The sequence below is a fragment of the Tenrec ecaudatus genome, chromosome 10 (assembly GCF_050624435.1).
Source record: "Tenrec ecaudatus isolate mTenEca1 chromosome 10, mTenEca1.hap1, whole genome shotgun sequence".
Lineage (NCBI taxonomy): Eukaryota > Metazoa > Chordata > Mammalia > Afrosoricida > Tenrecidae > Tenrec > Tenrec ecaudatus.
The window spans coordinates 147,302,997-147,427,381 of NC_134539.1; the positions used below are offsets into that span (position 1 = coordinate 147,302,997).

The window sequence follows — 124,385 nt, forward strand, 5'->3', positions numbered from 1 at the left end:
GCTACAAAGATGACATTTGAGAAAGGGCCGTAGGTTTGGCTGTGTAGAGGTCACGGGTGATTCTGACACGATGGGTGATTTCAGTGACGAGGGGCATATGAAATGAAAGTCCAAAAAATATGAATAGAGTAGAGGACGAAGCAAGAAAGAAGCAAGAAACGGTGGAGCTCTTCTCAGAAAGGGTTGCAGAGAGATAAAAGATGGAAGAAGAGACTGAGGTTTTTGTTTGTTTTAAGAAAGGAGCTACCATGCTGATATATGAGAAATTTGTAGCAGAAAAGAGAGATAGTAGCTACCTAACAAGCCAATTTCCTGAGTAGCTGAAATAGTATGTCCTTTAGCCTATCAGTGGGGGCGCTGACTTCCCCATCAGCACAGGCAGTCCTTTGTTTCACAAGAGCATGACCACAGAGCAATACAGAACCCGGGGGGGGGGGGGCTGCGGGGGGGTTAGTGGCTCTGCTGATAGGGTTCTCCTATGAACGATTCTAATTCCTTAGGACAATCAGAGATTGAGTCAGAGGTGAGGATCAAGAGGGAAATAATAACGGAGAGTGATGTGGATGCAGAGGGTTGTGGTTTGTAGACTGGGGGAAAGTTAGAGCTTTCAAGTGACATCCACGGAGCTGGACCAACATAGCTCTCACTCTAGTCTGCTTCTTAGATGCCGTTCTGAGCAGGTGGAAAGTTGGGTTGAACCAGAGTTGGAGTTCTGCCAAGCCAATGTAATAAATAAGAGGTGGAGGGAGTGGAGGTTTGGTGTAAGGAAGAAGGGCCCATGGAGTCAGAACGAGAGAATGAAAGAGTAAAGGACGCGAGGAGATGTGTGGACAGTGACAAAGCGGTGAGGCTGCTAGACTAAAGATGCACCAACGCCATATTATGGAATGGGGACACTGGGGGGAGTGAGTGGAAAATAAAATGTGAGGGCAGACAGGGCCATTTGAAATTGATTTTGGACATGGTACAGTGAATGGAAGTGGCTGTCTAAGGCACATAAGAGAGCAAGACCAATTTAGAAGATGTCAAGGTCCTGGAAAATGAACCAATGTGTAAAAAGCATTAGGGGTGGGTGGTTATGATGATGCCATTGTTATAGATGCCATCAAATAGGTCCCCATTTATAGTGATCCCATGAACACCCCAACTCTACACCACCTTTATAATTGTTGCTATGGTTGGAAATTACATAGACATGGTGGCAAGGCTACTGAATGGACACCGATTTAACTTGAGGGGTGGAACTGAACCACAGATGAAGGTTCACCGAAACACCTTTTCTCCATATTTTACAGATTTCTCCTGACTCTATGGATTATTTAGGACCCTCGGAATCTCAAATTGGTACTTTTGGCATTGCTGATTGTAAGAAATCATTTAAATTTAATGCTTTCAATGAGTGGGGCACAATATTTGTGGGCTTTGAGTTTCTGAGACTTGCATGAGATTTAAAAGTTTGGGGCCTTTTGATCAACTGAAATAATGTGTTGCATGTGTACACACCCGCACATGCACACACACATACACAAAGGGTTTTAAAATCTAGACCATTGCTATAATGATTATTTTCGTGACAAATGTGAAGCCCCAAGCACAATGGACTGAGTAGTATCAGTATCAATGCACTAGTATTATATTTCTATTGTGATTTCCCTAAATAGCCATGAGAACTCTGAGAACTGCATTAAATATTAAATATTCAATAGTTGCTTTGAAACTTGTGAAAAATTTAGCAAATCGATATGAATAAGCTCCCCCAATCAATGCCAAAGCTGATGTAATTGTTTGTATGCTGGTGCTAATGTTAATTGCCTTCCTTCCCCTCTAGCCTTATCTCCATTTTCCAATTTTCCTTTATGTTCTGTGGAGTCTGGAGATGACTTTTAGGAAGAAATCAATAAGGAAGAATCCCGTGTTCAGGTTGAGAAAATCCAAATATAATTTTATGTGTTATTTCAATATGCATTGTTGAAAGATATTTTGGTCTGCCTAAATGAATTAAGTAAAAGGTGCTGCATCTGGATGGGTTTAGGGACTTGTGGAAATCAAATCATTATAATTCATGGCATTTTCTTGTCATGAGCATAGTGAGAGAAAGAAAATAGCACACAAGATAGGCTGAAAAATTAAGCCTGACCATGTTTTCACTGGCACGGTAGGAGGAAATTAGATGCAAGCTATCAAATTTTGGAAATATTTGGGTAGTAAAGGAAGGAAGAGTAGTCTGAGCAATCATTGACAAAGGTTGAAATGTACCTGTCCATCTCAGAATGCCACTGGAAAGAACTGGAAGGCTTGTATTGGTTAATGAAAAAATGGAAGCTACATTTCATGGTCTTGAAATAGGGAGGCTTAAGGAAGGTTTGGCACATTTGATACTGCGGAACTTAGAATCAAGGCATCTTGAGAACCTTTCCCACTTCATAAAATATGAATCAAGCCCAATCTATTATAGATGGTAGAGCATGATAGTGGCAATTGACAACTTGGTTTTAGGAAATCAATGGACAACACTACTTTTATGGAAGGAAGGAAGGAAGGAAGGAAGGAAGGAAGGAAGGAAGGAAGGAAGGAAGGAAGGAAGGAGAGAGACAAGAACCAGCCGTAATAAGTGGTGGGAATGATGAAAGTAAACTAAATGACTACCAGGGAGACCAGTAAAGAAATAGTAATTCTGATGGGGAGGACCCAGGTTCCATTCCAATCTAACGCAACTCAGGTGCAGCCATCACTTGTCTTGCATGTTGCTGGGATGCAGAACAAGTTGAGTGACACTTTCAGACTAAGACAGACCTGGCAGTCTATTTCCAAACATCAGCCAACGACAGTCCTGCGAATGGTCATGATCTGCTCTTTCTGTTCACGGGGTCACTATGTGTCAGGAAGGGACTCATAGCAGCTAAAAACGGCAAGATGGCGATTATATGTCCTGGGATTTCTGGCACACACTTCTGAATTCAAGTTTTAAGCCATTGTCTTCGCAAAGTCTTCAGAATGGCAAAACTCCATGTCAAACTCACATTTCCTAGATGTCTTTGCTCATGCATCTCCGTCTCCAAATTCCTTTGTCAGATGGTACTCAATATTCCCTTAGTGGAATAAGGAAGTCACTTGGTGGCGGTGCCATCAACTAAATTCCAATTCATATTGACTCTTTAGACAACACAGTGAAACCGTCCTTGCTCCGCTGCCATCCCCACACTTGCTGTGTTCGAGCCTGTTGTTGCAACCACTGGGTCAATCCATTTGATTAGGGGGGTTCCTCCTTTCGAGTCATGCCTCATCAGCAAAGGAAGGTCCCCCAAACTTTTCACCAACCACACCAGGAAGGCTGACCCTGCTGTGAGGCAGACACTCTTTCCCATTTGCATTTTGAGCGCCTTTCAGTCTGAGGGGCTCACCTTCTGGTGCTTATAATCTGACCACATTCTGCTGAGGTGCACACAGTCTGCAGTGGCTGCAGTCTCAGAAGTGAAGAGACAATTTGTTGTTCCTTCCTGGTCTAGTCTTAGCGTGCTTGAAACCTATTCACCATGGGTGTCACTGCTGGTATTGGAAATCCAGGAGCCTCGATGCCAGCACCAGTAGCATGCAAGCCACCACAACACTACAAACTGACGGGCAAGCTGGGCCACATTGAACGAGGAGCATTCCATTTAGGCAAGAAGCAAAGGTGACATAAGAATTGTATTCATTGGTGGGGGGGGGGCATAAAACAAGAACTAAGTTGTTTGAAAGACGGAGTGCACTGGAAGACAGGATTGACAGTACCCAGAAATGCATTATGGGTGCTACTAGGCTTTCCAAGCTGAAACCTTTTATTTTCTTTAAAAAAAAATTTTTTTTTAAACAATTTATTAGGGGCTCATATAACTCTTATCACAGTCCATACATATACATACATCAATTGTATAAAGCACATCTGTACATTCTTTGCCCTAATCATTTTTTTCTCCTCTTTTCTTTTTTTACATTTTATTAGGGACTCATACAACTCTTATCACAATCCATACATATACATACATCAATTGTATAAAGCACATCCATACATTCCCTGCCCCAATCATTCTCAAAGCACTTGCTCTCCACTTAAGCCCTTTGCATTAGGTCCTCCTTTTTTTTTCCCTCCCTCCCCACTCCCCCCTCCCTCATGTGCCCTTGGTAATTTATACATCGTTATTTTGTCATATCTTGCCCTATCCGGAGTCTCCCTTTCCCCCCTTCTCAGCTGTCCTCCCCCAGGGAGGAGGTCACATGTGGATCCTTGTAATCGGTTCCCCCTTTCCAACCCACTCACCCTTCACTCTCCCAGCATCGCCCCTCACACCCTTGGTCCTGAAGGTATCATCCACCCTGGATTCCCTGTGCCTCCAGCCCCCATATGCACCAGTGTGCAACCTCTGCCCTATTCAGTCCTGCAAGGTAGAATTTGGATCATGGTAGTTGGGAGGAAGCATCCAGGATCTGGGGGAAAGCTGTGTTCTTCATCGGTACTACCTCGCACCCTAATTAACCCATCTCCTCTCCTAAACCCCTCTATGAGGGGATCTCCATTGGCCGACACTTGGGCCTTGGGTCTCCACTCTGCACTTCCCCCTTCATTCAATATGGTATATGTATACATATATATACACACACATATATCTTTTTTTTTTTGCATGATGCCTTATACTTGGTCCCTTTGGCACCTCGTGATCACACAGGCTGGTGTGCTTCTTCCATGTGGGCTTTTTTGCTTCTGAGCTAGATGGCTGCTTGTTCACCTTCAAGCCTTTAAGACCCCAGACACTATCTCTACTATTTTGTCTTTAGAATTTCTCTAAGAAGAAGTGAATATTTCCCAAAGCCCGAGGAACCACAAGGAGAGGATGAAGCTGTTCAGCTGGAAAGAGTGAAGACAGCAAGAGCCGTGTCTGCCCCAGACCTTGAAGAGGTTGAATTTATATACTCTTCATCAAAGAATGCTCTCAATCAAAACAGACATTACAATATGAACTTTTATACAACTCTGTAATGTGAACTTTTGCAAAGCATTGAAGGTTCGCTTTACTTGACTTTAGTAGATATAAAACACTCAAAGTGTTAAGTAAGCAAAGGACACATGCACAATTAATTCAATTTTGAGCCCTGGATTTGGTAAGTACCATTAAATAGTACAAAACCTACCTCAACGTATGTGAGATTTTGAATATGAGAAAGTTTACTTGAAGAAATTCCGAGTACAAGGCTAGTTTAAGGTGCATGCATGCACGATCATGTGTGTGCAGAGGCATTTGTTTGGATGACTGCAGGTATTTTTATAATGCCTTCCATATTTGTTGTTGAGAATATACACTGCAGGACTTGTACCAAGTCAACAACTATACAAATATAATTCATTATCAATAATTACATTCGAGTTATGCAACCATTTTCATCCTCTGTTTCTGAATTGTTCCTCCCCCACTGACATAGACTCACTGCCCCTAAATTTTCCATCTAATCTTTCCAGCTGTTGTTGCCAATTTGATCCATGTCTGGGATAGTTCTCGAAGGAGCACAATGCTCAGGGTAGACATTCTTTGCTAGTTACGTTAAATGATCATTTGATTTTATCTGCGTGCCCTCAGAGACCTATTATTTAGTTAAGCTTTCCACCTCTCCTCTCTGAAAAACAGTGCTGGTTTATTTACATCATATGATTCAGCGCAGATGCTCTCTTCCTGCAGGCACGGCTATCGAGTAGGGCAGCGTGCTTAAAAATGGAAGCCCTTGGGTTGCATCAATAGTTAATACAGATGGCTGCTGACCAAAAGGTTGGCAGTTCCACTCCACCCTGGAGTTGCCTGGGAAGGAAAACTTAGCAATCTACTTTCCCCCAAATCAACCACGAAGTATGGAGGAGCATCGCTCTACTCTGGCACACAGAAGGTCACCATCAGTCGGAGTCAAGTCAACGCCAACAGATGTGGGGGAGGGCTGGCTTGGCTCACAGTTTTGCGTATGGAGAGGATCAGTCAAGGGTGGAGCACTCTGAAGGCAAGATGGGAACAAAGCCCATCCCTGTTTTCTTGTCTTCCCAGAAGCCGGTCGTCCTTGCCAGCAGTCTGCGGAAGGAATATGCCGGCACAATGGAAAGCCTCCTGACAGAGAGGAGGAAGAAAATCGTGATGATGATGACGTCGATTTGTGGAGCTGTCTGAGACCCTGCTCCGCCCTCTTTCCACATCCTAGAGCCTCTGCTACTTCTGCGTCTTTGCATTTCACAATCCATCTCCATTTGACAGGGCTTTGCCAAGACAAACCTGTCCATTCTCTAGAAGGCGCTGCCACATTCAATATTATTTTGCAACCTCGTAATTCAGTGCATTAATTCTTCTCCAGTCTTATGCATCGTCTAGCTCTCACATGCATATGGGGTGACTGAAAGTACCGTGACTTGCATAAGCATGCCTGAGTCTTCAAAGTAACATCTTTGCTTTTTAGAAATTTAAAGAGATCGTTTGCAGATTTGCCCAATGCAACATGTCATCGTATCGCTTGCTTGCTGCGTCTGTGGGTGTCGATTGTGGATTCAAGTAAAGTTAAATCCATGGCAACTTCAATATTTTCTCTGTATGGTGACGTGATGTATTGGTCCGATTGTGAGGATCCCTGTTTTCTTTATTGAGAAGTAATCTGCCCGAAGGCTAAAGCTTTAATGGTCATCGATATGTGCTTCAAGGCCTCTTCACTTTCAGCCAGCAAGGTTGTGCCATCCGCATATCCTAGGTTGCTGCCCTGATTCCCTCAAAATAAGACAGTGCCTTATATTAATTTTTGCTCCCAAAGATGAGCTAGGTTTTATTTTCAGGGGATACCTTATTTTTCCATGAAGAAGAATACAGTACACATTTATTGTTTATAGTTTTATTGTTTTATTAAAAGAGACCTCATATTTCCTGTCTGCTCTGGCTGCGCTGCAGCCAACAGTGAACTGCATGGCAGCGCCCGCCACTACGGTCCAGAGTCCAAGAGTTACGGTAGCTTCATGGGGCCTTATTTTCGGGGAGGCCTTATTTTCGGAGATGCCTAATATTTCAGTGAGAGGCAAAACTGTAAGTAGGTCTTAATTTCGGGGGGTGTCTTACTTTCGGGGAAACAGGGTAGTGAGTCATTTTCCAGTCCTGTGTTCTTTCTTCATACATCCCAGTTCTCCAGATGATTGGCTCAGTAGTGAATCGGTATGGTGAAAGGGTGCAGTCCTGGGGCACGTTTTTCCTGATGTTAAATTGTTCAATGCTCCCTGTTCTGTTTGAATGCCTGCCTCTTGGTCTAGGTACAGATTCTGCAGGAGCACAATTACGTGTTCTGGAATTCCCCCTCTTCACAGTTATTCATGATTTGTTATGGTCCACACAGTCAAATCCCTTTGCAGAGTCAGCAAATCATAGATAAATCTTTCTGGTGTATCATCAGTGAAAGCCCTCATTCCTAATCCTCTTCTGCATCTGACTTGACTCTCTGGCATTTGAATATCAATATGTTTCTTGATATATGCATGTCTTCATTTTCAAGCAAGAATGGTTTTAAAAAATAGATTTACTGTTCATAAATTGAGGACAATAGAAATAAAATGGACCATAGTGACCTCATGTAAAGAACAAAAATGATAAAACTTATACCTTATTTATAGAGTGGCTGTAAGTACAAATCTATTTAAAACATAAAATGTCTGGTTTGGGCACACAGCAAGCCCTGAGTATGTATCACTCTGGTCTATAGCATACTTCATGCTTTCCAAAAATAATCCTTGTGTATTGACTGATCACCATGTGACAGACACAACGCTGAGAGCTGTCCACTTAATACCTTAATTCAGGTTTTCTCAAGCATAGCAGGAGTGACATGGATGGAAAGACTACTGCTTCCTTGGTGGGGGGAACTGTGCTATGATTGAACACTGGTCAGTAGCATGTTTGGCTCCTACCCACTAGATACCAGCAATACTGTGGTCCATGCAAAATGTCTCCATTTTGTCTCCTTTGGGGGTGAGGTTTGGAGGGAGTAAGTCAGAAGTCAGGGGTCTTTACTCCTTGAGAATCGTTGCCTTATTGAATCCTCACAACAAACTGTGATGAAAGACCTATAATTACATTTTACAAGTATGGAAAGGAAATCCCCATTTGAATGACTAGATCAATGTATACATCCATTGGCGGAATCAATAACCAACCTTGAATTAGACAATGATGATGACATTGATACTAAATGCTAAATTCTAATGGAGGGACAAAGCACTGTGGAATATCTGACTCTGACATTATTAAGGTTTGAGAGTGAAACGATTAGTTATCTATTTTTCACTGTTATTATCCATGTGTGTAAAGAGGAGGACATTAGTGAAACAGCCACCTGCATGCACAGCGTTCTGGACAGAATCTTGTGTAGGTGATTTTGAAGAACAGCCTAGGACAGGGCACCATTGGGCTACTGGGGTACTGTCTTCCGGAGAACACACTGTGACCCAATCTGACAGTGAGGGAGCACCTGGTCATGTACACCTGGTCATGTACGGTGAAGGGACTGAGGAATGGGGATGAATTGGCAGCCATTACCTGGTACATGAGGAAGCTACACTCCTTATACAATGGGGGTGGAGGTGGGGAGTAGACAGTGTAATATTAGCAGTCTTCATCCGAAATTAAAGACAGATTCCAACTCATGAGCATGTTTATGGAGCAAGAGCGGGTCATCTGGAAGCCCATCCCGTGCTGTTGGTGTCACGCACAGTAAGCATGAAGAGGAACAATTCATTGACTATTCTGAATATGAAAGGAAGTCTCCACAAGAAGAGCTGGACCAACAGGGAAAAAGGATAGAGTATCTTAGGTGGGCTCAATCATTATGCTCTCAGTCTGACAACACTTTTAAACTGTCGCTTTTGTTCTAACTGGCACGCTCCTGGCATATATTTCCCATGGTCCAGGAGGATGGTAGGCTTCAATGACTCCCACTTTGGTTTTTACTCAGGTTAGTGGACGCGTTCAAGCTGCAGGACCAGCTGAAGGTGCCCGCGAAGGCCTTATCCGAGGGGGTCAAGAGGAAGGTAGGAGTGGGGCTCAGGATCCCTCCCCAGCGCTCACAGACAGGGCCTGACCAAGCCCCTCTCGTTCCAGCTGTGCTTCATGCTGAGTGTGCTGGGGGGCCCAGCAGTGATGCTGCTGGTGAGCCGTCCACAGGGATGGTCCCCGAAGGGCAGCAGCAGATGTGATGAGAAAGCGTCCTGAGGGCTGGGAGTGTTGGGTTTTACCTTGTATTGAGTTCAATAGTGGCTTCTGTGAGATCTGTCCATGTCTTAAGACTAATACCTGGGCCTACAAATGTTACTTTATCTGGAAGAAGAGTCATCAAATATTTCTTGAATGACGCCTGATACTCAATTCCTATTGAGGAAGGAAGGAAGGAAGGAAGGGAGGAAGGGAGGAAGGAAGGAAGGAAGGAAGGGAGGAAGGGAGGAAGGAAGGAAGGAAGGTGAATGAGAGTAGAGAGATACAGAGGCAGGAAGGGGAAGAGTCAGTGAGTCTGTGTCCTCAATATGCTCTAATTATCTCGAGCAATTTCTGAAATCTATCATTTTACATTATTCGGGTATTTTGTGTTATGTATTCATTCTTTTTAAATTGTCACTTTCCATCTGTGTTCTGCACATACATATTTTTGAAACCCAGCATCTGTCTTTTTAAACTATCATGTGCCTAACATTATTTCTCACATTCAGCCCAAATCGTGTTCTTAAGTATAAATTCTGAGTAGGTAAATTAGGTTATTCTCAAAACTTGCTAACCCCTCCAGAATCCTTCCTTTGTTTAATCTGAATTCATTTTCTTTTAAAGGATCTATTGAAACGGCTTTTTAAAAACAAAATCGCTTCCAAGCTCTCTTGGGCATTCCCTTTCATTTGCACCTCCCCTAAACCTAAATTTTATAGGCAGGCGATCCGGGCCACCATCCGCAACACGGAGTGGGGCGCCCTTCTGAATACCCACTACATGGCTGAGGCTGAGGCCGTCTGCGACCGTGTGGCCATCATGGTGTCGGGGAGGCTCAGGTGGGTGCTGGTCTGCCCCCCGGGAACAGGACGGGGGTGTTTCTCTGTGGAGGGGAGGGGACCCCGTGGGCAGGAGGAGCTCCGGCCCGCAGAGCTGGCCTGGAGGTGATGTGGGCGGCCATCAGCGCCCTCCAGCCTGGCACCTGCGCCCAGCTCTCCCCCTGCTCCCAGATATAGCAGCTCCATCCAACACCTGAGAAGCAAGTTTGGCAAAGATCACCTGCTGGAGGTGAAGGTGAAGACCCCTGAGCAGCTGGAGCCCCTCCACGCAGAGATTCTGAAGTTCTTCCGCAGGCTGCTCTGCAGGAGAGGTGTTCTTTGCTATTATGTTGGTCATTGTTCTTTTAATTACAAGAAGTATAAACTTTATTCCCTCAGTACTTAAAAAAAAAGCCTCTCATGATTGTGATATTGCGCATGTTTTAATTCCTAAACGGCGCCCTGGTGGCACAGGGGGTTAAGTGTTGCACTGCTAATGGCCAGGTCACTGGATAAAACCCACCAGTCCCTCATTGGAAGAGATGGGACCATTGATTGCAGTAGAGATGCACAGGCACCTTGGAAACCTTGTGGGACAATTCTGCTGTGTCCTGCAGGGTCTCTGTGAGTCAGAACAGATTCTGTGGCTGTAGGTTGGTGGCTGTTTTTGTAATACTTAAGAAAGAAAAGAAAACACTACTGCCAAGTGAAATTGTTCATTAAGAATGATTACATGAGCACAAGTAAGTCTTGCTTACCTTGCTTGTTGGGGATCCCAGGTGGCATCGTAGCTTATGTGTCGGGCTGCCACTCTGTCCTGTAGCGTCGCTGTGCATCAGAATCGACTGGTTGGCAATGGCATTGGATTAGAAACCATGGCCTGATGAATCACTCTGCCTCTTCCCTTCTTGAGACCATGCAGCTGTCAGCTTCTCTGCCTTCCTATGATTAAAGAGCCTGGGTATTATGATTGCCTTCAACATCTCACAGATGCATGTGTGTAAGCTAACAGGATGACCATTACTCTTGTTCAGATATGCATCCCCCCGGGGTTGTGACCTTGAAACCCAGAGGTCAGCCTCACTCATTTTCTCCCTCCAGGTTCTCCTCCGTGATGGGCTACAAGCTGCCCTTGGAGGATGTGTGGCTGTTCTCCCAGGCTCTCTCCAACCTGGAGACTGGTGAGAGGGCTGCTCTCAAACCAGACTCTGGTAAAACCAGATGGATTAAAACCTTGCATAAAACCAGCAGGATAAAGGCAAGGTGAAATGGTGAAGTCGCATTATACATGGATCATGAGGACCTCTGATGCAGCGGCCTTCAACCACAGACAACTGAGCAAGATCTGGGGTCTCTGTGGTTGTTATAACTGCAGGCAGTGGGCTTAGGGGGCTGATTCTGGCATTTGGTGGGCAGAGATGCTGTCAAACACCCTACCGCCTGCAGGCCAGCCCTCCCCAACCCAGGGGGCCCCAGTGGCGACTGTCAATCATGCCAAGATTGAGAAACCCTGCGGTCATGGCAGGAGACCCTGGACAGCTGAAACTGCTGACATTTGGAGCATTGGAGAGTTACAGATTTATAGAAACACAAAAAACCCTGCAGGTATTCCCCAAGGTTTGAGCAAGGCCCACCTAAGTGTGTCTTTAAGTCAACTTTGCAGGTGAGTTAAAACGGATGCATGTGGCTTTTATTTAGTTTTATTTGAGGGCAAGAACATGCTCAAAGTATGGAGCAGCCTGGCTTCAAAGCTGCGTATGCGGCAGGGGAAAGTGATTGAGTTGAAGATTTCATTGTGAGTGGGGTGTGGACCCATCAGCTCAAAGTGAAGGCACATTTGCATAGCACCCAGGGGACACTGGGCTGCTGACTGAAAGGCCGGTGCTTCTAATCTCCCCATCATTCCTTGGGAGAAAGAAAAAGCTTCTCCTTTAAGGAGTTCTGGTAGCAGGAGCCTTGCATAGGGTCACTTGGTGGCGGTGGGTTTGGTGTTTGGCAAAGGGAAAGCAGGAGTCATCCATAAGCCAGACTCTTAGCCCAGGGCTGTACTATGGAACTGGTTTTAATCTGTCTGCAATTTGTACAACATTGGACTACTGACAAGGAGGTTCCTCCTTGTTCAGATGGGCTACGCCCTCCCTCTTCAGGCCAGTGGTTCTCCATCTTCCTCATGCCTCAACCCTTTCACACAGTTCCTCATGTCGTGGGCCCCCCCCCAAACATAACAGTGTTTTTATTGCTACTTCATCACGGTCATTTTGCTACTGTGATGAATCGGAGTGACCCCTGTGAAAGATCATTTGACCTGCCCCCAAGGGGTCGCGACCCACATATTGAGAACCGCTGTTTTAGGCGCTTGACGGGGGGTCCTAGCGTTGGTTGATCATGGGCTTGTTCTCCCCCAGCCATGTTGGAGGAAGAACAATGATAAGCAGAGCATCCATCCCACGTCCCTGTTGGTCTGTACTTATTCACCGCTTGCCCTAGTCAGGGATCCTAATGCTTAAAGGGCGTCTTCTCTGGGGCTTTGTGATGGGGTTAAGGTCCCCACCCCCATAGTTCTTTTCACTGTCTCATCAGGGTGGTCACCCTTGCTTGACCACAGCGACCAGGCCAGCTTAGTGGGCAGCTTTCACGGGCACACCATAGCGGGAAGGAGTCCCAGTGTTCCGGGATCAATTAGGGACAGGGAAGGAGATGTTCTCAGAGAGCTGTCCTCCCAAAGCACAATGAAGTCTTTTCTGAAAAAAGGCCTTTCAAAAATGTCCCCGCCCCCTTCAAATTCCTCCCGCTGTCCTTAATTTGCTACAACTGTGGTGGTCACTTGGGGGAGGGAGGAGGAACCCTTTTGTAACTGGTTTCTGCTGCATTCGGTGAAGATTACGCAAAGTACAAAATGTGGGGATGTAAACAAGCAATGTTCGCCTCAAACCGTTATTTAGATTCGGTTGTATGCCTAACTGGAACGCATTTGCCAAATGAGATGGGCTCTGCAGCAAACAAGCACAACTACGTACCCAGTGCCTCTCCCCTTGTCCTGCTACAAAGCTCTCTTCTTCTGGAGTAAGAGCTGACCAGTCCCCACGTCCTAGGTGATCCCCAGCAGGACTCTAAGCTCGCAAGCCCTCCTGTCCTCACTGCTCCTCAGTGCCCTCAGCCAGGTCAGAGCTGCCTTACGCCCGACTTGCAGATGCGCAGTGAGGAAGGGAAACGTGGGCAATTTTCTCCCACTTCTCCCTTGATCCCCCACCTCCCTACACTTAAGCTGATGTTTCAGGGTGAGGGAGAGGTCTTTCTAGGACCCCCTAGTAGCCTAGTGGGTTACTCGTTAGGCTGCTAACCATAAAGTCAGCAGTTCTAAACCAGCAGCCACTCCATGCAAGAAAGAAAGATGAGGCTCTCTACTCCCCTAAACAGTTACAGTCTCAGAAACCCACAGCGACGGTTCTCCGCTGTCCTGTAGTGTCTATACTCGATGATAGTGCGTTCGAAAGGGTCCATATAAGGAACTTTGGTGGGGTCGTGGGCTATGCGGTGGGCTGCTACCCCTCAAAGTCAGCCATTGGAAACCACCAGTTATTCTGCAGGAGCAAGACGAGGCTTTCCACTCCCATAAATATGTATAGTCTCAGAAACCCACAGGGGCAATTCTACTCCATCCTGTAGCTGCTAGGAATCAGAACGGGCTTGATGGCAGTGACTTTGGTGTGTGTGTGTGTGTGTGTGTGTGTGTGTGTGTGTGTGCGCTATTCATGAATGGGAAGACATACTATGGTGTAACATGCCTTCATGGCCTTCATGGCCTCCTGTGTCAAGGGGTGTCTCTCTCTAGGGTGTGTTTGTGGCTTCCATGCTCGGTCTGTAGCTCCTTGGGCTACAGTGGGAAATGATTGCTCTTCTCAGACTCATCACTTTGCATCCCCCGAGTCTCTAACTTGGAATCACTCTTCCCAGCCAGGTGGCCTTCTCGTGGTATGTTTGCTTAGAGGACATAAGAAACACCCATGAATCTTTGCTTCTCCAAACTCTGATCATGCAGGGCAACCCACCATCTCCAGTATTTTTTCGTGGCAGTGTTTACAGGCATGAGCCACAGACCAGTCTCCATGTCCAAAACTGGCAAGTCAACCCTGCCCTACTCCTGGTACTCAGAGAGGAGAGATTTGCCTCATCCTTCTGTCCAAATAAATCTGCTCTCCAGTCCCACCTTTCAATGAAAGAGAGTGGTCTCGGGCATAGGTTGAATAGGTAATATATAGTAAGCTCAAAGTAGGACAAGCCAAGGAGGTTTTATTTATAAAGGGGTGAGTATAAAGTACAAGAAAGTGTGCAGATTTATTACCAGTCCTAGATTCAAAGGGCCTAGTGACTGGGAGTAAAGTCAAGTAGAATTGACCACCAAAAGAAACACCAGTCTTCAATCCAAAGACACAGTTGATCTCAAAAGAATAAATGCCTGGCACACCCCACCCCCTACAGTTCTGCCTACTGGGGTTTCATATGTGGAACCTACCAGGAGGAACCTGTCAGTGGTGTGGACAGAAAGATAGACAAGAGTGAGGACCTATGGTAGTGTGTCAGCACAGAGGGCAATGCACTCTTAACTCACCTCGCAAAGCTGGCCTGGAACCCCTTATAGTGGTTTGCACTCTTAATTGTGATTCCGCTGTAACTCTAAGATGGGAAAGGGTTTGTGCCTTGTTGTAAGCCTCTAGGGTGAATGTATAACCTCGTATGTGGTCAATGAATAGTTATGACCTTATCTTTGATAATGAATATCTACTTGTATTCTCTTTGGGGAAAAACTGTATTATGTATGTATATATAGATATCATAAATTTATCCTTGCGCAGTTAAGTAGAGCTTTGACCTGGAGGAGTACAGCCTGTCTCAGTCCACTCTGGAGCAGGTGGGTTCTATAGTTTACAACAGCCACATCAACAACAACAACAGCAAATCATGTACCAATCCATTCCCTATTCCTTTGTCCTTTCCAGCTTTTCCTGGAGCTGTCCAAGGAGCAGGAGCTACATGGCTTTGATGAAGAACTTGACCCCTCCGTGAATTGGAAGCTCCTCCCCCAGGAAGAATCTTTTTTTTTTAAGCAATCATTTCTGTTTTTATTTAGAATAAACAATTTTGATGTCAAAATTTAAAATTCATAATAAGCTTACAGATACAATCTCATAATGATCTTTAGAAAATGGTAGAATTACATCTTATGGTTTCATGACCTGCAAATAATTGTAAGAGTAGAAAGCTTAATACTTCTTCTTTTCTTCTTTTTTTTAACAATTTATTGGGGCTCATACAATTCTTTTCACAGTTCATACATATACATACATCAATTGTATAAAGCACATCTGTACATTCTTTGCCCTAATCATTTTTTTCTCCTCTTTTCTTTTTTTACATTTTATTAGGGACTCATACAACTCTTATCACCATCCATACATATATATACATCAATTGTATAAAGCACATCCATACATTCCCTGCCCCAATCATTCTCAAGGCATTTGCTCTCCACTTAAGCCCCTTGCATCAGGTCCTCTTTTTTTCCCCCTCCTCCCTCCCCATTCCCCCCTCCCTCATATGCCCTTGGTAATTTATACCTCGTTATTTTGTCATATCTTGCCCTATCCGGAGTCTCCCTTCCCCCCTTCTCTGCTGTCCCTCTCCCAGGGAAGAGGTCACATGTGGATCCTTGTAATCAGTTCCCCCTTTCCAACCCACTCACCCTCCACTCTCCCAGCATCGTCCCTCACACCCTTGGTCCTGAAGGTATCATCCACCCTGGATTCCCTGTACCTCCAGCCCTCATATGTACCAGTGTACAGCCTCTGTCCTATCCAGACCTGCAAGGTAGAATTCGGATCATGGTAGTTGGGGGGAGGAAGCATCCAGGATCTGGGGGAAAGCTGTGTTCTTCATCGGTACTACCTCGTACCCTGATTAACCCATCTCCTCTCCTAAACGCCTCTATGAGGGGATCTCCATTGGCCGACACTTGGGCCTTGGGTCTCCACTCTGCACTTCCCCCTTCATTTAATATGGTATATATATATACACATATATATATACATATACACATATATACACATACATACACACACTTATATCGTTGGTTTTCTTTTTTTTTTTTTTTTTGCATGATGCCTTATACCTGGTCCCTTGGCACCTCGTGATCGCACTGGCCTGTGTGCTTCTTCCATGTGGGCTTTTTTGCTTCTGAGCTAGATGGCCGCTTGTTCACCTTCAAGCCTTTAAGACCCCAGACACTATCTCTTTTGATAGCCAGGCACCATCAGCTTTCTTCACCACATTTGCTTATGCAGCCTGTGTGATCGAGTGGTCCCAAAGGGATCAGTTACCAGGCATCAAAGAACAAAAAATCATATCATTGACTGCACACCTCCATGATAGGATCGCTGAAAACTCTTTCTTATACATGAGTTTCTGTGGATTTGTTTCTCTAAAGCAACCAGAAATCACCCAGACTAACACAGACACCATACTTTGTAAAGTAATAGGGCAAAGTAAAAGAGGAAGATTAAAAGAATGTGTTTTTAAGAGGAAGACCTTTGATAAGGTACATTGACAGGGTGGCTTGGCAAGCTGTCTCAAACTTAATAACAGTTATGAGGACGGTGCAGGACCAGTGCTTCACTCTTTTGCGGAGGGTCGCTGTGAGGAGCAACTGACTTGATGGCACTTGACCATAACTTCAATTGTCAAAGTGTTACTGTTTTTAACAGTGCTCTGCAAAACTAGGTGAGTGCTACCATTTTAATGGATAATTTGAAAAGGCTGGTTCGTGAACTATGCAGATTAACGATTGACACATTTCTGTAGTTTTTTTAATCAAGTATTTGTTTGCTTTTTCATTTATATTTGGTTTTGCTGTTGAAAATATACATAGCAGAACATACCCCAACTCAACAACTTCTGCATGTAAAATACAGTGACATTTTCAAGTTGGGCAATCATTCTCAGCCGGCTCTATACTTTTTTTGGTAGTTTATCCATTATTTCAATTGGTTACAGTTTCACACTTAAATTTATACTTATGATTTTTTAATCACTGTCCTATTGGAGATCTTGATGTGAAAATTAAACAAGCTTTGGATTCCATAGTAACTAATTGGTTCCTGCTCTTAATCCATCTATCAATGAATGGGAAGCAATGTCCCCTGCTGAGTTATTATTACTTTATTTTCTGAATGAAATGAAGTGTAGCAAAATCAGGCCTTGAGTATTAAACTCTTTTAAGAAGAATTCTGGTGGAATTGGAATTAGAACAACAACTGGAAAGATTAGCGAGGAACATTAGGTGGTGGGAAACTTTTGCTAATGAAGTAGAAACAACTCAGGAAAGGAAGTTGAAATGGTTGTAAAATTTGAAGAAGTGACCAATGCCACTGATTTCTACACGTAGAAACAGTTGAATTAGTTTGTTTTGGGGTGCATATTCTTCACAATAACATTAAAAAATCACAGTGAGATTCAAAGTTGTAAAATATACAATTTAAGCCAACATGCCAGTAAAATAAGTCTGTGATGAGCACCTGTTTGATAGAAGTGCCCACAGAGTATCCTATTTTAAAAACTGAAAAACCTATTAGCATAAATCAATTGCACTCCTACAAAAACAAGTGTTGTTCCTCATAGTCCAGTCACCATGCATGACCTACAATATAATCAGTCACATATTCCTGATTATCTTACTATTCATCATTTCATTCAGACACATTTCATTCAGCATCGTTTTCTGAAATTATGTTTCTTAATATCATTCCCAATCTCCTCATGAAAATCTTGAAGTTTTAGGTAATCGTGAACTTCATGCGATAGGGTTACAACTCCAGGACTTTCAAAATATTCTTAAGTGCTTTTATTTTTACTTGAAAGCTCTAAGTTTGATCATAACAGCAGATACGATCAGTTGTTTGCCTTGAAGGGAAAGCTCCCTTTATTTTTGAGAAAAGTGAGGCCCCAAGCCAAAACTAGAGAGAGCCAGTCAGGTAGCCAATGGTTCTTTGACTTGAAAATGGAGTCATGTTGACAGAACATATCTATTGGCTCCCAACTCAAGCAATTGCACAAGTGCCTTCCCTTCAGACAAACAGCATTTAATCTTTGATGTGTATTCTCTGTTTGGTAACAAATCAAAACAATATCAAAAAGCTGTGTCTTGAAGGGCCGAGCTTTAATAAAACTATCCCCTTTTGCTGCTTCATCGAGGTTAGTTTTAAACAAAGCGAGCATTTTCTTTTGTCTTTTGACATTGCACAGTGGCAAAGAAGTCACCAGTTCCTGGTAGATAGACTTTGTCACCACTCTTTGGATGGGTACAAAGTTGCCGGCAGTTTTACGCCGGCTTTGTTTGAAATGAGCTATGCAAATGTTAGCACAATTGATCCAGCCGAAAACATGAGATCCAAACTATTATGTGGTGGTTTGAATATTACAGCAACACGTGGGTAAGTTTCCCAGCCATTTTATTTTTTTAAAATCTGGTTAAATAATTCACAGTGCTTAATGAATGCCAGCCAAGGTGCCAAGCCTGCTGTACCGATAGACTAGTCTATTTGAAAGGCAGACATGTCATTCTGTTGACAAAGCCAAAATTCTGGGTTGCAGGCAAAACTTTCCCCCCACTTTTTCATTGTGATAAATAGATATTGCGATCATTAGGTTTTGTGTCCACTTGCCTGGGCCAGGATTCTCAGGAGTTTGACAGTTGAGATCCCCACTATGACGGGATCTAATATCATATAATCAACTGCACAATGGGCTCTGCTGTGAGAAGCCAAGAAGTTGTGAAAAGATTAGGGTGGGATGCTACCCCTCAATCAGTTCGCAGCCCCGCTGCAATTAGAAGGAAGTTAATAGAGTGTCCAGTACTCCTCTATAAATTGACGCTGTGTGGAAACAAGCCTCAATCTTGCTGAGTCTAAATCCTACAGCTCTCTCATCAACCTCAAGTTCTTTGGACTTGAGCCAATGGCCTACTATATTATGTACTAACCCTGGGAGTTAGCAACGGTCTGCCATATTGCCTGCCCACCTTGGAGTTATTTAATTCCACAGCAACAAGCCCAGACTAACACACCTGCTGACCTGGGGATTCATCTATCTCTGCCTCCACCAGCCTGTGGCTGACTCATCAACCTGCTTCCTGGTTTAACAGCCCTAGCAGCTATATGAGTCAGGAAAAACATCCAGCTTAACATCCAACCCACAGCTGTGAATAAGACTGGTTGTACCTGCTTCTACAACTGTGTGAGCCACTTCCTTCATATGAATGACTTTCTATATGTATCAGCAAAGCACTGGCTTCCTTCCCAGCCGAACAGCCATCTTTTCATGTACACAGTTCAGTGACATGACCTATATTCATTGTGGTTTTCAACCATCACCATTATCTGTTCCCAAATGAGACCATTGCCTTTAAGAGAAGTTCAATGCCCCCCAAATACAGAGCTATTTGACAGTGGCACCACTGTGCTTCCTTTCATTGTTTTTTCACCCAACAGATCATTGACGATGTGGACGCTGCAAAAGTTTCCCCTTTCTCAGGTACTGGGTGAGTTTCTTAGCCACGGCCAGGGAGCACCCTGCCTAACACAATGCTTCAGTGGCCTTTTCATTAAATTCTTTCCTTTCTTATCCAAGAAACTGTCAGCCTGCCTGGCTCTTACACAGCACGTAGCATCTGTGTTTTACATACTGGACTACGCTCCCTTGACACAGAAGGACTGTCCTCAAAATGTCACCACCGCTTACTTGAAATCAAAAGGCATTCAGAATGTCCGGACGTATAAGCTATAATACGGAAGATGATTCACACCCGAAAAAGGGAAAGGAGATGATCGTTTGGGGTCTCTTTCTGTTCTCATTTAAGTTGCATTGATTTTTTTTTTTTAAAGTAAACTCATCCCTTTCATGAACTGTGAGCATAGCGCATAGAACTGTGAGAGGAGGAGGCAAGTCAAGTCAATAACAGATCTGTGATCATTTAGGAATAATTGTATCATATAAAAGTCTATTGTTGGGGGATAAAATATTAGACTAAAAATAAAGGAAAATGTAAAATCTGGGTGAGCTTTCAAAGGAATCCTAAACTTTTAAGTTTCAAAATAGCAAGTCGTTGCAGAAGAAAGAGGTGACGTACATTCAAGCAGGGATCGCCCAGGCTTGCCAGTAAGACCCCATTGGGAATGCAAAGATGAAAGTGAGTTAATGTCCAGACAGGCAAACTAGATCTCTCCTCTAAAATTCACTCCCCGGGCTGATTTCCATGCCGCTTTTAGAAGCCAGTCATTATCGCCAGCTGTCTACACCAGGGTCCACAGAAACTTGTATTTCCAAAAAGAAAGAAGACAAGAAACGTCTTCCTGTGTTAGAACAGGCTGGACTCCAAGACGCTTTCACTTTGAGCCCAGAGTCTTAAGCAGAGCTGCAGAGACATGAGCAGGAAAAATTCTACGCTCTCAAGAGCTTATGCTGCCTTTTCTTAGGCATTCCCAGTCACTTTGTTTCCTTTCATATAAAAATAATTTTCCCCGTGGAATAGGAGCATAGTCATATGCACAATGGTAAGGCAAAATGTTTTGCTATAAAAATGGAAGAAACCTTTATTCACCAAAATAACAAAACGTGCAACTATTGTGTCCCCACATGACCTCTACCTAGGTCCATACGCTTCTGAAGGTCATGTTTCTGGACACTACAGACTTTGATTTAGGTCAAGTCAAAATAGTAGTTTGGGCATCCTTGTGAGACCCAAATCCTGCACCTTCAAATGCTCTTCTAACTTGGGGAATAAAAAGACGTCTTATAGAGAACGATCAGGGCTGTGTGGGGTTGGGGTGTGGTTCCCCCACAAAATTCTCCTAGGCCAACCCTTGCTACCCTCAAAGAAGGAGCAGGTGCATTGTCATGGGAGGGGAATTCTCATCGCAATTCTCTTGGCCTTCTCCTCAAGGCCATTTTCAATTTCTGCACAGCTTCTTCATAAGAAGGCCCCACGATTGACCTGCATCTTTAAAGAAGAGGTATCCAGGTTGGCCCCTAAACACAGTCACCATGAACTTCGGAGCGGTCTTCTCTGCTTTGAAATTAACTGGTTCAACAGATCCCCTGGGAAGCCGCTGTTTTGATTGGCCCTTCCATTTGTAAGCACACAGAGGAGAGGATGACCCGTGGGTTATGAAGTGGCCTCGTGTCTGTCCATCCGCTAATCAAAGAGACCTGTTAGACATGTTTTGTTAGGAAGGTCTTCATGGGCGCCTGAACTGGAGCCTTCTGACTCATCTTAGGACATTGAAACCATGCTCCTTGACCATTGAAAACACAGTTTCTGCATTGCATTAACACGAGGGATTTTCCCATGCTCACAAAAGAATGGATGGGGGGTGTTCTAGAACATTCTGAAATCGTGGCCCCCGGGTGTAGGATGAGTCTATCTACTCTATTCATCCAACAAAGCTGCCTTCCAAGTGAGACAGCGACACCTCCCATCTGCGTAGCCTTAGGCAAATGGAAATAAGGAGAACCTCTCAGGAGTATTATGACAGATGGATACTATATGTGAGGCACATAGCATCACTCCTGTGGGATTTCCCATAGTAGTCACCCTCCCCCCAATAGCATCAATGTATCTATTTTTTAAGATTATTAGGACCTAAGGAAGCTGGTAATAGCACAATTCTTAGGAAGACAACTGGAGACAGCCCCTCCCATCACCCAGACCTACGCACAAGTGAAGCTAAGCTTGGCCATATGCTAGAGCCATGACATCACACAGGTGGGCTTCAACTCAGTCAATAAGGTCAGCCAATATCCTCAACCATGCCTCCCCAGCCAGTGGGGGTAAAAGCAGTCAGCAGGCCCCTCTCTTTCAGGTGAGCTTGGCAGGCAGAGGGTGGGAATCTCCCCTGGGATCCCTGGGGCCAAGTTCCCTTTCAGACCTCCCTCTTGGCCCCTAGGATTTCCTGGCTCTGAAAGCATGACTTTGTGATCCTTCTCCCAGATTCCGTCCATGTGTAAAACTCCTGCCCAGCTCCCAGGTGGCCTGGTTCACCTTCCTTGAAACAGCGTGTACTTTCTGAGACTGTATTACCTGAAACCTCCCTTTTCCTCACAAAAGTCACTTGGATTACAGACGTGCTTCTGCCTGGGGTATTCCTTCAGTGCCATGAAGCAAGGACCAAGGTATACCAGTCCCAGACCCCGACAAATGGATTTCCTGTTCGGTCTCCTCCATAATGACAAAAGGCAGAAGATTCGAGGTATTTATTTGATTTTTCCATGTAGATGCTGCAGATTCTTGATTCACTGCATTCAATCTCAGCCTCTCTTTTGCACTAGGTTTCTGAAACACTCACTCAAAAGAGAAAGCCATCGCAAAACCACAACAACAACAAATATGCATGATGGGGAATCTGAGAGTACCACCAGGTACCTGGGGTGCTGTCCTCAGGAGAGTGTGCAGTGGCCCAATCTGACAGTGGGGAAGCCCTTGGATGTGACCATGGATGCACATGGATGGTCTGTGAAGAAGAGACCCATGACTACATGGGTCATATTTGGGTGGGGAGTGATGTTGATCATAAGGAGACCCCGGGTGGGGCAAATGTTAAAACATGCTCCAGCGAATTCAAAACTGTGAAAGTTGGAATTCGCCCACATGCATTTACGAAGAAAGCCTCTCGAACTCTCAGCCACTGAAACCCCCATGGAGCACAGCTCTGTTGTGAAACACATAGGGTCACCAGGAGTCTGGGTTGATGTGACAAGCACTGGTTAAACTATTGGGTGGTGGTTGCATGGCTATAGCTGAAGGCCCCATGCTTATGGGGTGGGAATGCAGCCCATTGTGGTCCTTCTTTTATGGTAAGTCTAAAAGATAAACATGTCTTCATATGGAAAGAAGACACTGAAATGTGAGTTTGACCACCAGGAAAGGGTTATAAACTACTCTCCCCCAAACCCAAATCCATAACCAGCGAGTCAATTCAGACTCATAGTGACTCTATGAAGGGTAGCACTTCCCCAGTGGGTTTCTGAGACTATAACTCTTTTCAGGAAGAGAAAGCCTCATTGTTCTCCCTTAGAGTGGCTGGTGGCTTTGAACTCCTGACATTGTGGTTAGCAGCCCAACTCAGAACCCACTACACCACCAGGGATCCTCGGTGGCCTCAATTTTATGACCACTCTGGCTAATCTTTTAGAAATGTCTCCACTATAGTTTTATTCTGGTTTACATGTACGTACACGGTCCCTGGGTTTTGAATTTCCAACTTAGAGACCGCTTCTGTTGGTTGTTCAATGCAGGGCTTCAAACTGGGTCTGTCTTGGGCAGCAAAGCAAAAGAGGTGCAGACTGGAATTTGGGGTAATTAGCTATGGCAACAGGAATGGGCAAAATTACGGGTCAAAGACCGAGAATGGGAGATTCAGAGGAGACATGGTAAACCCTTTCAGGATGCTGATTGTGAGTCTGAATTATTGTCAGGTTGGTACTGAGAGACACTCAGAGAGGTGCAGTTGCTGCCATATTTGGGCTGGGTGTACCCATCTCTAAAGCTTTTCTTTTCCTCTCTCTCTCTCTCTCTCTCTCTCTCTCTCTCTCTCTCTCTCTCTCTCTCTCTCAGAAGCCCTGCTTTAATGTTAAGAAAATTTACCCTCTGAGGGAGGGGGGAATGGGGAGGGAGGGAGGGGGGGGAAAGAGGACCTGATGCAAGGGGCTTAAGTGGAGAGCAAATGCCTTGAGAATGATTGGGGCAGGGAATGTATGGATGTGCTTTATACAATTGATGTATGTATATGTATGGATTGTGGTAAGAGTTGTTTGAGTCCCTAATAAAATGTAAAAGAAGAAAAGAGAAAAAAATGATTAGGGCAAAGACTGTACAGATGTGCTTTATACAATTGATGTATGTATATGTATGAACTGTGAAAAGAATTGTATCAGCCCCAATAAATTGTTAAAATAAAAAAATTTTAAAAAAAAGAAAATTTACCCTCACTTTGAAACAATTGGATGCAGCTCGACAAGTCCTCCATCACAATCAGCTTCACGTGTGATTGTGCATGTCTACCTTTTAAACCATCATTAAAATATTGAGACTTTTCTGGCACTAAAGGAAGGCAAAAAAAGAACCTATGCACCTGTTCCAACTCACCTGTGAAGTTTTAAAGGCATAGTTCAGAAAATACCTGGCTAGCCTGTGCTTCTCCTTGTTGGGAGGGGAGGGATGTAGGCAGGATCAACTTAATCCTTTATTCATTCCAGTCCTTTCCCTCAGGTTAGCAGCGATAGGCAAGGTGTAGGACCGACTGAAGGTGCCGGTGAAGACCTTCTCTGAGGGGACCAAGGGAAAGGGAGGTGCAGGGCTCAGCACCCCTCACAGACAGGGCCCGGTGCTGGTACTGTCAGGTCACAGACGGCCCGATGCTGGTACTGTCACGGTGCTTCCCTCGATGGAGGACCAGTGGGGATGATCCTGTCTCGGCCATGCGTAGGGACGGAGCCCCAACAGCATCAAAAGATGTGGTATGAAGCTCGAGCATGACTAGAATGGGCTCAAAACACACCTGGTGGGAAATTTTTGGACTTCATTAGAATTGTTCAAAAACTTTCCCTAAAACTCTTTTGTTATATATTGGACACCATTCATACGATTCAAACCAAAAATCAAACTCACGGCCATGGAGTCCATGCTGACTCATCACAGCCCCTAGACAGAGCAGAACTGCCCCTGTGGGTTTCCATGGCTGCACATCTTTATAGAAGCAGAAAGCCTCATCTTGCTCCTGCAGCTTGGCTAGTGGGTTCGAACAACTGACTTTGCGATTAGCAGTCCAATGGGTAACCCATATGCCACCAAGTTTCCTTCCACAGCATTACAGCCTAATAGTTTACACACACAAAGAAGGAAAAAAAAGAGGTTTCTAAAAATCCAAGGGAAAATGGGATGAAAAGCTCATGGAATTTTTTTACCATGAATTTTTTAAATTTTATATCCTATTTGCATTGAGGGAAGGTGTGTTTTTCAGGACTGAACAACACCCCCTCTGTGTTTCATTCGCTTCTCTGACCCTGTAGGTGCATGAATGGTTCCTCTTAGTAGCATAACCAGATGCTAGTACGTGGCCTCTGGAAAGAGTTTTCATTTGCCTGCAAAATTTGAAGTTCTTGGATGTTGTCATGTTCCATTTCCCAGGCATTGCTTTCCCCCTTGCTAGTTCCAACCCGTTGATGGTTCCTAGAGGCTTCTCTGCTTTTCTCTTCCCTCTGCCTTTTTAGGAACAACGCTCCCTGGCTCAACAGTCTTCTTTCATGCAGCCTCATATTGTTTCTTTTCACTTCGCTTCTTCCATGTGCGTTCCCCGCTCCCTTCCCTTCCCTTCCCTTCTCAGATGTGCCCATCCTCATCCTGCTAGGTTCCTGCTCTTCCTTTGACTGGATTAGCTCATTGTCTTGCATGTCTGCCATTTGGCATTTCCTTTTCCACCATTCCTAGATTGATTTAAAGACTCTGGTTCATTGCAAAGAATCCCTTGACAAGTTAAGGAGGTGATTCGAGCCTCCTTTAGAAACACGAAGATGGTCACTTTCGTAGGTGACCATTACTTGGCTCCCAAATAGGCAAGAGGATTAAGAGAAATATTTTTTTAATTACTCTATTTCTGGGTTCACTGAAAAATCATATTCCTAGTATTGACTCTCATAGACATATCGTGTTGGGCCAACAGGCGGCACAAAAATGGATGCATTTGAGTCATGGTATTGGCGCAGAATATTGAGAGTCCCATGGATTTCTAGAAGACCAAGCCCATCTGTCTTAGAAGGGTGCCTAGAATGCGCCTTAGCAGGGAAGATGGTGAGGCTTAGTCTCATGTGTTTTGGACATGTTATCAGGAGAGACCAGTCCCTGGAGATGGACATCATACTTGACAAGGCAAAACATCAGAGAAAAAGTGAAAACTCACCAAGATGGAGCGACACAGTCGTAGCAGTGGGCTCAACGACAGCAACAATGGTGGGAAGGGCACAGGACAGGCAGCACTTTTTCATTAAAAAACTAGAATCTAGTAGCTCTTTTGTGTTAGTCTGGGTTGACTAGAGAAACAAATGCATAGAAACTCATATGTGTGTAAGAGAGAACTTTATATCAAAGAACAATTGTACATTAAGAGAACATCCCAGCCTAGTCCAGATCAAGTCTGTAAGTCTGATATTACCCCATCTGTCAAAACTAGTCCATAAATTCCTCTTTAGACTCATACAGCCATACAATGATGCCGAATGCAGGAAGATCACAGGCAGGTGGGTGGAAAGTCTTATGGATCCAGAGGTGGTAGGAGCATTTCAGCGCTGGCATGGGTCTCCACGTGGCTCCTCCAGCTCCATGGCTCTGGTTCTATCAGTGTAAATATATGTGGCTTGTCAATAGGAATGTCTCTAAGGGATTGAGTGTATCTGGCCTCCAGGGAGCTATTTATCTTCCTTGTGCCTCCAAATGAGGTCATCAAGCTGCAACCTGATTGACAGGCTGGAATCCCCTTGGCAAGTTGACAGGCGATTATGTAACTACCCATGCCTTTCTTGTTAAATTCTAAAATGCTTCAGTGTTCACAGTTTGATAGAAGAGTTCACGGGTGGCACCAACTTTAGGAAAGTAATGCCGGCATTTCACCTGTAGAATTTTCTTCAGAAGATTGAGGGTTTAAGAGCTGGAGAAAGTCCACTGTGAGAGGAGAGAACACTTCCAAACAGCAAGAAGTGGTTCCTGCAACCCCTGCCTCCTGGTAGCTCAGAATACCAGGACACTTCAAAACGTTCAACAACAAATGGAATTTAACGATGATGCAATTTCCCATGAACTTTGTGCAGTCTTCTCTTATCATTGAACTTGTGTTGTTTGTTACTAAGTTTGAATACATCACAGGACCTAATGATAAACAAGCATCATGGATTTAAGCGATTGCCCCAGAAATATGACAAGCAATTCCATCTTATGAAAGGAAATCTAATTCATTCTAATTATTTAGGAGGGATAGAAAGACAGATTTGTTTGAGGAACAAATTAGGAATGTTGAGCACCGGTGACTAGCATTTGCAACTGAATTCTTTAAAAAAATTTTATTTTCCTAATAGACTCATTTATTGTATTCTATACTAGGTCAGTCATAGTGGCCCCATATGGGTTTCCAAGGCTATCAATCATAACCAAAGCCATTAGCCTCATCTTCTCCTGTGGGGCAGCTGGTAGGTTAGAATAGCCAACCTTGGGATTAGCAACCCCACACTTACCAGACAGTACCCCAGGGAAGTCTACCAGCCTCTCTGATGGAGAAAGATCAGGTTGTCTGCCACTGTAGATTGACAGCCTCGGAAACCCCGTGAAGGGTCACTATGAGTCTGAATTGACTTGATGGCCATGGGGTTTCTACTAGGCAACTGGAAGAAAGGACTGGCAACTTGCTTCAGAAAATCCACTGAAAGCCTGAGGGAACACAGTTCTACTGTGGAATGCACGTGGTCTCCATGACTTGAAGTTTGTGGTTTGTTTGGTTTGTTTATGGTTTGTGAGGCAATGGTGGTTCCATGCTAAATCTTCACCTTCCATGGAGGAGCCCTGGGTCTGCTTCCTGGCCAAGACAGCACCCGCCCACCACCGTCAGTGGAGGCTTGAGTGAGACTATGGCGCTGCAAACCTGCGTCCGTGGAGCCTTCTAGACTAAGATGTTCTAGGAAGTAGTCTAACAACAGCAACCGCTTGGGAACGCAATGGATGCAGAGACGTAGAGACTGGACCTCAGGGTCCATTGTATTTCAAATCTTTAGGAAACTGGATGGTGGTATGAGGAGTGTGCTCCAGAACAACTCTGTGGCCAGGAGAGGCCTGGCACCATTGGTGGCATCTTTCCAGAGCTGGATTCCTTTCCGGGCTCTCCCTGCCCTTCCCAGGCCTTTCTGGCCAACGAGGAGGGTTTTCCACCCCTTGCAGGGGTGCGGTGATGGCTTCTGAAGGAGGCTTGAGAGGACGGATGTCTGCTCCCTAGACAACTGTCTGTAATTTTCTGATGCTTCCCTTTTCAAGCTGTGCGTTCCTCGCCCTCTATCTGCTACTGCGCCCGGGATGCTAGGAGGCTGGCTTGTGTTCAGGAAGAGAAGCTGTCTCAGCATTGCTCCTCCTGGAACTCCAGGACTCCTATCCCACCCCACACAGAAGCCCTTTCCTCACCAAACCTGATCATGTGCGCTTACAGATGGCTACGTGAATACTGTCCTTAGACCACCGCTGATTGCTATTCTTCTTTGTTTCCTTAAGAGTGCCAATATGATTTGTATTACACGCTGACCTCCCAGGCCAATTGAATCTCAAAAGACACGACTCTCTGAAGGTAAATGCCTCCTTGCCCAGTTAAGCAAAACTTTGACCTGGCAGAAGCCAACCGACCAGTCTCAGTCCACCCTGGGGATACCTTGCATCCACTATGTGGCTGCGACGGATCCATGAAGTCTTTTTCCAGCTCATGCAGAGCCCCCAGGCAACAGTGCTCTTTTTGTTCCCTCCCCCTTGCAGGTTTTCCCACAGCTCCCCAAGAGCTGCAATTAGATACAGAAGTGGAAGCTCCACCCTCACCCCAAGTCTGTAGTCCCAACTAGTCTCTGCTTCTGTGTAATAGCTACAATGCTACAAATTCACAAGAAGGTTCTCTAATTACGTGCTATCACTTTATAAGGCGGTCACAAGACAGTGACCCACACATGATATCATAATTATCAATTTACTCTGAAATACTGAGAGAATTCTTGTCGGTGACTTGGGAAAGGAGGAGTCAATGTCAGGGAAATGCTGGAACACGTCCTGGACCTTTCTGTGAGTCACATGGCCTCCATCTTGCTGCAGTTCACAGTTTTTTGTTTGTGTATAGCTTTCTCTCTCTCTCTCTCTCTCTTTCTCTCTCTCTCTCCCGTATCAACACTATATCTGACACTTATCAGCATGATATTTTATTTGCTGCTGTGTAATATCCTGCAGTGCATTTATTCATTCTGGCCATTATACTTAACCCTGCCATCAAATCCTTTCATACACCTTTTAGAAAGCAATTTGCTGTGTGATAGGATTTACCAGTAAGAGACACCTTCGCTGATTTATGCAAAGTGGTTTCAAAATGGGTAGTCCTAACAATGGCATGTGGGTACCAAGGGACTGCATTTGCATTTTCCCTGATGTCTAACATCACTGGATATCATTTGACTCTCTGATAGTTCCTTTAAAATGAACAGAATTTTAAAAATGATAGTGACTATTGTTGTGCGCTCTTCAAAAATACCTTTTCCCCAACCGTTAGAAATATCTTCTTAGAGTGGTAGTTTGCATTCAATTATATTGTTTATTTCTCCTGGCTGCCCTTTGACCCTGCTAGACTTCCAGTATTGAGTTGGATGCCTGTGCTGATTATAGATTAAATATCATCTTTTAAGAAATCCTAAGTTGTTTGCATTCTCAACAGTCTCCGAAGGGCCATTCCAATTGTTCTAGATGGATGGGATTGTACAATTCTTTTCTCAGAATAGTTTATATAACTCCTTGTGGAACCCACATGTGGAAACAGACATGGGTGCCCATGTCTGACGTTGCCACCTTTGCATAAGAAGGAGAATCCAATTCCAGTGGGTTTTTTCATCTGTAGTCCTTCTGCAAGAGTCTCCATGTATGTTCCTCTTTTCAAAGAACCAAGTTCTGAGGGGTTGGTTTTCTGCAGGGATGGGGGTACCTTGATTTGTGGTTTCAGATAATTGTCTTTTCCTACTTTCTATTTGCTGTGTATCTTTGTGGATTGTCAGCAAGAACATGGCCATTTTGGTTTGACACAGGCCTGTGTAAGTGTAATTAATCTTGATGTTTATTTGCGATCAGTCCACTTTGACTGTTCCCATGAGCTCAGCCAGAGCTTGGAATGTTAATTGCTGCCTGAATCCTGGTAAGGGTCAAGTTGACCCCTCTAGCCCTCTCAGCCATTATCTATGGTTGAAAGAAAAAAGAAATCAAGTATGTGATGGCGAAGTAGTGAGTTATAGAATTCGGCAACATTGTAACTGTGCCTGGCAGCTAGGGTCTGGGTGATCTGTCTGGTATTGTCAGAATTATAGCCTGTCTGCGTGTGGTCAGTAATTAACATTTGTATAAACTATCCTGTGGAGACATGTAATCAGTAGACCTGAGTTGGTGGAAGGGTGCACCAAGACTAACCTCTAGTAAAATTCCAATTGAATACCCAAAGATGAACACTGAGCACTAATCTCTAACAAAATTCAATTTCTCTATAGCTCGCTTCCCCTTGGAGTGGAGACTCTAGGCCAAGGATCCAATATTTGTAGGTAACATCTTTAACCCACTTTTTATTCAGGATTTTATATCATATAGTTTCTAAATGTTTGCAACTTCCCTATTTTTTCCATCATTAAGTGCTAGCTTATTTCTGCTCAGATCAGAAATCAAACACTGCAGAAGTGGACTTCAATAGTGAGTGGAAAAGGGGGCTACAAGATCCTGGGGTCTTTCAAGCCACCTTTGCCTTTTAATGAATTTCCTACCCTGAATTGGTAGGAAACATTCCTCTTTATCTCCAGCAATAATTATTTCCTGATATGTAGTTTGTGTGATAGTGTATTAGGCAAGAATCTCTAGAGCCGCGGTCCTCGACCTTCACGATGCCACGACCCTCATGTGGAGGTGACCGCAACCATAAAATTATTTTTGTTGCTACTTCATAACTGTAATTTTGCTACTGTTATGAATTGGGCGACCCCTGTGAAAGGGTCATCCGACACCCCCTCCCCAAGGGGTCGTGACCCACAGGTTGAGAACCGCTGCTGTAGAGCAATATAACCAGGGCACTTATGGATATATATACAGAGAAAAGGAATATTATAACTAATTAGTCCACACAGCAATACAGCAGGCTCAGATCAACTCACTTCGGTGGAACAGTTAATATATTGGAAGGCCTTCAACTCACATGGGCCATCAGGTCCAAGGTCAAGGATGCAGACATCAGAGTGCTTCCTTGGGCCAGACAAGCAGGCTTCCTACAGTCAGCAAACAGCAGGGTGGGTCAGCAACAGTCAGTCACTTGGGAGCGTAGTGAAGCAGGCCGAGATGGCATATGAAACTCAAGCAATGCAAGGCGACAGGATCCACCAGTCTGAAGCTCAAGTGATGGATGCACCAACAGGTCTCGGAGCCTCCAGCTCTAGCGACATGATCCATGGGTTGGCTTGTCCCACAGATAGTGTAGCTCTCAGGTTGAGGCAGAGAACTAGCTAAAGCAGCAGCAAGAGAGAAGGTGAGGGGGGTGGGGAGAAGACAAGCCTTGCAGGGTCATTTATCTCTTTGTCCTCCAATCAAACTGTGACTTGATTAATCCCACATGTTCCTCTTGGCCAGGTTGGCACAATAAACCTCCCTATCACAGATAGCAATACACCCACTCTAGTTTTCTTGTGATTTGGGATTCTGTGATGTATAATTTCCTGTTCTTTCATTTTCCTCTTTAGAAATTCAAACTAAAAGGTTTTGTAGTTACTGTATGTAGCCAGAAACTATTTGAGATGTTCTGAATATTTGCAGTTAGTTTAATTATCTAAATGATTGGGTTGAATATCCCTTATAGATTTTCTCTATTTCTTTCTTCTTTTGAAGTAATGTTATGTTTTTAGTGTTTCCTGCTAGCTAGACTACGTTAACTGTACCTCTGGTATTTTATAGTGGCCTCTCAAAGGTTGCTAAACATTTTTTTCAGTGTGTGAAAAATTATCTCAGGTTTTTCTTTTTTGGCAATTTTTAAATTATATGACTCAGAATCCACTGGCTGGTAATTAGGATGTGTTCCAGGATGCTTGTTGCTTAGCTGGTTTGCTACAGAATAGCGCTTCTTTTCCTTTTGCATTTGGAAAAGAGGAACAAAAGTACTCAAACCAAACTTGTGATTCTCTGTTCATATGTCATAAGCCAGTTTTATACATAGCACAGAGCAGCAGTTTTTAAGTTCCTTTTAGAGAAATCTGAGTCCTGCACACGTATGATTGCTTCCTGTTTAATGCATGAACTGAAATCACTGGGCTTACCTTCCTTCTTGAAGAACGGGAGGAGAGAGGCCATTAGAGCCTTGGGAGAGAACACAAATCTTTCTAAAACTGGCACCTGACTGTTGTGTAGCAGAGGGAACTGGAAAACAGCCCTTTGAGTCTCCTCCTTGTGTCTCAGCAAGATGTTCACTAATCAAGGAGAAAACCAAACAGAAAAACTAGCATCTCAAAAGTCTTTTCAGAAGATCCACATAAATATAATTTTCCCTTTGTAAAAGCCCCAAGAGAAGGAAAAAGAGAACCAAGGAGAATGCATAGAAACAAATGATCAATTGTAGAACTCATCTTGATATGATTGAGCTACTGAATTATGTGATCTGTGGATGAAGAACCAATAAAACTGTTATAAATTAAATTAAAGCAAAAAGAGAGAGAGAAAAAAAACAAATTAGCTGAGCATGCAAACTTCGCTATGATTCACTCAGAATTTAAACAAACCACAAATTTCAGTTTAATATTGTGGGGGCACAAACAAGTAATACATCAAACTCAGTAATAAATGTTCTAAGACCTTTTCAACTAAAAGGTAGAGACTAAATAGAACTATAAATTTATAGTGCTTCTTCTGAGCTACAGTCAAGCTATAAATCAATAGTGTTCCTTGTGAGCTGCAGTCCTGGCTATGTTGCTGGTGGCTGATTATTACTATATCTCAACACAGAGTAAAGTTTAGTCATGGCTTCTCCCTGACATATCTCAACTAGTCTTATTCCCAGAAAGAGATTGATTTGTCTTTCATTTTTGGCATATTTTTACTTGGTTAAAGCCCACGTTGATCTTGGTTTTCTCCTTAGATTATAAAGCAGTGACTCCACTGGCTGCTGGCTTTGTACGGCTCCTGATGAGACGTCTTTTCTGGCTACATAAGTCAGGAGAAGCCTCCAATTCGACATCTGATCCACAGACCTGAACTTGAAAATACTTAACCACGTCTACAATGATGTGAGCCATTGCTACGGACATAAGTCTGCTCAAGAAGCACAAGCAGTGACACTTATATGCATCTGTGTAAAACGAGAAAGTATTCACACAAAAATTGGCTCACTGTTGGTTCAAGTCGGTGGGTCAGATGTTGAGCTGTGGGGGTTCTCCTAACTTACATAACTCTAAGAACTGGGAAAGCCAGGGAGCCAAAGACAACCAGGAAGATCACAGGCTAGTAAATACATAGGCAATGAAATCAAGATCCGTAGGTCAGGCTTGTGACAGGAGAGTTGAGTGACTCTAAGGTCGCCAGGCCAGATGGCAGGTCAGATGGTGGACCACAGATGGCTCTCAGGGGTGGCAGGCAATATGGCAGACCATTGACTCAAGTCCAAGAGCAAGAAGTATACAAACCAGATGCAGGATCCTGCCCCAACAGAAAAGCAAACAAGCTTTCCACAAGATCTACTTATATAGGAGTAGGGCACACCCACTAGCTAGGAAATTTCCTTTCAACCGCATCTGGCCTCTACCCTGATTAAGGAGGTTTCACATCACCCTAATCTTCTTCAACTGCTTGGCTTCCCACAGCAGATATCATCATGAAATGATTACTCTGCGTTCGGTCACATCATTGGAGACAACTAGACCTTCACTGGCCCGGCCAAGTCAATGCAAACTCAACGATCACATTTATAGACTTTGAATTGGTCATGAAGACCATACCACCACTTCCATGACTTACAAGTAAAGAAATACACCTTTACTTGTATATAGGAGATCAGAAAGAGTTTTTATCCCCGTGTGTTTGTTTCACACTGTACGCAATAATTGATTGGGAGTGACTGAGGCTCAGTCCATGAGAGAATTATACCCCATTTTATCAGTTACCTGGGCTATTTACTAGTGGTCCACATCACAGATTAAGTTGTAACAATCTATATTATTGTGGCCAAGAGATTGATTGTGTTTATAGTTAGTTCAGTAGAGGTCCCCTGTCTTCTCCTTATGGCTCAAGTTTCTCCTGACCCTCATCCTGGGTTCTGGGATGTCTAGTCATTCTTTCAGGACCCTTACATCTCCAATAAATGTGGAGAGGTACACAATGGGTGAGGGATAGGAGGCAATGAAGTGAAGAGTTGGACGTGGTTAGGAAAGACTGTGCCTTGAAGAAAGGGCAGAGAATTGGTAAGAAAGAAACACCACTTGGCAGTTTTCACACCATCCTATTTATAATTTCTGTTGTTGGCTTTGGTGCGTTCTACTCTTCTTTGCTTCATTCGCTCCCTGTGTTGACACTGCTGTGTCATCTTTTTTGAGTAGCTCAGGTCCCTCAATGATTGTTCCTTTTCCCACAGTGTTTCCATATTTTCTCTTAAGAACATACCCGAGGCCCAAGTGTCGACCACTGGAGATCCCCTGACAGAGGGGTTTAGGAGAGGAGACGGGTCAGTCAGGGTGCGATGTAGTACCGATGAAGAACACAGCTTTCCCCCAGATCCTGGATGCTTCCTCCCCCCAACTACCATGATCCGAATTCTACCTTGCAGGATTGGATAGGGCAGAGATTGTACACTGGTGCATATGGGAGCTGGAGGCACAGGGAATCCAGGGTGGATGATACCTTCAGGACCAGGGGTGTGAGGGGCGAGTCTGGGAGAGTGGAGGGTGAGTGGGTTGGAAATGGGGAACTGATTACAAGGATCCACATGTGACCTCCTCCCTGGGAGATGGACAGCAGAGAAGAGGGGGAAGGGAGACTCCGGATAGGGCAAGATATGACAAAATAACAATCTGTGGATTATCAAGGGCTCATGATGGAGGGGGGAGCAGGGAGGGAGGGGAAAAAATAAAAAAAGAGGACCTGATGCAGAGGGCTTAAGTGGAGAGCAAATGCTTTGAGAGTGATTAGGGCAAAGAATGTACGGATGTGCTTTATACAATTGATGCATGTATATGTGTGGATTGTGATAAGAGTTGTATGAGCCCCTAATAAAATATAAAAAAAGAAAATGATTAGGGCAAAGAATGTACAGATGTGCTTTATACAATTGATGTATGTATATGCATGGATTGTGATAAGAGTTGTATGAGCCCCTAATAAAATGTTTAAAAAGGGAAGAAAAAAAAGATAGCAAAACAGCCAGGGACAATATCTGTCACAATGAAAACTTCATATACTTTGAAAAAAAAGAACATGTCTATAAATGATCCAAAGAGAATTATATCGGTACGTTCTCTCAAGTCTCAAGAACATATCTATAAATGATCCAAAGAGAATTGTTTCAGTTCTTACCTGGCCATGGGAAACTCAATTGCATAATTTATGGTAGTGAGGGACTGCATTCACCCTTAATAAAATAAAAAATGAGAGTTGTATTGTTACCCGAGTATGTGTTTCTCATACTATTCATGAGTTTAGATCTCTCTTCCACCATCTCCATGACCCACACAAACCCTACAACACCCAAATCTGGATCAATCCCACATCCTAACTCTTTGATTGGATGGTGGACACACTTTGGAATGACTTCATTTAGTCCTCATCAAAATCTTAAGAGGTGAATATCATTAATGGTTTTGTGTCGGACTGAGATCCTCAAGGTCTTCTGTTCGAAACCACTAGTCGTCCCTCAGAGGAAGTTGGAGCTCTACACTCCTGGGAAGAGTTAGGGTCTTGGGAACCCACACAAGGGCTGCTCTACCCTTTCCTCTAGGGTTGCCATGAGTCAAAATTTACCCATTGGCAGTGAGCTTGGATTTTTGGTTTGCAGATGAATAAATGGGGGGAAAAGATCAATAACTTGTAGGAACCCACAAGTTCAGACATTAGAGCAAATGTTTTAAATCCTGTGATTATTGACTTAAGTCCTATGGCATGATTCCTAAAAACAGTGATGAAACACCTCAACCCTTGGAGGGACCTGGAACCTATTATGCTGAGTGAAGTTAGTCAAGCACAAAAGGACAAATACTGAGTCTACTGTGGTAGCAACAAGCAACAGACTGGGAACAAGCTCAAGCTTGCAGGCCCTCAAGGCTTCTGTCCAGATATCAGACAGGCTCATAAAGAGCCCGAGTAGTGCCAAAGAGCCACACAGCGTGGTCGAGGGGTCAGTGTGTGCGGAGAATATGCTGTCTGCTGAGTGGTAACCATGTGGATCTGGGGTGAGGTCCCCTGGAGAGGGATGAAGCTTACTAATGGGAGGGACAGTGCAGGAGAGGGGAGAGGGAATGGTCACTTTGGGGGAGAAATAAATGCATGTCGGTTGAGGGGAGGGCAAGGAGGGCTGACTGCCTGGTTGGGAAAGGAAAAACTGAGGATGCTCTTGGGAACATTAGGTGGGGAGGGTCTTCAGTGGCCTGCAGCCGGTGAGCAGAATTGACCTGGGGTGTCTGGGGTATCCCAGGAACATGGAACTCTGGGACACTGAATTCTGGATCATTGGGACACACATCATGCTCCAGAGACTGCATCAGTGAGACTCCATATGGGAATTCCACTGGGTGAACTGGACTTCACCCCAGAGACTCCTGTAACCTGAGGACTTAAGCCGGAAAACACGTGGTGTCTGAGGAAACAGAAGACAGCTGGACCAAGAGCAGTGTACTGTTGGTTGGTGGACAAACAAGGTCTTGCTACATCAACGCCCCATGTGCTGTATTAAGGCACATATTATTCCAGCAATCCTGTTATATTCCGCGTATGCTTGTTTTTGTTAGGATGTGTCTCAGAGATGCACCTCCATTGGGGCTCACCCTCTTGAAGCTATGTTATTTGTTTTGTTGTTTTTTGGTAAATGAAACCCATGGATGTTGAGCCTATAGGGAAAGAAACTATAACCAGGGGTGGGGAGTGGGGGGCGGGTTGTTAGTCTGGGTAGACTAGAGAAATAAAATTCATAAAGACTCATATTTTATGAAGGCTTTATATAAAGGGCAATTCAACCCAGTCCAGTCCAAGCCATTAAATCCGCCAGCCCATATGCCCGACATCGATCTACCAAGTCCTCCTCAAACTCACAAAACACACGCAATGATGCTGACTGTAGGAGGAAAGCATCTCAGCGCTGGCAGGGTTCTCCACGTATCCTCTCCACCACCCAGGACTGCATCAGGGTAGGTCCATGTGGCTTCTCCTTAAGGATGTCTCACAGGAAGCTGCAGTATCTTGCCAGCTGAGGCAGAGAACGAGCTAAGGCAGCCATACTCTGGTCCAATCATCAGAGAACAAGAGACCAGAAAGTTGAGCCTTGCTGAACCATTTATCTCTCTGCCCTTCAATTAGTCCCAGATGTGTTCATCAGCCAGGTAGGCACAATAAACTTTAACTATCACAAGGGGAAAGGGAGACATTGAGGGATGAGGGAGATAAAAAGGAGATGATGTCAAGAAGTCCAAGAAGGAAAAAGTATGTTTGGAGACTGGTTACGAAAGCAATTGTATAGTTGTGTTTAACATGACTGAATTATGGAATGATATGACATATGTATTTACTCCCAAGTTATGGACTTTAAAAAAAATGGGTTGTGGGCTAACACTAAATCCTAGCTCCAACTTAAAAATAATGAGTTCTTACATCATGGCCCTGTTCAAAAATCACCTTCAATAAATGATCACTAAAGCTAGGGGTGCTACAGCAAAGTGTGTGAAGAAAGCAGATGACTCCCAGCTATCAATCAGAATAGTGTCTGGGGTCTTAAAGGCTTGTATACAAACAGCCATCTAAGTGAGGAGTCAACTAAGTCCACATGGAAGAAGCACTCTAGCTGTGTGATCCAATGATGACATTTACAAAATTTGAATATGGTGAGACAAAAAGCATCAGAGCAAAAATTATGAACACCCGATTTGTGGCAGTCTATGGTGGGAACCCCAAACCCATCTGCAGAGTATCTGGTCAGGCTGAGCCACTGGCAGATCCTCTCTGGCCCCAGGCCAGAGTCTGGAACAGCCTTACTATCAGGCAGAGAGAGACCATTGTCCTCTTGATTATGCTAGATCGAACTTGATACTTGGTCAGTTGACCTTCCTGTAGATGTGACCTGAATTTGTTCTGGGTGCAAGTATCTCTTACTTGTTCCAGGGCAGAAATTTCTTCCCTGGCGTTTTGAATGTTGATGATGGGGGTCTTTTCCCTCTTACACATTATTTGTATTTTTGTCTTTATACGATTATGATTTTATCCTTTCCAATTTAGTGTGATTTTGTTTTTCATTGTTTTCTGTTGGGTCTCCCAGCTGTGAAGCACAGGAGAAGTGGATGCATGATGATAATAACTGACCCAAGGGGGTAGAGGGAATGCAGGGGTAGAGGGTGGGTGGTAGAGAGGAAAGGGGGTGTCAGGAGTAAATAATGAAGGCAGGAGGGGTGCGGGAGCACCATTGTGATTCCACAACTCATTTTAAAGGCAATTCAATCATGAGGGTTGTGGTCATGATTGTACAATTGTTCTTGATATGATTGAATGATTGAACTATTGAATCATCTGATATGTAATTTATAGGCCAATATAACTGTTAAAAACTGAAGGTCAGGAAGGTTAAGGAACTGAATGGATAGAAATGGAGCGCTCATGGTGCAAACGGTGAGAATGTAGCCAGGGCCACGGAACAATTACGTATGGATTTTGAAGGGTAATCTAATTTGCTGTGTAAACTTTCACCTATAACACAATAGAGAAAATTGTTTTAAAACCCCTATGACTAAAGAATGCCAAATTTTAAATGCACTGTAAAAGTATCTTGGTTTATGTTATCAACACTGACTCAATGGCAGTGGGTTTTTGAGTTTTGTTACGCACGCAATTTTGGTGGTTGGCTGATTCCCAAACAATGCCCGTAAATCCCTCCTTAGAATACTATTTTTAAAAGGCACCAGTAACTTTTGTTGGTCAAAATCTGGTCACCTGGAACCATTCTTACAAAGGAAGTCCATTCCTGCAGAAGTGGCCGACCAAGATCCCGCCACCTTTGAAAATGTTAGCCAATCAGATATGCCCCGATGGTACCCCCAAGCCCTCACCAGGCCCTTTGCCTTGATACACTTTTGTCCTTCTACAATTCCTTGAAACCCATTGTCAAAAGCTCCTGTAATCTTTGTTTCCCATTTTGCAAAACACTGCCACCACAATAAACTCTGATTTTCATTGCGAGCAGACCTGTCATTGTTTCCTTGCCGCAAACCCTGATAACCTGTTTCTGTTTCCATCGGTGGTGTGTTGGGTGCACATTTTTGTTTTGGATGACTTCAATATTCGTCAGTATCCTCTCAGAAATATACTGACAACTGTCGTAGAAATCCCTGTTGCAATTTTACTCAGAAATGCTCAATTATTCACCATGGAGGAAGGTAAATGTACAGTTAGCGTATTTTAAGAGCATCATTACTTCCTTCAGGGTCAAAGCTGGGTGTTTAGAGGTTATGGGTTGGCTGCCGGTTGCAAATCAGTAGTTAAAAAGCACCCGCCTCTCTGTGGGGGGGGGGGGGGGAAGAGGAACCTTTCTACTCCCATAGTTACAGAATGCCGCAGAAATGGTTCTACCCTGTCCTGCAGGATTTCTAATAGTTAGAATCAACTCAGTGGCAGTGAGGTTTGATATTTTTTTAAATATGAAAATTAATGAAATCCCAGTTATTTTTTATTACCCGTTTCTGGATTATAATTACAATGAAAATAAAATAACAACACACATGCACACAAATAGGTAAACTGCTTAGGGTCTAACCCACAACTATGGACTTGCTGTAGCAGGACGCTGAACATCTAGTCCCTATTTTGTGTTCTCTTGGAAGAAGTATTGCCAGAGGGCTCCTCAATGGTAGGGATGGCCAGACTTGGTCTTCCATACTTTGGACATGTTGTCAGGAGAGTGTCAGGAGAGATGGGTCCCTGAAGAAGGACAACGCGCTTGGTGAAGTCGAGGGGCAATGAAAAAGAGGAAGGCCCATGACAAGATGGATCGATTGGCAGAGGCTACAGCAATGAGGTCAAGCAGGGGAATATGGCGGCGGTGGCGTGCAACTGAGTCATGTCTCGCTTTGCTGTGCATGGGGTCACTGTGGACCAGACCAACTCCACGGCACCTAACCACAAAAACTACAAATCCCGTAACTCGAGGTGTGCTAGTCATCTTTACCCAGCGGTGTACAGGACTCAAACAAGAAATCATAGGTGGAAGCTTTTGGAAACTGAAAAGCTCTTTGCATGGAGCGTCTAGAGAAGTAGAGTGCCGTGAGTAGCGCGGAGCAATGTGTGCCACAAACCCTACCGGTCTCTATTGATGACTTCCTAGTACCTGCCTGGTGAGTCTCTGGTGTAGATAGCTCAAAGGCAGAGATCCCAGACTCTCACTGTCCTCACGTTAGCAGAATATTCCTACCACTGACACCTCCAATACCATGGTGGTTGCAGGCCACGTGGCTCAAAGGCCAGGGCAGCTTGTGTGTGTTGACCTGCTGGGAAGGGTTGTCCTACTTGGGTCCTATCCAGTGATGGAAGCTTGCCTGACAGTCAGCCTCTGAGTTGGAGCAGCATTACAAGGTGTGGGGTGTGTTGCTTCCAGAACCAACGAGAGGTAACCAGCACGGACAATCCTTCTCTGTGCTAGGGGAATGCTAGATGCCCCAATGTGTCTTGTGTTTTTAAGAAGACCTGCAGAACACCTGTCATCAGTAAACCTTCACTTAAGTGCCGGGTCCCGGAGTCTCCATGGGATGTACCCCTGCTCTCTGGAGCACTTATGTCTTGTTGGACTCTAGGGTTCTAGCATTTCTTGCTTGACTTCTCTGAGCAGCATGATGCCATCAGGATTATATTTTATGTGATGTCTTGGTGGTCCCAATCTCCTAACTCTGTCTTATGACAAAGGGCAGGAGGTTGAACAATATTATCATCTCCCCTACCCGAAGGTGAGCTGTTACTGATGCTCTTGGTTAATCACGAAAATGAATGCATTTGCCTCATCACTGGGTGAATGCCGTGCATCTGCTCAGGGAGAGTGACCATATCTGGCACAGGAGTTGTGTGTGGACCACTACTTATTTCAGCTGTGGTAGCCCACAGTCATTCTCCCAAATCCACCTGGCTTCTGCAGGGACCAGATTGGCAAATAACCTGGAGAGAAGCAAGGCATCAGCACCTTTGCGTCCTTTGGGTCACTATGGAAGCATTCGTCTCTGCCACCCCTCCCCACATGCAAAATGGACACCTCTGCCACTTCCCTTGTGTTGAATGAGGGAAGTGTCAGAGGTGTCCACTCGTCACTTCCCACTATGATAGCTACCTCTCCCCCCACCTCCTGCCAGGTGTAGGACCCAGTGGGAGGATTATTCCAACACTCCAGTATAGTAACTTTAATAATGCATTTGAGGGTAGGAAAGTGATCACTGGGTGTGTCCATAGGTGCAGTGGACTCGTGTAGAGTTTGACTTTGACCAAGACTCCCTTTACTACCTTGCTCCTAAAGCCCCACTCTCAGGGGTGGGGGAGAAGAGAAGATTGTCACATTGGAAGCTTCTAGGTGTCAGGGCCCCTCAGAGCTTCTGCCCAAATGTCACCCTTCAAATGTCACCCAGGTAAATGACTGCAACTCCCTTTGGAACAAGAAGGAAGGATGGGGACACGCGTCGTATAAACTGATCAACGTACTGCGGGTTTCTAAGAAGCTGACTGCTTCCGTCAATAGATCCTGAATCTGCAAGCTCACTCATTGGTTGGTCAGGAACTAAACAAGAGATCATGGCTTTATTGGGGTGACTCTTGCTCCTCCATCACTGCCTCCTGGCCGTTGTAGCTATTTAGCATCAGCCTTGTAGCCTACCTGCCTCTTTTGCCCAGGAATAATAATAGTGTCTAAATCCCACTTGTAGTGGTAAAATGTTGACTTTGCTCCGCGATCCAGTCAGTACGTCCCCTGTCATTCCTAAAGCAATCACTGAACTATAGCCACGCAAACTACTCTCAGCAACCCAATCGGCAAATTAGAATAGGACACTGAAGAAATGTCCCAGCCACCCCAAAGGAAGGCAGGAAATGTGAAACAGAGGCACAAAAGTCTGGGAGGACCAACAGAGAACAAACAACAGCCCCGTAGACCTGAGTGCAACAATAACAAGCCGTCCATCAGACCCTGTGGAGCTCGGGGTACAGAGAAGAGCCTTTCTCTGCTGGAGCAGTTTCCTTTCTGACGATTTAAAGACAGCACTGAAAAAAATCTTGGCCTTGACCGCATTCTTCTCGGATCTGAAATCTTGAGAAGGTCAGATTTCATGTCTCCCGACTGTTGGCTATCACGGGATCTATCAGTCACCCAAGTACAACTGTCATTGCTTAACAGGAAGTGCCTGGACGTCGGTGAGAAGGAATCCTGTGAATGTGCGCTCAGGCGGCCCCGCAGAACTGAGAGCCTGGCCTCGCTCTGGAGGCAGTCTCAACGGGTCACATCCCAGAAGGCAAACAGTTAAAAGCAAATTCTAGAGAGTTATGTGAGCCATTTGCCTCTCACTGCGGAGATCCTGGCTTAAAGGCTGCTGCTAGAGTTTCTACTTCAAACTACCCAAAAGTAAGTTCATGGCATTTTTGTTTTGTTTTGTTTGTGGTTTTTATTTTTGCATTCTTCTTCTTCTTCATTTTTTTCCCTCTCTCGGCCATGCATTTGTAAACCCTGGTTTGTGAACTCAGTACCAGCCTTCCGCGGAGAAATTTTTAGGAAAAGCAGTGTCTTATTTCATGCTTATGAATAGCTGGTATTGTACGCTAGCTAGATAAACAAGCTGAGTTACAGGAGAAGGTTTGCAAATGTATACGAACTAGGAGAACATGGGGAGGCAGAAAGGCGGATGGGGACTGGGTTGCAATTTGCTGGCACGTTGTAAAGAACAAAGCGGCTGGAGAAGGGATGTGTGAATCCGAGCTGTGTCTGACTTTCCTGTCTTTTATTGCACAAGATCTCCCTGCACTTTGGGGACCTGAGCCTGGTTTTCTGGATTTACGTCAATATCATCAAGGATGTTTACAGGAAAGCACCCCCAATCTCTCAATCTCTGGCTTTAAGAACTGTAAAACTGTAAGCTACGTTCCGGAATTGTGTATGCTTTAGATGCCTCCAGAGAATCCGCATATGAAATGTGCACCGTTTCCTAATTGCCACCCTATTTTGCATCCAAGATGTTTGCCAGGAACAGATCTTTTGTGCTTCTGTGGGGAGTAGTCAGGATTTTATTCTAAATGTAAAAACAATGGAAGAGGAAAACAATTAGTCTTTGTGATTTGGAACAACCTATCTTGTTAGTCCTCTTAAAACTCCAGAAAAAAAAAGTGGGGGGTGGGGGTGGGGGGCCAGGCAACTGGGAGAAAATCAAGCAGACAATACTAACTCACCATGAAAAAATTCTAAGGCATTTGAGTCAGGCCCAGGACTCCATACTCTGGACAGGGAGGGCATCCTCTTCGTTAGCTAGCACGTGTGGCAATGCAGCACCTCACCTTAGAAGTGTCCGCCGCCTTCTCTGTGCTCTCAACAATACAGAAACCCACAGACCCTCTTACTCCTTGTCCGGAACCTAATGCTGTCTTTCCTGGAGTGGTCTCCTCCTCCTCCTCCTCCCATCTCATCATCCCCTGGGCCTCCTGCCCTCTTTTCTTGGTTCTGTTTTCTATCTTGACTTCCTTTCCAACCAGGTATCTGTTTTTCCTCTGGAAGTGCTGTCTGAGGCTGTCCAATCCAATCTGCCACTCACTACTCTGAAACTAAGAGGCGCCCTGGTGGTGTTGAGGGTTGCACATCGTGCTTCTAAATGCAGGGTCGGCAGTTCGAAACCACCAGTCACGTCATGAGAGGAATATAAGGCTTTCTACTCCTGTAAAGAGTTATATTTGCCCTATAGAGTCACTCTATGAGACAGAGGAGACTCAATGGCAGTGAGTTTGTTTGGGTTTGGTTGTTTAAATATGAAACTGACCCTTGAGCAATTCATCCCAGTGTTATCTCAGGAAATAGCGCTCCCCCAGCACGAATGGGCTGAGTGCAAGCAGAGCCACTTTGTAGCATAAAAGAGGAGTTCGTGAGGAACTATGTCCAGCATAGACATGGGGGAGTCTCCTTGTCTCCAAAGTCAGGACTTCTCAAAGGATCCAACAATTCCCATCCTAAAAATAGACCCCAAAGGACTGAGAGCAGGCATGTAGGCATGCCAACACTCATGTCCATTTCAGCACCAATCAGTCACCAAAAGGTGGAAACAACCGAAGGTCCACCAACAGATGAATCCCATGCCATCAAATCAGAGGCCGGTTTCATCTTCCCAAAACTGAACTCCCTGCCATCAAGTCGGTCTGACTCACGGTGACCCTACAGGACAGGATAGAACTGCCCCATGGCTTTCCAACACTGTAATGCTTTACAACCTCTGTCTCCCACAAAGTGGCTGGTGGTTTTGAACTGCTGACCTTGCAGTTAGCAGTCCAAATTGTAATCCCTTTGGTCACAGGGGCTCTAAATGGATGAACAGATAAACAAGAGATGGTACATAGCTGTGGACTTTTACCCCGCCCTGAAGAGAAATGACGTGTTGACACCTCCTAACAGAGATGAACTTTGAAAATATTGTCCAAGCAGTCACAAGAAGACAAGTATTGTAGGACACTGCTTACACGGAATAACAAGAAGTAAAAGATGTCTAGAAAGCCACATTTGTTCATGGTTACTAGGAAGGGGACAGGAAGGGAAGTCAGTGCGTAGGGGACATTGAATTTCTGTGAAGGATGATGGAAAATTTTGAAAATCGAGAGTGGTGATGGTTTCACTACAGGAGGAGAGCAATTAATATCACTGAATTGTACATATGAAAACATGGGCATGGCAAATGTCTGTGTGTGTGCGTCTACATACATCAACCTATTGGCTGTCAAGCCGATTCTGAGTCAGAGCAACTCTAGCCTAACTCACTAGCTACAGATATTACAATAAGGAAAGGATGTGTTTTTAAAAATAGGCAGGACTTCTGAACCAACTAAGAAATGTCAGGAAGGTGTGCTGACTCTGGGCTCAAATTCTGACCCATTCTCTTAGTGTGCTTCCCCAAGAACTGAGGGTCCTTCCAGGATCCTTTCGCTTTTTGTAATTCAGCATGGATGCTGAATGACTCTTTCACAATTAAGGGCTTTAGAGAGCACTCAGTTCCCCCCATTTCTTGGCATGCACATTCCATTCACATAGCACTGATTGGTCTGGGCTGTGGACAGAGGTGAGATTGATCCTTTGCCCTGTAGCATCGCCTTCTAGAGGTGTTTGTATTGATAAATAAAATGCATGTATACATTGCTTTACCAAATATCCCATGTCCCAAATAAACACTGAGTTGCACACCCTTTGCCCAAGGTGGAATATACTGACACTGATCTGCTGCCTCTACCCAGAGTGAGCAAAGCTGATCTGATGCTAGAATCCTCTCAGATTGCTGTGCAGTGTCATGCTGCTCTCTGCAGGCCACTCTAGGTAAAGTCCATGGGCTATTTACACAATGGGTCAGGGCAGCTGATTCTTCCCCTCATTAAAGACCATCCAAGCTCAGCTCAGGTGGAGCTTCTCTGGAGGGCCCTAAGCCACAGCTCAAACTTATCACAGCCTCCCCATGGTCACGTGTGTAATCCATTGATTTAACCCGTGGATATAAGTTGTGATCTATTGATCAGGGTATTTCCTGTGTCAATTCTTTCTGAAGGCTCTGAAAAACTGAAATTCTTTCCTGGGTTCTGGTGATTTGTTGGCGTGGAGATGCCAAGGATGCTTCTTCTCTGTCTCTCTCTTTGTATTTTCTCCTTGTTTTTAAAGGGTTGGCATATGGTTTTTCTTTCTTTTTTAAAAAAATCATTTTATTGGGGGCTCAGACAAGTCTTATCACAATCCATACTTACATCCATTGTGTAAAGCATATTTGCACATTTGTTGCCATCATCATTCTCAAAACATTTGCTTTCTACTTGAGCCTTTGGTATCAGCTCCTCATTTCCTCCCTTCCTCCTCGCTCCCTCATGAACCCTTGATAATTTATGTTATTATTATTTTTTCGTATCTTATACTGCCTGGCGTCTCCCTTCACCCACTTTTCTGCTGTCCATCCCCCAGGGAGGAGGTTATATGTAGATCCTTATAATCAATCCCCCCCTTCCTACCCCACCTTCCCACCACCCTCCTGGTATCACTATTCTCCTCACTGGTCCTGAAGGAGTTATCTGTCCTGAATTCCATGTTTCCAGTTCCTGTCTGTACCAGTGTACATCCACTGGTCTAGCCAGATTTGTAACGTAGAAGACATTGGCACCATAGGACTAGAGCCCACCTACCAAACTATGAACCTCTTTGGCCTAACTGATAACTTCTTCACAGCACTATTTCCACAGAAGACCACATTTGCAGGTACTGGGATGGGAGTGTCAACCTATATCTTGGGGTGACATAATCCAACCCATTTATCCACTGTCATACTCTCTAGCCAAATCACCACCCCAAATCTGTCAGGTGCCCCATTACTGGCATATTTTCATGTCTAAGACATAGCTCACCCTCCTGTTTTACCAAATGCTCTAGAACATGGAAAGCTGACATAACCGTGATACTAAAAGGCAAGAGCTGTGGGTACAAAATTAAATTACAGTTCAGTGTCACTAATGTTAGAAAATTCAACCTAGTATGTTAAACATAGTTACCTAATAACCCATGTGAGAGAGATATGTGTGTATAGAGATGTCTTAGTTTCCTATGTGCACTGTGTACCTGATATGGGGAGATACATCATGTATGTGTGCATGTTATATGCAAACACACAGTTAAAGAGATCGACAGTTAAATGTGTGTGAGAGAAATGTTTGTAAATAGAGAGTCAGAGCTAGAGAAGCTACTTTAAATATTATTGTGGTCGCTTGTTCCTCTACCGTTTGCAATCTTGTGATAAGAGAAAGAATGCACCCTGAGTTTTCGGGAGGCTGTACCGAAGGGCAAGTCCCACGGAATACACAAAGTCCTAGAGATAAAGGCCGTCGGAAAAAGAAACACTGAGGGTCATCCCCTACCATCTGTTACTTCTAAGTGAGCCAAGGTCCTTGGGAAAATGATAAGGTCATTCTTGAGGGATTGATGAGGGTGGTTTGCAGAAGAACTGTTAATGACTCCTTCACAAGAAGTCTGGGGCTTCATCCAGACTTTTGGGGAGTTTGCTTTTAGTAGGTAAATATGTAAATTTTTAAATATTTAGTATACAGTAAATGTTTACATATTTAGTAGTAGTATGTAAATAAAACAAAATCACGTAGGAAAACTTACAGTGCTGCCTGGACAACACAAGAGAAACTACCGATTGTGTTGCCATATTACCAGTTCATACTAGAAAACGGCGTTATTCTCACAAAAATGGCATGGGCGAGGGTATACTAAAATTCACAATGCTGCGATGACTAAAGCCACAGGGAAGTAGAAAAACTAGAGCCTTCTTTAAATGAATAGAGATCATATCACAAAAACGTAGAGCCAAGAGGATTCCTCCTGGTGAAATGTTATACCGCCCACCTCAACTCAGAAGACAGACGGCAGTCTTTGGCCTAACTCTTCAACCCTGCACAGTGGTCCTAACCAATGCGCTGCAACACGATAGAAAAGCTGTATCGGATTACATTTCAAATGACAAGAGAATCTACATTCAAAGAGTCAAATGCATTCTTTAAATGTAGTACTAATTAGATCACGCATTGGTACTCTTAGCTACAAGATTAGCGTACAGAATAACGTAGTCTTTCTAGACATCACCAATTACCAATGCACCTGGGTAATTGATCCAAACAGTGGCCACAACTATCAACTTGGGGAGGCCACAAACTTTCATGAAGACTCCAAAGATATACTATATTCTTGAGTATAAGCTGACCCGAATATCATCTGAGGCACCTAATTTTACCACAAAAATGTGCTGGAAAACTCGGCTTATACACGAGTATATATGGTAACAGGATCACTGAACGCAACAATGCCCATGGGAAAGAAACTCAATGCCATAAAGGTGTCAATTTTCTGGACTTTTAAAATTGAACGCAACTTCAATTGGCAATTCATCCTGACACCTGTCGACGTGTCTCTAAGATTCCTTTAGAGGAGTTTATCAGGAGTTCTGGTGGTGCTGTGGTTATGTGTTAAGTGGGTGGTATGGTGGGGTGCAATGGGCTGCTCATCAAATGGTCAGTGGTTCAAAACTGGCAGTTCATAGGGAGAGAGGGGAGGCTGTCTGGCGACATGTCCAGAGTTGGTAAGATGAAGTCTTGCCATCCTTGCTTCAAGCTATGTATCTTTAATGTGTTAGGTACCATCAGATTGGTTCTAAGTCATAGCAGTAGAATGAAACATTGTTCCAGTCTGTACGATAGAATGAAATACTGTCTGATCCTGCACCGTCATCACAATCATTCCTGTGTTTGCACCTATCATTGTATCTACTGTGTCAATTCATCTCATTGAAGAGTTTCTTCCTTTTCTTGTGGGCCCCCTCTGTGCAGACTCTGGGGTTCCCCTGTCCCACACCAGAAAAACATGGAGGAAGGAGAGGAGTGAGATTGAAGAAGAGGAGAAAGAAGAGACAGCACATGCAGAATAAACCCGAACCCCCAGGAGGGCGATGAGAGGGGCAGCCAGGAGTCAGGGGACTTTGGGGAAGGCGGAGCAGGAACCTGGAAGAGTCCATTTTACAGAGTAGACAAGTTCCCCCAGAGCTGAGTGGGGCTGCGGGGCAGGGATGGCTGCCAAGAACAGGAGTCCATTGGAGCCAGTGCGTGTCTATATAAAAATGAAAATAAATACAATTTTAAAAGATAAAACAATTTTATATTGATAGAGTTGATGAACTAGTAACCATGTAAGAGGAGCAAATCTGGGCATGCATCATGGACAGAAACGTATCTAGGGTACATCAGGAAGGGTGACAAGTTGGGCTGTGATCGGAAAGGTCAGCAGTTTGAAGCAGTTTGAGTGACAGTCTGGGAAAGTCACAGGGGCAGCTCCCCGCTGTCCTATAGAATGCTTATGAGTTGACGCTGGCTTGATGGCAGTGAGAAACCTGGTGGGGTCGGCATTGGGTTGTGCTGCTGATCCCACAGAGATTTATAGTCTCCGGAGCCCTCTGTAGATAAGGTCCTGTGAGTTACGATCAATTTGATGGCAGTGAGTTTGTTGTTACATACCATCAAGTTGGTTCAGACCCACAGCGACCCTAGGAACAGCAGAACAAAGTACTGCCTGGTCATTCGGCATCCTCACAAATCTTCCTATGCCCATTGCTGGGTTTGTTATGAGAATAAATAAATCCAATTTTATATGAAAAGGCTATTCATAAAAACTCTAAATAGCCATTCAATGTGTTTTAGACGGAAAACAAGACTAAGAGTAACAAGACACCCTACACTGCCAATGAATTGACAAATCAAGATCGTATGCTTTGACCTATCTATAAGTCATTCATTGATTCCCTCCCCTCCCCCCAGCATAGGTGAGGCAATCTCCTCCTGTAAAGATTTACAGACTCCGTAACCTTGTATAAGGTCACTGAGCATTCCAATCGACCTGATGGCAGTCGATTGGGTTTGGATGTCCACCTGTGGGTACATATGTCAAAGGAATTCCTCGTTTATGATCTCACTGATGTCGGGTATGGGTCCTCAGCAGTCCACTGGAGGAGGGACTCAGGAGTGAGTCGGCAATTATGGAAAATCAGAGAGACAGAGAGCAGGGCACAGAAACTCCATGTCCCCATGCCAGGACCAAGAGAGAAAATGTAGTTTCCACTGAGATACAGATCTTTCAAAAGGCATGCATGTCATACAGCAAACACATTACACAGTCAATGGGTAATACCATAAGTGGGAGACATCATAAATAGGCGATGAAGTGAGTCATCGTCTTGACCTAGTGCTAGTTGACTTCAGACACCCCTCAGCCCTACCCAGGGGGAGTGATCTATGCTCCATGTCAACAAGAGACATCAGAAGAGGGTTTGCTCCATGTCACGGTGGGGTGGGCTATAGAACTTGATTGCTCTTATCTCTAGATAACCTTCAGGCATAGTGAATAGCCAGACACAGGAATGATTCATCTTTTATGGTTGCTCCCTTAGGACTGCTCCTTAATGGAGGGCTATTGTGTGTGTGTCATATTTTCAGCCTGGAAAAGGTATATTTAAAGGCATTTCTATCTCAGAACAATGGAGATCTTTCTTCAAATGGGGCCAATTTTCCAGATGCACAGTGGTGAGTGTAGAAATAAGGCCAAATATACTCTCCAAAGTCCTCAGTTTACCACACATAAGATTTTTGGGGGGAGGGGAGGAGCGGGGAGGTAAGCATTTCCACTTAATCCTTTTATCACTTTCATCTCGCTGCCAGTCTTCAATTGGCTCACAGATTGTTTACCCCTTTAGCCAATCTTTCAGCACAATGATCACGGTTATTTTAACATTCTCGGCTGACAGTTCCGAAATATGGCTCATCTCTGAATCTGTATTCATTGACTATCTACTGTCAGTAGATTCTTTTCTTGCTCTTTGATGTTCATATATATTTTATTTAATACTGACCACTATGAAGGAAAACAGTAGAAGGTAAGGTCATGCCTGCTAATTCTTGAATTGGATACCTGTCAGACCATGTGCTGAGGGACGTGTTGAGTTGATCTCATTAGCAGGTGAGTTGAATTTTCATGAAGCCCGTTCCACTTTGCCTTTCAACTGGCCATGAGCACATGAGCCACAAATGGGAGTCCTGATCCACGGTCTCACTTGCACCCCTCCACAAACCCGTGCACTTTGATGCTTGGTTCAGTGGGAGGGTAAGGGGTGTTCTAGATTTCCTGACCAGCCTTACTGGTAGATGCTGTGGATCTGGCCTGGGGATGGAGCATTTTTCCTTCACTACGTGGAGACCAAATCCTACTTGTTGAGCGGTCTTGATAAGAGCGTCCCGTCCCTCATTCCCCAACTGATTTGTATGAGTGCTGGGTGTAGAAAGTATTGCTCAGTAGCAGCTGATCTTTTCTTAGGGATGGAGGTGGGATAGTTCCTGCCCCCACCCAGTGGCAGCCAGCTGTCGATTTGTACTTGGGAGGACACTGGTGGTTGGGGGAAGGTGATTTTATGTCCCCTTTCCCCCAGGAAAAGTGACTTCTCCTTCTATCTGTCCCTTATCATTATTAGTTCTCACTTATAGCACTCGACCTACATACAACAGCAAAACACTGCCTGGTCCTGCACCATCGGCACCATTGTTCCGTTTCGAGCTCGTTGTTAACAGCCACCGTGACAATCCATTTCCTTGAGGATCTTCTTCTTTCCTCTTTCTTTTTTGTTTCGTTTCACTGACCCTCTACTTTACCAAAAAGCATGGTGTCTTTTTTCCAGGAACCTCTTGATAACATGCCCAAAGGATATGAGACAAAGTCACACCCTCAGAAGTTCTAAGGAGACTTCTGGCTGCCCTTCCTCCAAGACAGGTCTGCTTGTTCTTCATAGTGACCAGCTTTGTGGCCACTGGCCTCAGAAGTCACTTATTTTCCCCACTGGGTGCATCAGGTGACTGCTTATTTGCAAGAAACGTCTTTCTGAGACCATGACGTTGATTTTAAATGTTTTCCTTTCTCCAACAGAGCAAAATGAGTAAAAGAAAGATAAGTGTGTGTCAGCAAGCTTGGGCCTTATTACACAAGAATTGCCTTAAGAAATGGAGGATGAAGAGGGATTCCTTAATGGTACGATTCAATATTTTTGTCACACATTAATTATAGCCCAATGCAATTTCTTGAATGGCATATGTGCTATATATGTTTCCCCCTCTCTCCACCAATAAAGTACCATTGTGGTGCCGAAGTCCCGTGAAACTGGGGGTTTAGCAGCGGACTGCTAACCTCTTGGTTGCAAACCCACCAGATGTTCCAGGCAAGAAGTATCTATCAACAGATACGATATACCACCCAACAGATGCATCCGTGTGTTCCCGTAAAGATTCACAGTCTCAGAACCCCTTTATAGAGCCCCTGTGCATTGCAATCAACTCAAAGGCAGAGCGGGCTTTGGGGATGGGACCAATGTTTCTCAGACCACAAATCAATCTGAAGACATGCCAGTTGACACGGGACCAAAATTGAATTCTAAAACACAAGAAGCTTATCAACAATTGAGCATCCAACACATGCTTTAAATGCAAACGGCTGCAATTTTCACTAATACTGCTCGCCCCAAATATTAGGCTAAGGTACCGGTAGTTTGATGGTCTGATAAACAATTTCACCATGAAATACCATTTAAAGCAACAGAAAACTGGCATTCTGTGTCGTGGCTTTCTTTGCATTAAAAAAAAAAATAATTCAAGTACCCTACAAAAAAAGTAGGAAATTTATTCATTACCCTAAGAAAATTAACATTGACCTTTATAACCTTACTATCTACTAAAATAGAGTTTGGTGCCTTTTGATAATCAGATAGACATAGTTAGGTGGCATTTTCAACTGAACTAGTATTCTACTGTATTGTAGATGATTTTCCCATGATTGTGCAGTTTGGAACTAATAAATGATCTATGACTGGAAGTTGGCAAGGGACGAGTGTTGATAGCATTTATGGGAGCCAGTGTTTCTCAAGTTGTCCACATTTTGTTGAGCTACCAAATCCAGAATGTTGGCACATGGTCGGTGTATTGTTGAGAAGTGAGCAATGCCTTGGGACTGTCTTGTGCAACACTTAGACTTTCTGAAGGATCAAATCCAGGATGGATGGGTCCCTGGGGTCATACCAAATGTGTGTCTGTCATTACAGCTTGCCACTGCCAGTCTGGTCTTTTTTTAGACTCCAGTGCATGCTTCAGCCCTGGTGCTGAGGAGCAACACATGTACACCCCAGTTGACCATTAATTCCTTGGACTGGCTGGGGCCCCTGGCTTTTATTGTACAACTTCTTAAAGGTTCATAGTGTGATGCCCATGAAAGTTAGAAAAGTCACAAAGCGAGACAATCTATGTGGTAATACTTTATTGTGGATAATAATTTGGAACCATGATTTTCTGTATTTGTTTTTCTCTTGGATTGTGCAGGAATTTTTGAATGCATTGATTCTGCTGCTTTCTTTGTACCTGCTTCCTAATATCCATCACGTTAATGATTTCTCTTCACTGCCCACCGTGGACCTGGGACGGGTAGATTCATTTGAAGTGTCTGACTTTATTGTTGCGTACACACCCATCACCAGCAGAACTCAACAGATCATGAGTAAAGTGGCCATAGCCCCCTTCATGAAAGGTAAGTGTTCTTGCAATCCAAGAAGGATCATTTCCAATGTCACTTCTTGGTTCATTTAAACACAAGTCGCATTTTATTTGCATTCCAATGAATAAACCATGACCGCGGTCAAAGGTCTCTTTTGCTTGAAACAAACATTCTCTTTTGGAGGAAGAAGCCATTATCCAATATCTAAATCAAAATGAAATCGCTGCTTGGCAAGCATTGGGTTACCACTTGGAACAGAAGCCTGTCAACAAGGAAGACAACGGGAAGCATGGTATACACAGATCGGAAGACTTTGGAAAGGAGAGTTTGGGGGTTTGTTCCCACAAAGCTGTGGGAGCATTGCTACTAGAAGTGATTACCGCACTAGGGTTTGCTTGTTACAATGAGCCAGGCACAGTCAGTCTGGTTTATTTTTAAATTGGATAATAAGAATCCTATCTTCTCCTTGTTATCACCATGCCCAAACATTTTTATTGCTATATTTGAAGAATATTTCCAAGTTTTGCTTCAAATTTGCTGGACTTTTCAATGGTCCTCTAAGAATAAATGGTGTTGGCTCATCATAAAAAAGAACATTTTAAGATATAGCTTCAGCTAAAATAATGTCTATAGACCTTCCAGGAAGGACAGTGAATACATTATTTAAATTGACAAACCAACCATCAAGTCAGTTAGGTTTTATGTCAACTTGGTTGGGCCAAGGTTCTCCCGTGATATGATCATGGTCAGCTCCAGGATGGGAGCTTCTGTGATCAGCCAAGCAGTTGTGGGGAGAATAGACCTCCCTTATCTGCTCACAGCCTTCCTGCGATTGAGGGGAATCTCACTCAGGGTGTGAATCGACCACATGGAGAAGCTAGCTGACTTCTGCTGGATTTGGATCCGGCATCTGGTTCCTTGACCTGGAGATCCCAGGAACCATCAGGGGATTGTCGACCTTGGACTCACCCAGCTGACCTCTGACTCATTCAGCTTGGCATGCATCTGTTTCTTCTTCCTGCTTCCCCTCTGTCAGCCCCAGGAACAACAGGATTTGGGGGAAGCCTTTGATTTACATGGGACTTGAACCTGGCTGGACTTGAACCTGGCTTGACTTGCCCTCTTCTATAACTGTTTCTACAGATGTGCAAATGCGTGTGTCACTGGTTTGGCCCCTCTAGAGGACCCAGCCTAAAAGCCAGTGATGAGGAAAGGGAAACATTCCACCAAGTTCTTCGGTCTGAAACTGATCAAGTAGGCAGTCAAGACACATTCATCATTCCCATTGATTGGAATGCAACAGTTGGAAACAAAGAGTATGAATCAGTAGCTAGAAAGCATATCCGTGGGAATAAAGATGAAGCTGGAGATCATGAGATAGAATTTTGCGAGACCAATGGCTTCTTCATTGCAAACAGCCCCCCCTCCCCCAATAACAAAAATGGCAACCACGTGTGTGGACCTTGCCGGATGGAATATACAGAAATGAAATTGAGTACATCTGTGGGAAGGAACCTTGGCAAACTCAGTACCATCAGCCAAAATAAGACTGCATTAAATGCTCACAGGTAAGTTCAGCTTGAAGATGGAGAAAATGAAAACTCATCCGAGAGAGTCAAAATACTCCCGTGAGTATATCCCACCTGATTTTCAAGAACATCTCCATAATAGATTTTACTAATTGAACACTAATTACAGAGACTTGATGAGCTATGAGGTGACATAAGAACGTCTTGCATAAAAGCATTTAAAAAGGCAGCAAAGGAAAGACCACAGTGGATGTCAGAAAACTCAAAAACAGACAAGCAAACAAACCAGCCCATGCCATCATGTCCAATTCCAGTTCAGAGAAACTCCGCAGGAAAGTCGAACTGCTTCTGTGGATTTCCAAGACTAGAAATCTGTACAGGAATTGAAAGCCTACTTTTACTCTTGGCAAGTGACTATGATGTTAAACAGCTGACTGTGCATGGCCCAAAGCCTCAAGTACAGCCCAAAGAGTCATTCTTCCCTTCTTTCTTGTTGAATCCATTGAATAAATAAATGGCATTAAGATGTCGTCTCATGGAGAAACCATGTACGTAGATTAGAATTGTGCCATAATGTTATCAAGGCAATGATGGACCTTTCCTGGATCCAAGTTCCCTCTGTTGGGTTTGAACTGTCCACCTTCAGCCTTCGGATTCATGAACTTTATCATGTACTGAAGCATGTGCACCACCCAAGGGGTCACCATTTCCACCTCCAGTTTGAATAAGACATCTCTATGACGTTAATCAAAATATCTCCAAAAGTTAGCATTTAAGGACGTCGGTCTTGCCACTCTCTATTATTTTTAAATGCTCAGGGTTTGTTCGAATCATTCATTAACCATACTGTCACACAACAGCCATACACTCAGAGTTGTTAAAAAATCTGTTTTTCCCAAGACCTGTATAGGTATTTCCACCTGATATACACCAGTGGCTAGTTATCCGGCCACCCTGTTCATTGTCCTACTACCCTCTGAGATTGAAGGCACTGCTAATTCTTCTATAGTTTCTTCAGTAAGTGGTGACATATTCTGTCGTTGAGATTGGCTCAATTGCCCACATATAAAGACAACAAGTCATGTGTTCCTTCTGATTGTATCCAGACTGAATTTAAGAAATGCCTTTCTCCCTAGTCTGTTGGACTTACTCAAACCCAATGCTTGACTTTGTTTTTCTTGCCTTCAAGCGCCTACTAAAAACAATGAAAAGGGGCCGCCTGAAGGCATACCTTTTGGTAATACACTAGTAACCATGTCGCCTTTTTGTAACGGCAGATGGAAAAATCCTGGGGGTGCCAGATGAAGAACACATGGAAGAGTTATCTGAGAATTATTCTGATGAAATCATAAAAGTCATCTTTACTAATACCTCCTCCTATCATTTGAAGTTCTTGTTTGGACGCAGAATCCCTACTAGGAAGGAACACAGGGACCACACAGGTAACTTTCAGCTCTACAGGACACTACTCTGTTTTCATTGTAGGTTGTATTTGGGGACAGATGCCACTGTGGTAATATTGACCTCTGCCATCGTGAGGTCAATATTGTTACTCCACAACTTTGAAAATACATACTTATTTGGGCTATATTAACAGATTGTAATGATTATTTAAAATAAAATTGTTTATAGAAGAAACAAAATCTAAACATACTGGGGTTAAGTTGATTCCAACTCATGGTGACCAGATGTGTTATAGACTAGAACTGTTCCATAAGGCTACTTATGGTTATAAGATCGTTGGTTCAAACCCTCCAACTGCCCCATGGGAGAAAGATGAGACTTTCTGCTCCTATAACGATTTAGAGCCTCAGAACCCCAAAGGGGAAGTTCTGCCCCATCCTATACGGTCATTATGAGTCAGAATCAGTTTGGATTTGGGGTTTAATCTTTTTGGAATCAGCCAGCCAGGACTTTCTCAATCTACGAGGCCCCTGGGTGGGTTCAAACTGCTGACCTTTAGATTAGTAGATGAGCACAAACCATTTGTGCCACTGAATCTCCTTTCAAATGCATGAGTACGCTCAAATGCAGTAAGGGAAATCTCCACAGATGCTCCATGGAGAGGCACTGAACACAGAGTGATGAGTTATTGCTAGTGAAATAGGGCCAATCTCAGGGCTCAAGAGGTTTGGGTTAAAAACAGCTACCCGAGGACACAGGAGTAGTTCTGAGACTTGCGTGAATAGAGATTTTTGCATTAATTTGGAAGCCTGGAAAGACAGTGAATGTGTAGGCAAAGGAAGTGTGTTTGTCTGAGATCAGGTATGGAGTGGGGAGTGGAAAGCTTCACGTTTTAAAAATATGCATGTTGTTTAGGGATAAATGGTAGAAGAGTTATCAGTACACACATATTCCAAAAGCTCATGGAAAAATGGAATTGAAAGATAATAGAATTTTTCCATGAACCTTAAGAAGCTCCTTTGCATAAATATCAGCCATGTATACATGCTTATACACATACTATATACACGTACCATACATGCATATACCATAAATACACATTTAGGCATTCTGTGATATTTCAGTTCCATTTTTTTGGTCATGTACTCTTTTCAGCCCCCTTCTGTGTGCGTGGGTGAGTATAAATCAAACCAAAAAGGACCCGCAAAATACTTAAATACCATCTTTAGGTACAAAAAAAGTTTCAAAGACTTACTGCCATTTTATTTAATTCTCACATGTCATTTTAATGTGTCTTATTAAAAACATCTCTGCTTTAATTTCACACTCACTGAGATAGTATTTCACGCGTGTGATTTCATCGGTAAACATTTTTGCTCAGAAGACACTCTGATCCACATGATGTGTGCATAACAAGTTGCTTCACTTGAAACTCCCTTTGCCCATCCTGCCTGTGTCACAGTGGAAGCTGTCTCCCAGAAACATACGTCAATTTAGTTCAGCATTTCTCACACTGCGTTAGACTCTGCTAACTTGGAAAACGTTCAAAATACAGTGAGTTCGCAATACAAAATCATCCAAGAGAGGAGTTCAAGGAAGCCTCTCCCTGGCAGAGAAGCAATGAGTGTGTATTGTAAGTTAGTGCAGACTATTAACATAGCATGTTTCCTCTGCCATTCCCCATTGGAAAACCATTCTTGCTCCCATGGGCTTTGATTCATTTGAGAACATTTGGAGTGTCGGCCATTGCATAAAATGTACTATATCCTAAAGCAAGAATGAGAGAATCCTAATGGTATTGTGGTTGCCTTCTCTTCCCAAAGCTCATTGCTATGAAATGAATGAAGATATTGAGTGTGGACTTGCAGAATTCTGGAGCAAAGGATTTGTGGCTTTTCAGGCTGCTATTAATGCTGCTATTATAGAAGTAAGTGCAAAACATTCAAAGCAAAGTACTATTCATTGCAAATCAAAGGTTTGCAAATAGAGGCCTCTATTTAAATTGATAGCCCTGTTGTTTCATTTGCTCATTGATTTTTATATAACAAAGTTTATTGAAACTGCTATCTAAAAGGAAGATATACACATAACTATACTAAAAAGCATCTCCTACAAGCACTTGACCTTGTCAGGAGCAAAGCATCTAGTAGGAAAATTTATTTGAACATGAGAAATAAAATACCATAGCGGAGTAATAAGGTCTTCGCAAGAAAACAAGAAAATGATTCTCAGCCTAGACTACTATGGAAGAATTTCTAATTGAAGTGACTAATAGAGACCCCATAAGACGAAGTAGACCTGCCCTTTTGGATTTCCGGATTTGTAAATCTTCACAGGGCTGGCTGGTCTCGTCTTTCTCCCGTGGTGCTATTGGTGGGTTCGAACTGCTAATCTTACGTTCAACACTTCATTGTGTAGCCCAGAAAGACACAATAAATTCAAAGAGCTGTGAGTTCAAATTTCCTAGAACCCAAATTGCAAGTTGACCAGTGACCGGCAGAAAGTTAGGTCCGAGTCAGCACCAGATAATCTTGTTATATATTCATAGGAAAAGGCATGCCTCAAATAATAAAAATGTCATCCAACCCCACATTTTATTTATTTATGTCTTTCTTCAGATCACAACAAATCATTCAGTGATGGACGAATTGATGTCAGCTACTGGAAAAATTATGAAGATACATTCATTTATCAGTCAAGGGGGAATCCTGACAGATTTTATCATTTTCTTTTGCATTATTTCTTTTTCTCCATTCACTTACTATGCCTCTCTCAATGTTACGAGAGAGAGGAAAAAGATGAAGGGCTTGATGAAATTGATGGGCCTTCGAGATTCCGCTTTCTGGTGAGTGAAATATGGCCCAAAGGGATAAGTAGACACACACAGGATGGTTTTCTCTAGATACAGAGCTTCATAATTAAACTCTAATAATTTTCTAACATTTTCTTTTTTTCTTAAGAATGGAATTGACTACCTTTCATGTAATGCTGGCTAGGCCAAGATCGGTATTGCTATCTTTCTCTGAGATGAAGAAATTACTTCAGCACTTGCCAGCTGGAGTTATTAACTGATCCATCCATGTTTAATGCACTCAACAAGCACGGTCGTATGCATGCCATATGCCAAGGTCTATACTCACTGCCATTGGCTGGATCCTGATGACCCTATAGGCTAGGGTAGAACTGCTGTCTGTCCCTAGGTAGAAGGTTACCTTGGTGCATGATGGTGACATAGATTTGGACATTTTGAGAATAGTAACTACTAAATATCTAAATTAGAGGTACAAATAAAGTGGTAAACAATATCGACTTTGTAGTCATAGACATCAGTTTGCAAAGCGCCCTAGCGTGAAAACATGATCTAACCTTACTAGCACTCATTGTCCATGTATGTTATCAATATCTAGACAAGAGGAGTTTAAGATGCTTGTGTGAAACACTGATCACAGTGTTTGTTATATTGTAATGGTTCACAGCCAAGTAAAGGGTTCTAGAACATGAGAGGGAGCGTTGAGCCTATGACAGCGATTTGGAGTCATCAGCTGAGACACATGAGGCAGGCTACTACCCTGGGGATTGTGGACAAAAGGTAGGTTGCCTATATCAGACTCCTGGCATCCTTCTCAGGTTCCCTGTCTATCAAATAGGGAAAAGAATGACATTCCCTTGGAAGGCTGTGAGGAGAAGGGCATGATATAACATGTGATAAATTCAGAAAACACTGCCCGACACATAGTAATTCCTAGAGGGGTTGGTTGATGTGTTTTTTGCCGCTTTGTTTTCATTGTTTTTTATGACTTCATTATAACGTTCAAAGAACGGAGTGGTGAGGAGTCTGTTATAGTTCTTCCATTGCAGAGCATGAGTGAGTGAATAGAGTTCAAGGAAAGTGCGTGGACTATTAAGGAGCCTAGGTGGTGCAATGGTTAACGTGTTCAGCTGCTAATGGAAATGGGTGACTTTATCCTGTCCTATGAGGATTCGTTCAGCTTGGAATCAAATTGACGGCACCCAAGGACAAAGGTGTATACTATTTGGTGTCTATGGAAAGAAAAAGGGGGAAAAATATTTGGAAGGGAAAGAGGGAGTGGGTACAGAATTACCCCTGCGGAAAACTTTCTTATTCCTAGGAAGATTCATGAAGTTCCCTGTGGCAGAGAGCCTCCATTGGAGAGACTTCCGGTTCACTGAAGGGCTCCCAGCATACTAGGATAAGGTCCTCCGCCAGCATCCCCTCAGGGTGCCCTCATTGTAGTCTGATTGCCATTGTGCAGAGACACAAAGGAACTTAGATATTTTTCAAGTTCTTCCAAGCCCCAGGGTGAGAATACTGCAGGGAAAATGCTGTACCCACAATCTATGCAAATGGAGCCTATTTTTTTTCTTTTGTTCACAATGGTGTGTGTGTGTGTGTGTGTGTGTGTGTGTGTGTGTTTCTGGAATTGATTTGAGGAAAGGAAGATACCCGGCCCAAGTTATTTGTATCTTATGCTTCCATTCCTAGAGCACTCAGTAAATATTTGCATAAGGGAAGAAAGGATGGACAGTGTCAACCTCCATCCCATGGCCTCTTTCCCAGGTGAACACAAAGTACTAAACTAACACTGTGTTTGCTCGTTAGGTTGTCCTGGGGGTCGCTCTATGCTGTGCTTATCTTCATTACGGCCCTTTTGTTGGCATTGATGATTAAATCTTCCCAATTTGTCATCCGGACGGGCTTTGTGGTGGTCTTCAACATCTTTCTACTCTATGGATTGTCTTTGGTGAGTTGCTCAATTCGACCTCTCCCAATAAGGTGCAAATGGTGATATGGCATCTGATTCTTCCTCCATGGCTCCTCTTGCTTCAGTTAATTTGAGTGAGAAAGTGCACATGCCCAGTTCACCGCTGTCAAACCCATTCTGATTCGTAGTGGACCTTAGAGGACAGAGTATGCAGACACGTTTGACGTTAGTGTTTCATGATACCACGGGGTAGTGCAATTTGCTGAATACACGATGATTTTGTATGCGAAACTCCTTATTTTGCATGCTAATGGTATTTCTCCAAGAAGCCAACTGGATCTTGTGTCATTTTAGATCGCCTTGGTTTTCTTAATGAGCGTCTTGGTAAAGAAGCCTTTCCTCACCGGCCTGGTGGTGTTCCTGCTGACTGTCCTTTGGGGGACTCTGGGGTTCACAGCACTCTACAGACACCTTCCTGCATCCCTGGAGTGGGCGCTCAGTGTTTTCAGCCCCTTTGCCTTCACGCTTGGAATGGCCCAGGTGAGAATCCATAGAATGGCCCAGGTGAGAATCCATAGGATGATCCCTTTCTGAAATTTCCAAAACACGTTTCCTCTTTGGAAACCATTAGTCTGCTGTCCTCGCCATGAACTTGTGCTCTAAATGTAAAGCCTTGGAGATGGCACTTGTGAGGTTGCAAAGATGAACTTTCAAAAGCTTTAGAAGGCAGTAGCCCAGCAGAGAGAAGGTATCCAGTAAGTAAAAAACCAGGGTTCACATATTTAGAGGCAATATAGAGTGCTTGGGGGGTGGGTTAGGCTATTAAACAGGCTTGATGTACCAACTCCAACCTTAACTACCTGTTCCAGTCCAGCTTTGGACCTGCTGACTAAACAGCACATGTGGTTGTAAAGGCCACACAGTGAAAACAAATTAGAAAGATACAACTCTTATCACAATCCACACATACATCATTTGTGTAAAGCACATTTGTACATTCATTGCCCTCATCATTCTCAAAACATTTGCTTTCTACCTAAGCCCCTGGCATCAGCTCCTCATTTTACCCTCCCTCCCTTCTCCCCTCCCCCTCATGAACCCTTGATGATTTATTATTATATTGTCATATGTTGCACTGTCGGACATCTCCCTTCACCCACTTTTCTGTTGTCCGACTCCCAGGGAAGAGGTTATATGTAGAGCCTTGTAATCTGTTCCCCCTTTCCAACCTCCCCTTCCTCTACCCTCCCAGTATCGCCATTTGCACCACTGGTCCTGAAGGGATTATCCGCCCTGGATTCCATTTGATTCTTACGTTGAATTTGCCTTTCCTTCCCTAGCAGAAGAAACCTCGGTGGTATAGGGGTTATGAGTTGGGATGCTAAGCACAAGATCAGCAATTTGAAACTGCCAGCCAGCTCTGTGGGAGAAAGATGACGCTTCTACTCCTACAAAGAGTCATGGCCTTGGAAACCCATAGGGGCAGGTCTATCCCATCCCAGGGTTGCTATAAGTCAGAATTAACTTATCAGTAGTGAGTTTGGTTTTCTGGTTTCCCTAAAATTAGGTGGTAATGTCAATCAGTAAGTATCCTCTATCAGGTACCTAACAATAGATTTGTCAATTATAAAATGCTCATTGATTTCAAGTTTTTTGTTCCTACTGATTCTCCCTAAAGTGAGGGTAAGTCCTCTAGAAGGCAGCTATCTTCAGGGAGAACTAGACGTTTTCCCGTGTTTCATTTGGTATCTAAGGTTAAGGCCACATTTAATCCTCCCCACCTACTTCCTATCTCCGAGAGCTCTCATTTCACTTGGAACCCAGGTTTCCCATAAAGGTTGTTGCTGTCAAGTTGATTCTGACTCTTGGTGATCCCGTGTGTGTGAGAATGGAGTTCTACTTCGTTATATTCATAATGGCCAATTTTCAATAGATGATCCTCAGTTATTTCTTTTGAGATACGCTTGGGTGGATTCAATGCCCAGCCTTGCCGTTAACAACCAAACTATATTAACCCTCTTATGCCCCAGGGGCTTTCCAACATCCCAAACCCAGCCCCGAATCCCTCAGCTAATTCAGTCTCATAGTGGTATGCCAAGGATTTCCTAGAATGTAGCTTTTGACCGACACATATAACCTCATCTTGATCCTGAGGAGCAATGACCAGGTCACATTAGAGTTGTTCCTCGCTCCATGCCTTCCAACAGACTTCAGAACATTAAAGCAAGCCAACTCCTTATTGATCATTGTGTTCTTCTTCCCAAACCAAACTCACTGCCGTCAAGTCAATTCTGACTCACAAGAGCCCTATTGACAGCGTCAAGTTCTTTGACTTTCCAAGGGTGACCATCTTTGCAGGCCCAGGGAGCCCCAGCTTTCTCTCTTGGAGAAGCTAGTGTGTTCAAATTGCTGAACTTGCCATTAGCAGTCCAACATTTAACCCACTAGGCCACCAGGACTCTGAAACAGACCACCCCTGTCCACCCCCACCACCCCCCTCCCCGCAAAAAAACCCCCACATTTCATTCCTATACTAAATATTAATTGCTTAAAATTCTTCCTACACCAAATTCCCTGTAATTAATTACTTTTCTGTTTCCAGCTTCTACACACGGACTATGATTTGCATTCTAATGCACTTCCTGATTCAGCAGACGGCTCAAATCTAATCATAGCCACCCAATTCATGTTAGTGCTGGACATTTTTCTCTACCTGGCATTGATGGTTTACTTTGAAAAGGTCTTACCAAGTAAGTCATGGTCTGATGAATGCCAGACCTCACTTTAAATCATTTTCTGTCATTCAACAAATCACCCAGCGCTTGTGTTATGTATGTTTGATGAACTGCAGGAAGGAAATGCGGAACTCATCGGCCGACCCGTGTTCGTCATGTCCCCCTTGTGACTTGTTGGGTCAAAGCTGAAGCCTGGATTTGGTTTATAGAATCACTAAGCATTATTTAAACTTCTCCCTAACTGTATGGCTTGCTTCTCTTTCAAAGCATGCTTAGAAAGCTGGTTCCCAAATGGATCTGTCCTGGTCTTTAATCATAAAACTCTCTAGCTGCTGATGAAGAATTAGGGAGATGCCTGGCTCTTAACCTCAGCTGCATAGCAGAGCCACCTGGGTCATGTTCATGGAATGCCAGGTCCAGCCCAACCCCCTGGTTGGTGGTGGTGGGGGGGGGCACATTCTAATTCCATTCATCAACCGTGAGGTCAGAGCATCTATTATCTTAAGCAGTCTGCCCAGAATGTTCACAAGAGGCAAGTCATTGGGTCATAAGGGTTCATTTATAAGGCTAGAGGTTACTTTGTTCAATATTATTTCAAAGGATGACAGCAAGAATATTAACTGGGGAAAAATGGCAGAATCATGCAATAATAAATCTGGTGTCAGAATGTACCCAATTATGGCCACACACTTTTATGGGTTCGAAGTAAAAGCTAGACTTCCTGCACAAGGGGAAGAAAGTTTTGATTAATGAGTCAATTAGTGCTAGTGGGGCTTATTGAATGAGAAACTATTCATGAACAGAGAACACCCCAATTAAAATTGGTGAGGGACCTGGAGTTTGCCACTTATAAAGCCTTCTGAAAGCTACTGAAAGTATCTTACTGTTGGTTTTCCTTGGTTAATCACATCTGAGTGTCCTTTTGCTTTGGACACTGAACACTAAGCTATTTTATCTTTATATGTAGGTGTATGTTTACTCAAAAGACTCACTGCCATCGATCGGGTCCTTGCCTATTCGTAGCTACCCAATAGGACAGGGTAGAACTTGCCCCTTTGAGTTTCAGAGACTGTAATTGTTTATGGGAGTTGAAAGCCCCATCTTTCTCCCACAGAGCAACTGGTAGTTATGAACTATGGACCATGTGGATTTCAGCCCAGCTCTCATAGCCACTATACCACCAGGGCACTAAAGCTTTGTTAAATCTTACTCTATCTTCTCTTGGAATATTGCCATCAGGTCAAATTCCAACTTATAGCATCACGATAGAACAGATTAAAACTGCTTCAAAGGGTTTTTGAGAGTATGTCTCCATGGAAATAGACCATCTCACCTTTCTCCGGGGTAGTGGCTGGTGGATTTAAACCACTGACCTCGAGGTTAGCAAGCCAATGCTTATCCCACTGTACCACCAGGACTCCTTTGATACCCAACCGTCATGTCTCAATGTCTTCTTCCTTTGCTAGTGTAATTATGCATGCTCTCCCAGACTGAATTTAACATGCACAACAGATCTTGAGTTTCCCAACAAAACCCAACTCATTTCAGTCAAGTTGATTCCAATGCATAACAGCCCCACAGGTCAGGGTAGAACGGCCCCTGTCGGTTTCTGAGACTAACTTTTTATGGAAGTAGAAAGCTCCATCATTCTTCCATGAAAGGGCTAGTGACCTTTTAGTTTGTAGCCCAACAAGTAACTACTATGCCATGAGAGTTCCTCTACCCTAAGTCTAGGTTAAGACAATTTTAATTTTTATCTAAATTATTCCTGAATTTAAAATATATATATTTTTTATTGGGGGCTCTTATCACAATCCATACATTCATCCAGTGTGTCAAGCACATTTGCACATATGCCGCAATCATCAATTTCAAAGCATTCTCTTCCCACTTGAGCCCCTGATATCAGCTCCCCATTTCTTCCCCCTCTTCCCCTCTCCCACCCACCCTCCCTCATGAAACCTTGATAAGTTCTAGATTATTATTTTCATATTTTACATCATCCTCTGTCATCCCTCACCCACTTTTCTGTTATTCATCCCCTTGGGAGGGGGTTACAGATTGATCCTTATGATAGATTCCCTCTTTCTCCCCCCCCACTCTCCCCTAATCCTCCTGGTATATCTACTCTCATTGTTGGCCCTGAGAGGTTTGTCTATCCTGGATTCCCTGTGTTGCAGGCTCTTATTCATAGCAGAGGAAAGTAAAAGAAAATAGAGAAAAGAACCAGGAGGCAAAGGACATTTATAGAGGCCTAAATGCAGACATGTAGATATGTAAATACATATATAATGAGAGGGGAATAGAACTATGTACTCATTCTATATGTTAAGAATTAAGGTTGCAGCTGGACATTGGGCCTCAGCTCAAGTACTCTCTCAACACAAGAACACTTTGTTCTAACAATCCGGCATTCTGTGATGCTCACCTTCTCGATAAGATCACTGAAGACAAAAATGGGTACATAAGCAAATGTGGTGAAGAAAGCTGATGATGCCCGGCTATCAAAAGATATAGCATTTGGGGTCTTAAAGGCTTGAAGATAGACAAGTGGCCATGTAGCTCAGAAGTAACAAAGCCCACTTGGAAGAAGCACACCAGCCTGTGTGAACATGAGGTGTCCATGGGATCTAGTATGAGGCATCTAAGACCCAGAACAAAATCATACCCAAGGTGTGAAGTGGGGGGGGGCGGGTGGAGGGGTCATGGAGTGGAGACCCCATGCCCATCTGTAGACAATTGGACATCCTGTCACAGAAGGGTCACAGGAAAGAGATGAGCCTGTCAGGGTGTAGTATAGCGTCAATGAAACACACAACTTTCCTCTAGTTCTTTGGTGCTTCCTTCACTCCACTATCATGACCTCACTTCTACCTTACAAATCAGATTAGACCAGAACACGTACACTGCTACAGATAAGAATGCAGGATAGATAAACCCCTCTGGGCCAACAACAAGACAATTCATGAATTTTTAACGATTTCAGTGCTTTGCATAGAAACCAACAATAGAACGGTCTGGGTGATCCTTTTCCTGTGGGATACTGGGCTTGTCAAATACACGCTGTACCTCGTATCCACAATGTGTTCACGTTGAGTGACTCCTAGCTGTGCTGCGGACTCAACCCCTTGAAGTGGTGATCGAGCCAAATAACCAGTTGTCTCCTGGTCCTGCAGATGAATATGGACATCAACACTCGCCTTTATTTTTCCTGAAGCCCTCATTTTGGTCACGGCAGCAAAAGGCGGCTCATGTGCCTTTTGAAGATGAACTAGATTCCCATCCTTCATCTAACAACTCGTTTGAACCGGTGTGTACGGAATTCCAAGGGAAAGAAGCCATCAGGTAAAGAGGCTGCGAGTGGAGAACAAGCCAAATTCTGGGAAGGCAATACGGGCACACCTCTCTTGGTGGTGCTTCACTCTCATGTTGTGCCCTGCAGCTACTGCATCTTTGGCCAAGTGGAGGTTGGTGACAACCCTGCATGGGACAAGTCTATTGGTGACATTTTTTCCATAGCACGTGCTTACCTCCTCAAACTTTGTCACGATTCCGTTGTACACTTAGTAGACTACGGGAGAGTGTAAACAGAACTTTTAGACATAAACCAAAAGAGTCATCTGACTTGCCTTATTGTGATAATTGTTTTATTGCCTCGGTCTGGAACCCAACCTGTAATATCTCCCAGGTGAGCTGATGGTTAGCAACGAACCTGGCTCAGGCATCATCGTGAGGGAATTTCTCTTTTGGTTCTTGTAGACAATCTCCACTTCATCTCACCCTAGGTGTCCTCCCTACTTCCTACAACAAATTGAAAGGACTCTCCCCCACCCCCAACACACACACACACACACACACACACACACACACACAGAGGTTTATATTGTTGACAGTTACCTTCAAAAAAAAAAAAAAGGAGCCTTCAGGCAATACATATAAGCCCTGGGCTACTAACCAAAAGGTTGGGGTTTAGGTTCACCCAGTGGTTCTATGAGAGAACGTTCTACTTCCAGAAGGATTACAGCTAATATAACCCTATGGGAAGTTCTACTCTGCTGCAAGGGGGTCCTATGACAGAATTTACCCCATAACACTTCACAACACCAACAACATTAAACAAAAATGTAGCTTTCACCGGCAAAAATAATTCAACAAAACCCTTGCCTAGATCTGCTGTTTCTCTTCTTTTTTTGGCTGGTCTGATTGAATCATGCCTCGTTTATTGTACCCCCCACTTTCCTCACCATTTTGTCCCTTCTCTTTCCTCCTCTGCATTGCTGGTTAAAAAGAGAGGGGGAGTGAGGAAGGTGGATACTAGCGGTATTCCGGAAGATGTTGCATGTAGCATCGTGTATGTCTTCATTCTGTTTGACACCAAATGTCCCTTTTGTGGTTCTGCTTGTCCTTGTAATGGTAGGAAGCTTGCTTGGATTTCCCAACATATTGACAGGAAGAAGGTTCTCCAGGTCTCTGAACATTCAAATTGTATCCATCCTCAGTGACCAACTCATGTCAGCTCCTCTGTCACCTGTCTCTGATCACAACAGTCTAGTGACCTTGTAGAGGCATTTCATTTTCCATGCATAATTGGTTCCACATTTAATTTCTCTATTTATGGTTTGCAACCTGTCAGGCTTAACCTCCAACTCACTGCTAATGAGTTCTTGCAGACTCATTGTGACCCTATAGGACAGGGTAGAACTGCCCCTGTGGGTTTCCAAGACTGTAGTTCTTCTTTTTTAAATCATTTTATTAGGGGCTCTTACAACTCTTATCACCATCCATACATACATCAATTGTGTAAAGCACATTGGTACATTCATTGCCCTCATCCTTCTCAAAACACTTCTCTCCACTTAAGCCCCTGGCATCAGGTCCTCATTTTTTTCTCCTCCCTCCCCACACCCCTCTCCCTCATCAGCCCTTGATCATTTATAAATTATTATTTTGTCATATCTTGCCCTGTCCAACGTCTCCCTTCACCCACTTCTCTGTTGTCCATCCCCCAGGGAGGAGGTCACATGTAGATCCTTGTAATCGGTTCCCCCTTTTCAACCCACCCTTCCTCTACTTTACCACTTTCGCAAATCTCATCACTGGTCCTGAAGGGATCAACCTCCCTGGATTCCCTGTGTTTCTAGTTCCTATCTGTACCAGTGTGCATCCTCTGGACTAGCCAGACTTGTAAGGTAGAATAGGTATCATGATAGTGGGGGTGGAGCATTTAGGAACTAGAGGAAAGTTGTATTTTTCATTGTTGCTATACTGCACCCTGACTGGCTGTAGTTCTTTAAGGGAGTGGAAAGCCTCTTGTCTTGTTCCTGATGAACTTGTGAGCCTTGTGCGTATTAGCTCTTGATGAAGAGATAGTCCTTTGTAGATCCATACATAGTAGTATGTAGTACATCAATTCTGTCATCCAACTGTAGGATTACAAACTGAAGATAACTGTCACCGTACAGCAAATTTCTTTTCTTTCTACAGAATCAGAAATGTTACAAAAGAATATAAAGGAAAGCCTAACAACATAGAAGCTCTGAAAGGTAAAGAGAAAAGAAAAATGTATAGATCGATACCAATTTCCTGATTATAATTCAACATGTCTTACACTTGATAAGAAAACAATGGTGTTATTTCAGGCTTCATGCTTGTTATGTGACGCACACGTTACATTTTTCCTTCCAACTATATTATGTCACTGGGTAACTTGGAAGTTGTATGTATTTGAAAGATGCTGTGAAATAATGAGATAGTCTTATGGATGGTCTATTTTTTCTGGAAATTAAAAAATATCCCTTATAATTCCAAACTGTTTCAGATATTATATATATTCTATGGGGATGAACAATGTCTTTCCTCAAAAGATTTTTAAGCACTCGTCTTACTGTTGGTTCCATTACCATTGGTTCTAATATCCTATGCCTGGCAATGCCAGTGTACTTGGTAGTGCAGTGCATGCCTCATTCCTGTAAAGCTCAAGTACCTCCCAAACTGGACATGTTGAAGGATTCATTTTGTTCCACTTTATTTGAAGTTTGACAAGCCAGTGTATTCATACTTAGGAACCATAACCATTCAAAGCATTAAGAGGACATCCGCTGGCTCCACATGGGTTTTAATAGTTGCTTTGTTTTGGTTCTTGTCTTCCCTATGCCCTTTCCTTCCTTGATTCCCTCCTTCTCTTCTGCCAACCTGCTCTCGTCCCAGACCTGGCATTTGACATATATGAAGGACAGATCACTGCAATACTTGGCCACAGTGGAGCTGGGAAATCAACACTGTTGAACATTTTGAGTGGGCTGTCTGTTCCCACCAAAGGTGAGAGGTTTTTCCCCAAAGTCAAGTTGAAAAACAAACAAAAAGTTGAAAAAAAAATCAGCTGTGAGACCTGGACTATCTATAGGGTTATTGTTTTCTTGTTTTGTTTGTTTGTTTTGTTTTGTTCTTTGCTTGGTTTTGTTTTTCTTTCGCCCTATGTTTATCTATATAAGAGAGGCAGGACGAACAATCCCGAGGAGAAAATAACAGAACCGATGGTTCTTGGGGGACATGGGAGAGGAGGGCACAGGAAGGGGGAGTGGGGAGCCAGCAAACTCAGGGATAAGGGAACAATAAGATATCTAAAATTGATGGCGAGGAGGGCATGCCTGGTGGGGTTCAATCAAGTTCAATGTACATAAGAGCCGAATTACTGAGAACCGAAAGGAAAATGAGTGTGATAGTGGGATAGGAGGAAGGTGAAAGGAAATGGAGGAAAGAAATAGGAGGCACAAACTATTTACAGAAGTATAGTTACAGGCATGTATATATGTAAACATATTGCTTTATAATGAAAGGGATAGAGGCCATTGCACATACATTTATATGTTAAGTATTAAGATAGCAGACAGGCATTGAACCTCTGATCAAGGCCTCCCTTAACACAAGAACACCGTGTTCTGATAACCTGGCACTCTTTGACGCTCACCTTCCAGCATTTTGTCACCGAAGACAAAGTGGGTGTGCCAGCAAATGTGGTGAAGAGAGCAGATGGTGCCCGGCTATCAAAAGATATAGCAAATGGGTCTTAAAGGCTTGAGGTTAAACAAGCAACAATCTATCAGGGAAGCAAATAATCCTACACAGAAGAAGCACACTAGCCTGTGTGATCATGAGCTGTCAATGGGATTGGGTATCAGGTATTAAAAGATCCAAAACAAACAACTATAACGATTCAAACAATGGGGAAATTGGAATGGAGACTCAAAACCCATCTGAAGACAATTGGATATCCCCTTACAAAACACTTATAAGGAAGGAATTATTCAACCAAGTTGTAGTATAACACCGATGAATCACACATCATTCCTCTAGTTCCTGAATGCTTCCTCCCCACTCCCGCACCATGACCCAGCTCTACCTTACAAATCTGGCTAGAATGGAGAACACACATTGATACAGATAAGAGCTCTCAACACATAGAATTTAGGACAGATAAACTCCTCAGGAACAGTAGTGGGAGTAGCTATATTGTGAGGGTAGGGGGATGGTCAGGGAGGGGGAAGGTGGAGAAAGGGGGAACCCATCACAAAGTTGGATATTTATCTCCTCTCCCCACACAAAGGGGACAAATAACAGAAATGTGGGTGAAGGGAGACAATGGACAGTGTAAGATACACAATAATAATAACAATATATAATTAATCAAGGATACATGAAGGGAGGGGGAAGGAGGGGGAAAAGAGGAGCTGATACCAAGGGCTCAAGTAGAAAATATTTTGGAGATGATGGTGGCAACATATGTACAAATATGTCAATTGATGTATGGAATGTTGTAAGAGCTGTAAAGAGTCCCCAATAAAATGATTTATATCAGTTGTGACTATAAAGGTCTTTTGATAACTCAGTTGTGAATATAAAGGTCTTTTGATAATTCAGCATAGATGTAGATACATAGGGGAAAATAGAACTTTATATTATTACTTTCTAGAAATATGTAATATTTAATAGGTCTGTATGGAATTCACAGTTATTTTCATGGGGATTAAGTATCATTTAGGAGTCCCCAGGTGATACAACAGTTAAGCATTCAACCACTAGCAGAGAACTTAGCTGTTCCAACCCACCCACAAAGGCCTGGCAGTCAGCTTCTAGCAGGTCACAATCCCGAAAACCTACTTTGACTCACATCTCACATGGGGGCATCATGAGTTAAAATCACCTACACAGTAACCGGTGTGTGTGTGTGTGTGTGTGTGTGTGTGTGTGTGTGTGTGTGTGCGCACGCGCGCATGTGCGTGTGTGTGTTTATTGGAGGGGGTAGACAGCATTCCAACCCGCATATATTAATCTTTGTTACATTAGTTCAACAAAAACCTCACTGCTATCAAAGCGATACAAACTCCATGGCACTCCCAAATTTAATGAATGAATGAATGCATCCAGACCTGTCTTACCAGTTCTTACCACATTCTTTGGGTTGGCTGGGACATCTCTCTGATCTGCACCAAAGTGGCTGGGACCAGATTGTTTAGCATCACTTACCTGTTTGGGACTTCAGCTGGGACACCTTCACCTTTCTGTCCATGGGGACTTCCGTTTTGGGGGAGGTTAGCCTGGGACTCAGGGTGGAGGCACGTTACCAGCACATGTTTATAAGGTTTGCTAAGATCTTGTCAGTTTTACAAAAGCCATAAAACTGAACCATGGGGGTCCCATGTGTGCCAGAGAACAACTGCACTCCTCCGTCAGCAACCCAGCACATGCCCACCAAGTTGAGCCACCCTGTGCCTCCTGGGTAGAGGTATACATGCAGGGCTGCTAATGGGCTTCCATCCTAAGGCCTAGTTTCTCTTGCTGCTGTGAACTTGGGAGTCAGTGGGGCCCCAGCTAACCTGCTTAAAGTCAGAAGTCCACATAGACAGCAAGGTGAAGGTGTCTCAGCTGCAGTCCCACACAGGTGATACCAGAGCCTGTGGTTAGCAGCCAACACTCACCAGAGAGTGTCACCAGGACTCCTCCATGCTAGAACCATCAATCATTAAAATTTTTTTTTTTAAAAATCAGTCTTTCCCTAAGGACGAAGTCCTGAGAATTGGGAAAGAAGGAAGACTGGAGACGGGAAGCCCAGAGAGGCTTGGGATGAGTGACGGTGCATCGAGAGGATGACCGTGCACGGCTTGAAATAAGATGTGGATGAATTGTGGAGTGTGCAACTGATGAGCTACCCTATAAACTGGTGCCTAGTTCATGAATGAAAGTTATTTTTGCTGTTGTATTTTTGACAGCAGAATCCACAATGCCCAAATTGTACTATCTGAAAATAAAATCATAAACTTCAAATTTTAATTTATAAATATTTTAGTTTTGTTACAATTAGGGATATCTTTATTTAAACATTCTCCTGATGTTAACTTCTAATCTTTGTTACAGGTTCAGTCACCATCTATAATACTAAGCTCTCAGCATCAACTGACTTTGAAAATACCAACAAGCTCACTGGCATTTGCCCACAATGCAATGTTCAATTTGACTTCCTCACCGTGAAAGAAAACCTCAGGCTGTTTGCTAAAATAAAAGGGATTCAACCACAAGAAGTGGAGAAAGAGGTACTGAAACATGTTGGGGTTAATATATGAGATTCAGATCTTAACCTATTAATTACCATATTAATATATAAATATCAATGTGAGGTTATTGATCTTCCTTTCACTCAGTTTTATTTTCTTTCATTAAATTATCTTTGCCTAAATGTTTATCAGGGGGCCTGCTGGCACAGTGGGATAAGAGTTGGGCTGCTAACAGCAAGTTCAGTGGTTCACACCCACCAGCAAACTGCTCCAAATGAGACCGATGAGCCCTGACTCCCTTAAAGGCATAGTCTCCAAAACCCTAAGAGAAGTTTTACTTTATCCTTTCATCTTATTTTTGTTTATAGTGGCAGGGAGGGGCGGGTGCAGGTGCTAGAAGAAAGGTCATTACATGATGTATAAGTACTTGACAAGAAAACCTAATTTAAATCCAATTTAGCTTTTATATAATAAACTATAAAGTATACTAAGTCATTTATGGCTAACAACAACCCTATGGGGTTAAAGAAATCATTGTCATGAGTCAATTACAACTCACAGGGACCTTATATAGGATTTCTGAGGCTTCAAATGTTTATGGGAGCAGATAACCTCAACCTTCTCCCATGAAGGAGCTGGTGGGGTTGAACCACCAACCTTACAGCTAGCCTAATGGACAAGGCGTATTATAGCTACATGAAGAAACTGGGGTCCAAAGAAGGCAAGTAATTTGACCAAGATTATGGAGCTGGTAAACATGGAGCAGTGTTCCAACCCAAGCAGTCTGAGTCCAGGATCTAGTCTTGAAATCCTTATACTTTAAAGATTCGTGTTCATAAGTTAAAGTCACTTCTAACTGACGCATCACTATGCAGAAGCATGCAAACGTCCCTCAAGTGAATGCTACCTTATGTGGGAATAAGAAAGTATCAGAACCATCGTCAGCATCTAGAAATCTGCTGCTAATAGAGAGCTCACGCCAAGATGAGAACTATCACGGGTAGAAGGAAAAAGGGAGTGGGGGAGGGAGAGAGGAAGGCATGACTGAAAAAACAAATGAACCTTAATTCATGATTAAAATGCTATCTCTTGGTTAGGTAAAGAGAGTTTTGATGGAATTGGAGATGAAAAATATTCAAGATCTTCTCGTTCAAAACTTAAGTGGTGGGCAGAAAAGAAAACTCACCTTTGGGATTGCCATTTTAGGAGATCCTCAGGTAAGTTGAAAGCAATTTGCGAAGAATGCAAATCTTTAAAGAATGAAACTTTTAATAGTCATCCTAACCCTTTATCAGCAAAGAATATGAACAATTCTTAGTATAATATTAAATGAATAAAATCCTAACCATAATACCTTTCAAATATGTAAATCATTTATCATTTCAGTATTACTTCTGGAAAAAAATTTGCCTAGTGTGGAAAATCCTTCTCTCTCTCTCTCTCTCTCTCTCTCTCTCTCTCTCTCTCTGTCTCTCTCCTCTTCAGATTTTCCTGTTAGATGAACCAACTGCTGGATTAGATCCCTTTTCAAGACACCGAGTGTGGAACCTCCTGAAGGAGCGAAAGAAAGACAGGGTCATCCTCTTCAGTACTCAGTTCATGGATGAGGCTGATATCCTGGCAGGTGACTTGCTGGTTTCCTTCAAGGTAGTCATGAAGACTTCAGAGGGTGACGCAATGTGGATTAATATTCCAAAAACTGTCTTTGCTGGTGACCATATGAACTAGAATGAGAGAGTCTTGCTCTAACCAGGGGGAGTATTCTGTAGAATCGGTGTCACTGAGAAGACACCTGGACATGATCTGCCGCAAAGTCACAGTCTATTTTCTAGGAGACATATTTTTACTCAGGATTGAGGAAAATCAGTTTGATAACTAAATGATGTAGGTTCTTTTACATATATATAAGTCCATGATTCTCTGTATCACACAATATAGCCATATAATTTAGCATCCCTGATAGTTTTGAGGGCAAAACAACAACCTGGGGTGTATAAATAGGGTTTATAACTCCAATAACTCATATAACCATAATAAGAATGAGTAGAACTGCGTCTATTTCGATGAGCCCTTATTAAGCTCTGTTTTTGAAACCACCAGAAATAATACACACAATCGCATTGGACATGAACTGACAGTGTCTACAACAGCACATTGTGAGCACAGCGCGTTAGGTGGTAGCATTTCCTATTATGGTCCACACAGTCTCAAAGGCACCTACCAGCAACTTGGACATGAATGGGCCACTTCCTAACACCCCCTTCTGTGCCTCTTCCTTCCAGATAGGAAAGTGTTTCTCTCCAAAGGGAAGCTGAAGTGTGCGGGCTCTTCTCTGTTTCTGAAGAAGAAATGGGGGATTGGGTATCACTTAAGGTATGGCTACTTAAAGAAACTAAGAATATGTGAGAACTGGGCTTAGATGGGACACAATGCTTAAAGCAAAAATGGAGAACATAAAAGCAAACCTTGTATTATTATACCCAGATGTTTGTACAGATGTGAGTGTGTGTGTGTGTGTGTGTGTGTGTGTGAATATAGGAGAACATTCTAAGCACTGACACAATATTGCACAAACTCATTATTTCTTATCTAATGTAATCATTTCTTAAATAGGCTGTCACTTCTACCCCTAGAACCTCCTTTTCTTTTCTATTCTCCCTCTCTTTTACATCCTCATTTTATATCAGTATTTTCAATAGTAGTTTATTCTATTATTTACTGAGCAACCCAGAATTGAGGCGTTCAGAATTTTATTTAAATATATTTTTTTGCGATAGGTGCTTTTATATCTCTAAGACTACAGCTCAAAATAGAAGCTCCTGAGAAGAATAATAACCAGTTGAACCAAGGAATGGGTCCAATATACTTTTGACTTCAGAGTCTAGAATCTGAATCCATGTTTTAAACTACTTTTAGATTTAAATATGGTTGGTTCATTTGCCTGAAGTACTGTCCTGGTTTGGATCATCCATACTTAATATATAAAATATAAGATGACAACCAAAATGAGACCCCAAACTCCTCCAGTAGTTCCATTATACGTACCAGAGTCCAAACCACATAGTCACAGAATGCTGGAGTAGTCTATTCAGCCACGGCTCCTCTCTCATTTGCCCTTACCCAATTGAGTACCCGCTGGTTAAAATGTTCTCTATCATGTTTCACATTTGACTTTCGTTTGAGGCATTTTCTAAGGCTAGCACAATTCCCATTGCCTCATTTCCACCTGTTTGAGCCCTAAAGAGTTATCATGGATGTTACCTCATTGCGTAGATGTTATTAATATTCAAGCTCTGAGTAAGCGCCCAGTTCCCTGTTACCCTAAAGCTTTTTGTTTGACTTTTTTTTTCTTGGATATAAATAAAACAACATATAAAGTGGAAGTATTAACTCTTAGTTGCAAGTAAATGTAATAGAAAAGTAAATGAGATGATGGATCCCGTATTGCATGGCAGCACGGTGTGTTCTCAAAGCATAAAAACAAAAGCGTACAAAATACAGCAATAGTCAGGGTCTGACTTCTGCTAAACCAGAGGCCAGCAATCTATGGTCCACAGACCAAGCCTGGCCTACTTCCTGTTATGGAAAATAAAGGTGTATTGGAACACGCCCTGCCCACTTGTTTATATATTGTCTATGGCTGCTTTCGTGTTGTAAAGGCAGAGTTGAGAAACTGCAGTGGGTAGTGACTGGGTCACAAAGCCTAACATATTTACTCTCTGGCTGATATTGGTACCAATCCATTCTCCTCTCCTGAACGCTCTGTGGAGGATACTGGGCCCTGCTCATGTAGTCTTCTGTAGTCCAGCATAATGCCCTCAAAGTAGGAACCAAATATTGCTCGGACTGGTTTTGTATTTTATGACGGCATAGGGGAGATCACTGATGACATATGTGGCTTCATTCTCCAAGTAGATTTTACTGGTGTCAAAATAACGGCATATTTTCTTTTAAGTTCAAGCATACCTTAGGGGTAATATTTTTAACTTGGAATAATTTTAACTTGGATGGTCAGGAAATAATTTTTTGAGAGCTTGCTAAGTGCAAATCTCACTATGATTCTATTCTCACAACAAATCTGTGTGCTAGCATCTATATTCTATTGTACTTGTGAGGACTGTCTCCAGACAGGGAAAACTCATTTCAAATTACAAAGCCAATCGGTGAAGCGAGATCACCGCCTTTACTTTTTCTATTGGATACTTTAGCACCATGGATCATAGGTTGCTTTTACATTAGCTTTCAATAGTTCCTACAAGGGGACATTTATCTGTAGTGTTCTTTTGAATGGAGAGAGCTGTTTTTTCTCAATGGTAGTCTGTCTTCAAAGTTCTGTTGTGAATGCCACAAAGAGAGGGAAAAGACCATCCTGTAGCCCTCACCAACCCTGTTGATCTAGACCATCAACCTGTCCTCTTCATAAGACTTATGACCATTGATAACTATTTGCCTATCTATTTTCTGCCTGTCCTTCCACTGTAGAGTCAGCTCTATAAGAACAGGACAGTAATCCATCATTATACCCTCAGCACCAAACCCAATGCTTGTCACATATTAAGAACTCAATGCATTTGAGAACACTGAGCTCGGTTGCTTCTATATCTAGCCAAAGCTCTCTGCTCTTGCCACATACAATAATCTGAATTAATTCTCCTTTGGGCATACCTAGACCATTGTTTATCTCACATTCACTTGTATCTGACCTTTCTTGTTTGCATGCCTGGCTCTTTCCTCTGTAGTCATTCTCCCTTAAGGACCCAATCAACACCGATCTTCTGTAAACACCATCCTGAGTTAATTTCTTACATCAGATTTTAATTGTTTTTTTTTGTCCCATAAAGATTAGCCTTTTCCCCCTCTTGGTCTTGGAGAATATGCTAAGTAACATATGCCTTTCTTTTACACATCAGTTTGCAGGTGAATGAAATGTGTGTTCGGGAAAAAATAACAACCTTCATCAAACAGCACATCCCTGATGCCAAATTATCAGCAGAAAGTGGAGGGAAACTTACCTACACACTTCCATTAGAAAGGACAAATAAATTCCCAGGTAATGTACAGTACAGAGTCCCATGAAATGAGACATATCAATACTATTCACAACAACAATGACTGTGGCTAACATTTGTCGTGGATTTAATATGTGTGAGGTATTTGAAAGATGGTCAAATGGACTGGTGTAATAACTCTGTTATTCCTATACTGAGAATTATTTTATTCCAGTAGTGTCATTGCAGCTCTTGGTTGGCAAAAGGAGTTTCTTTTAGTCCTTCAACATTCCTAGTGATACAGGAGCACGGATGGTTGAAAATCTGTTTTTACACTGTCAGATAGACCAGTGATGTGGTGACTTCTCTTGATAGGACTATAGTCAGCACTTTGGAGTCCTCAGGGCAACATCTAAAACCTTGTTATGTAATACCAAGTGGCTCAGCTTAGTTGCATTCAGTGGCAAGAGGCATTCTGAAGTTTCCCATGTGTTGGGAGGGGGCCCAAGACAAAGGAGTCCTTGTAAAACCCCGGTAGAGACTTGGCTGTCCGGCAGTCCTTGAAGAATCTACATTAACTGTGCCCTGCCCAGTGGCATTCTGCTACAGCCTTTGTACTGTAAACTAGCAGCATCATGGAATGGATTTCCTTCGCCAGGTAGATACTGGGTGCTTCTTTTGCTTACTGAATCCATTAATATCCTTGCCCAATGCAGCTGGCCTTGTCGCTTCTTATAACTGCTGGGTAAAATCACATCACACACTCATTGTGAAAGATTGCCACTCATTCTCACTGCCATCAAGCCCATGCTAACTCTTAGCAACAATATAGGGCAGAGTAGCTCTGCCCCTGTGGGTTTCCAAGGTTGGAAATCTTCACAGGAGCAGAGAGCCTCATCTTTCTCCCATGGAGTAGCTCTCAAGGGTGGCCAGCCAGTTGAGTCAAGACATATTTCCAATACTTTTCACACCGGCAAACAACCTATACTTTATAAAAGCTGGTACTTTATTTTTAGTAAAAGATTAGGGAAGGTTTATTTTTTAACCAATAACACTTTAAAATCCAGCTAATATGAGAGAACAAAGTAATATCCATTGATAATTTCTTATTTCCTGACCTTTATTTTCTATCCTCCAGCCAATTAGGCAAATTGATAGGTCTGAAATGACAAGCCCACAAGAACAAAATTTTCCATTTCTCACCTAAGAAAGTACATATTCAAGTATGTGTATAAGTAGAGAATTTTTTAAGATGATCAACTCAGAATATGCCAAATGTACACAAGTAAGCTATTTAAATTCCCTGTCCCCCACCCCATCCACTGGTGACCACTGATCATCTTTGGTCTACATGAATTTACCTATTCTAGATATGTCCTATGGATGGGATATTATAAAATCACCCATCTATATCTGCCTGATTTCACTTAAAGAGTCTATGTGTTGACATGTATCAACATTTCTCTTTAAAGCAGAATAATGTCAAATTGTATGCTTATATCCCATTTTGTCTGTTCATCTGTTCAAGGCCACCTGGGCTGTGTCCACCATGTGGGCTATTACACATAATGTGGCAAAGAACATTGATGTCTATGTGTCTGCCACAGTCCCTGTTTTCAAGTTTTTGTGGTATTATGTCTAGGAATACAATCGCTGTGTTGTATTTTCTATGTTTAACTTTTTGAGGAAACGCAAATTTGTTTTTCAGAATCATTACACCATTTTACATTCCCATCAGCAAAGTACAACCATTCCTATTTCTCCATACCCTGACTACATTAGTTACCTTTCATGGTTTTTTTAGACTAGCCATTCCAGTGGGTGTGCAGAATCTCATTATGGTCTTGATTTGCATTGCTCTAATGACTAACAACGTTTAGCATCTTTTCTCTCCTTATTGGATATTTGTAAATGTTTCTTTCAAGAAATGCCTATTTCAATTATTGCCCTTTTTTATTTGGGTTGCTGGTTATTTTTGCTGTTAAGTTTTAAGAGTTCTTATGGATTTTAAATGCTTATAAGATAGTTTCTAAATATTTTCGTCTCTTCTGAAGGTTTTCTTGCTACATTGTGGATAATGCCCTTGCTGCATAAAAGCTTTTAGTGTTTATAAAACCCAACGTTTTTTTCTCAGTTGTTAAAAAAATTGTTATGTTTGTCAATCAGGAAAATGGTCATTCATGGGACATTTTAAGGGTTGAAATAACTAACCTTGCCATAATACTAGTGGTTAAACAAATATACATAAATTACCACACAAAGCTGTTCAAGTGTATATGTCATAAAAGTAACACAAATATGCCTTAGCGCCAACAAGCATGTTGTTAATTAAACCCGTTACCCAACTAAACCCATGACCATCCAGTCAATTCTGACTGATAGGTACATTCAGTAGGGTTTCCTAGACTAAATCTTTATAAGAACAGATAGCCTCATCTTTCTTCTGGTGGGTTCAAACTGCTGACCTTGAGGTTGTTAGCAGCCCCATCTTTATCCCACAGCATCTCCAGGGCTCTATTAGATCCTAATTAGTGCATCTTAATTATAAGTATAATCTAGAGGAAATTCATGGAAATCTTGGTAGAATGACAAATAAGACATAATACTTATCAACAATTTAGTATTCTTTCCTCCTTTTGTGGATGCTCCGATAAAGACAGACAGCTTTCAACATTTCCTTCCTCCTGGTAGAAGCTCCAGGTTGGAGCATCAAGACTTCTATAGTCACACTAGGTTTTAGAATTTTAAATTTAAACTTCATTAACCACTGCCAATAAATTCTGTAATTCAAGAATGGTGTTCACTGCTATATGAACACATGACCACAGATTCAAAATATTGTTTCATGAAATGAGCTAAAAGACACCTGAGATAGAATGGTTTAGAGGGAGTATTTGCTATCCAAACTTCATACTGTTCCCAGGTTAAGCCCTAAGTCAATTCTTCATTCTCTATGTGATCTTGCAAGGTTTTTGTCCATAGACAGAGAGTTTAATTTTAATGACAGATGAACATTCTTTCAAAGTTCTTGAGAAAAGGCGTGGAAGATAATGAGATGTCTCTCTTTTGGCAGCTATCTTCTGAATTGAAGCAATCATCTAACTAGTGGGTATAAAAAAAAATTAGGTGTTTGCTTTTTGTTGGTTAGAGTATAAATGATTCCCATTTGTGTCTGCTCTCTGAAAAAGGCTCTTCAGTTAATTATGTTTAGAGTTGGAGAAAATTGAAATGTCTCCTAGTCATTAATTTTATAAGCAAGTCAGAGGCAAATGAAAATGAATTTTTTAACTCAAAATGTAAATGAATAGAGGTTAATTGTTGTTATTTGGTGTCAGACCATTGGTTCTGACTCAGCACAACAGACAAAATACAGCCTGTGCCAACCCCACAATTATTCCTCTGTTTGAACCAATTGAGATTAAGTTGATGATAAAAATTTTAAAATAATTTAAAACTTTCAAACCTACTGCTATTCCAACTCATCATGACCCTATATAGACCTTCAAAGATTGTATATCTTTACAGCAACAAATAATCTCGGATTTCTCCTGCAGGTTGGCTGGTGGGCTTGAACCACCAACCTTTAGATTAGCAGCCCAATGCTTACCCAACAGCGCCACTTGGGCACCTGTACTTGATTATCAGAAGGTAATCTTTTGACTGACTGGTACTTGATATAAAATGAAAACAGAAAAGAACAAGAAATCAAAACCATTACTGTTGAGTCTATTTTGGCTCACGGCAACTCCCTAGGATAAAGTTGAGCAACCGCTTGGGGTTGGCAAGACTGTATGTCTCTAGGGAACAGAAAGCCTCATCTTTGTCCCATGAAGCAGCTGTTCACTTCTAAGTGCTGACCTTGTGGTTAACAGTCCAGGAAATAAGCCACAGGGTTCCTCATTGAAAATAAGTAATATATAAAATCTGAGTAATCAACTTTTGTCATGTACTTTTGGTTTTTATAATTGACCTTGACCTACAGGTGTAATTTTTCATTTTTGCCCTTTTCTATTTGTTATATTTATCTCAGTTCACTCACATTTTTATGTGTATGTTTATTTGCTGGTTTGTGTGCTCATTAGAACTTTATAGGGCTCTTGACAGCTCCCCTGACCTGGGAATTGAGGATTATGGTGTTTCCATGACAACTTTGAATGAAGTGTTTCTGAAACTGGAAGGAAAATCAGCCATTGATGAATCAGGTAAATGGAATGCATGCAAACAATCTGTTGGATATAGTGCACACAACCCTCAGTGTAGATCTACATGTCAAGAAGACTCGCTCCCAGATTGTTGCCATTTTCACCCAAACTTGTGAGAAAAAAAAAAAAAGCACTCTTGTCATATCGGTTGTTTCTATTTCCAACGTGTGTACTGCCTTGCCCATTTTCTTCTATCCCAGACTGACTGTCCTCATCTGCTACCCTGGGCTCTAGGAGAAAATTCAGACCAGATATTTATTTTACCTCTCTCTCCATTAACCACCTGAAACCACTGCCTTCTGAACTTCCTGGTTTCTAAGGAAAACTGAACTGTTCCCCTCACTGATAATCCTGGAGGTGGAAGGAATGTTCTCATGCTGTCATTAAGACCTTCATTTTGTCCTTTATAAAAAGTTATATTGGCACTTCATCCAAATATTATGCAATTCAATAATTCAGCCGTATCAAAGAGAGTTGTACAATCATAATTTTAGAACATTTTCTTCTTTGTGTTCCATGCTATTAGGATAATGATTGTGTTATTGGCAAAAATATACATTCTTCAACTCAACAGCTACTACATGTATAATTTAGTGCCATTGATTACATACGTTTGTGTTGGGAAATGATTATCATTTTTATATTTTAAAAAATAATAGTTCGCTGTACTTTTTATGAAGGTGTACACAGCAATTTAGGTTTTTATTCAACAATTTCTACTCAAGTTCATTGGGGTCTTTGGACACCTTCTTTGCTTTGGGTGAGCATTCACGTTGTTTTGTACTGATTCTGTTTCTATTCATCTAGCTTCCCTGACTTGTCTTCAGGCTCTAGATGGGGCTACTCTCTGGAAAGTTGGCACCAAATGGACCTACTAGGAAGCATAGGCACTCTGGTAATGGCAGCAGTTCTGAAGTCATTTGTCTAGGAACAGAAGCACTTCCATTTTAATGTGGTTACTCAAACTCATTGTATGGTGGCTTCTCGCAATTGTTGACAAGTTTTTCAACCTGCTGAGCTTTGAGAACATATGTCTTGAAAACAGAATATAGTTGAATTTTACTTTTCAATCCATCTTACATTCTGTTTCCTAAAAGTCGTGTATTTAGCTCATTTACTTTTAACGTGGTTTTTAGTCTAAGTAGGCTGAAAGCTTTCATAGAGGTCATATATGGTCCTTGCTTTTCTGATTTTTGTCTGCCCTCTTTTGCATCTTATTACCAAGCCATCTTAACTCCTTAATGCTCTTTTGGTGATTTCTTCTTGGCATTACTTGTTTTTAGAATCCACATTTATTTTACAGTAGGAATCATTACTTGTAACAATCCATTTCCAATATATTTATATGAAGATACTTCAAAAGCTCATAGAAAAATTGAGTGCAATTATATTTTAATTCCATTTTCCATAAACCTTCTTAATACCTTCCCCCCCGGTATTATGTGCACTTCTGTCTCCCCCTTGCACCTTGATATGGTTTTTGCTCCACTTCTCCTTTAATCCTGTGTTAAGCCTCACTGACTAGAGAAACAAATCCAGTGACACTCATATGTATAAGAAAGAGCTTTAGATCAAAGAGTAAATTTATAATAAGAAAACATCCTACCCCAGTCCAGATCAAGTCCATAAGCCCTATGTTAGCACCTAAATCCAATACTAGTCCATAAATCCTTCTTCAGAATCAAACAGATACATGCAATGATGGAGAATACAGGAAGATCACAGGCTGGTGGGTGCAGAGTCTTGTGGATCCAAGAGCAGTGGAAGAATCTCAGGCTCAGATCCAGTGGTGGTGGTGATATTTCAGGTTCTGGCATGGCTCTCCGTGTGGCTCCTCCATCTCTCTTAGTGTGGCACTTTAACAGGGGGGTGAAGCATAAAGAGAGTCTGTAGGCCTGCCTCCAGAGATAAAGAGAGAAGGTTCCCAGAATCCTCATGAGAGGACCACGCTCGCAAGAAGGCATCATCAGGGTGTGACCTGATTAACAGGCTCAACTCCACTTCTACACGTATCAAGTTGACATGAAATGATGTAACTACCACAAATCCCAGCAATCTTTATACTATCCCACGGGAAAGAATTGGCAGGTCATGCAAACTCATTGTTTGGTTTGGGCACCATGGGATTATAGTCGGTCACCCAACTCATATGAGAATGTCAGAATTGAATTTGGGTTTCTTTCCCTCTTAACTGTGCTCATAGGAGTTCCTTCCTCCTTCTGCCATGCCTTCTCCTGTGCATGGATCTTCCCCCCTACTGTGGATCTTCCCTTTATGAGCTTCTGCCTTTTGGGTGTTTTTGTGTCCTCCTCTACCTGAGGGAGATCTGATGGATACATAGATATAGATATATAGATAGACATAGATGTGGACATAGACATAGAGTCTCTTGATAAGAGGGATGACAGCAATTCTTTAAGTATTCTCATATACTAGTTGGATTCTATCTTGTTTAGAATCTTTACATCGGTATTGATAAGTATTGTTGTTATTGTTGTTAGGTGCCATCAAGTCAGTTCCATCCTGATATCTAAGATTGTAGAGAAAACACAGGACAGTGTATCCTTAAGCCCTATGAATAGAATCTCTCCAGGGGCAAACACAATGCACCCCCAGGTTACACCAAAGATGGATGTTTCTGTTTTCCAATTTCTCAACCTAGGCAGCGTGACGACTTGGTCTATTTCCTTAGCTTCATCTCTGTGATGCGTTATCTGCATGCAGAGTTATCTTTCTAGGGTTTTCTTTCTAAGCTTTTTGAAAAATCAACAAACACAAAACAAGAATAAGCTTTCATTTGCTTTTCTGGTTCAAGGCAGCACCACTACATCACATACATCTTTAGCTGTTTGTTACGTAGAAAGCCTTCTCTAGTTGTGATACCTTTACCAGAACCTCCATAATGGACGTCTGCAGTGGGATTTCACACATTTCTTCTGGCGTGTTTTACAGATGTTGACCTTTCAGAAGAAGGGCAAGCAGAAGGAGGTGACGACACAGAAAGGCTGATTGCAATGGAGCAGGCCCTCTCCTCCGTGAATGAGATGAAAACCACAGTCCGTGGCATGGCTCTCTGGGGAAAGCAAGTCTGTGCGATTGCAAAGGTTCGCCTGTTAAAGCTAAAGCATGAGAGAAGAGCCCTTTTAACGCTGTGAGTACGAGACCGTCGCGGGTTCCTTTCTCCCACAATGGCATCAAATCCAAGTCTCGGGTGGAAAAGCAAGCTGGAGCAAATGCCAAACACAAATCAGTGGCTGCATCTTCCTCCCTGGGTCAAAGCAATCTCCCTTTTTGTCTGTGAGCAGACCAGCAAGCTGCATGTGGACCGTTTCAGAGACAATTTGAGTGGAAATTGTTGAAGTATTTTAAGTTTTCCTTTCATACTTCCTCTTTCCAATTTTCCACAGGGCTAAGTGACAGTCGTGTCGGGATGTGGCTCCCCTTCCCAAGAATCCATACACTATGCCCTGGATAGAGTAGATGCTCTAGAGTTATCCTCCTGACTCTTCTTTGGCTGTCCCATCCCTCCCATGATTATCCTACAGGAGACGCCATGGGTACCCTGATCTTTGCCTCCCAAGAGACGGTAGCTCACTCTCCATTCCTACCGTGTGGTTAATAGAACCCATCTTTCTCCTCAAGAGTTCTTTTAATATTAGCATCCTGTTGTCTATCGCACCTCGGCTGTCAATTAATTCCTTGCCAATCAATACTTTGTCGAAGGATCAAATAGAGAGGAGACCTGGTGTGTAACAGAATTACACCAAATGTTTGCTAAATGAGTAAATAATCAGAATTCATTGATAAGTTTCCAGGCAAAGATTAACCCATTACTGTCAGGTCGATTTCTACTCAGAACTGAGCAGAGCTGCCCCACAGGGATCCCAAGGCTAGAAATCTTTATGGAAACAGACTGCCAGATTTTTCTCCCAGAGTGGCTCATGGGTGCAGGCTGCTGACTGGTTAGCAGCTGAACTCAACCACTGTGCCACCAGAGTTCCTTAGGACATAGATTAGCATGTGACCCGGTAACATTTTATAAAAGAGTCTTCAGCGAGTAAAGTAGGAAGGAATGCCCGCCACTTAAGCACTCAGAAATTATTAACTTTGGAATTAGAGAACGATTTTGAAATAATCAGTAAAATGGATGTATAACAGATAAGATTTTTTAAATGTGTTGGAAAGGTGGAATAAGCGTGAGTGAAAAGTAGCCGAAATGGTGAACCTGAGAGACTAAGAAAATGGCATGGTTACTAAGAGAAGCAGAGACTATGAGACAAAGAGTATGTCTAAAGAAATTGATGATAACGGTTGATGAGTTGACCAGTAAAAAGGGAGAGCTGTATCATGGAATCCCGGGAGAGTCAGAATACACACAACTTGCTATGTACCGAAGGAGCCACATCCCGCGGAATTACATGGTACCCATTGGCCAGAAAGAAAGAAGAGAAATGCATAAAGGATAAATCTGTCTTATGATTTTCAAGTCAGAAATTCAAAAAGGAAGAAACCCTCAAAAACTAACTTATAAATCTTTGCTTGTCATAGTTTCTGATCCTATTAAATTATAATTTACTTAGGTATTAAGCATTCGGAGAGTGGGTTTACATTCATATTGTCCATTTCTTCCATGCAGGCTGTTGATTTTGGGGGTAGGATTCTCCCCGACCCTTTTGGAGTACATCATCACAAAAATATACTACAACAGTTACACTTGGGAACTTTCTCCTCATACCTACTTCCTGGCTCCTGGACAACCACCACATGAACCCCTCACTCATTTATTGATCATCAATAAAACAGGTGACAATGTGGCAACTGCTTTTGCCCAATATATTTACTGTTCAAAAAATTATTTTCTTAAATAGCAAAGAAAACTAAAAACATTTGACTCCAGCATGTGCTATAAGCAATTTCTGAGTTTCTTTTTTTGTTAACTTCCATAGAGTTGGTTCTGACTCATAGCAACCTTATGACAACCGAATGTAACACCTCCTGGTCCTGATGCATCCTCACAACTGTTCTTAGTGTGAGCTCATCATTGCAGCCACTGTGTCAATCCATCTTTCCTCTTTTTCCCTGTCCTTCTACTTGGCATGATGTCCTTCTCCAGGGATGGGTCTTTCCTGATAACATGTCTAAAGTGAGAAAAAATCCTGCCAGACTTGCCTCTCAGGAGCATTCTGACTACAGTTTTTTTCAAGATGAACCTGTTTGTTCTTTTGGCAGTCCATAGTACTTCCAATACTCTTCATCAGCACCATAATTCAAATGCATCGATCCTTCTTTGGAGTCCTTGTTCAGGGCCCACCTTGCACAGGCATGTGCGGTGATGGAACATATCATGACATGGGTCAGGCACAGCAAGGTTATGTCATCTGCATGTCCCATTCATCTTCATGTGATCCAGCTTCTCTGATTATTACCTCAGCATACAGATGGAATAAATATAGTGTGAGGATACAGCCTAGATGCACAGCTTGGCTGATTTCAAACCACCGAGTATGCCCTTGTTGTTAGCACAACGGCCTCTTTATCCATGCACAGGTCCCCCAGAGCGCAATGAAGCATTCTGATATACCCATTCTTTTTGAGGCTATCCACAGTCAAGTGCCTTGGCATAGTCAATAACACACAAGTATACATCTTTCTGGGATTCTCTGCTTTGAGCTGATATCCATCTGACATCAGCCATGATATCCCTGTTCCGCGTCCTCTTTAGAATCCAGCCTGGACTTCTGTCAGCTTCCCGTCAGTGTATGGCTGCAACTTTTGTTGGATGATCTTCAGCAAAAGTTTATTTGCATGTGGTATCAGTGAGATTGTCCTGTAATTTTAGCATTCCGTTGGGTCACATTCCTTTGAAATGGGCACAAATATGGATCTCTTCCAGTCAGCTGGCCAAGTAGCTGTCTTCCGAATTTCCTGGGGCGTGCTTCCAGTGCACCAGCAAGTTGCAGAGTCTCTTTTGACACCCACTTTGATCTTTTATTTTCTGTCTTTTTAATGATCTTTTGCTTTCTTCATTAATTGTGTTCTTGATGTCCTTCCATGGCACTTCAGGTCTTCTGTCATGAGTGGTTAATGCATCAATTTCCCATCTACACTGCTCTTGAGACATTCTTGAAATTCAGGTGGGATATGCTGCAGGTGGTATTTGGACCTTGTGATGGGTTCCCCTTTCCCCACCATCCCCTCTCAGACCATCCCCCTACTCTCATGATATCGCTACTCCCACTACTATTCCTGAGGGATTTATCTGTCCTGAATTCCATGTATCTGGAGCTCTTATCTGTAACAATGTTCTCCAGTCTAGCCAGATTTGCAAGGTATAAATGGATCATGGTTGTCAGGTGGGAGTGGGGGCAAGCATTCAGGAACTAGAGGAATGATGTGTGATTCGTTGGTGCTATACTACACCTTGGTAGAATCATCCCTTCCTTATGACCCTTCTGTGGGAATATCCAATTGTCTACAGATGGGTTTTGGGTTTCCACTGTAACCCCACTCGCTCATGTCAATATAGTTGTTTGCTTTCAATCTTTTGATGCCTGGTACCTGGTCCCATCAGCACCTCATGATCACACAAGATGGTATTCTTCTTCCATGTGGGCTTATTTGCTTCCCTGTCAAATGGCTGCTTGTTAACTTCAAACCAATAAGGCCCCAGACGCTATATCTTTTGATAGCCAGGCACAACCTTCTGTCTTCACCATGTTTGCTATGCACCCATTTTGTCTTTATCAATCGTGTGGAAATGACCTTTTTGAAGATAAACACAAAGCCATTCCTTTGGATGATGATATGTCATTTCCAACATACCAAATCATATGGTGTCTCAGATTCAAAATGGTCAAATCCTGATCTTTTTAGCTCAGAGGCATAAATAGGTTTAAACTCGGATCTAACTAGATTTGTTTTGTTTGCAGAATTAATCTTTGAGATGAGTTTTGAGGGTTTTTTTTTCTTGGCATCAAAAGGGCTCTTCTTGACTGTCTTTTCTGTGGACCTCTCCCTGTGGTCAACTTCTAAGAGGTTTGTGGTTTAGGTGGATGGGGTTGGTAAGCTACCACCTTCTCATGATGGCCTATTAACAAAATCCCCAGGGTTTTTTTTTTTATTACGTTTAGGCTTGAATGTCCCCATTCATTGACCCAAATAAAGTATGCCTGGGAGGAGATTCTGTGTTCTTAGTTCTTTCGGTCTGCCTTTCAACCTGAGAAAAGTCTCTGTGCCGTTGCCCTAGAAGTGGGGATAGGGCTTGTGGCCTGCTTCTCCAACTGAGCCTCCTGTCTCTGCTCTTCTGAGCTTATCCTCTCTATCGTGGAACGTCCACAATATAAGAAAGCTGGGCCAGAATGTTTGTGCCCTTGTATCCTTGGCTTGATGTGTCTATAGTCAAGAGAATCCATTTTGGAGGTAGGGGGGAAGAAGAGAGCCTCAGACCTACTCCTGTCCGGAATTGAGCATCTGGAACAGGGAGCTGGGCAAAATGAGGCAAGTGGGTGGCCTGCTCTTCCTGGGAAGATACCATAGCACCTACTATAAGGGGAGCAGCAGGAAGAGGACTGTTTTGGGCTGCGCCCATGTAGGATAGAGCTTCTGCCAAACTGATGCGAGAGGCAGAATGGCGGGACTGTCTTGTGTCGTAACAGCCGCCATCTCTCATTCTTATTGAGGTTGAGTAAATTTTCTTGAATATATGTAGGAATGGCCTTGGGACAATTTCAAAAAAGCATTAATTTTGGGTTTTAATACATTTTCACAAATTATGGTCGCATTGCTAGGAAGAAGGCCTTTGGAACTCATTGCACTGAAATTCTATAAATTTTCTGTACCGAGAAACATCTGTGCATCAGCAAACAAGCCAGCAGTAGCAACGTTGGTGGTTAATTAGTAGAAAACATCTGCATTAGTAAAAAAATCGTTGTTTGTGCCCCTTCATTCCTGGCTCTAGGGGACAGGGGGAAATCTATTCTAAATCCTCTACCACTCTAGATAGACTTCTCCAGTATCAGGGATCATAGCAAATGAACATATTAGAAAGTAAAATCCATGAGAAGTGAGTTGCATTTAATATCACTGTAGCAAGCATGCTATCATGTGGAAATACATCCCGACAGTTCATATTGCCTACTCTAGATGTCACCGCCTGACATTAACTGTACTTTCATTCTGCCACTTGAGATGACTGTTCTTAGTTTGTGCTATTTAACGTCTTTACCGACATGCCAGGGGCAAGCATTGATGACTTCATGCATTCCGTGGAACACCAGAACCTGGCTTTGGAGGTGGATGTATCTGGAACTAGAGAAGGCACAGACGACCCATCTTACAATGGAGCCATCACAGTGTCTGGTAATAAAATGGTACGCTGAGCTCTGTGGCTACTGGGTGCTACAGAGTCAATGCCACCTCATGATCACCCAATGCGGCGGAGTGGGAGTCGCTCACAGGGTTTCCCAAGCTGTAATTTTTATGGGGACAGAGCAATGAGTCTTTTCTTCCGAGGAAGGTTTGCTAGGCTTGAGCCTCTGATGTTTCCATTGCGGCCAAGGGCTTAACTGTTGCACTACTAGGCGAATTTTTACAAACAAGAGGAAGGCTTTTAAAATATACTACCAGTATACTTGGGTTTCCAAGTAAAGACATAAAAAAGGAAAGAAGGGTTTTTATTTATTACTTAATGAACTATAGTTAAAATAGTAAATAATTAAAATGATAAATTAATCATTAGCTACTAATACAGTGTGTTAGCAAAATGCCCACTGTGCAATACCCACTCTCGAGTGCATATCTAATCTGGAAACATTATTGCTCACTCAAGGTTGCTATCATATACATATTTTGAAGCTTCTGTTTTTTTCTTAAAGGATAAACAATCACCACCTGTCTTTGTGAAGCCTTAGGGCACATAGCTTGTGTCCTAAAAATCAGACAGACCTGATTCATTTTACTTATTTGCTACTATATTAAAAATCATAATTTTAAATTAAACTGTTGGATTTTTATTGACTTAGGAAAAGTTATCTTGAAAATGTGTGTCTTTTTTGTTGTTATCGCTTAGAAGTACAACTTTTCATTAGCATGTAATGCCAAGAGGTTGAATTGCTTCCCAGTCCTGATGGATATTGTCAGCAATGCCCTACTTGGAATGTTCCAGCCGTCAGCACATATCCAGACAGACAGAAGCACATTTTTTGTGGTAAGGATGTAATCTTACAGATTTTACCCCATAGGGAATTTCCCAGTTGTCCTTTCTTATGGGAACTTACATAAAAGTTTACTTTGAGATTCATGCTAACTTTAGGAGATCAATTTTTTCAGAGTTTTCAATATTCTGATACATAGAAATAACAAAACATATTTTGAAAGGCATGAAAGACAACAAATGCGGAATTAAAGAGCACCATGACTAGCAAAGAGTTAGTACACTGTGAGTCTGTTGTAAGGGGTTAGAGCAGGAAGGAAGGAAAGATAGAAGGAAGGAAGGAAGGAAGGAGGAAGAGATGGAGGGATGGAGGAATAGAGGGAAGGAGGGAAGGAATGAAGGGAGAAGAAGGAAGGTAGGTAGAAAGAAAAGGAGGGAAGGAGAAAGGAAGAGGGTTAGTAGATGGATAGATCGATTTATTATTCCTTATAGAAATACTACAACAGAAATATTTTAGGATAAAGTTAAAGCTAGATTTAGAGACTGGTTATATCAGAATTAATCCAGGTTATGATTTAAAAAAAACAACAACCAAGTATTCCCTTTGAGGAACTGAATTGCTGGATCTCAGGGGACTCAGAATCTAGTCTCCGAGTTCACCAAGGTCAGTTGAAATGACATAGTTTGCAAAGACACTGTTCTACACTCTGCTTTGGTATGGAAGAGAGAAACGCGATGAAAGTTGAACACACGTGGAAAGAGTATGCTCAGTGGATTAATAGACTGAGCAATTATCAGTCTCTAACCCCGAGACCAGACGAAGTAGGTGTGCTTGGTTATTGCTGCTACCTGCTCTGAACGGGATCACATTAGATCTTGAATAGAACTGAAAAACATGTGGAGCCAAACTCAAAATCATAACAATGAACAGAATTACCGGTGGGATGGAGACCAGGGGAACCACTGACCATGGCCCTTAGCCTCTCTTTAGATCTGGATCTGAACTCACCCTTAGGACTTAGTGTTTGCCCAACCCATGCTCACGACTCAATGGCATCAAACCCATTCCAATTCACAGAGACGCTAGAGAAGGTTTCTGAGGCTATAAATCTTACAGGAGCAGAGAGCCTCAGCTTTCTACCTCAGAGCAGCTGGTGGTTTTGAACTGCTGACCTTGCAGTTAGCATTCCCATGAGTAACCCTCTGCACTAGGGGTATCACACTGGCGGCTCGCGGGCCACATGCCGCCCCCGAGGTAATTTTTTGTGGCCCGCAATGCTCTGAAATAAAATGAAAATAGAAAATATTGTTATGAAGAAAATAGCGCTTAGGGGAGATCGAGGCAATACCGTACACACAATGCCCTCGTTAACCTTTAACTACTGAAGACGAGTCTATACGTGGCTCAGTGCCTTTCCTGGGGACCTGGGGACCTGTATAAATGTGCTGACTCAGTTCCGGCGACATCTGGAAGCAGTATGTCTGTCACTCTCGGTGTCACGAACAGCGAAAGGTTAAAAAGAACACTCTGGCTTGGGCTATTATGAATCATACCTAGCGGCAGTGCTAGTCAACATTTTTAGAGGGAGGTCATTACAATTGTGCATCACGTTTGTCAGCCATCCAACATTTTGTGTTTTTTATTAGTAACTTTGCTATATTTTCTGGTCACAACCTAAGAGGTAAGTGGAAACTAGGAGGAGGAAAGCGCTGGCAAATTTTGGGTAAAAATGAAAATTTTTAGTTTATAAATACTCGACATAAAATAAATGTTTAACTAAAGGCAATTATATAGTGTTTTAATTATCCTATCTATATTCTTGAATCCTCACTTCAAAATATAAATTTAACAAAGTTTGTAAATGTGATGCGGGCCGTGTGAATCTTGCCTGTGGCACCAGATGGCCCGCATTTTAATTGAGTTTGACGCCCCTGCTCTACACCACCAGGCCTTCTCACCCCAACAATATACACACCTGTCTGAGGGGAACAACAGCACTGGTGATGTTTGCACACTTAGAACCACCAACAGTTCAAGATCAAAAGGACAGCATTTATCCAAAGACAAAGTTCTCTGGTTAAGGAAGAACCAGGAATGGAAACATAGGGAGGAAGTGGGATAAGTATCGATTGAGGGGATTTCAGGGAATGAGAGGAAACGAAACACGTACCAGTTATGGACTATAAAGTGGGGCTCTGCTCTCTAAACCTTCACTGAAATTATAAAAGGGAGAATCCTTGAGTCCAGAACTCCCAAAGCAGCTTTTCCACCTGTTGAACAAGGAAATATTATTTCCAAAGAAAATCCCCAGTGACTGACACTCTAAAGTTTGAACTTTGTCCTTGCAGCTTGTGATTATTTAATTTAGATTATTTTGTGAAAGTTTTCCTCTCTGCTGTAGAGTTCTTTGAACAAAAGGACCATGGGTTGTTTTAGGTTTTTTTAATACTATATAATACGATGTCTCTAGGATATAAACAAATTTGCTTATATGTTAAATAAATTCCCAAAAATATCAAAATGAAACTCCCTGCCATTCAGTTGATTCCAACTCATATTGACCCTATATGACAGGGCAGAACTGCCCCGTGTAGTCCTGAGATTGTAACTCTTTATAGGAATAGAAAACCTCTTCTTTCTCCCAGAGAGAAGTAGGTGGTTTCAAACTTCTGACTTTGAGGTTAGCAGTCCAATGCATAACCCACTATGCCACAAGGACTTGTTAAATGACCAGTGTTCCACCCAACTCTAGGATGTTACGATACTAGAAATTTCCAAGGTCTGCTTATTCCCAAGTAGTTGTGTATAATATATGCCATCATGACTTTTTTAATGTATCAGCTTTATCTTGAGTTGCCCTCTGTTAGCCAAGGTTGATTAGAGAAACAAATTCAGACACTCATATGTAGTACAGAAATTTATATGAAAGAGTAACTGTATATTAGGAAAACATCCAACTCAGTTCAGATTGAGTCCATAGTCCGATATTAGTGCATATGTCCAATACCAATCCATAAATTCCTCTTAAGACTCATGCAGTGCATGCAATGACGCCAAATACAGGATGATCACAGGGCAGTGGGTGGAAAGTCTTGTGGATCCAGTGGTGGTGGAAGCCTCTCAGCACTGGTGTGGGTCCTCCAGCCCCAGGGTTCTGGTTCCATGAGCACAGCTCCATGTGGCTTGTCATCAGGAATGTCTCACATGGAGAGCATGTATCTGTCCTTCAGTGAGCTATTTATCTCCCTCGTACCTCCAAATGAGGTCATCAAGCTGCAACCTGATTGACAGGCTCGACTCCACCCTTTCCTCAGGTTGACAGTCGATTATGTAACTGCCACAGACCACCCCTTGTCAACTTGACACTTTTACACAACTCTTTAGCCATATACAGGTTTGAAACAAAATAACAAAATCGTATCTGTACCTAAGAAGGATAAAACTAAAATGCATTCACTATGTGTCATTGCCTATAAGTGAACACAACAATAGTCTATGACTGACAATTGCAGGTAAGTAACACCTACACCTTGGTCCTATGAATGTATTCCCAAGTCTCTTCACCTTCCGTGTAGGTGAATTGTGCTGCTGGAGCATCTGTCCTCCTTGGAGGCAAGCACGGCAAGGCTGCCTCTTACATACTTTGGACGTGTTGTCAGGGGACACCGGGCCCTGGAGGAGGACATCGCGCCTGGTTAAAGTGGAAGGGCAGCGGAAAAGGAGGCCCTCAAGACGGGTTGACACCGTGGCTGCCACAATGGTCTCAGCCATAGGAGGGATTGTGAGGCTGGCACAGGAGGGGGCGATGTTTCCTTCTGTTGCGCGTAGGGTTGCCGTGTGTCAGAACTGATTCAATGGCACCTAACAACAACAACAACAAGCTTGCAGAGTTTTCTGGAAGGATTCTGACAATAATCTTTCAACTCATTATCCTATGGTTAACAAGCGCCTTTCAGATGTTCGTGATGAAGATCGCCTGTCTCAAGCTCTGGCAATTTTCAGAAATGTACTTAATTAAATAACAGCAATATGAATCGTGATTGTAATACTGGCTGTCAAAATAGCTTGTGCGTCCTCTACCTTTAAAACTTATTAAAAACAGGACAGCACCACATGGAAAAAATGGCAGAGGTTTTTCTTGGAGTTTTCAATCCCTCTTCTAATGCTTCACCTCTGCTTTTGAATCTTCAATCAGTATTTATCGGGTCTCATTGTTTCTTTATAAGATGACTCATGCTCCCATAAAACCCCCTGTGTGGTTTGTTAGTCAAGCACTCATTTGAGACAATTCAAGATTAGGAAATTGAACTTGTTACATGTAGATGATTATTTAGCCAGGTCAAGGTTCAGAGCTGGAGGAATAGTGGAGGAGGAGCCTGGGGATCGCAAAGGAGATCTCAAGCAGACACCATTATCATCAGCTTAGTGTTTTTTAAAAGACGTGCTCCAGAAAATTAATTTTGGATTTATTTCTTGCAATTTCAGGAGGAGCGGAATAATCTCTTTCCATTGATAAGCCATAGCATATTCTGGCTGATTTTGGCAGCCAGTTGTTCTCCTTATATTGCCATGAGCAGCATTGATGATTATAAGGTAAGAATGAAGAAGTGAAACTCCCGTTGTTGTCTATGGTTAGAGCTGAATCCAACGTAATCACTGGTTTGCAACATGATACTCAACCGTGTTGAAATATTGAATAGCGAATTCAAAACTAAACTCTAAACTACGAAAGTCAAAGGAACTAGTACGAGTGTGTATGTCTATGTAGAGTGAAGCAAGCCCAAGAACAATTCGGAAGCTGTCAGATGCACCATTCCCACATGTCCACAGGGCTGAGAGATGTTCAGCAGAATTGGGATGAGTTCTATGCATCGGATGTTAGTCTGTTCTTTCTCTTCCAGTCATTTCTAACTCATAGTCAGTCCACGGGGTTTTTAAGGATGGAATCTTTACAGGCTAGATCCCTCAGAATGGCTGGTGGGGTTGAATTTTTGACCCCGAGCTGCCTGTCCACGACACCAACCAGGCTCTCATTTAGTGGACACCCTAAAAGGCTCACATCTTAGTTGCTAGACCGCCTTCAATAGGGAGCCAATGCTTCATCATTGTGTGTGATGGAAAGTTACTGGTAGTTGCTAGACTCCTCTTCCATCCCATGGTGGAGTCACTGATTGGTTTGCCTCCATTGTTCATGTGTCCATTGCCCCGAGATGCGCTTCCTCAGATCTTTACATGACGTGTGAAGAGCATCGATGCCGTTCCTGAAAGCATCAAACCGATCATTTAAGCCCTTAATCCAGATGACATCTACAGAGGCCATGCAGATCGACGGGAATAAAGTCTTTTTTTTTTAATGTGTGAATATGTTCTTATATAACCTACGTTTTCCTAAACGATTCTGAACACTGAAATACCTTTTTGCGCCCTTCCTGTTTTCTAAACAGAACAAAGCCCGGGCACAGCTGCGGATATCGGGACTCTTCCCTTCTGCCTACTGGTTTGGGCAGGCGATGGTGGACTTTCCATTGTACTGCTTGATGTTCCTTTTCATGTATTTGATGGACTACATGCTAAGCTCCCAAGAGTCTGTCTTTAAGATTATCCATCGCATAGTGCAAGTAAGTGGTCACCGTGCAAGAACAAATAGTACTGCGGGGTTTCACTGGAGAACTTGACAGGGCAAACTTCTTGCCCCGCTATCTCAATTGTCATAAACCAGAACGCCAAGACCCCGGGCGGCGACCCTGCTCTTGATCTCTGACTGTTTTCCTACATTGCATCTGTCATCAGCTAAAAGTAATGTTCCCGTTGGTTACAGATGCCGTGTGCGATTGGTTACGCCGCCTCGCTGATCTTTCTGACCTACATCATTTCATTCATGTCTCGAAATGGGAGGAAAAATAGTGGGATCTGGTCTTTTTGCTTCCACATTGTAAGTATGTTTCTTGGGACTCTTCACTGTATACGAGGGTAACTCGGAATCTGTGACGAGGGTTTCGGTTTGTACACGCACAGGTTTATTCTTTAAAAAACAAAAACTTGAAGATGTGATTCTAGGAGCAGTGCATAACGGCGATGGATTCTCTCAGTAATACTCGTGCCTTAGTCCTGAGAAGCTGCTTTCCAATTTCATGTACAATTCAAAGAGTGGCTTCTGGGGAGATCAGCAGCGCCAATTACATCGAGGGTAGCGCGGGCAGCGCCGAAGGTTATGGTCATGGTTCCTTGGGATCCCAAAGGGTTACTCGGGGTAGATGCTCTCAATCATGAGAGCTTATTCTGCTGACTCCAAACCAAACTCACTGCCAGGGAGTCGAATCTGATCGATGACAACCATGCCAGCCAAGTGAAAACTGCCCCTGTCGATTTCCAAGACTGTAACTCTTTTTTTTTAATACATCATTTTATTGGGGTCTCTGACAGCTCCTATAACTACCCACACATCGATTGTATCAAGCACATTTGTACATTGGTTGCCATCATCATTTTCAAGACATTTTCTTTCTACGTGAACCCTTGATATCAGCTCCTCTTTTTTCCCTCCCTCCCCTAACTGTAACTCTTTAAGGAAGTAGAGAGTTTTGTCTTTCTCCCACACAGTGGCTGGTGGTTTCGACCTGCTGACCTTGAGGTTAGCAGCCTAAGGCTGGAAGCTTGAGGAGTAAGCACTAAGTCCCAGGGCTCTCCATTAGGAAGATGTTTAGAGAAAATTAAAGACTGCATTGGTGAGAAAAGGATCGGGAACGTGTCGTAAAGTTTTCTTCCTTTCTCTCTTTTTCTGCCCCACCCCACCCGCCCCATAACCACCATGCCCCTGCTCAATGTTTGCGGGTAGCAAGAGCTGCCTAGGAGAGCTTGCCTGGAAAACCCTTATGCCATCCACCCTGCAGTCCTCATTTTGCTCCTTCGGACTTAGTTTTGTTCCCAAACCGCCAAGAACGCTTAAAAGGGATAGAATCAGGGTTCTTCCATGAATCCGAAGCTGCTGCTCTCGCACGGTATAAATGAAAGTGCAGCGCAATCATTAGAGAGGGGGAAACACCACCTTCAGAGGGGCCCAGATGTAGATGGAGGCTGTGTTGAGAAACAATAGCCTCACATTTTGATATTTTCATTTAATAAAGGTTTCTGTGATTTTGTAGCAATATTTTTTACTTACTTTTGCATATTTAATATGCAATCTGAAATTTTTCTTTAATTTCCCTAGGTATAATTTTAAATAATTATAATTGAGGGTATTTTTAAGATCATTTTATTAGGGGCTCTTATAAGAATCCATACATCAATTATATCCAGCATATTTGTACATATGTTGCCATCACCATTTTCTAAACATTTACTTTCTATTTAGTCCTTGGTATCAGCTCTTCTTTTTAACCTCACTTCCCCCTCCCACATTCATGACATCTTGATAAATTATAAATTCTTATATCTTACACCAACCACTATGTCCTTTTCCCCTCGATTTCTTCCTCCTTCCTCTCCCCACGTCCCCCCTACCATCCTGATATCGCTACTCCTGTTTCTGTTCCAGAAGGGTTTATCTGACCTGGATTTCATGTGTCGTGAGCTCTGAGCTGTACCTGTGTACATACTCTGGCCTAACCCACAGAGAAAGGCAGGACTGGGGTCATGATAGCGAGGGGTGAGGAAGCCGCAAGGAACCAGAGGAATGTTGTGTGTTTCTTTGGTGCTATACTTCACAATGGTTGATTCATTCCTTCCTTGCCACCCTTCTGTGAGGGGATGTTCCATTGTCTACAGATGGGTTTTGGGTCTCTGCTCCAACCCCCCTCGTTCTCAACAATAAGTTTTTGTTTGTTTGTTTGTCTGTTCTGGGTCTTCTGATGTCTGTCATCTGATCCCGTCAACACCTCATGATTGCACAGGGTGGTGTGTTTCTTCTGTGGGGCCTTGTTGCTTCTCTGCTAGATGGGTGCTTGTTTAACTTCAAGCCTTTTAGATCCCAGACACTATTGAGGGTATTTTGAATTGGCATTATGCATTCCATTCTGTTGTTGTTCTAGCACCCGAGTCTATTCTGACTCTCAGCCACCATAGTGGACAAGGTGGAATTGTCCCTGTGGGTTTCTCAGACTATACCTCTTTATCAGAACAGAAAGTCTCATCTTCTCCTGCTGGTGAGTTGGAACCACGGGCCTGATATTAGCAGCCCAACTCATAACCACTATGCCACCTGTTGCCCTCAATTTGGTCCCAACTCATAGCAAACACAGGAACAACACAATTCACTACTGTTGAGTCCTGTACCACCCTCACCGCCATTCCTTTGCTTGAACCTATTGTAGCACTTCATTTCTTAGCGGGTCTTCCTCTTGGTCTCTGACCTGCTACCAAGCAGGATGCCCTTACCCAGAAACGTCCCCCTTCTGGCAGCAGGTCCAAAGTTCACGTGACAGCATCTCCGCCTCCTCACTTCTAAGGATAATGAAAGAGCATTCTGGCTGATTCATTCTTCTGGGAGCCCAGGGTCTATTTGTATTAGTAGGTTTCATATCATGTGTTCATCTTTTTGCCAACACCATCATTCAAAGCCATTGTTTCTTTCTGATCTTCCTATCCCATCGCCCAGCATATTGGTTGATGGGAAATACCATGGCCTGGGCTGGGCCTACGTTAGATTTAACAGAGAAATCGTTGCTTTTTCCTACTTTACCTGTGTCTTTTGAAGTATTTTCCCCAACGTGGTGGTGCTGGGTTTCCTGAAGCTGCTTCCATGGTGAAGGCGTTGGTCATCATTAGTAAGTTCTTCAAGTCCCCTCTGCTTGCAGCAAGCAAGGTTGTGTCATCTCCATCGTTTCAGCTGTTAATGAGTCTTCCTCTGATCTTGATGCTAGGTTCTCCGTACAGACCAACTTCTCAGCTATTTGCTCGGCATCCAGATTGAATAGGTATGGTGACATCCACAACCTTGGTGCACACCTCTCTTGATTTTAAGCTAAACAGTACTCCCTTGATCTGTTTGAATGACTGCCTCGCGCCTGCATATAGGTTCCATGTGAGCACAATGAAGTGTTCTGGGAGTCTCGTTCTTCTTTGATGCTCTCCATTAATTTATTAGGATCCACACAGTCAAAATGGTTTTGCAGAGTCGATCAAACATAGGTAAACATCTTTCTGGTATTCTCTACTGTCCTTGTTTTTTTTTTTAATTTTTGCTTTACTTTTCTTCTTGCTTGACTGTTTCAGGTCAACTTTATTTTTCTTTATGATGACTTCTATTATGACAGTATACTGATTTGAATTTTAACTCCAAGGACAATATTACATCATTTTCTATTCCACATCTATCTTTAAAATATTCCATATGCCTCATAGGTCTATCAAAGGATATCATATTCATTCAGGATGCTCTTGACAAAAAAAAATGTATTTGGGGAAATCACTAAGAGAAAATGTTCCCGAAGATATTTATTTCAGCTTGCCTTCTGATGCTGGAGTTGAAATGAGAAACACCTCCCAGATAAGCCACTTTAACTGGGACATAGACCGCAACTCAGAATGATCAACATGCATCCTTGTGTTTCCTTTTAGATCATCATGTTCTCTGTGATGGTCTTCATGCTGGGAAACGAGGGGAAGACCGCACTGCTTTGCATCACCTTTTTGGTCCCGCCTGCCACATTGATTGGCTGCCTGTTCTTATCTGTTCATGTAAGTCATGCCACCTTCTGTCCTTGTGTCCTGAAATCTATGAAAGCTGTGCCTAGCATTTAGACTGGACAGTATGCTGAAGGTGCACACCATTTGAATGGTGTCCCCAGACTGGTTTTCGCGCCGATGTGCTCCAGGTGACCTGTGATCAGAGTCTGACCCTTGTTAATGTGGGTGGAGGAAAGAGTTAGCGGTGGTGGGAGACAGGACAGCATTTAACTGGTTCTGGGACTTGGACACTGCAGGGAGTAGCTCAGCTTTAGACGACAGAAAACGAAATGTCTACAGATTGGGGATTGCAGAGTACCGGAACAGCAGCCCAGAGAAACAAAGACACTGACCTTTTGTTTTCTAATCTATGTTCATGTTCCTTCTAAAGAGCAAACTCTCCAAACTCACTGCTTCCTGAGTCATTTCTGACTCTTGATGACCCTCTGGGACAGAGTAGAACTGCCCCTTTGGGTTTTAGGAGGACCAAATCTTTATGGGAGCAGAAAGCCTCAACTTTCTCCCATGGAGTGACTGGAGGGTTCGATCTGTTGACATTGTGGGCAGCAAACCAACACAGAACCCATCTCACCACTGGGGCTTCTCCTACAAAAGGATGGAAGGTACAATAGGCATCTAGTTCTATAATGTTCTCCTGAAAGATTCAGAGGTTTTCTGGGTAGTGGAAACCTTTGAGAATCTGGTAACAGCTGTGAGGCCTTTCTCTCTACAGAAAAGAGTTCCCCAGGCCACGAGCATCTGCTTCTAAGTGAAAAGTGATCTATGGGGAAGGAGCATAGACAAATGACACCATGAGTCAGAGCAATGGGCACAGAATAATGTATCCAGTTAGTATTAGTAGGTTGGTGTGCCCAGAGGAGAAGACCTGCCTCCCTCACTGTTTGGGGTCTTGCCAGCAAGATCCTCTGAAATTCTCTCACCAAGAGGAAAAGTCACTAGATCCTATGGCTTCCAATAAGAGCAAAGTCACACAGAGAGGTAGGGAGAGAGGCGACAGCCCTTCCCTCCCGGTTTGGGAGTTGGCAGTTTCCAGATAGGAAGGGGGGATGACAAAAGGGCTCCTCGTTGGACCATATCCCATTCATGTGGATAAAAGTCATGAGACTGTAAACTTGACCTTTAACCATTGCCTTTCTTTTTCCAGCTTTTTGTATCTGCTCTGTTTAATGGAGAATCAACTGGCATAGAGGAATTCCTGTTATTTCTAATAGTAAGCACACGTTCTCGTTTCAATGTTACTTTGCTTTTTTATTACACTCAATAATGTTAACTCTTGGGCCCACTGCGAAACCTTCTTTAAGGTGGGGGGTGTAGATCACTGTAGTTCACAGAGCTGGCATGGCTGTCAAATCTGGGGAAGATATTTTAATAAAGACCTGTTGTTGTTGTGTTGTTGTTGGGTGCCTTACAGGCAGTTGACTCATGAAGTCCCTGTGTGCAACAAAACGCAACACTGCCTGGTGCTGCACCATCGTCACCATGAGTCTCATGTTTGAACCTATTGTTGCAGCCTTCCTCTAGGTCACAGCCCTTCCACTTTACCAAGCACATTGTCCTTCTCCAAGGACTGGTCTCTCCTGTTGACATGCCCAAAGCACATGAGACGAAGTATCACTATCCTTGTCTCGAAGGAGCATTCTTGCTGTACTTCTTCCGAGACAGACCCGTTTGTTCTTTTGGCTGTTAATCAGACTTTCAATATTCCGCATCAGAACCACAGTTCAACTGCACCCACTCTTCTTCTTCATCCTCCCGTTCAGTGCTCAACTTTCACGTGCTGATGAAACGGCTGAAAACGCCATCGGTGGGGGGCAGGCACTCCTTACTCCTAACAGTAGCATCTTTGCTTTTCAATACTCTGAAGAGGTCTTGGGCAGCAGATTTCTCGAGTGTAGTGTGTCATCTGACCTCTTGACTGCTGCTTCCAAGAGCATTGATTGTGGGTCCCAGCAAGATGAAAGCCTTTAACAATTTGAATATTTTCTCTGTTTATCATGATATTGCCTATTGTTCCAATTGTGAGGATTTAAAATTTCTTTACATTAAGTTGTAATCCATACTGGAGGCTGCCATCCTTCCTCTTCATCATCAAGGGCTTACGTCTGCCTCGCTTTCAGGGAACAAGGCTGTGTCATCTGCATGTCTTCGCTTGTCGATAAGCCTTCCTCCGATCTTGCATCATTCAGTATTTTTCCCCTAGAATCTTTCAAGTGTGTGTACTCACTTGAACATTTTCTTTAGTTCTTTCAGTTTAAGATACGCTGCCTGTACCCTTCTCAGTTTTCTGATGCTAAACTTTGTACATTTCCTTATGATATTTTGTCTTCTCCACCTGCCGTTTGAAATTTTCTGTTCAGTTCTTAGACTTCATTGTTTCTTCCACGTGCTTCAGCTACTCTACGATTAAAGAACAAGTTTCAGAGCCTTCTCGGGCATCCATGTTGATAGTTTCTTTCTTCCTTGGCTTTTTAATTACCTTTTGTTTTCTTCATTCATTATGCTATTGAGATCATACCACAGTTCATCGGGTCTTCTGTCATTAGTGTTTAATGCATCAAATTGTTCTTGAGATGTTCTCAAAACTCAGATGGGGAGCACTCGAGGTCATATTTGGGATCTGTGGACTTGTTTTCATTTTCTTTAACTTCAACCTGCATTTCCATGTAAGCATTTGATGATCTGTTACCCAGTCAGCCTTGGCCTGGTTTCAGCTAACGATATTAAGCTTCTCCGTTGTCTCTTTCCACAGATTTGGTCAATTTGGTTTTTCTGTATTCCATCTGAAGTCCATGTGTATTGTGTCATTGTAAAAGGTATTTGAGATGAAGAGGTTGGTCTTGCAAAATTCTATTATGAAATCACCACCTTTGTTTCTATCACCAAGACCATATTTTCCAACAACTGTTTCTTTATTCTTCCTTCCAACTTTTGCATTCCAATTGCCAATAATTACGAATGCATCTTTATTGCATGTTTGATCAATTTCAGACAGAAGAAGTTGGTAAAATACGCAATTTCCTCATCACTGGATTTAGTGTTTGGTGCATACATCTGAAGAATTTTTATATTGATTGGATTTTCTTGCATGCGGATACATATGATCCTATCACGGACAGCATTGTACTTCAAGATTGATCTTGAGCTGTCCTTCCTGAGGGTGACTGCAATGCCATTCCTATTGGTTGTGTCTTTTCAGGTGAATCGACCATATGGTTTTCCCACTCAATATGGAGGATATCAGTCCATTTGAGCTCACACATGCCTAGACTATTGATCTTCATGAGTTCCATTTCATTTTTAATGACATCGCATTCCTAGATTCACATTTCATACATTCCATTTTCCAATTATAAATTGATGTGTGCAGCTGTTTCTCTTCATCTTAAGTCTTGCTCAAGCAAGACACGAAGACCCCGAAGGTTTTACCCCGGCAGGCTGGACGCCCTCTATGACCTGCTGGTCAGTTCTAGTTTGAGGGGGAAGTTCTACCTCCATCATATGTTGAGTCTTCCCCCCCTCTGAGTGACGCATCTTCTGTCACAGTCTCTGAAATGTCCTGCTTCTACGAGTGAGGTTTGCAGTAAGTAACACTGCTTCACTGTTCTCTGTAGGGTTTTCAGTAGCTAATTCCCGTGAAATGGACAGCCTATTCCTTCTTCATAGGCTGGTCTCGGAAAGTCTGCTGAGACCTGTTCACTTGGGGTCACCCTGGTAGAATTTGAAATTCTGGTGACATCGCTTCCAGAATTACAGAAACGCACAAGTCACCACCATGTGTTAAACTGGCAGATAAGTGGTGGTCTTAAAGATCTAGTGATCAGATAGCATGGTTCTATTTTTTTTTTTACTAACACTGTACAACCATCAGAGAAAAAGAATGTAACATAATACCATCGTGGAATTCTTTTTGTTTTCAGTGTTTTGTAAACTGTTTTGCAAATGAATTTGATAGTTTCATGTATTCCAACAAAAGATTCTTGGACGTTCCATAGCAATGTTGTCATGCATTATCCTTGTCGAAGACCAAACATTCCTAAGTCACCTATAATGTTGGGACAATGATCTTTCTGCGTTTGTAAGAAACTTTCTCTCTCTTTATCCTTAGCCTCTCCTTCATTTTATCATCTTCCTTTTTACTCTGCGATGTCTGGAATGGAAGTTTGGAAAGAAAACAATGAGAAGGGATCCTGTCTTTAGGTTGGGAGAAATCCAATTGGATTCTGTTTTTTTGATTGAAAGTATTCCGTATTCTGGCTATAAGGATGGAACCAATGATTAATGGGTGGTTTTGACTCTAGAATTTCTCCAAGAAGCAATGACGTATGTCAAAATCCAGAAGTCCCAGAAGGGGAGGATGAAGATGTTCAGTTGGAAAGAGTGAGAACAGCAAATGCCTTAAACTCCTCGAACTTTGATGAGGTAAAACATACCGACACCGTTATTTCACCCACTGAGACATAACACTGTCCATTTCAGTAGGCTGCCTCACAGAATCCTTCTCAAGTGATTTCAGGTTTGTGTCTAATCTATAAAAACGATCCCTTGTTTAATTTTAATACATAGCCACCATCTTTGTTTCTAAATGAGGAGAATTGACATCAAGTTAATTCCATTGATATGTCTTAGCAAATGAAAAAAAAACCCACATAGAATATGCTATTAAAATTACAAAAGCAAAGAAAGAACCTGTGAGTTGTAGAAAATGAGCCAAGCGCATGGTCCAAACTCCAGAGTCCAATCCAGTCCACAGCATGTGTTGCCTTGTCTGAAGATGATTCAATACTTCTCTGAGGCTCTTCTGCTCTAAGGAGACTGGAGGGTTGAATACAGTGATATGCGTCTGAGCAACTGTCCTGGTTAGGGGATGTAAATGATGGCCTTGTGTCTCCAAAAAGCAAGTGTTAGGACAGGAAAATGGCCAGCTTGTCACCTCACAGATGATCTCCTTTGATGAGCACTTTGGGCCACAAAGGGTCAACCATTAGGGAGGTGGAGCTTTTCTAAAGAGAAGACTGGGGAGAGGTAAGGTCTGACGTGATTCATCTCTCATTTACAGAAGCCGGCCATCATTGCCAGCTGCCTACGCAAGGAGTATGCAGGGAAGAGGAAGCGCTGCTTTTCCAAGAAGAAGAAGAAAATCGCCACCAGAAATGTCTCTTTCTGTGTTAGAAAAGGTCAGGCACCGTGTCTCTTCTGTTGTGGGCTCGGGGCCTTCCTCCTCAAAGCTGTCTGGATATGGATGAGGATGATTCCGTAAAGCACCTCTTATGTCGCACACCGACCAAGCTACAGGGCAACTGTGACAGTTCCTTAGACACATCTCTAAAAGAACTTTATCAATACCCTGCCCCATGTAAACTCTCATCTACCAAGAAATCACAAGCTCACTACAAACGAGAGCCATTGAAACCATGTTTTTTTTTTTTAATATCATAAACATCACGGATTTCCCAAGGCTCATTACTTTTCCCAAGACAATGGACTGGAGATGGATAGCACATTAGGAAGTCCTGATCAAGATGTGAAATGACCAGACATTGAGTGACTGTCAGTGTGGGTGGAGACACAGACAGGGGAAAGAGTCTGACATCTTGGGCTTCCAAGACTGTTTCTGCCACTTTATTTCCATAAAACCGTAGCAGGGACCCCCACCTTGGCTTCTGTCCCCCAACAAGCGAGAGGAGATTGTGATAACCACTTCTCCTGCTGGTTGCAATAATTAAAGGAGATGCTACATAAGAAGCGCACGGAGCAATGTCACATACGGGCCTTCAGAATAGGTTTTGTTCTTTTTGAAAACTTTCAATTAGGCAGGGCAGGGGTTACATTTCAGATCATAAACATTGTATGTAATAGTTTTAAACTGCTTGCTAACCCTACAATAGTTTACTCCTCACTGACTCCCGGATTTCTTTTCTTCCTCTTGTGAAACTACTATCGACCATTTCAGCCAAGTTAACATGTGACAACAGTCTAGCCCATTGCTTCACCTGCCATCCCTTGTCCTCTTCTCCCATTCCCTTGGAAAACGCCCAAATCCGTTTTCTTTTGTATGACAGTCCTTAACTTGTTTTATTTTCTGGGATACAACTTAAATCCCCATCAGTAAAAGAATAGATGAAGAAACATTAGTGTGTGTGTGTGTGTGTGTGTGTGTGTGTGTGTGTGTGTGTGTGATGTGTATGCCGTGTAATACTACACACTGATGACAACAATGAGGAAATCACAAAATGCTTCATGTGCATGGATGGACCCAGAGGACATACTGCTGAGTGAAATTAGGCAATCACAAAAGGACAAATATGATATGAGACCACTGTTACAGATTTTATTCTAAAGTGTTCTATTCAATTAAATTAATCCTAAGTCTAACCGGCTTTTTTTTTTCAGGTGAGGTTTTAGGATTACTAGGACACAATGGAGCTGGAAAAAGTACAACCATTAAGGTTATCACTGGAAACACACAGCCAACTGCAGGACAGGTAGGTGAATGATGTGGAAACTATATCATCGGGTAGAGCTCAAGATAAATTCATAGAAGTAACAAGATGACTTAAGTCTTTCAATGACTGAAGTGATTGCTGAATTATAGGGAGGAATATATTCACAATGATCACATTACTACATATTAAAATGAATCAGCGAGAGACAATAAGTATTAGCTATTTTTTATGTCATTCAAGGGCACTGAATAGGAAGTTTATGTACTCATTATCAGAACTCATTAAAATCCACAAAAATACTAGTTCCACTGGCAGGAAACACATGGAATTGTAATCACTACAAAAGAACATGATGTTTTGGTAAAGTAGGGAGATCAATGGATGGACTCACACAACACAAGCAGCAATTGGCTCACGCATATCAAGGGATCATGAATATGGCTCAGAGTACAGTCCTATCTTGTCCTCTTACAAGTAAGGCTGCCAAGACTCAGAGCTGGCAACACAACCGCAACAGCACATGTGCATTTTCACCTACTGCAAGTATTGTCTTCCCAGTATGTTATATATTAATTCTGAATAGAATTCTTGGTGGGGGGGGACTGAAAATAACCCCTTTAGGAAATAATTCTATTGATTGGCCTTGACAAAGGGCTTAGCTATTAAAATCGCTTTTTTCCCCAGCCTTAATGTCTTCCCTTCATTCCCAAACTCAAAGTCTCACCCCCATCGAGTCGATGCCAACTCAGAGAGACCCATAGACAGGGCAGAACTGCCCTGATGGGTTGCAGAGATGGTAATCCTTTATGGGAGTAGAAAGCCCCATTGATCCCTCGCTGAGCGGCTAGTGGTTTTGAACTGTTGGCCTTGAACATCACCACCCAAAGCTCCTTCCATGACTCCCTCCAATATGCTCTTGATTCTACCTTAATTTCCAAATGTCATTCTATAAATCCTTAGATTCTATTTACTATGCGTAGTTTTGTTTAATTTAGGGAAGCAGATGCTTGAATATAACTTTGAGAGCTATAGTCTAGCAACCAATGTTGTGACTGTTACTGGTGCTGCCGGATTGGTTTTGACTCGCGATGCCTCGATGTGCAGGAGCAAGATGCTCTGCCTGTCCCTGTGCCATCCCCACAACCATTCTGCTGTTGAATGCCTTGTGGTGGCCACTGTGTGAATCCTTCTTGTCCAGGGCCTTCCTTGTTTTCCCTGTCCCTCTGCTTCGCCAAACACGATGTCCTTCTCTAGGCACTGGTCTTACCTGGTAACATGTTCAGAGTCCCTGGGCAGCATAATTCAAATGTGTCGATTCTTCTTCAGACTGGCCTGGCAGTAGGACACATGATGGCATGTGCTTCATTTGAATAAATCCCATCGGCCACCATCTGAATAAGAAAACCCTACATTTTCCACACACATCCACGCACATATTATTTCCTTTGTAAACTGTTTGCTGTCAATCTGGTGGCGGTGTAGAGATCACAGTTTGATGATATGCAGCTCACACACGGATTCCACTCATCCATTGTAATCCCCGCAAGGAACCACTGCTTACTCCACTTCCTACTTGCACATGTGCAAGGGGGGGAGGGGTGTTTCTGAGAATGGCCAGAAACTGCTCTATCTGCAGGAACATGAAGTGTACCTGGGTTGTACATGCTGTTTAACTGCATGAGGGGCGGAGATGAGGCCAGGTATGCAGGAAACGAGTGCCAGTATGTCTAGAGGAAGAGCATTATGGGATAAAAGGGGGGAGGGTTGTCTTTTCTAAAATTTAAGACCAAGAGTAGAAAATCTTAGAAAATTCTTCATAGAGAATGTCCAAGAAAAGTAGAGAAGAGGGTTTGGAACTACAGCTTGGATAAGGCATTGGTGACCAAGCCTGGGAGGGAAAGACAGCTGGTAATGTGGCGGACCGGTGAGGAAACTGAAACCAGGAACTCACAGTTTATGATCAGAGTGGACATTTACAAAGGCAGCTTTCTCAGTAACAGCTCAGCAGGATCCTAACTGGGTCCTCTAGTTCAGTGAAACAAAACCTACTCCCATCAAGTCCATGCTGACCCAGTGATCCCATAGGACCGAGTAGAACTGCACTTTAGGGACCCAAGACTACTTCTTTACAAGAGCAAGACAGTTTCATCTTTCTCCCACAGCCTGGCTAATGGGTTTGAACCACCAATCTTGTGATTAGCAGCCCAAAGTCTAACCCTCAATTTCAATTACCACTGTTTTTTAAATTGTTTTTTAAATATGTGTATTATGACTCTCCCCCCTCCCCCAACACAGTAGGAAAACATGGAATAGTGGTACGGTTGCTTAATGATCAGTCGCTAACCTAAAAAGTTCAGCTGTTCAAGCCCACAAGCCACTTCCCAGAAGAAGGATGAGGCAGTCTGCGTCCATAATGACTATGGTCTTGGAAACTCTGTAACGGCCATTCTACTCTGTCCCACAGGGTCACTATGACTCAGAATTGGCCAGATAGCAATGAGTCTGAGTATTTATAAATTAGACAAAGATATATATATAATCAAGCACAATCTAAGTCAGCGCTTCTCAACCTGGGGGTCACGACCCCTTTGGGGGTTGAACAACCCATTCACAGCGGTTGCCCAGTTCATAACAGTAGCAAATTGACAGTGATGAAGTCGCAATGAAATTAAATGTATGGTTGGGGGGGTCACTACCATGTGAGGAACTGTATGAAAGGGTCACCGCATTAGGGAGGCAGAGAACCACTGCTCTAAATTATAAAGCCAACCATTGAGTGTCATGAAGGAACCCTGGCAGTATGCACTGCCCGCCTTGGAAACCCACAGGGGCAGTTCTCCTCTGTCCTGTAGGGTCACTATGAGTCAGGATCGACTCGATGGCAGTAAGTTGGGGTCTTTCGGGTGAATTGGGTGTAATGAACCTAGCTTTCATCAAGTCAGCCAGGGTGACCTTTTTAACCCTGCCCTTCTCCTGCTGAAGTGCTTTCTAGAACCACACTGCTCTCTAGTGGAAGGGATCCCCTTTCTAAATTCCTGCAGGCTGCCACCGGATCTGCCTTCTGGGTCTCTCCAGCCTCGTCTCTGCCCTCCTTCCCCTGCTCCAGCAACGTTCTCGCCCTTTGCTCTGCCTTCACTGTCCTTCCTTAGGCCTCAGCTAGCAGAGAGTTGCTCTTCTGCTGAAATAGCCTCTGAGGAGACAGGTCCTCTCTGATCATCCCACCTGCAGTCACTTCCTTTGTCACTCTGTCCTCTGTCCTCCAGTTGCCATTGAGTTCACTCTGACTCACAGCGACCCCTTGTGTGTCAGAGTAGAACTGGACTCTCTAGGGTTTTCAATGGCAAATTGATGAAGTAATTAACAGGTCATTCTTCCAAAGTATCTTTGGGTAGGCTTGAAACACCCACCCACCATTCGGTTAGCAGTCTGGGGCATTAACAAGTTTTACTACTCAGCATCTTCCCAGCAAATGATTTTAAATGATCAAACTTGATTAGGCTCTCAAAGGACCCCTGGTGGCACAATGGATTGCCTGTTAGGTTATTCACCACAAAGTCAGCATTTCAAACCCACCAATCTCTCCAAGGGAGAAAGAAGAGGCTGTCTGCTCCTGTGGAGATTTAAAGTCGCAAAAACCCAATTTCTCGCCCTTCCTCTAAGGCAGTTACTCTGAGTCAGAATCAACTTGATTGCAGTGGGTGTGGTAGATGAGGACCGAGTTTTTTGTCTAGCGGATTCCATACACAGCCAAGAAATTCCATTACAGCCAAGAAATCCCAACAGGCAGGTGTAGTCCATCCCGTGGGGCCATCGTGAGTTCAAATTGATTCCATGACACACAACCATCACAAGGACGTGTTGACGAAATAAGGAAAGGCAAACAGGGAGAATGGGACTTGAAAGAGAGCGTCTGTCCCTACAGGTGCTGCTACAAGGGAGCAGTGGTGGAGATGCCATGGGGTTCCTGGGGTACTGTCCTCAGGAGAACGCGCTGTGGCCCAACATGACGGTGAGGGAGCACCTGGACGTGTACGCTGCGGTGAAGGGGCTGAAGAAAGACGATGCCAAGGTCGCCATCACCCGGTACCTGTGGGCAGTTATAGACGGGGGAGTGGGGAGTGTAGGGGAAGTGGACAAGGGAACAGAGGGGAGAATGCTCCAAAGGGAGACCCTAAACCCCACCCCAGGTCTCACCAGGGAGATTTGCCATGAGACACTGGTTTCCTAGATTTCAAAGTGTAAATTTTTCCTATATGGAGTATGGAAAGGTAAAGGGGGGTGGTGTGGGAGAGTGGAATAAAGCAAATGTTCAATGGAAGCATTTATCAAAAATACTAACATCGAAGCATAAAAATGGGACAATTGCCACAGAGTTGATTCCTGACTCCTGGTCATCCATCTGCCAGAGTAGAACTGTGTTCCACAGGGCTTTCAGCAATCGCCAGGCCTTTCTTCCGCAGGGCTGCTGTGTGAATCAAACCATTAACCCTTCATTAGCAGCCAAGTGATGTTTAAAAATAATGATAATAATTTTTTTTCACAGAGCAACTACTTGGGTGGGTATCATAACGTGTACTTAGATTTTTTTTTCAAATAAAACTCTTTGCATGGGGGGTTGGGGTGAAGGGAAAGAGGTATCAAAGGCCAAGAAGAAGGTGCCAGACCTTTATTTCTGAGCTGTGCCCACTGTGATCCTGCTCCTACTGGCACCTTTCTCCCTTCATATTCTTCATGGTCAAGACCACAGAACTTAAGGCTCTATTGTGTTTCTACCAGGTTAGTGGAAGCGTTCAAGCTGCAGGACCAGCTGAAGGTGCCCGCGAAGGCCTTATCCGAGGGGGTCAAGCGGAAGGTAGGAGCGGGGCTCAGGGTCCCTCCCCAGCGCTCACAGACAGGGCCTGACCGAGCCCCTCTCGTTCCAGTTGTGCTTCGTGCTGAGTGTGCTGGGGGGCCCAGCGGTGATGCTGCTGGACGAGCCATCCACGGGGATGGACCCCGAAGGGCAGCAGCAGATGTGGTGAGCACAGTGACCATGGGGAATGTGTGAATTGTTTTTATTCTGCAAACATCGTCCCTCGAATCGTTTCTAGGAGTAGAACGAGTTGTCAAGATAATCTCATTAGTACAACTCATAGTTCAAAACCAAACTAAAGAGTTCACGGCGAGTATTGTAATCGCTCCTTTGGCTTTTGTTAGGTGGAGATGACGGTGCAATGGTTGTGTGTGTAGCCCAGTGTGCTCTCTCACACACAACACTCTCTTCGTGTGGATCTAGACTCTATCGCCCATTGCGGCGGCAGCCACCATGAACTCAGACACTGAACTCATGTACCATATTCATGGTTAAAGAGTGCGCTAACGACGTGAACAGGGTGCAGTACAGAGGAGAAATGATCAGGGTTCAGTTTTTCTGTTAGAACACGGTACAACGTTCTTCAAAGGTTACTCATCAATGCCCCAAGGGCCTGCCACCCCGCTGTTTAAGTGTCAACCCAAAGGCATTCCGCTCAGGCTCTGTGGGTCAGCCAACCCAAGTTTCCCAAATGAATGCTCAGAGCGCCCTTCCCCAGTCAGTTGCAGTCTGAAAGCACTCAGCTCCACCTCTGTGGGTCAGCAAGCCCAGCTCCTCTAGTTAAGAACCCAGAACCACCCCCTACCCCAAGCCAGCCTCCGGCACAAACACACTCAGCTTCCTTGCTCTCGGGCTGGGAAACTCACCGTCTGTCTATGCTCTGGTTCCTGGTTCTTCTGCTGCTGCTCCTCCGTCCCTCCTCGTCCCTCCTCGTCCCTCGTCAGATGGCAGAGCTGTCTCCTGGATTAAGGAGGTTCACTGTGCCAGGGATCTTGGGGTCCAGAGAACCTGCTCTGCTCCAGGTTCTCCCTCGCTGTGAGAACCCCTCCCTCCTGCCGCTCAGAGCTCACTTTGTACCCAGCCAGATCCCAAGCCAATGAAGCCTGTCAACAATTACCCACAGGTGACCCCTATCAGCATCTTCCCCTCTGACCTAGACCCAGGCCAGAGAGGGCTGTTGGGTGAGAGTTAGAGACTGGAGAGAAGAGGTACATCAAATAATTCACTGGTCTGTACACGGCCACACAGTCGCTAATGGTGAGCATGAGCCTGTCTGAGGACCCTTCCAAGCACACATGGAAAGATGCAGGCATTTTACTATGAGTTTTGGAAGCCCTATGGCAGCGGTTCTCAACCTTCCTCATGCTGCGACCCTCTCATACATCTTCATTGCTACTTCATCACTGTCATTTTGCTAATGTTAGGAATCAGGCGACCCTGTGAAAGGGTCGTGGGACCCCCAAAGGGGTCCCAACCCACAGGTTGAGAACCGCTGCCCTCTGGTGTTACATTGCAAAGGGAGAGGTTTGTGGGCCAGGAGCTTTGTGTGTCCATGCTGTGTACTTGTGTTCTTCCTGTGACCACGCCTGGCACGGCCTTTGTAGTTGGCATTCACTGCTGCTCCATATTTCTCGCTCAGCACTACGACCTAATAAGCAGTCTGTCCTTCAAACCAACACCTCCCTGCTAGGGCGGCTGCGGGTGTCGGCTGCCTTCACCCAGAGGCCCCTTCCTCCCCCTTGACTCTTAGCTTGCAGAACCTTAACGCTTTGCCGAGTGATTCACATTCGTGCCAGTTAAAAATGCCTTTCTCCATCCTTTCTTGGATTAGTTAAAGGACTTCTCGTAATGGCAAGAGTCCCCATTTCATTATAGGCAGGCGATCCGGGCCACCATCCACAACACGGAGCGGGGCGCCCTCCTGACCACCCACTACATGGCCGAGGCTGAGGCCGTCTGCGACCGTGTGGCCATCATGGTGTCAGGGAGGCTCAGGTGGGTGCTGGTCTGCCCCCCAGGGAGCGGGATGGGAGAGTTTCTCTGGGGAGGGGAAAGGGTCCCGTGGGCAGTGGGAGCTCCTGCCCACAGAGCCGGCCTGGAGGCAATGTAGGCGGCCATCAGTGCCCTCCAGCCTGGCACCCGCGCTCTGCTCTCCTCCTGCCCCCAGATGCATCGGCTCCATCCAACACCTGAAAAGCAAGTTTGGCAAAGATTACCTGCTGGAGGTGAAGGTGAAGACCCCTGAGCAGCTGGAGCCCCTCCACGCTGAGATTCTGAAGTTCTTCCCGCAGGCTGCTCGCCAGGAGAGGTACAGACAGACAGATGGGGGTTTGATTGAGACCCGTTACCTGCTTCTCCTGTTCAGCTGCATGGATCTGCAGTCACTTGGGATCACGTTGAGCCAAAAGATACTTTTAAAAGAAACAAAAAGAAGGGAATCTTTTGTCGTTGGTGGTGGATAGGTCCCATGTGGATCAGAGGACAGGACTGACTGGGAACTCCTGGGGCCCGGCAGCCTGTCCGGGTTTTCTGTCTGTCTGTGTGGCTAAGCCTCTCACACTTCCCAAAGGAGACACTGCCGTTTTCCAGATGAGGGAAATGAGGGGCTGGCCTTTATGAGGACATTGATTGATGGAATCCCCCTCCTTGCCATCGAGTCAATGCCGACTCCTGGCGACCCCCAGGGCAGAGTAGAACTGCCTCTGTGCGTTGCTGAGACGGTAACTCTTTACGGAGGTGCGGCTGGTGGTTTTGAACGGCCGACCTAGTGGATTGCAGCCCAACGCATAACCACGATGCCAGCAGGGATTTTCTGATGGAATTACTATCTTTCAGAATAAGATCCATGGTGCAACTACACAGGAAGTAAGCCGCCAGGGAACTCCCTGCACCCACAGTTGAGGGATAAGCAGAAAGTGGTCACTAAAAAGTGCGTTACAGAGCGAAGTACAGACGATCCGTGGCGTCAACTTGACTTGTACAGTTAAACCGTTGTCAGCAGATCCCCCCTAGGATACATACAGGGCCTGATCTGGTGTCCAGGATTTCCTGCCTTTGTTATTTATATTGTTTTATTTGGAGTTTGTACAGATTAGGGAATGTCTCCAAGGTGTTAGGTCTTTGGGGGTCACCCTGTTGAAGTTGTGCTATATGTTTTTTCGTTTATTGGTATATAAACCCAGGACTGATGCACCTACAGAGATAGCAAGTTCAATAAGGGATTTGGGGCCAAGGGGGTACACTGGTGGTGGGGAGAAGGGAGATGATGTGAAGGAGTCCATGTAGATAAGTAATACTTGGAAAGTGATTGTGGTAGCAAATGTACAATTCTGCTGCCTATGGTTGAACTAAAGAATTATATATATATATATATATATATATATATATATATATATATATATATATATATATATATCCCAACTAATAATAATAATAACTCAAATAAAAGAAGAAAAAAATCAACAGATAGTTGGGACATATGGCAGAGCTCACCAGTGGCTGAACCAGGGTGTAACCCTAATGATTTTATTCCAAAGAGGTCACTATTTTCAATCATATAAGATCCCCAGTGGGTGGCATCATCCTTAAGAAAAGCAGAAGGGAAAAATTCAAAGAGTGTCTTTGGTGAATATGCTCACATTCACAGCAGAAGCCGTCAGAACAAGGAGCTGGTGAAAAACTAAATGATGCGGTGGGATAATGGATTTCCTCCGTGAAGCAGAGCAGAAAAGTGATGCTGTAACTCATGGTGCAACTCACTACTGAAGACAGATCTAACCTGAACATCAGGAACGGCAGGGAGTGAGTGCCAGGACTGAGAGCCATGGCCCCATGAATATATGCCTGCAGCTCATGCAGTGAAATCACAGTTTTCCTGGTTTGCAAAGGATAAACATTTATCAGAAGTTCAAACTCACACAACCAACTCCATGTGAAAGGGTGCGAATGCAATAGAGACCCAAAATCCACATGTAAGATCATGGGACAGTCCCTCACAGAAGGGCCACACAGAAAGGATGATAAATCCAGGGTGCGGTAGGGCACTGATGAACCACACAACTACCCTCTAGTTCTTTAAGATTTCCTCCCCTTACGATTACGGGCTTTATGTGTTTGACCTCATTAATCCTGTTTGATTTGCATATGTTCATGAGTATATTTAAGATCATTCAGTACATGGAAGTACGGAATAGTTCCTTAAGGATACGGGATGAGAGAGGGGGGAGAGGGGAAAGGGGGTTTATAGCATTGATAAGCCCACGTGATGGATTTGAACAACAGAATGGTATGGAAATGGTTTATATTGGAATGTGTAAGAGTTAGGTCCATAAAAATAGTATTCAAAAACAAAACATCAGCCATCAAAAACTCTAAGAAGCACAATTCTACGCCGAGACACATACAGGGGCATGGTAGGCTGTTCACTCACATCAGGTAGACTCTTGTTTAGACAGATGGGGACCCGAGAGGTGCTGCAGTCAGCTCGCACCTGCCATACACTCGCTCAGCCTCCTTCTCCTCCTCTGCCAGGTACTCCTCCCTGCTGGTCTATAAGCTGCCGGTGGAGGACATTCGGCCTTTATCCCAGGCTTTCTTCAAATTGGAGACAGGTGAGCGTGATGGGTGAGAGATGGAATCACCAGAGACAGGTTATTCCCTTCCATGAGGTAATCCAGCTCCATGATAAAAAGAGATGTGACCTAATGAGCTCAACTTTAGGAGCACAAACCCAAGAAGGCAGGGGATCCTGCGAGTATAAATGGGTGTGTGCAGATCAGCGGGTGGAGAGATTTCACTTTCATTTTGTATGGTTTTCTAATATTCTTTTCCACTATGTCATGGCCATGCACACATATGTACAAAATAATTCAAAACTCAGTTGTATCTTTGGTCATGAACGGAGACTACCTTCGTTGGAAGCCTCAAACTCAAAACAAACACAAGTTCACTCCCATGGAGTCCATGCTGATGCTTAGTGACTCTATAGGACAGTGGAGAACTGCCCCTGTGGGTTTCCAAGACTGGCGTTCTTTAATAAGAGCAGAAAGACTCATCTTCCTGCTGCCAGGAGGGTCTCCAAACAACCAAACTCAGTGCCATCGAGTGGAAGCCTACTCACAGCATGCAGATTCAAAAATTAAATTGACTAGAGGCTTGGATATTTGCATAGAGACGTGGCTGTTGATGAAGACACCAGCCTCGGCCAATAAGTGTCTTGAACCTCTTGAACTTTTGAGCTGGCCAGCTGTCACCAGGTTCTTTGCTACCCTACCTTGTGACCACAGCTCATCTGAACTCCCTTCCTGGGCTGTTTCCACTGTCACTGCTCAGTGATGTCCGTGTGACTTGTCCTCTGCCTAGGAAAGAGACTCACAATCCTGGCTCTAGAAAAGGCTCAGCTGACTCTTGTTGATGGTACCTAGGGTCGCAGTGACTCATCTTTTTTCCATCCTCTGAGTTGAGCAGCCCCATGTTCAGGTTCCATGTCCTCCTGATGGACTCTGTGGCCAGGAGTGGCCTGGCACCATTAGTGACATCTTTCCAGAGCCAGATTCCTCTCAGGGCTCTCCGTGCCCTTCCCAGTCCATTCTGGTCAATGAGGAGGGTTTCCAGCTCAATTCAGGGATGCTGAGATGGCTTCTGAAAGCGATCTGAAAGGATGTCTGTTCCCTAGACAACCCAGGATATCTTTCTAATTTCCTGGTGCTTCCTTTTTCAAAAGTTTGGCCCTCCTATGTCCTTTTGCTACTGTGCGCAAGGTGCTAAAATGCTGGCTGACATACAAGAGGGGAAGACATCTCAGCGTTGCCTCCTCTTATAACTGCAGCCCTCTGATCCTGCCCCACACAGAAGCCTAATACAAGCATCCCATCCCTGAACATATGCTGTGGTATATTTTCAATGGAATGATGTCTTTACGTCACCAAGGATTGCTGCTTTCACCTGTTTGTTCAAAATTTTGAGTATCATTTATACTACAAGTCAGCTTATCAGACCAGCTGGTAATAAAAGACATGACCCTCTAACATTCACTCATCTTTGTGCAGTTAAGCAGAACTTCGACCTGGAGGAGTACAGCCTGTCTCAGTCCACCCTGGAACAGGTGGGTCCTTGTAGTTATTTTCCATCAGCCACGAAACAGTAATGAATTCCTGACACATCTTCTTTCCGCTCACTCAGTCACCGGAGACCATGTAATGGTCCTCTCTCTCTCTTTGTTCCTTTGGCCCCTTCAGGTTTTCCTGGAACTCTCCAAGGAGCAGGAGTTGCATGATTTCGATGAAGAAATTGATCCTTCCTTGAAGTGGAAGCTCCTTTCCAATGATGAGCCTTAAAGTCCCCAAATGCTCATGGGCACTGTCCAAGTCCATGGCCGCTTTTTAAAGACATATATTTTTATAACACGACTCTCCTGTTTTCAGATACTATATTTTAAACACTGAGATGGCTCTTCATGAGTCATAATTATTATATCCTTATTTTACTCAGAAATACTGTTAAGGTGCTGGGTGGAGTAGAGGGTGGAGGATGGGAGGAGGGGTAAAGTGGGGTGCAGCCAGACCTCGCAGTCACCGCTTCTGTGTCACTGCAGGTCAGGGTTTCATATTCTCTATAATGCTGAATAAAGAGCTTCTTTTGTAAGATTAGGTAAGTCTCTAAGTCTGATCAATCTTTATTTGTTTAAAATTCTTTATTTGCTTTTAATCATAGCTTCAAGACACTTTTTACTCCCTAACCTGACTGGAAAGCCCATGTAGTTACTCTTCTGGAAATTTAGTTCAGATGGAGTAAGTTGGTGATAGAGTAAGACGTTAAGTGACCATAGTAAAAAATCACAGTTTTAAAAAAAACAGAATTCAGTGTGTTTTCTCATGGCAAATCAGTTCCCATCATTTTCCACCATGGTTCATGCTGACCCCAGGCAAAGTAGAACTGTCCTCCTGTGAAAACGAAATGATGTGGGAACCACATCTGATCTCCTTTGAAACACAAAAGCAAAGGAGAATCCATCTCCACTCCAGTCCAAGGACAAATACCAGCTTCCCACCTACATCCGTCTTTCGCCCTAGTTGGACACCAACCATCCCTCCTAAAGGAGACACTAACTGGATTAATGGCTTCTTTGATTTGGGAGGTGGGGGTTGGAGGGAGAGCTAATAACAATGTGTATGAAATGAAGAAAATGCTCTACGGTTGATTGTGATGGTGGTTGCATGACTCTTAAATAAATCCAAACCAATGAGCTGAATGAACGACGTACATGAATTATATGTTATCAGAACTGAAACAAAAATGTGTCCCAAACCCATCCACATGTCTCCATCTCACTGCTCCTGCCCTAGTCTAAGCTGCCATCCTCCCCCGATTTCTGTAGTAACCTCTGCACTGTAGAGTCTCCATAGTTCCTGTACCCCATCCTGTTCCCTGTATTTAAATTTTTACACAACAACCACAATTGAAGTCATGTCACTCATCTACCCTTTAAAAACCTACTGTTGCACTAAGAACGTCCACGTGCATCCAGGCTTACAGATGCCAATACACTGTGACCTCTGCCCATCTCACGGAGACTCCAGCCACATCAGCCTTCATTGTGTTCCTTATACAGACAAAGGCTGTCCCTAACACAGGACCTGTGATTCCTATCTCCTGCTTTGATGGTCACCTGCCTGGCTCCGGATTGTCTTTTGGGTCTCACCTGTACAGTCTCCTCCTCAAAATATACCTCCCTGTGACCACCCCGTCTTAAAACATCCTCAAAATTCTTATGTGTGAGCCAGCCTATTATTCCAGCCACTATGTCCAGCTATTAAGTTGAAGGCCTTCCTCTTTTGCACTGAACTTCTACTTTAAGAAGCACCGTGTCCCTTTTCGCGGACTGGGTTCTCTTGGCAACATGTTCCTGTGAAATAAAGTCTCACCATGTTCATGTCTAAAGCGCATTCTAGCTATACAGATTTGCTTGTTGTTCCGGTGGTCCCAGTATTTTCAATACTCTTCAACAGCATCATTCCAAGACATAAACTCTTCTCCGATCTCCCTTATTAATTACTCAGCTTTCACATGCATAGGAGCTAATCGAAAACACCATGATTGCAGTTGTGTAGACCTTAGTCCCCAAAGTGCTTTTGCTCCTTGAAAAGATCTTTTTCAGCAGTGCCAGTCAGTGCTTACTCATACCTACCCTTCAGAACAGAGCAGAACTGGTCCTTGGGTTTCTGAGACTCCACATTTTTCAATTGGAGCAAGCAATCCCATCTTTCTCCTGTAGAGTGGCTGATGGGTTTGAACCAACAACCTTGCTATTAGCAGCCCAATACTTAACAATCACCCTCATAGGAGACCTTAATTTTCTCTGAAATACATAGCACCTATGTGCCAAGCATTAATGAAGTTACAGAAATATCAAAACAATATTAATCAAACATCTTCAGTCTCTCAGACACTCACCTTCAAGAAAGCCATGGAAAATCTCCATTGCTTTTAATTCCATTTTTTTCGACTTTTTTTTCTGCCAAATTTTTGGGCTTGTATTTTCAGACCTGTGACCTATAAGACCATTCAATAAGATAGATAGATAGATAGATAATTGATTGATATAGATATATACATACATATATATATATACATACACACAGCGGTGACCAGAAAAACTGGAATTGTGCTGGGTGGACAAAGCTTTCTTAGTACACATTTTTCCCACTAGGCAAGCGTGGAGCAAGTCTCTCTGAGTTACTGAAACCCCTGGGAAGGTGCTCTCTGGTCATAATGAGTTTTTTTGAAAAAGCAGTTTCGTCAGAACCTTGGTTTCTGTGATAGCCAATTTCAGAGAACAGCATGCAGCTGTGAAATTTTGTTTCCTGATTGGGAAAAAAACAACAGAGACTGTTGTGATGTTGAACATGGCTTACAAGGACAGCGCTATGGGGCAAAAACCTCAAGTGTATGAGTGGTTTTCTCATTTCAAAAAAAGGTGGCATGTCAGTTGATGACAAACTTCATTCTGGATGTCCATCAACTTCCCAGAGGGACAAAAATTTCACCTCATAGTAGTGCATTTGGAGTTCGTTCCACCCTGTCAGACTGTTAATCAAACTTTCTGTTTAGAGTTTCTGAAGAGTACATAATAGTGAACCACAAAAAAGGCCTTATTTGTGGCAGATTGGAGACTGGTTTTGCCACCACCACAATGCACCTGCTCAGGCAGCCATCTCAGTGCGCCAGTTTTGGCAAAAAAACAGCATGTCTCTCTTGGCCCATGCACCTTACTCACCTGACCTCTCTCTGTGTGCCTTCTTTTTGTTTCCGCTAATGAAGAGGGACATTAAAGGACAGCAATTTGAGGAGTAAAAAAGGTGAAGGAAAAATGAGGGAGGTGTTGTCAGCCATCCAAACAGATGAGTTTTGAAAATGTTTCCATGAATGAAATAGCAGATTTGACAAATGTATTAAGTGTAATGGAGAGTGTTTTGCAGGTTAAAGGGTATTTTGTTTTAAAATATTAAATATATAACTTTTGGGGAAAAATCAGGTTTTGGGGGGGTAGCCCTTATATGTATGTTATGGTTGTGGTTGTGACCATCCAACATCAGATAATAAAGGACTTCTTATAAAATCTTAACCATAATTGCCAGGCATTTTCCCCCAGGGATCCAAGCAATCAGACAACCAATCTGTTCTTGTTTTAACCTCTGTGGGGTTCCCATCTGGTGGCCATTCCTTGTGATTTCTCAGACGAGGGAGTTTGAATCTCAAGGATGGGTAAAAATAAATAGGGAGATGGCTGTTCATTTATGAAGCGAGATTTCTGAAACTCTATGCTGCCTAACTACAATTTTAAAACATGACGTTGTGAAGCCATGGTATCCCGTGATTCAGAGAGACAAAAATCTGGCTCCTTTAAGAAAGGCAAGCAGAGCAGAAAGAAAACATTGGCAAAGTCACCAGGAGGGATAGGAAATGAGGTCAGGGAGGGGAAGGGCTGGTGCCTTACCACCCTGTGCTGAGAGGGGAAGAGCTGACAAACTACTGCTTTGTGTGATAATGAAAACTGGCTAGGACAAACACTTGCAGAGTTTGGGTAAATAAAACAGGGAGGTCCATCAAGCTATAGAAACCTTTGAGCCAGCTAAGAAAAGGTTAATGATGCACTTAGCAGAGATATCTGGGTTTAAGGTATAATTATGATAGTATCACTCCTCTCCACTCAAAGCCACCATGCAATTTACCACTGATTAACAGAAAATAATGCCCCTTTTGCATTTCTCCTTATTAAATCATGTTGCTTACATCTATAATCAAAAGGCTTGAGGGTAAGAAATGGCAAGGATTTCGCTATTTCTTCACCCTTTGGTTGCACTAACCCATCAATTGGTTAAAGAGCTTGGTTGCGAACAAGAGTTTGGAGGTTCAGATCCATCCAGAGGTGTCTCAGGAGAAAAGTCTGGTGATCTACTTCCTAAAAAATCCATCATTAAAAACTCTAGAGCGCAGTTCTCTTCTGACACATATGAAGTCAGAGTTGACTCAATGGAAACGGATTAGAGTTAGTAGTAAATAGCAGAGGAGGTTATGAGGTGGGCTACTAACTATAAGGTCAGCAGTTTGAAATTACCCACCAGCTCAGAGGGAGAGATGTGAGGTTTTCTACTCCTGTGAAGAAGTACCGTGTCAGAAACTCACGGGGGCAGTTCCACCCTGTCGTATGGAGTCCCTGTTAGTCAGAATTGACTTGATGGTAGTGTTTCATTTTGCTTTGTTTGTTTGTTTTTGAGTGACTTAGCAGGTCACCTGGACATATAGGAGTCTGGTTTCTCAAACCCTCCCATGTCACTGATGGAACTTTGCTACCAGCTCACTTTTAATCTGTGTAACAGCTAATTGTATTCATGAACTAAAGTAAAGGAATATTACAAAGAGAGCTACTATTACTTTAACTACTTTGTCCATTGAGAATCAAAGATGTTATACTGATAGATTAACATACAAGATTCTCATATTTTGCTTGTTTTAAATTTAGCTTGAGGGGCCTATCCATGCCTTCTCAGCTGTGTGTTCTCCTTAGGTTGTTAAATATCAGAAGCAAAAACCATATGGTTATTTAGTAAGTTTTGGTTGCCCAAATTAAATGATATGAATTGCAAGGGAAACTATTTGAATGATAGAACAGAATGTTCTCATTTATTATCCAGACCTGCCTGTGTTGATAACAGAGTTGAAGTGGCTTATACTTAAACTATTAGAATTCAAATAGGACATCTGGCAAGATGGCAACCGCGTGACACATACCAGAGGGACTCTGCAGAAATTGGTGCAAGAGAGCTACTGAGAGAGAAATTCCACTATGCTGAGTCATACAGGGTGCATCATAAAGATAAGTAGACACAGTTCCACTAGATTTTAAGGAGCTGTGGGCCTCTGGCTTACCACTATGGAGGCCGGTGAAGACTTAACCTTACCACTGCCACAGTCTCAGCCAGAGCCAGATGCCTTTGGCTGGCCCAATAGCTTTACTTCAACACAGCCACAGCTTGCCACACCTTTGGGCAGGGTTTATACCACACCAGCCCCACAGTCAGGTTATCGAAACTCAGCTATTTCTTTACTTTTGTTTCACTCTGTTCTCTCCCCCAACAGTCTCAGCTGGCTCGGTTTTGTGTTTTGTTGTTGTTGTTGTTCAACTAAGCCTGC

The 124,385-nt window shown here is 43.3% G+C and overlaps 1 protein-coding gene across 2 annotated transcripts; it reads left to right on the forward strand.

The window, feature by feature from the left end:
• Positions 1 to 42,490: 42,490 nt before the first annotated feature.
• On the forward strand, positions 42,491 to 119,341 carry LOC142460003 (ABC-type organic anion transporter ABCA8-like). 2 transcript variants are annotated; one of them, XM_075562149.1, is made up of 40 exons: positions 42,491 to 42,711; positions 51,578 to 51,669; positions 51,823 to 51,924; positions 53,262 to 53,466; positions 56,240 to 56,404; positions 58,190 to 58,293; positions 58,985 to 59,211; positions 60,988 to 61,129; positions 61,445 to 61,630; positions 63,693 to 63,840; positions 67,002 to 67,170; positions 69,310 to 69,368; positions 70,033 to 70,143; positions 73,237 to 73,412; positions 74,471 to 74,590; positions 74,859 to 74,997; positions 75,656 to 75,746; positions 78,284 to 78,423; positions 82,444 to 82,563; positions 85,516 to 85,714; positions 87,200 to 87,366; positions 90,799 to 90,932; positions 91,631 to 91,768; positions 96,201 to 96,308; positions 97,160 to 97,333; positions 97,534 to 97,647; positions 101,271 to 101,390; positions 102,544 to 102,609; positions 105,505 to 105,596; positions 105,698 to 105,818; positions 106,456 to 106,573; positions 107,790 to 107,881; positions 111,765 to 111,925; positions 112,619 to 112,694; positions 112,765 to 112,859; positions 114,570 to 114,689; positions 114,862 to 115,002; positions 117,225 to 117,304; positions 118,742 to 118,797; positions 118,931 to 119,341. In XM_075562149.1, the coding sequence occupies exons 3-40, from the start codon at positions 51,829 to 51,831 to the stop codon at positions 119,027 to 119,029; spliced, it is 4,869 nt and encodes a 1,622-aa protein (XP_075418264.1). In that variant the 5' UTR covers positions 42,491 to 42,711; positions 51,578 to 51,669; positions 51,823 to 51,828; the 3' UTR covers positions 119,030 to 119,341. The 2 variants fall into 2 exon arrangements, with proteins under 2 accessions (XP_075418264.1, XP_075418263.1); XM_075562148.1 differs by lacking the exon at positions 51,578 to 51,669 and having other exon boundaries at positions 42,492 to 42,711.
• Positions 119,342 to 124,385: the final 5,044 nt, after the last annotated feature.

What these genes read in the sequence shown, in the direction of transcription:
- LOC142460003 (XM_075562149.1), top strand. Translation starts at nt 51,829, where the DNA reads ATGAGTAAAAGAAAGATAAGTGTGTGTCAGCAAGCTTGGGCCTTATTA. An exon ending in CTTTGAAAAGGTCTTACCAA is followed by an intron (nt 63,841 to 67,001) that starts GTAAGTCATGGT and finishes CTGGTCCTGCAG; the next exon opens with ATGAATATGGACATCAACAC. An exon ending in GCCAAGGTCGCCATCACCCG is followed by an intron (nt 111,926 to 112,618) that starts GTACCTGTGGGC and finishes TGTTTCTACCAG; the next exon opens with GTTAGTGGAAGCGTTCAAGC.